This window comes from Schistocerca piceifrons, chromosome 7 (genome assembly GCF_021461385.2).
Source record: "Schistocerca piceifrons isolate TAMUIC-IGC-003096 chromosome 7, iqSchPice1.1, whole genome shotgun sequence".
Classification (NCBI taxonomy): Eukaryota; Metazoa; Arthropoda; class Insecta; order Orthoptera; family Acrididae; genus Schistocerca; species Schistocerca piceifrons.
This window is the reverse complement of record NC_060144.1, coordinates 15,226,774-15,370,952: the sequence shown is the minus strand read 5'-3', so window position 1 is coordinate 15,370,952 and position 144,179 is coordinate 15,226,774. Positions and strand designations below refer to the sequence as shown.

Here is a 144,179-nt window from a genome sequence, read left to right as displayed (position 1 = left end):
GAATTTTTGTTTTTCATGTTGATTTTAAAATGGCCTTTTTCGTGTTTCAGATGTACTAACACGTTTTTTCCTCACAGCAGGTCAACTTGTGTGTGGTTGCAACATTACGATCCCATTGAGTACATTTTTGGAGAAAGGGACATCTGTTGCACCACAGGGTTGGAGGAGAGTGCGGAGGACGCTTCAATTTCTTTCGTTGGTACGCATTTTTTAGTGTTTTATACGTTTGGAATTTTTGTTTTTCATGTTGATTTTAAAATGGCCTTTTTCGTGTTTCAGATGTACTTACTCATTTTTTCCTCACAGCAGGTCAACATGTGTGTGGTTGCAACATTACGATCACATTGAGTACATTTTTGGAGAAAGGGACATCTGTTGCACCACAGGGTGGGAGGAGGGTGCGGAGCACGATACAATTTCTTTCGTTGATACGCAGTTTTTTGTGTTTTCTACTTTTGGAATTTTTGTTTTTAATGTTGATTTTAAAATGGCCTTTTTCGTGTTTCAGATGTACTAACTCGTTTTTTCCTCACAGCAGGTCAACTTGTGTGTGGTTGCAACTTTACGATCCCATTGAATACATTTTTGGAGAAAGGGACATCTGTTGCACCACAGGGTGGGAGGAGAGTGCGGAGCACAATACAATTTCTTTTGTTGGTACGCATTTTTTTGTGTTTTGTACTTTTGGAATTTTTGTTTTTCATGTTGATTTTAAAATGGCCTTTTTCGTGTTTCAGATGTACTAACTGGTTTTTTCCTCACAGCAGGTCAACTTGTGTGTGGTTGCAACATTACGATCCCATTGAGTACATTTTTGGAGAAAGGGACATCTGTTGCACCACAGGGTGGGAGGAGAATGCGGAGCACGATTCAATTTCTTTCGATGGTACGCATTGTTTAGTGTTTTATACTTTTTGAATTTTTGTTTTTCATGTTGATTTTAAAATGGCCTTTTTCGTGTTTCAGATGTACTTACTCATTTTTTCCTCACAGCGGGTCAACATGTGTGTGATTGCAACATTACGATCACATTGATTACATTTTTGGAGAAAGGGAAATCTGTCGCACCACTGGGTGGGAGGAGGGTGCGGAGCACGATACAATTTCTTTCGTTGATACGCAGTTTTTTGTGTTTTCTACTTTTGGAATTTTTGTTTTTAATGTTGATTTTAAAATGGCCTTTTTCGTGCTTCAGATGTACTAACTCGTTTTTTCCTCACCGCAGGTCAACTTGTGTGTGGTTGCAACATTACGATCCCATTGAATACATTTTTGGAGAAAGGGACATCTGTTGCACCACAGGGTGGGAGGAGAGTGCGGAGCACGATACAATTTCTATCGTTGGTACGCATTTTTTTGTGTTTTGTTCTTTTGGAATTTTCGTTTTTCATGTAGATTTTAAAATGGCCTTTTTCATGTTTCAGATGTACTTACTCACTTTTTCCTCACAGCAGGTCAACATGTGTGTGGTTTCAACATTACGATCACATTGAGTACATTTTTGGAGAAAGGGAAATCTGTTGCACCACAGTGTGGGAGGAGAGTGCGGAGCACGATACAATTTCTTTCGTTGGTACGCATTTTTTTGTGTTTTATACTTTTGGAATTTTTGTTTTTCATGTTGATTTTAAAAAGGCCTTTTTCGTGTTTCAGATGTACTAACTCGTTATTTCCTCACAGCAGGTCAACTTGTGTATGGTTGCAACATTACGATCCCATTGAGTTCATTTTTGGAGAAAGGGACATCTGTTGCACCACAGGGTGGGAGGAGAGTGCGGAGCACGATACAATTTCTTTCGTTGGTACGCATTTTTTTGTGTTTTATACTTTTGGAATTTTTGTTTTTCATGTTGATTTCAAAATGGCCTTTTTCGTGTTTGTGATGTACTAACTCGTTTTTTCCTCACAGCAGGTCAACTTGTGTGTGGTTGCGACATTACGATCCCATTGAGTACATTTTTGGAGAAAGGGACATCTGTTGCACCACAGGGTGGGAGGAGGGTGCGGAGCACGATACAATTTCTTTCGTTGGTACGCATTTTTTTGTGTTTTATACTTTTGGAATTTTTGTTTTTCATGTTGATTTTAAAATGGCCTTTTTCGTGTTTCTGATGTACTAACTCGTTTTTTCCTCACAGCAGGTCAACTTGTGTGTGGTTGCAACATTACGATCCCATTGAGTACATTTTTGGAGAAAGGGACATCTGTTGCACCACAGGGTGGGAGGAGAGTGCCGAGCACGATACAATTTCTTTCGTTGGTACGCATTTTTTTGTGTATTGTGCTTTTGGAATTTTTGTTTTTCATGTTGATTTTAAAAAGGCCTTTTTCGTGTTTGAGATGTACTTACTCATTTTTTCCTCACAGGAGGTCGACATGTGTGTGGTTGCAACATTACGATCACATTGAGTACATTTTTGGAGAAAGGGACATCTGGTGCACCACAGGGTGGGAGGAGAGTGCGGAGCACGATACAATTTCTTTCGTTGATACGCATTTTTTATGTGTTTTGTACTTTTGGAATTTTTGTTTTTCATGTTGATTTTAAAATGGCCTTTTTCGTGTTTCAGATGTACTAACACGTTTTTTCCTCACAGCAGGTCAACTTGTGTGTGGTTGCAACATTACGATCCCATTGAGTACATTTTTGGAGAAAGGGACATCTGTTGCACCACAGGGTTGGAGGAGAGTGCGGAGCACGCTTCAATATCTTTCGTTGGTACGCATTTTTTTGTGTTTTATACTTTTGGAATTTTTGTTTTTCATGTTGACTTTAAAATGGCCTTTTTCGTGTTTCAGATGTACTAACTCATTTTTTCCTCACAGCAGGTCGACATGTGTGTGGTTGCAACATTACGATCCCATTGAGTACATTTTTGGAGAAAGGGACATCTGTTGCACAACAGGGTGGGAGGAGAGTGCCAAGCACGATACAATTTCTTTTGTTGGTACGCATTTGTTTGTGTATTGTGCTTTTGGAATTATTGTTTTTCATGTTGACTTTAAAATGGCCTTTTTCGTGTTTCAGATGTACCAACTCATTTTTTCCTCACAGCAGGTCAACATGTGTCTGGTTGCAACATTACGATCCCATTGAGTACATTTTTGGAGAAAGGGACATCTGTTGCACCACAGGGTGGGAGGAGAGTGCCAAGCACGATACAATTTCTTTCGTTGGTACGCATTTGTTTGTGTATTGTGCTTTTGGAATTTTTGTTTTTCATGTTGACTTTAATATGGCCTTTTTCGTGTTTCAGATGTACTAACTCATTTTTTCCTCACAGCAGGTCAACATATGTGTGGTTGCAACATTACGATCACATTGAGTACATTTTTGGAGAAAGGGACATCTGTTGCACCACAGGGTGGGAGGAGGGTGCGGAGCACGATACAATTTCTTTCGTTGATACGCAGTTTTTTGTGTTTTCTACTTTTGGAATTTTTGTTTTTAATGTTGATTTTAAAATGGCCTTTTTCGTGTTTCAGATGTACTAACTCGTTTTTTCCTCACAGCAGGTCAACTTGTGTGTGGTTGCAACTTTACGATCCCATCGAATACATTTTTGGAGAAAGGGACATCTGTTGCAGCACAGGGTGGGAGGAGAGTGCGGAGCACAATACAATTTCTTTTGTTGGTACGCATTTTTTTGTGTTTTGTACTTTTGGAATTTTTGTTTTTCATGTTGATTTTAAAATGGCCTTTTTCGTGTTTCAGATGTACTTACTCATTTTTTCCTCACAGCGGGTCAACATGTGTGTGATTGCAACATTACGATCCCATTGAGTACATTTTTGGAGAAAGGGACATCTGTTGCACCACAGGGTGGGAGGAGAATGCGGAGCACGATTCAATTTCTTTCGATGGTACGCATTGTTTAGTGTTTTATACTTTTTGAATTTTTGTTTTTCATGTTGATTTAAAAGTGGCCTTTTTCGTGTTTGAGATGTACTTACTCATTTTTTCCTCGCAGCAGGTCGACATGTGTGTGGTTGCAACATTACGATCACATTGATTACATTTTTGGAGAAAGGGAAATCTGTCGCACCACTGGGTGGGAGGAGGGTGCGGAGCACGATACAATTTCTTTCGTTGATACGCAGTTTTTTGTGTTTTATACTTTTGGAATTTTTGTTTTTAATGTTGATTTTAAAATGGCCTTTTTCGTGTTTCAGGTGTACTTACTCATTTTTTCCTCACAGCAGGTCAACATGTGTGTGGTTGCAACATTACGATCACATTGAGTACATTTTTGGAGAAAGGGACATCTGTTGCACCACAGGGTGGGAGAAGATTGCGCAGCACGATACAATTTCTTTGTTTGATACGCAGTTTTTTGTGTTTTATACATTTGGAATTTTTGCTTTTAATGTTGATTTTAAAATGCCTTTTACGTGTTTCAGATGTACTTACTCATTTTTTCCTCACAGCATGTCAACATGTGTGTGGTTGCAACATTACGATCCCATTGAGTACATTTTTGGAGAAAGGGACATCTGTTGCACCACAGGGTGGGAGGAGAGTGCGGTGCACGATTCAATTCCTTTCGTTGGTATGCATTTTTTAGGGTTTTATACTTTTGGAATTTTTGTTTTTCATGTTGATTTTAAAATGGCCTTTTTCGTGTTTGAGATGTACTTACTCATTTTTTCCTCACAGCAGGTCGACATGTGTGTGGTTGCAACATTACGATCACATTGATTACATTTTTGGAGAAAGGGACATCTGTTGCACCACAGGGTGGGAGGAGGGTGCGGAGCACGATACAATTTCTTTCGTTGATATGCAGTTTTTTGTGTTTTATACTTTTGGAATTTTTGTTTTTAATGTTGATTTTAAAATGGCCTTTTTCGTGTTTCAGATGTACTTACTCATTTTTTCCTCACAGCAGGTCAACATGTGTGTGGTTGCAACATTACGATCACATTGAGTACATTTTTGGAGAAAGGGACATCTGTTGCACCACAGGGTGGGAGAAGGGTGCGCAGCACGATACAATTTCTTTGTTTGATACGCAGTTTTTTGTGTTTTATACTTTTGGAATTTTTGTTTTTAATGTTGATTTTAAAATGCCTTTTTCATGTTTCAGATGTACTAACTCGTTTTTTCCTCACAGCAGGTCGACTTTTGGAATTTTTGTTTTTAATGTTGATTTTAAAATGCCGTTTTCATGTTTCAGATGTACTAACTCGTTTTTTCCTCACAGCAGGTCAACTTGTGTGTGGTTGCAACATTACGATCCCATTGAGTACATTTTTGGAGAAAGGGGCATCTGTTGCACCACAGGGTGGGAGGAGAGTGCCGAGCACGATACAATTTCTTTCGTTGGTACGCATTTTTTTGTGTATTGTGCTTTTGGAATTTTTGTTTTTCATGTTGATTTTAAAATGGCCTTTTTCGTGTTTCAGATGTACTAACACGTTTTTTCCTCACAGCAGGTCAACTTGTGTGTGGTTGCAACATTACGATCCCATTGAGTACATTTTTGGAGAAAGGGACATCTGTTGCAGCACAGGGTTGGAGGAGAGTGCGGAGCACGCTTCAATTTCTTTCGTTGGTACGCATTTTTTTGTGTTTTATACTTTTGGAATTTTTGTTTTTCATGTTGATTTTAAAATGGCCTTTTTCGTGTTTCAGATGTACTTACTCATTTTTTCCTCACAGCAGGTCAACATGTGTGTGGTTGCAACATTACGATCACATTGAGTACATTTTTGGAGAAAGGGACATCTGTTGCACCACAGGGTGGGAGGAGGGTGCGGAGCACGATACAATTTCTTTCGTTGATACGCAGTTTTTTGTGTTTTCTACTTTTGGAATTTTTGTTTTTAATGTTGATTTTAAAATGGCCTTTTTCGTGTTTCAGATGTACTAACTCGTTTTTTCCTCACAGCAGGTCAACTTGTGTGTGGTTGCAACTTTACGATCCCATCGAATACATTTTTGGAGAAAGGGACATCTGTTGCACCACAGGGTGGGAGGAGAGTGCGGAGCACAATACAATTTCTTTTGTTGGTACGCATTTTTTTGTGTTTTGTACTTTTGGAATTTTTGTTTTTCATGTTGATTTTAAAATGGCCTTTTTCGTGTTTCAGATGTACTAACTGGTTTTTTCCTCACAGCAGGTCAACTTGTGTGTGGTTGCAACATTACGATCCCATTGAGTACATTTTTGGAGAAAGGGACATCTGTTGCACCACAGGGTGGGAGGAGAATGCGGAGCACGATTCAATTTCTTTCGATGGTACGCATTGTTTAGTGTTTTATACTTTTGGAATTTTTGCTTTTAATGATGATTTTAAAATGCCTTTTTCGTGTTTCAGATGTACTTACTCATTTTTTCCTCACAGCATGTCAACATGTGTGTGGTTGCAACATTACGATCCCATTGAGTACATTTTTGGAGAAAGGGACATCTGTTGCACCACAGGGTGGGAGGAGAGTGCGGTGCACGATTCAATTTCTTTCGTTGGTACGCATTTTTTAGTGTTTTATAATTTTGGAAATTTTGTTTTTCATGTTGATTTAAAAATGGCCTTTTTCGTGTTTGAGATGTACTTACTCATTTTTTCCTCACAGCAGGTCGACATGTGTGTGGTTGCAACATTACGATCACATTGATTACATTTTTGGAGAAAGGGAAATCTGTCGCACCACTGGGTGGGAGGAGGGTGCGGAGCACGATACAATTTCTTTCGTTGATACGCAGTTTTTTGTGTTTTATACTTTTGGAATTTTTGTTTTTAATGTTGATTTTAAAATGGCCTTTTTCGTGTTTCAGATGTACTTACTCACTTTTTCCTCACAGCAGGGCAACATGTGTGTGGTTGCAACATTACGATCACATTGAGTACATTTTTGGAGAAAGGGACATCTGTTGCACCACAGGGTGGGAGAAGGGTGCGCAGCACGATACAATTTCTTTGTTTGATACGCAGTTTTTTGTGTTTATTACTTTTGGAATTTTTGTTTTTAATGTTGATTTTAAAATGCCTTTTTCATGTTTCAGATGTACTAACTCGTTTTTTCCTCACAGCAGGTCGACTTTTGGAATTTTTGTTTTTAATGTTGATTTTAAAATGCCTTTTTCATGTTTCAGATGTACTAACTCGTTTTTTCCTCACAGCAGGTCAACTTGTGTGTGGTTGCAACATTACGATCCCATTGAGTACATTTTTGGAGAAAGGGACATCTGTTGCACCACAGGGTGGGAGGAGAGTGCCGAGCACGATACAATTTCTTTCGTTGGTACGCATTTTTTTGTGTATTGTGCTTTTGGAATTTTTGTTTTTCATGTTGATTTTAAAAAGGCCTTTTTCGTGTTTGAGATGTACTTACTCATTTTTTCCTCACAGGAGGTCGACATGTGTGTGGTTGCAACATTACGATCACATTGAGTACATTTTTGGAGAAAGGGACATCTGGTGCACCACAGGGTGGGAGGAGAGTGCGGAGCACGATACAATTTCTTTCGTTGATACGCATTTTTTATGTGTTTTGTACTTTTGGAATTTTTGTTTTTCATGTTGATTTTAAAATGGCCTTTTTCGTGTTTCAGATGTACTAACACGTTTTTTCCTCACAGCAGGTCAACTTGTGTGTGGTTGCAACATTACGATCCCATTGAGTACATTTTTGGAGAAAGGGACATCTGTTGCACCACAGGGTGGGAGGAGAGTGCGGAGCACGCTTCAATTTCTTTCGTTGGTACGCATTTTCTTGTGTTTTATACTTTTGGAATTTTTGTTTCTCATGTTGATTTTAAAATGGCCTTTTTCGTGTTTCAGATGTACTTACTCATTTTTTCCTCACAGCAGGTCAACATGTGTGTGGTTGCAACATTACGATCACATTGAGTACATTTTTGGAGAAAGGGACATCTGTTGCACCACAGGGTGGGAGGAGGGTGCGGAGCACGATACAATTTCTTTCGTTGATACGCAGTTTTTTGTGTTTTCTACTTTTGGAATTTTTGTTTTTAATGTTGATTTTAAAATGGCCTTTTTCGTGTTTCAGATGTACTAACTCGTTTTTTCCTCACAGCAGGTCAACTTGTGTGTGGTTGCAACTTTACGATCCCATCGAATACATTTTTGGAGAAAGGGACATCTGTTGCACCACAGGGTGGGAGGAGAGTGCGGAGCACAATACAATTTCTTTTGTTGGTACGCATTTTTTTGTGTTTTGTACTTTTGGAATTTTTGTTTTTCATGTTGATTTTAAAATGGCCTTTTTCGTGTTTCAGATGTACTAACTGGTTTTTTCCTCACAGCAGGTCAACTTGTGTGTGGTTGCAACATTACGATCCCATTGAGTACATTTTTGGAGAAAGGGACATATGTTGCACCACAGGGTGGGAGGAGAATGCGGAGCACGATTCAATTTCTTTCGATGGTACGCATTGTTTAGTGTTTTATACTTTTTGAATTTTTGTTTTTCATGTTGATTTTAAAATGGCCTTTTTCGTGTTTCAGATGAACTTACTCATTTTTTCCTCACAGTGGGTCAACATGTGTGTGATTGCAACATTACGATCCCATTGAGTACATTTTTGGAGAAAGGGACATCTGTTGCACCACAGGGTGGGAGGAGAGTGCGGAGCACGATACAATTTCTTTCGTTGGTACGCATTTTTTTGTGGATTGTGCTTTTGGAATTTTTGTTTTTCATGTTGATTTTAAAAAGGCCTTTTTCGTGTTTGAGATGTACTTACTCATTTTTTCCTCACAGGAGGTCGACATGTGTGTGGTTGCAACATTACGATCACATTGAGTACATTTTTGGAGAAAGGGACATCTGTGCACCACAGGCTGGGAGGAGGGTGCGGAGCACGATACAATTTCTTTCGTTGATACGCAGTTTTTTGTGTTTTACACTTTTGGAATTTTTGTTTTTAATGTTGATTTTAAAATGGCCTTTTTCGTGTTTCAGATGTACTAACTTGTTTTTTCCTCACAACAGGTCAACTTGTGTGTGGTTGCAACATTACGATCCCATTGAGTACATTTTTGGAGAAAGGGACATCTGGTGCACCACAGGGTGGGAGGAGAGTGCGGAGCACGATACAATTTCTTTCGTTGATACGCATTTTTTATGTGTTTTGTACTTTTGGAATTTTTGTTTTTCATGTTGATTTTAAAATGGCCTTTTTCGTGTTTCAGATGTACTTACTCATTTTTTCCTCACAGCAGGTCAACATGTGTGTGGTTGCAACATTACGATCACATTGAGTACATTTTTGGAGAAAGGGACATCTGTTGCACCACAGGGTGGGAGGAGGGTGCGGAGCACGATACAATTTCTTTCGTTGATACGCAGTTTTTTGTGTTTTCTACTTTTGGAATTTTTGTTTTTAATGTTGATTTTAAAATGGCCTTTTTCGTGTTTCAGATGTACTAACTCGTTTTTTCCTCACAGCAGGTCAACTTGTGTGTGGTTGCAACTTTACGATCCCATCGAATACATTTTTGGAGAAAGGGACATCTGTTGCACCACAGGGTGGGAGGAGAGTGCGGAGCACAATACAATTTCTTTTGTTGGTACGCATTTTTTTGTGTTTTGTACTTTTGGAATTTTTGTTTTTCATGTTGATTTTAAAATGGCCTTTTTCGTGTTTCAGATGTACTAACTGGTTTTTTCCTCACAGCAGGTCAACTTGTGTGTGGTTGCAACATTACGATCCCATTGAGTACATTTTTGGAGAAAGGGACATCTGTTGCACCACAGGGTGGGAGGAGAATGCGGAGCACGATTCAATTTCTTTCGATGGTACGCATTGTTTAGTGTTTTATACTTTTTGAATTTTTGTTTTTCATGTTGATTTTAAAATGGCCTTTTTCGTGTTTCAGATGTACTTACTCATTTTTTCCTCACAGCGGGTCAACATGTGTGTGATTGCAACATTACGATCCCATTGAGTACATTTTTGGAGAAAGGGACATCTGTTGCACCACAGGGTGGGAGGAGAGTGCGGAGCACGATTCAATTTCTTTCGTTTGTATGCATTTTTTAGTGTTTTATAATTTTGGAAATTTTGTTTTTCATGTTGATTTAAAAATGGCCTTTTTCGTGTTTGAGATGTACTTACTCATTTTTTCCTCACAGCAGGTCGACATGTGTGTGGTTGCAACATTACGATCACATTGATTACATTTTTGGAGAAAGGGAAATCTGTCGCACCACTGGGTGGGAGGAGGGTGCGGAGCACGATACAATTTCTTTCGTTGATACGCAGTTTTTTGTGTTTTATACTTTTGGAATTTTTGTTTTTAATGTTGATTTTAAAATGGCCTTTTTCGTGTTTCAGATGTACTTACTCATTTTTTCCTCACAGCAGGTCAACATGTGTGTGGTTGCAACATTACGATCACATTGAGTACATTTTTGGAGAAAGGGACATCTGTTGCACCACAGGGTGGGAGAAGATTGCGCAGCACGATACAATTTCTTTGTTTGATACGCAGGTTTTTGTGTTTTATACTTTTGGAATTTTTGCTTTTAATGTTGATTTTAAAATGCCTTTTTCGTGTTTCAGATGTACTTACTCATTTTTTCCTCACAGCATGTCAACATGTGTGTGGTTGCAACATTACGATCCCATTGAGTACATTTTTGGAGAAAGGGACATCTGTTGCACCACAGGGTGGGAGGAGAGTGCGGTGCACGATTCAATTTCTTTCGTTGGTATGCATTTTTTAGGGTTTTATACATTTGGAATTTTTGTTTTTCATGTTGATTTTAAAATGGCCTTTTTCGTGTTTGAGATGTACTTACTCATTTTTTCCTCACAGCAGGTCGACATGTGTGTGGTTGCAACATTACGATCACATTGATTACATTTTTGGAGAAAGGGACATCTGTTGCACCACAGGGTGGGAGGAGGGTGCGGAGCACGATACAATTTCTTTCGTTGATATGCAGTTTTTTGTGTTTTATACTTTTGGAATTTTTGTTTTTAATGTTGATTTTAAAATGGCCTTTTTCGTGTTTCAGATGTACTTACTCATTTTTTCCTCACAGCAGGTCAACATGTGTGTGGTTGCAACATTACGATCACATTGAGTACATTTTTGGAGAAAGGGACATCTGTTGCACCACAGGGTGGGAGAAGGGTGCGCAGCACGATACAATTTCTTTGTTTGATACGCAGTTTTTTGTGTTTTATACTTTTGGAATTTTTGTTTTTAATGTTGATTTTAAAATGCCTTTTTCATGTTTCAGATGTACTAACTCGTTTTTTCCTCACAGCAGGTCGACTTTTGGAATTTTTGTTTTTAATGTTGATTTTAAAATGGCCTTTTTCGTGTTTCAGATGTACTAACTCATTTTTTCCTCACAGCAGGACAACATGTGTGTGGTTGCAACATAACGATCCCATTGAGTACATTTTTGGAGAAAGGGACATCTGTTGCACCACAGGGTGGGAGGAGAGTGCCGAGCACGATACAATTTCTTTTGTTGGTACGCATTTTTTAGAGTTTTATACTTTTGGAATTTTTGTTTTTCATGTTGATTTTAAAATGGCCTTTTTCGTGTTTGAGATGTACTTACTCATTTTTTCCTCACAGCAGGTCGACATGTGTGTGGTTGCAACATTACGATCACATTGATTACATTTTTGGAGAAAGGGACATCTGTCACACCACTGGGTGGGAGGAGGGTGCGGAGCACGATACAATTTCTTTCGTTGATACGCAGTTTTTTGTGTTTTATACTTTTGGAATTTTTGTTTTTAATGTTGATTTTAAAATGGCCTTTTTCGTGTTTCAGATCTACTTACTCATTTTTTCCTCACAGCAGGTCAACATGTGTGTGGTTGCAACATTACGATCCCATTGAGTACATTTTTGGAGAAAGGGACATCTGTTGCACCACAGGGTGAGAGGAGAGTGCCGAGCACGATACAATTTCTTTTGTTGGTACGCATTTTTTAGAGTTTTATACTTTTGGAATTTTTGTTTTTCATGTTGATTTTAAAATGGCCTTTTTCGTGTTTCAGATGTACTAACTCGTTTTTGCCTCACAGCAGGTCGACATGTGTGTGGTTGCAACATTACGATCCCATTGAGTACATTTTTGGAGAAAGGGACATCTGTTGCACCACAGGGTGGGAGGAGAGTGCGGAGCACGATTCAATTTCTTTCGTTGGTATGCATTTTTTAGTGTTTTATACTTTTGGAAATTTTGTTTTTCATGTTGATTTTAAAATGGATTTTTCGTGTTTCAGATGTACTTACTCATTTTTTCCTCACAGCAGGTCAACATGTGTGTGGTTGCAACATTACGATCACATTGAGTACATTTTTGGAGAAAGGGACATCTGTTGCACCACAGGGTGGGAGAAGGGTGCGCAGCACGATACAATTTCTTTGTTTGATACGCAGTTTTTTGTGTTTTATACTTTTGGAATTTTTGCTTTTAATGTTGATTTTAAAATGCCTTTTTCGTGTTTCAGATGTACTTACTCATTTTTTCCTCACAGCATGTCAACATGTGTGTGGTTGCAACATTACGATCCCATTGAGTACATTTTTGGAGAAAGGGACATCTGTTGCACCACAGGGTGGGAGGAGAGTGCGGTGCACGATTCAATTTCTTTCGTTGGTATGCATTTTTTAGGGTTTTATACTTTTGGAATTTTTGTTTTTCATGTTGATTTTAAAATGGCCTTTTTCGTGTTTGAGATGTACTTACTCATTTTTTCCTCACAGCAGGTCGACGTGTGTGTGGTTGCAACATTACGATCACATTGATTACATTTTTGGAGAAAGGGACATCTGTTGCACCACAGGGTGGGAGGAGGGTGCGGAGCACGATACAATTTCTTTCGTTGATATGCAGTTTTTTGTGTTTTATACTTTTGGAATTTTTGTTTTTAATGTTGATTTTAAAATGGCCTTTTTCGTGTTTCAGATGTACTTACTCATTTTTTCCTCACAGCAGGTCAACATGTGTGTGGTTGCAACATTACGATCACGTTGAGTACATTTTTGGAGAAAGGGACATCTGTTGCACCACAGGGTGGGAGAAGGGTGCGCAGCACGATACAATTTCTTTCTTTGATACGCAGTTTTTTGTGTTTTATGCTTTTGGAATTTTTGTTTTTAATGTTGATTTTAAAATGCCTTTTTCATGTTTCAGATGTACTAACTCGTTTTTTCCTCACAGCAGGTCGACTTTTGGAATTTTTGTTTTTAATGTTGATTTTAAAATGCCTTTTTCATGTTTCAGATGTACTAACTCGTTTTTTCCTCACAGCAGGTCAACTTGTGTGTGGTTGCAACATTACGATCCCATTGAGTACATTTTTGGAGAAAGGGACATCTGTTCCACCACAGGGTTGGAGGAGAGTGCGGAACACGATACAATTTCTTTCGTTGGTACGCATTTTTTTGTGTATTGTGCTTTTGGAATTTTTGTTTATCATGTTGACTTTAAAATGGCCTTTTTCGTGTTTCAGATGTACTAACTCATTTTTTCCTCACAGCGGGTCAACATGTGTGTGGTTGCAACATTACGATCCCATTGGATACATTTTTGGAGAAAGGGACATCTGTTGCACCACAGGGTGGGAGGAGAGTGCGGAGCACAATACAATTTCTTTTGTTGGTACGCATTTTTTTGTGTTTTGTACTTTTGGAATTTTTTTTTTTCATGTTGATTTTAAAATGGCCTTTTTCGTGTTTCACATGTACTAACTGGTTTTTTTCCTCACAGCAGGTCAACTTGTGTGTGGTTGCAACATTACGATCCCATTGAGTACATTTTTGGAGAAAGGGACATCTGTTGCACCACAGGGTGGGAGGAGAATGCGGAGCACGATTCTATTTCTTTCGTTGGTACGCATTTTTTTGTGTTTTATACTTTTTGAATTTTTGTTTTTCATGTTGATTTTAAAATGGCCTTTTTCGTGTTTCAGATGTACTTACTCATTTTTTCCTTACAGCAGGTCAACATGTGTGTGATTGCAACATTACGATCACATTGAGTACATTTTTGGAGAAAGGGACATCTGTTGCACCACAGGTTGGGAGGAGGGTGCGGAGCACGATACAATTTCTTTCGTTGATAAGCAGTTTTTTGTGTTTTATACTTTTGGAATTTTTGTTTTTCATGTTGATTTTAAAAAGGCCTTTTTCGTGTCTCAGATGTACTAACTCATTTTTTCCTCACAGCAGGACAACATGTGTGTGGTTGCAACATTACGATCCCATTGAGTACATTTTTGGAGAAAGGGACATCTGTTGAACCACAGGGTGGGAGAAGGGTGCGGAGCACGATACAATTTCTTTGTTTGATACGCAGTTTTTTGTGTTTTATACTTTTGGAATTTTTGTTTTTAATGTTGATTTTAAAATGGCCTTTTTCGTGTTTCAGATGTACTAACTCGTTTTTTCCTCACAGCAGGTCAACTTGTGTGTGGTTGCAACATTACGATCCCATTGAGTACATTTTTGGAGAAAGGGACATCTGTTGCACCACAGGGTTGGAGGAGAGTGCGGAGCACGATTCAATTTCTTTCGTTGGTACGCATTTTTTAGTGTTTTATACTTTTGGAATTTTTGTTAATCATGTTGATTTTAAAATGGCCTGTTTCATGTTTCAGATGTACTTACTCATTTTTTCCTCACAGCAGGTCAACATGTGTGTGGTTGCAACATTACGATCACATTGATTACATTTGTGGAGAAAGGGACATCTGTCGCACCACAGGGTGGGAGGAGAATCCGGAGCACAATACAATTGCTTTTGTTGGTACGCATTTTTTTGTGTTTTGTACTTTTGGAATTTTTTTTTTTCATGTTGATTTTAAAATGGCCTTTTCGTGTTTCACATGTACTAACTGGTTTTTTTCCTCACAGCAGGTCAACTTGTGTGTGGTTGCAACATTACGATCCCATTGAGTACATTTTTGGAGAAAGGGACATCTGTTGCACCACAGGGTGGGAGGAGAATGCGGAGCACGATTCTATTTCTTTCGTTGGTACGCATTTTTTTGTGTTTTATACTTTTTGAATTTTTGTTTTTCATGTTGATTTTAAAATGGCCTTTTTCGTGTTTCAGATGTACTTACTCATTTTTTCCTTACAGCAGGTCAACATGTGTGTGATTGCAACATTACGATCACATTGAGTACATTTTTGGAGAAAGGGACATCTGTTGCACCACAGGTTGGGAGGAGGGTGCGGAGCACGATACAATTTCTTTCGTTGATAAGCAGTTTTTTGTGTTTTATACTTTTGGAATTTTTGTTTTTCATGTTGATTTTAAAAAGGCCTTTTTCGTGTCTCAGATGTACTAACTCATTTTTTCCTCACAGCAGGACAACATGTGTGTGGTTGCAACATTACGATCCCATTGAGTACATTTTTGGAGAAAGGGACATCTGTTGAACCACAGGGTGGGAGAAGGGTGCGGAGCACGATACAATTTCTTTGTTTGATACGCAGTTTTTTGTGTTTTATACTTTTGGAATTTTTGTTTTTAATGTTGATTTTAAAATGGCCTTTTTCGTGTTTCAGATGTACTAACTCGTTTTTTCCTCACAGCAGGTCAACTTGTGTGTGGTTGCAACATTACGATCCCATTGAGTACATTTTTGGAGAAAGGGACATCTGTTGCACCACAGGGTTGGAGGAGAGTGCGGAGCACGATTCAATTTCTTTCGTTGGTACGCATTTTTTAGTGTTTTATACTTTTGGAATTTTTGTTAATCATGTTGATTTTAAAATGGCCTGTTTCGTGTTTCAGATGTACTTACTCATTTTTTCCTCACAGCAGGTCAACATGTGTGTGGTTGCAACATTACGATCACATTGATTACATTTGTGGAGAAAGGGACATCTGTCGCACCAATGGGTGGGAGTAGGGTGCGGAGCACGATACAATTTCTTTCGTTGATACGCAGTTTTTTGTGTTTTATACTTTTGGAATTTTTGTTTTTAATGTTGATTTTAAAATGGCCTTTTTCGTGTTTCAGATGTACTTACTCATTTTTCCTCACAGCAGGTCAACATGTGTGTGGTTGCAACATTACGATCACATTGAGTACATTTTTGGAGAAAGGGACATCTGTTGCACCACAGGGTGGGAGAAGGGTGCGCAGCACGATACAATTTCTTTGTTTGATACGCAGTTTTTTGTGTTTTATACTTTTGGAATTTTTGTTTTTAATGTTGATTTTAAAATGGCCTTTTTCGTGTTTCAGATGTACTTACTCATTTTTTCCTCACAGCACGTCAACATGTGTGTGGTTGCAACATTACGATCACATTGAGTACATTTTTGGAGAAAGGGACATCTGTTGCACCACAGGGTGGGAGAAGGGTGCGCAGCACGATACAATTTCTTTGTTTGATACGCAGTTTTTTGTGTTTTATACTTTTGGAATTTTTGCTTTTAATGTTGATTTTAAAATGCCTTTTTCGTGTTTCAGATGTATTTACTCATTTTTTCCTCACAGCATGTCAACATGTGTGTGGTTGCAACATTACGATCCCATTGAGTACATTTTTGGAGAAAGGGACATCTGTTGCACCACAGGGTGGGAGGAGAGTGCGGTGCACGATTCAATTTCTTTCGTTGGTATGCATTTTTTAGGGTTTTATACTTTTGGAATTTTTGTTTTTCATGTTGATTTTAAAATGGCCTTTTTCGTGTTTGAGATGTACTTACTCATTTTTTCCTCACAGCAGGTCGACATGTGTGTGGTTGCAACATTACGATCACATTGATTACATTTTTGGAGAAAGGGACATCTGTTGCACCACAGGGTGGGAGGAGGGTGCGGAGCACAATACAATTTCTTTAGTTGATACGCAGTTTTTTGTGTTTTATACTTTTGGAATTTTTGTTTTTGATGTTGATTTTAAAATGGCCTTTTTCGTGTTTTAGATGTACTTACTCATTTTTTCCTCACAGCAGGTCAACATGTGTGTGGTTGCAACATTACGATCACATTGAGTACATTTTTGGAGAAAGGGACATCTGTTGCACCACAGGGTGGGAGAAGGGTGCGCAGCACGATACAATTTCTTTGTTTGATACGCAGTTTTTTGTGTTTTATACTTTTGGGATTTTTGTTTTTAATGTTGATTTTAAAATGCCTTTTTCATGTTTCAGATGTACTAACTCGTTTTTTCCTCACAGCAGGTCAACTTGTGTGTGGTTGCAACATTACGATCCCATTGAGTACATTTTTGGAGAAAGGGACATCTGTTGCACCACAGGGTTGGAGGAGAGTGCGGAGCACGATACAATTTCTTTCGTTGGTACGCATTTTTTTGTGTATTGTGCTTTTGGAATTTTTGTTTATCATGTTGACTTTAAAATGGCCTTTTTCGTGTTTCAGATGTACTAACTCATTTTTTCCTCACAGCGGGTCAACATGTGTGTGGTTGCAACATTACGATCCCATTGAATACATTTTTATAGAAAGGGACATCTGTTGCACCACAGGGTGGGAGGAGAGTGCGGAGCACAATACAATTTCTTTTGTTGGTACGCATTTTTTTGTGTTTTGTACTTTTGGAATTTTTGTTTTTCATGTTGATTTTAAAATGGCCTTTTTCGTGTTTCAGATGTACTTACTCATTTTTTCCTCACAGCAGGTCAACATGTGTGTGATTGCAACATTACGATTACATTGAGTACATTTTTGGAGAAAGGGACATCTGTTGCACCACAGGGTGGGAGGAGGGTGCGGAGCACGATACAATTTCTTTCGTTGATAAGCAGTTTTTTGTGTTTTATACTTTTGGAATTTTTGTTTTTCATGTTGGTTTTAAAAAGGCCTTTTTCGTGTTTCAGATGTACTAACTCATTTTTTCCTCACAGCAGGACAACATGTGTGTGGTTGCAACATTACGATCCCATTGAGTACATTTTTGGAGAAAGGGACATCTGTTGCGCCACAGGGTGGGAGGAGAGTGCCGAGCACGATACAATTTCTTTTGTTGGTACGCATTTTTAGAGTTTTATACTTTTGGAATTTTTGTTTTTCATGTTGATTTTAAAATGGCCTTTTTCGTGTTTGAGATGTACTTACTCATTTTTTCCTCACAGCAGGTCGACATGTGTGTGGTTGCAACATTACGATCACATTGATTACATTTTTGGAGAAAGGGACATCTGTTGCACCACAGGGTGGGAGGAGGGTGCGGAGCACAATACAATTTCTTTAGTTGATACGCAGTTTTTTGTGTTTTATACTTTTGGAATTTTTGTTTTTGATGTTGATTTTAAAATGGCCTTTTTCGTGTTTTAGATGTACTTACTCATTTTTTCCTCACAGCAGGTCAACATGTGTGTGGTTGCAACATTACGATCACATTGAGTACATTTTTGGAGAAAGGGACATCTGTTGCACCACAGGGTGGGAGAAGGGTGCGCAGCACGATACAATTTCTTTGTTTGATACGCAGTTTTTTGTGTTTTATACTTTTGGGATTTTTGTTTTTAATGTTGATTTTAAAATGCCTTTTTCATGTTTCAGATGTACTAACTCGTTTTTTCCTCACAGCAGGTCAACTTGTGTGTGGTTGCAACATTACGATCCCATTGAGTACATTTTTGGAGAAAGGGACATCTGTTGCACCACAGGGTTGGAGGAGAGTGCGGAGCACGATACAATTTCTTTCGTTGGTACGCATTTTTTTGTGTATTGTGCTTTTGGAATTTTTGTTTATCATGTTGACTTTAAAATGGCCTTTTTCGTGTTTCAGATGTACTAACTCATTTTTTCCTCACAGCGGGTCAACATGTGTGTGGTTGCAACATTACGATCCCATTGAATACATTTTTATAGAAAGGGACATCTGTTGCACCACAGGGTGGGAGGAGAGTGCGGAGCACAATACAATTTCTTTTGTTGGTACGCATTTTTTTGTGTTTTGTACTTTTGGAATTTTTGTTTTTCATGTTGATTTTAAAATGGCCTTTTTCGTGTTTCAGATGTACTTACTCATTTTTTCCTCACAGCAGGTCAACATGTGTGTGATTGCAACATTACGATTACATTGAGTACATTTTTGGAGAAAGGGACATCTGTTGCACCACAGGGTGGGAGGAGGGTGCGGAGCACGATACAATTTCTTTCGTTGATAAGCAGTTTTTTGTGTTTTATACTTTTGGAATTTTTGTTTTTCATGTTGGTTTTAAAAAGGCCTTTTTCGTGTTTCAGATGTACTAACTCATTTTTTCCTCACAGCAGGACAACATGTGTGTGGTTGCAACATTACGATCCCATTGAGTACATTTTTGGAGAAAGGGACATCTGTTGCGCCACAGGGTGGGAGGAGAGTGCCGAGCACGATACAATTTCTTTTGTTGGTACGCATTTTTAGAGTTTTATACTTTTGGAATTTTTGTTTTTCATGTTGATTTTAAAATGGCCTTTTTCGTGTTTCAGATGTACTAACTCGTTTTTTCCTCACAGCAGGTCGACATGTGTGTGGTTGCAACATTACGATCCCATTGAGTACATTTTTGGAGAAAGGGACATCTGTTGCACCACAGGGTGGGAGGAGAGTGAGGAGCACGATTCAATTTCTTTCGTTGGTATGCATTTTTTAGTGTTTTATACTTTTGGAATTTTTGTTTTTCATGTTGATTTTAAAATGGCCTTTTTCGTGTTTGAGATGTACTTACTCATTTTTTCCTCACAGCAGGTCGACATGTGTGTGGTTGCAACATTACGATCACATTGATTACATTTTTGGAGAAAGGGACATCTGTCGCACCACTGGGTGGGAGGAGGGTGCGGAGCACGATACAATTTCTTTCGTTGATACGCAGTTTTTTGTGTTTTATACTTTTGGAATTTTTGTTTTTAATGTTGATTTTAAAATGGCCTTTTTCGTGTTTCAGATGTACTTACTCATTTTTTCCTCACAGCAGGTCAACATGTGTGTGGTTGCAACATTACGATCACATTGAGTACATTTTTGGAGAAAGGGACATCTGTTGCACCACAGGGTGGGAGAAGGGTGCGCAGCACGATACAATTTCTTTGTTTGATACGCAGTTTTTTGTGTTTTATACTTTTGGAATTTTTGCTTTTAATGTTGATTTTAAAATGCCTTTTTCGTGTTTCAGATGTACTTACTCATTTTTTCCTCACAGCAGGTCAACATGTGTGTGGTTGCAACATTACGATCCCATTGAGTACATTTTTGGAGAAAGGGACATCTGTTGCACCACAGGGTGGGAGGAGAGTGCGGTGCACGATTCAATTTCTTTCGTTGGTATGCATTTTTTAGGGTTTTATACTTTTGGAATTTTTGTTTTTCATGTTGATTTTAAAATGGCCTTTTTCGTGTTTGAGATGTACTTACTCATTTTTTCCTCACAGCAGGTCGACATGTGTGTGGTTGCAACATTACGATCACATTGATTACATTTTTGGAGAAAGGGACATCTGTTGCACCACAGGGTGGGAGGAGGGTGCGGAGCACGATACAATGTCTTTCGTTGATACGCAGTTTTTAGTGTTTTATACTTTTGGAATTTTTGTTTGTAATGTTGATTTTAAAATGGCCTTTTTCGTGTTTCAGACGTACTTACTCATTTTTTCCTCACAGCAGGTCAATATGTGTGTGGTTGCAACATTACGATCACATTGAGTACATTTTTGGAGAGAGGGACATCTGTTGCACCACAGGGTGGGAGAAGGGTGCGCAGCACGATACAATTTCTTTGTTTGATACGCAGTTTTTTGTGTTTTATACTTTTGGAATTTTTGTTTTTCATGTTGATTTTAAAATGGCCTTTTTCGTGTTTCAGATGTACTTACTCATTTTTTCCTTACAGCAGGTCAACATGTGTGTGATTGCAACATTACGATCACATTGAGTACATTTTTGGAGAAAGGGACATCTGTTGCACCACAGGTTGGGAGGAGGGTGCGGAGCACGATACAATTTCTTTCGTTGATAAGCAGTTTTTTGTGTTTTATACTTTTGGAATTTTTGTTTTTCATGTTGATTTTAAAAAGGCCTTTTTCGTGTCTCAGATGTACTAACTCATTTTTTCCTCACAGCAGGACAACATGTGTGTGGTTGCAACATTACGATCCCATTGAGTACATTTTTGGAGATAGGGACATCTGTTGAACCACAGGGTGGGAGAAGGGTGCGGAGCACGATACAATTTCTTTGTTTGATACGCAGTTTTTTGTGTTTTATACTTTTGGAATTTTTGTTTTTAATGTTGATTTTAAAATGGCCTTTTTCGTGTTTCAGATGTACTAACTCGTTTTTTCCTCACAGCAGGTCAACTTGTGTGTGGTTGCAACATTACGATCCCATTGAGTACATTTTTGGAGAAAGGGACATCTGTTGCACCACAGGGTTGGAGGAGAGTGCGGAGCACGATTCAATTTCTTTCGTTGGTACGCATTTTTTAGTGTTTTATACTTTTGGAATTTTTGTTAATCATGTTGATTTTAAAATGGCCTGTTTCATGTTTCAGATGTACTTACTCATTTTTTCCTCACAGCAGGTCAACATGTGTGTGGTTGCAACATTACGATCACATTGATTACATTTGTGGAGAAAGGGACATCTGTCGCACCACAGGGTGGGAGGAGAATGCGGAGCACAATACAATTGCTTTTGTTGGTACGCATTTTTTTGTGTTTTGTACTTTTGGAATTTTTTTTTTTCATGTTGATTTTAAAATGGCCTTTTCGTGTTTCACATGTACTAACTGGTTTTTTTCCTCACAGCAGGTCAACTTGTGTGTGGTTGCAACATTACGATCCCATTGAGTACATTTTTGGAGAAAGGGACATCTGTTGCACCACAGGGTGGGAGGAGAATGCGGAGCACGATTCTATTTCTTTCGTTGGTACGCATTTTTTTGTGTTTTATACTTTTTGAATTTTTGTTTTTCATGTTGATTTTAAAATGGCCTTTTTCGTGTTTCAGATGTACTTACTCATTTTTTCCTTACAGCAGGTCAACATGTGTGTGATTGCAACATTACGATCACATTGAGTACATTTTTGGAGAAAGGGACATCTGTTGCACCACAGGTTGGGAGGAGGGTGCGGAGCACGATACAATTTCTTTCGTTGATAAGCAGTTTTTTGTGTTTTATACTTTTGGAATTTTTGTTTTTCATGTTGATTTTAAAAAGGCCTTTTTCGTGTCTCAGATGTACTAACTCATTTTTTCCTCACAGCAGGACAACATGTGTGTGGTTGCAACATTACGATCCCATTGAGTACATTTTTGGAGAAAGGGACATCTGTTGAACCACAGGGTGGGAGAAGGGTGCGGAGCACGATACAATTTCTTTGTTTGATACGCAGTTTTTTGTGTTTTATACTTTTGGAATTTTTGTTTTTAATGTTGATTTTAAAATGGCCTTTTTCGTGTTTCAGATGTACTAACTCGTTTTTTCCTCACAGCAGGTCAACTTGTGTGTGGTTGCAACATTACGATCCCATTGAGTACATTTTTGGAGAAAGGGACATCTGTTGCACCACAGGGTTGGAGGAGAGTGCGGAGCACGATTCAATTTCTTTCGTTGGTACGCATTTTTTAGTGTTTTATACTTTTGGAATTTTTGTTAATCATGTTGATTTTAAAATGGCCTGTTTCGTGTTTCAGATGTACTTACTCATTTTTTCCTCACAGCAGGTCAACATGTGTGTGGTTGCAACATTACGATCACATTGATTACATTTGTGGAGAAAGGGACATCTGTCGCACCAATGGGTGGGAGGAGGGTGCGGAGCACGATACAATTTCTTTCGTTGATACGCAGTTTTTTGTGTTTTATACTTTTGGAATTTTTGTTTTTAATGTTGATTTTAAAATGGCCTTTTTCGTGTTTCAGATGTACTTACTCATTTTTCCTCCCAGCAGGTCAACATGTGTGTGGTTGCAACATTACGATCACATTGAGTACATTTTTGGAGAAAGGGACATCTGTTGCACCACAGGGTGGGAGAAGGGTGCGCAGCACGATACAATTTCTTTGTTTGATACGCAGTTTTTTGTGTTTTATACTTTTGGAATTTTTGTTTTTAATGTTGATTTTAAAATGGCCTTTTTCGTGTTTCAGATGTACTTACTCATTTTTTCCTCACAGCACGTCAACATGTGTGTGGTTGCAACATTACGATCACATTGAGTACATTTTTGGAGAAAGGGACATCTGTTGCACCACAGGGTGGGAGAAGGGTGCGCAGCACGATACAATTTCTTTGTTTGATACGCAGTTTTTTGTGTTTTATACTTTTGGAATTTTTGCTTTTAATGTTGATTTTAAAATGCCTGTTTCGTGTTTCAGATGTATTTACTCATTTTTTCCTCACAGCATGTCAACATGTGTGTGGTTGCAACATTACGATCCCATTGAGTACATTTTTGGAGAAAGGGACATCTGTTGCACCACAGGGTGGGAGGAGAGTGCGGTGCACGATTCAATTTCTTTCGTTGGTATGCATTTTTTAGGGTTTTATACTTTTGGAATTTTTGTTTTTCATGTTGATTTTAAAATGGCCTTTTTCGTGTTTGAGATGTACTTACTCATTTTTTCCTCACAGCAGGTCGACATGTGTGTGGTTGCAACATTACGATCACATTGATTACATTTTTGGAGAAAGGGACATCTGTTGCACCACAGGGTGGGAGGAGGGTGCGGAGCACAATACAATTTCTTTAGTTGATACGCAGTTTTTTGTGTTTTATACTTTTGGAATTTTTGTTTTTGATGTTGATTTTAAAATGGCCTTTTTCGTGTTTTAGATGTACTTACTCATTTTTTCCTCACAGCAGGTCAACATGTGTGTGGTTGCAACATTACGATCACATTGAGTACATTTTTGGAGAAAGGGACATCTGTTGCACCACAGGGTGGGAGAAGGGTGCGCAGCACGATACAATTTCTTTGTTTGATACGCAGTTTTTTGTGTTTTATATTTTTGGGATTTTTGTTTTTAATGTTGATTTTAAAATGCCTTTTTCATGTTTCAGATGTACTAACTCGTTTTTTCCTCACAGCAGGTCAACTTGTGTGTGGTTGCAACATTACGATCCCATTGAGTACATTTTTGGAGAAAGGGACATCTGTTGCACCACAGGGTTGGAGGAGAGTGCGGAGCACGATACAATTTCTTTCGTTGGTACGCATTTTTTTGTGTATTGTGCTTTTGGAATTTTTGTTTATCATGTTGACTTTAAAATGGCCTTTTTCGTGTTTCAGATGTACTAACTCATTTTTTCCTCACAGCGGGTCAACATGTGTGTGGTTGCAACATTACGATCCCATTGAATACATTTTTATAGAAAGGGACATCTGTTGCACCACAGGGTGGGAGGAGAGTGCGGAGCACAATACAATTTCTTTTGTTGGTACGCATTTTTTTGTGTTTTGTACTTTTGGAATTTTTGTTTTTCATGTTGATTTTAAAATGGCCTTTTTCGTGTTTCAGATGTACTTACTCATTTTTTCCTCACAGCAGGTCAACATGTGTGTGATTGCAACATTACGATTACATTGAGTACATTTTTGGAGAAAGGGACATCTGTTGCACCACAGGGTGGGAGGAGGGTGCGGAGCACGATACAATTTCTTTCGTTGATAAGCAGTTTTTTGTGTTTTATACTTTTGGAATTTTTGTTTTTCATGTTGGTTTTAAAAAGGCCTTTTTCGTGTTTCAGATGTACTAACTCATTTTTTCCTCACAGCAGGACAACATGTGTGTGGTTGCAACATTACGATCCCATTGAGTACATTTTTGGAGAAAGGGACATCTGTTGCGCCACAGGGTGGGAGGAGAGTGCCGAGCACGATACAATTTCTTTTGTTGGTACGCATTTTTAGAGTTTTATACTTTTGGAATTTTTGTTTTTCATGTTGATTTTAAAATGGCCTTTTTCGTGTTTCAGATGTACTAACTCGTTTTTTCCTCACAGCAGGTCGACATGTGTGTGGTTGCAACATTACGATCCCATTGAGTACATTTTTGGAGAAAGGGACATCTGTTGCACCACAGGGTGGGAGGAGAGTGAGGAGCACGATTCAATTTCTTTCGTTGGTATGCATTTTTTAGTGTTTTATACTTTTGGAATTTTTGTTTTTCATGTTGATTTTAAAATGGCCTTTTTCGTGTTTGAGATGTACTTACTCATTTTTTCCTCACAGCAGGTCGACATGTGTGTGGTTGCAACATTACGATCACATTGATTACATTTTTGGAGAAAGGGACATCTGTCGCACCACTGGGTGGGAGGAGGGTGCGGAGCACGATACAATTTCTTTCGTTGATACGCAGTTTTTTGTGTTTTATACTTTTGGAATTTTTGTTTTTAATGTTGATTTTAAAATGGCCTTTTTCGTGTTTCAGATGTACTTACTCATTTTTTCCTCACAGCAGGTCAACATGTGTGTGGTTGCAACATTACGATCACATTGAGTACATTTTTGGAGAAAGGGACATCTGTTGCACCACAGGGTGGGAGAAGGGTGCGCAGCACGATACAATTTCTTTGTTTGATACGCAGTTTTTTGTGTTTTATACTTTTGGAATTTTTGCTTTTAATGTTGATTTTAAAATGCCTTTTTCGTGTTTCAGATGTACTTACTCATTTTTTCCTCACAGCAGGTCAACATGTGTGTGGTTGCAACATTACGATCCCATTGAGTACATTTTTGGAGAAAGGGACATCTGTTGCACCACAGGGTGGGAGGAGAGTGCGGTGCACGATTCAATTTCTTTCGTTGGTATGCATTTTTTAGGGTTTTATACTTTTGGAATTTTTGTTTTTCATGTTGATTTTAAAATGGCCTTTTTCGTGTTTGAGATGTACTTACTCATTTTTTCCTCACAGCAGGTCGACATGTGTGTGGTTGCAACATTACGATCACATTGATTACATTTTTGGAGAAAGGGACATCTGTTGCACCACAGGGTGGGAGGAGGGTGCGGAGCACGATACAATGTCTTTCGTTGATACGCAGTTTTTAGTGTTTTATACTTTTGGAATTTTTGTTTGTAATGTTGATTTTAAAATGGCCTTTTTCGTGTTTCAGACGTACTTACTCATTTTTTCCTCACAGCAGGTCAATATGTGTGTGGTTGCAACATTACGATCACATTGAGTACATTTTTGGAGAGAGGGACATCTGTTGCACCACAGGGTGGGAGAAGGGTGCGCAGCACGATACAATTTCTTTGTTTGATACGCAGTTTTTTGTGTTTTATACTTTTGGAATTTTTGTTTTTAATGTTGATTTTAAAATGCCTTTTTCGTGTTTCAGATGTACTAACTCGTTTTTTCCTCACAGCAAGTCAACTTGTGTGTGGTTGCAACATTACGATCCCATTGAGTACATTTTTGGAGAAAGGGACATCTGTTGCACCACAGGGTTGGAGGAGAGTGCGGAGCACGATACAATTTCTTTCGTTGGTACGCATTTTTTTGTGTATTGTGCTTTTGGAATTTTTGTTTATCATGTTGACTTTAAAATGGCCTTTTTCGTGTTTCAGATGTACTAACTCATTTTTTCCTCACAGTGGGTCAACATGTGTGTGGTTGCAACATTACCATCCCATTGAGTACATTTTTGGAGAAAGGGACATCTGTTGCACCACAGGGTGGGAGGAGAGTGCCGAGCACGATACAATTTCTTTCGTTGGTACGCATCTTTTTGTGTATTATGCTTTTAGAACTTTGGTTTTTCATGTTGATTTTAAAATGGCCTTTTTCGTGTTTCAAATGTACTTACTCATTTTTTCCTCACAGCAGGTCAACATGTGTGTGGTTGCAACATTACGATCTCATTGAGTACATTTTTGGAGAAAGGGACATCTGTTGCACCACAGGGTGGGAGGAGGGTGCGCAGCACGATACAATTTCTTTCGTTGATACGCAGTTTTTTGTGTTTTATACTTTTGGAATTTTTGTTTTTAATGTTGATTTTAAAATGGCATTTTTCGTGTTTCGGATGTACTAACTTGTTTTTTCCTCACAGCAGGTCAACTTGTGTGAGGTTGCAACATTACGATCCCATTGAGTACATTTTTGGAGAAGGGGACATCTGTTGCACCACAGGGTGGGAGGAGAGTGCGGAGCACGATACAATTTCTTTCGTTGGTACGCATTTTTTTGTGTTTTGTACTTTTGGAATTTTTGTTTTTCATGTTGATTTTAAAATGGCCTTTTTCATGTTTCAGAGGTACTTACTCATTTTTTCTTCACAGCAGGTCAACATGTGTGTGGTTGCAACATTACGATCCCATTGAGTACATTTTTGGAGAAAGGGACATCTGTTGCACCACAGGGTGGGAGAAGGGTGCGCAGCACGATACAATTTCTTTGTTTGATACGCAGTTTTTTGTGTTTTATACCTTTGGAATTTTTGTTTTTAATGTTGATTTTAAAATGCCTTTTTCGTGTTTCAGATGTACTAACTCGTTTTTTCCTCACAGCAGGTCAACTTGTGTGTGGTTGCAACATTACAATCCCATTGAGTACATTTTTGGAGAAAGGGACATTTGTTGCACCACAGGGTTGGAGGAGAGTGCGGAGCACGATTCAATTTCTTTCGTTGGTACGCATTTTTTAGTGTTTTATACTTTTGGAATTTTTGTTTTTCATGTTGATTTTAAAATGGCCTTTTTCGTGTTTCAGATGTACTAACTCGTTTTTTCCTCACAGCATGTCAACTTGTGTGTGGTTGCAACATTACGATCCCATTGAGTACATTTTTGGAGAAAGGGACATCTGTTGCACCACAGGGTGGGAGGAGAGTGCGGAGCACGATTCAATTTCTTTCGTTGGTACGCATTTTTAGTGTTTTATACTTTTGGAATTTTTGTTTTTCATGTTGATTTTAAAATGGCCTTTTTCGTGTTTCAGATGTACTTACTCATTTTTTCCTCACAGCAGGTCAACATGTGTGTGGTTGCAACATTACGATCACATTGAGTACATTTTTGGAGAAAGAGACATCTGTTGTACCACAGGGTGGGAGGAGAGTGCTGAGCACGATTCAATTTCTTTCGTTGGTACGCATTTTTTAGTGTTTTATACTTCTGGAATTTTTTTTTTCATGTTGATTTTAAAAAAGCCTTTTTCATGTTTCAGATGTACTAACTCGTTTTTTCCTCACAGCAGGTCATCATGTGTGTGGTTGCAACATTACGATCCCATTGAGTACATTTTTGGAGAAAGGGACATCTGTTGCACCACAGGGTGGGAGGAGGGTGCGGAGCACGATATAATTTCTTTCGCTGGTACGCATTTTTTTGTGTTTTATACTTTTGGAATTTTTGTTTTTCATGTTGATTTTAAAATGGACTTTTTCGTGATTCAGATATACTAACTGGTTTTTTCCTCACAGCAGGTCAACTTGTGTGTGGTTGCAACATTACGATCCCATTGAGTACATTTTTAAAGAAAGCTACATCTGTTGCACCACAGGGTGGGAGGAGGGTGCGGAGCACGATACAATTTCTTTCGTTGGTACGCATTTTCTTGTGTTTTGTACTTTTGGAATTTTTGTTTTTCATGTTGATTTTAAAATGGCTTTTTTCGTGTTTCAGACGGACTAACTCGTTTTTTCCTCACAGCAGGTTAACTTGTGTGTGGTTGCAACATTACGATCCCATTGAGTACATTTTTAAAGAAAGCTACATCAGTTGCACCACAGGGAGGGAGGAGGGTGCGGAGCACGATAAAATTTCATTCGTTGGTACGCATTTCCTTGTGTTTTGTACTTTTGGAATTTTTGTTTTTCATGTTGATTTTAAAATGGCCTTTTTCGTGTTTCAGATGTACTAACTTGTTTTTTCCTCACAGCAGGTCAACTTGTGTGTGGTTGCAACATTACGATCCCATTGAGAACATTTTTGGAGAAAGAGACATCTGTTGCACCACAGGGTGGGAGGAGAGTGCGGAGCACGATACAATTTCTTTCGTTGATACGCATTATTTATGTGTTTTCTACTTTTGGAATTTTTGTTTTTCATGTTGATTTTAAAATGGCCTTTTTCATGTTTCAGTTGTACTTACTCACTTTTTCCTCACAGCAGGTCAACATGTGTGTGGTTGCAACATTACGATCACATTGAGTACATTTTTGGAGAAAGGGACATCTGTTGCACCACAGGGTGGGAGGAGGGTGCGGAGCACGATACAATTTCTTTCGTTGATACGCAGTTTTTTGTGTTTTCTACTTTTGGAATTTTTGTTTTTCATGTTGATTTTAAAATGGCCTTTTTCGTGTTTCAGATGTACTAACTCGTTTTTTCCTCACAGCAGGTCAACTTGTGTGTGGTTGCAACATTACGATCCCATTGAGTACATTTTTGGAGAAAGGGACATCTGTTGCACCACAGGGTGGGAGGAGAGTGCGGAGCACAATTCAATTTCTTTCGTTGGTACGCATTTTTTTGTGTTTTGTACCTTTGGAATTTTTGTTTTTCATGTTGATTTTAAAATGGCCTTTTTCGTGTTTCAGATATACTTACTCATTTTTTCCTCACAGCAGGTCAACATGTGTGTGGTTGCAACATTACGATCACATTGAGTACATTTTTGGAGAAAGGGACATCTGTTGCACCTCAGGGTGGGAGAAGGGTGCGCAGCACGATACAATTTCTTTGTTTGATACGCAGTTTTTTGTGTTTTATACCTTTGGAATTTTTGTTTTTAATGTTGATTTTAAAATGCCTTTTTCGTGTTTCAGATGTACTAACTCGTTTTTTCCTCACAGCAGGTCAACTTGTGTGTGGTTGCAACATTACGATCCCATTGAGTACATTTTTGGAGAAAGGGACATCTGTTGCACCACAGGGTGGGAGAAGGGTGCGCAGCACGATACAATTTCTTTGTTTGATACGCAGTTTTTTGTGTTTTATACCTTTGGAATTTTTGTTTTTAATGTTGATTTTAAAATGCCTTTTTCGTCTTTCAGATGTACTAACTCGTTTTTTCCTCACAGCAGGTCAACTTGTGTGTGGTTGCAACATTACGATCCCATTGAGTACATTTTTGGAGAAAGGGACATCTGTTGCACCACAGGGTGGGAGGAGGGTGCGGAGAACGATACAATTTCTTTAGTTGATAAGCAGTTTTTTGTGTTTTATACTTTTGGAATTTTTGTTTTTCATGTTGATTTTAAAAAGGCCTTTTTCGTGTTTCAGATGTACTAACTCATCTTTTCCTCACAGCAGGACAACATGTGTGTGGTTGCAACATTACGATCCCATTGAGTACATTTTTGGAGAAAGGGACATCTGTTGCACCACAGGGTGGGAGGAGGGTGCGGAGAACGATACAATTCCTTTCGTTGATACGCAGTTTTTTGTGTTTTATACTTTTGGAATTTTTGTTTTTAATGTTGATGTTAAAATGGCCTTTTTCGTGTTTCAGATGTACTTACTCATTTTTTCCTCACAGCAGGTCAACATGTATGTGGTTGCAACATTACGATCACGTTGAGTACATTTTTGGAGAAAGGGACATCTGTTGCACCACAGTGTGGGGGAAGGGTGCGCAGCACGATACAATTTCTTTGTTTGATACGCAGTTTGTTGTGTTTTATACCTTTGGAATTTTTGTTTTTAATGTTGATTTTAGAATGCCTTTTTCGTGTTTCAGATGTACTAACTCGTTTTTTCCTCACAGCAGGTCAACTTGTGTGTGGTTGCAACATTACGATCCCATTGAGTACATTTTTGGAGAAAGGGACATCTGTTGCACCACAGGGTGGGAGGAGAGTGCCAAGCACGATACAATATCTTTCGTTGGTACGCATTTTTTTGTGTAATGTGCTTTTGGAAATTTTGTTTTTCATGTTGACTTTAAAATGGCCTTTTTCGTGTTTCAGATGTACTAACTCATTTTTTCCTCACAGCGGGTCAACATGTGTGTGGTTGCAACATTACGATCCCATTGAGTACATTTTTGGAGAAAGGGACATCTGTTGCACCACAGGGTGGGAGGAGAGTGCCGAGCACGATACAATTCCTTTCGTTGGTACACATTTTTTTGTGTTTTGTACTTTTGGAAATTTTGTTTTAAATGTTGATTTTAAAATGGCCTTTTTCGTGTTTCAGATGTACTAACTTGTTTTTTCCTCACAGCAGGTCAACTTGTGTGTGGTTGCAACATTACAATCCCATTGAGTACATTTTTGGAGAAAGGGACATCTGTTGCACCACAGGGTGGGAGAAGGGTGCGCAGCACGATACAATTTCTTTGTTTGATACGCAGTTTTTTGTGTTTTATACCTTTGGAATTTTTGTTTTTAATGTTGATTTTAAAATGCCTTTTTCGTGTTTCAGATGTACTAACTCGTTTTTTCCTCACAGCAGATCAAGTTGTGTGTGGTTGCAACATTACGATCCCATTGAGTACATTTTTGGAGAATGGGACATCTGTTGCACCACAGGGTTGGAGGAGAGTGCGGAGCACGATTCAATTTCTTTCGTTGGTACGCATTTTTTAGTGTTTTATACTTTTGGAATTTTTGTTTTTCATGTTGATTTTAAAATGGCCTTTTTCGTGTTTCAGATGTATTTACTCATTTTTTCCTCACAGCAGGCCCACATGTGTGTGGTTGCAACATTACGATCCCATTGAGTACATTTTTGGAGAAAGGGACATCTGTTGCACCACAGGGTGGGAGGAGAGTGCCAAGCACGATACAATTTCTTTCGTTGGTACGCATTTTTTTGTGTAATGTGCTTTTGGAATTTTTGTTTTTCATGTTGACTTTAAAATGGCCTTTTTCGTGTTTCAGATGTACTAACTCATTTTTTCCTCACAGCGGGTCAACATGTGTGTGGTTGCAACATTACGATCCCATTGAGTACATTTTTGGAGAAAGGGACATCTGTTGCACCACAGTGTGGGAGGAGAGTGCCGAGCACGATACAATTTCTTTCGTTGGTACACATTTTTTTGTGTTTTGTACTTTTGGAATTTTTGTTTTAAATGTTGATTTTAAAATGGCCTTCTTCGTGTTTCAGATGTACTAACTTATTTTTTCCTCACAGCAGGTCAACTTGTGTGTGGTTGCAACATTACGATCCCATTGAGTACATTTTTGGGGAAAGGGACATCTGTTGCACCACAGGGTGGGAGGAGAGTGCGGAGCACGATACAATTTCTTTCGTTGGTACGCATTTTTTTGTGTTTTGTACTTTTGGAATTTTTGTTTTTCATGTTGATTTTAAAATGGCCTTTTTCATGTTTCAGATGTACTTACTCATTTTTTCCTCACAGCAGGCCAACATGTGTGTGGTTGCGACATTACGATCCCATTGAGTACATTTTTGGAGAAAGGGACATCTGTTGCACCACAGGGTGGGAGGAGGGTGCGGAGAACGATACAATTTCTTTCGTTGATAAGCAGTTTTTTGTGTTTTATACTTTTGGAATTTTTGTTTTTCATGTTGATTTTAAAAAGGCCTTTTTCGTGTTTCAGATGTACTAACTCATCTTTTCCTCACAGCAGGACAACATGTGTGTGGTTGCAACATTACGATCCCATTGAGTACATTTTTGGAGAAAGGGACATCTGTTGCACCACAGGGTGGGAGAAGGGTGCGCAGCACGATACAATTTCTTTGTTTGATACGCAGTTTTTTGTGTTTTATACCTTTGGAATTTTTGTTTTTAATGTTGATTTTAAAATGCCTTTTTCGTGTTTCAGATGTACTAACTCGTTTTTTCCTCACAGCAGGTCAACTTGTGTGTGGTTGCAACATTACGATCCCATTGAGTACATTTTTGGAGAAAGGGACATCTGTTGCACCACAGGGTTGGAGGAGAGTGCGGAGCACGATTCAATTTCTTTCGTTGGTACGCATTTTTTAGTGTTTTATACTTTTGGAAATTTTGTTTTTCATGTTGATTTTAAAATGGCCTTTTTCGTGTTTCAGATGTATTTACTCATTTTTTCCTCACAGCAGGCCAACATGTGTGTGGTTGCAACATTACGATCCCATTGAGTACGTTTTTGGAGAAAGGGACATCTGTTGCACCACAGGGTGGGAGGAGAGTGCCAAGCACGATACAATTTCTTTCGTTGGTACGCATTTTTTTGTGTAATGTGCTTTTGGAATTTTTGTTTTTCATGTTGACTTTAAAATGGCCTTTTTCGTGTTTCAGATGTACTAACTCATTTTTTCCTCACAGCGGGTCAACATGTGTGTGGTTGCAACATTACGATCCCATTGAGTACATTTTTGGAGAAAGGGACATCTGTTGCACCACAGGGTGGGAGGAGAGTGCCGAGCACGATACAATTTCTTTCGTTGGTACACATTTTTTTGTGTTTTGTACTTTTGGAATTTTTGTTTTAAATGTTGATTTTAAAATGGCCTTCTTCGTGTTTCAGATGTACTAACTTGTTTTTTCCTCACAGCAGGTCAACTTGTGTGTGGTTGCAACATTACAATCCCATTGAGTACATTTTTGGAGAAAGGGACATCTGTTGCACCACAGGGTGGGAAGAGAGTGCGGAGCACGATACAATTTCTTTCGTTGGTACGCATTTTTTTGTGTTTTGTACTTTTGGAATTTTTGTTTTTCATGTTGATTTTAAAATGGCCTTTTTCATGTTTCAGATGTACTTACTCATTTATTCCTCACAGCAGGTCAACATGTGTGTGGTTGCAACATCACGATCACATTGAGTACATTTTTGGAGAAAGGGATATCTGTTGCACCACAGGGTGGGAGAAGGGTGCGGAGCACGATACAATTTCTTTCGTTGATACGCAGTTTTTTGTGTTTTATACTTTTGGAATTTTTGTTTTTAATGTTGATTTTAAAATGGCCTTTTTCGTGTTTCAGATGTACTAACTTGTTTTTTCCTCACTGCAGGTCACCTTGTGTGTGGTTGCAACATTACGATCACATTGAGTACATTTTTGGAGAAAGGGTCATCTGTTGCACCACAGGGTTGGAGGAGAGTGCGGAGCACGATACAATTTCTTTCGTTGGTACGCATTTTTTTGTGTTTTGTACTTTTGGAATTTTTGTTTTCATGTTGATTTTAAAATGGCCTTTTTCATGTTTCAGATGTACTTACTCATTTTTTCCTCACAGCAGGTCAACATGTGTGTGGTTGCAACATTACGATCACATTGAGTACATTTTTGGAGAAAGGGACATCTGTTGCACCACAGGGTGGGAGAAGGGTGCGGAGCACGATACAATTTCTTTGATTGATACGTAGTTTTTTGTGTTTTATAATTTTGGAATTTTTGTTTTTAATGTTGATTTTAAAATGGCCTTTTTCGTGTTTCAGATGTACTAACTTGTTTTTTCCTCACAGCAGGTCAACATGTGTGTGGTTGCAACATTACGATTCCATTGAGTAAATTTTTGGAGAAAGGGACATCTGTTGCACCACAGAGTGGGAGGAGAGTGCGGAGCACGATACAATTTCTTTCGTTGGTACGCATTTTTTTGTGTTTTGTACTTTTTTAATTTTTGTTTTTCATGTTGATTTTAAAATGGCCTTTTTCATGTTTCAGATGTACTTACTCATTTTTTCCTCACAGCAGGTCTACATGTGTGTGGTTGCAACATTACGATCACATTGAGTACATTTTTGGAGAAAGGGACATCTGTTGCACCACAGGGTGGGAGAAGGGTGCGGAGCACGATACAATTTCTTTGTTTGATACGTAGTTTTTTGTGTTTTATAATTTTGGAATTTTTGTTTTTAATGTTGATTTTAAAATGGCCTTTTTCGTGTTTCAGATGTACTAACTCGTTTTTTCCTCACTGCAGGTCAACTTGTGTGTGGTTGCAACATTACGATCCCATTGAGTACATTTTTGGAGAAAGGGACATCTGTTGCACCACAGGGTTGGAGGAGAGTGCGGAGCACGATTCAATTTCTTTCGTTGGTACGCATTTTTTAGTGTTTTATACTTTTGGAATTTTTGTTTTTCATGTTGATTTTAAAATGGCCTTTTTCGTGTTTCAGATGTACTTACTCATTTCTTCCTCACAGCAGGTCAACATGTGTGTGGTTGCAACATTACGATCACATTGAGTACATTTTTGGAGAAAGGGACATCTGTTGCACCACAGGGTGGGTGGAGGGTGCGGAGCACGATACAATTTCTTTCGTTGATACGCAGTTTTTTGTGTTTTCTACTTTTGGAATTTTTGTTTTTAATGTTGATTTTAAAATGGCCTTTTTCGTGTTTCAGATGTACTAACTCGTTTTTTCCTCACAGCAGGTCAACTTGTGTGTGGTTGCAACAATACGATCCCATTGAGTACATTTTTGGAGAAAGGGACATCTGTTGCACCACAGGGTGGGAGGAGAGTGCGGAGCACAATACAATTTCTTTTGTTGGTACGCATTTTTTGTGTTTTGTACTATTGGAATTTTTGTTTTTCATGTTGATTTTAAAATGGCCTTTTTCGTGTTTCAGATGTACTAACTCGTTTTTTCCTCACAGCAGGTCAACTTGTGTATGTTTGCAACATTACGATCCCATTGAGTACATTTTTGGAGAAAGTGACATCTGTTGCACCACAGGGTGAGAGTAGAGTGCGGAGCACGATTCAATTTCTTTCGTTGGTACGCATTTTATAGTGTTTTATACTTTTGGAATTTTTGTTTTTCATGTTGATTTTAAAATGGCCTTTTTCGTGTTTCAGATGTACTTACTCATTTCTTCCTCACAGCAGGTCAACATGTGTGTGGTTGCAACATTACGATCCCATTGAGTACATTTTTGGAGAAAGGGACATCTGTTGCACCACAGGGTGGGAGGAGAGTGCCAAGCACGATACAATTTTTTTCCTTGGTACGCATTTTTTTAATGTTTTATACTTCTGGAATTTTTTTTTTCATGTTGATTTCAAAAAGGCCTTTTTCATGTTTCAGATGTACTAACTCGTTTTTTCCTCACAGCAGGTCATCATGTGCGTGGTTGCAACATTACGATCCCATTGAGTACATTTTTGGAGAAAGGGACATCTGTTGCACCACAGGGTGGAGGAGGGTGCGGAGCATGATACAATTTCTTTCGTTGGTACGCATTTTTTTGTGTTTTATACTTTTGGAATTTTTGTTTTTCATGTTGATTTTAAAGTGGCCTTTTTCGTGTTTGTGGTGTACTAACTCGTTTTTTCCTCACAGCAGGTCAACTTGTGTGTGGTTGCAACATTACGATCCCATTGAGTACATTTTTGGAGAAAGGGACATCTGTTGCACCACAGGGTGGGAGGAGGGTGCGGAGCACGATACAATTTCTTTCGTTGGTATGCATTTTTTTGTGTTTTTTACTTTTGGAATTTTTGTTTTTCATGTTGATTTTAAAATGGCCTTTTTCGTGTTTCAGATGTACTAACTGGTTTTTTCCTCACACCAGGTCAACTTGTAAGTGGTTGCAACATTACGATCCCATTGAGTACATTTTTGGAGAAAGGGACATCTGTTGCACCACAGGGTGGGAGGAGGGTGCAGAGCACGATACAATTTCTTTCTTTGGTACGCATTTTTTTGTGTTTTATACTTATGGAATTTTTGTTTTTCATGTTGATTTTAAAATGGCCTTTTTCGAGTTTGTGGTGTACTAACTTGTTTTTTCCTCACAGCAGGTCATCATGTGTGTGGTTGCAACATTACGATCCCATTGAGTACATTTTTGGAGAAAGGGACATCTGTTGCACCACAGGCTGGGAGAAGGGTGCGGAGCACGATACAATTTCTTTGTTTGATACGCAGTTTTTTGTGTTTTATACTTTTGGAATTTTTGTTTTTAATCTTGATTTTAAAATGGCCTTCTTCGTGTTTCAGATGTACTAACTCGTTTTTTCCTCACAGCAGGTCAACTTGTGTGTGGTTGCAACATTACGATCCCACTGAGTACATTTTTGGAGAAAGGGACATCTGTTGCACCACAGGGTTGGAGGAGAGTGCGGAGCACGATTCAATTTCTTTCGTTGGTACGCATTTTTTAGTGTTTTATACTTTTGGAATTTTTGTTTTTCATGTTGATTTTAAAATGGCCTTTTTCGTGTTTCAGATGTACTAACTCGTTTTTTCCTCACAGCATGTCAACTTGTGTGTGGTTGCAACATTACGATCCCATTGAGTACATTTTTGGAGAAAGGGACATCTGTTGCACCACAGGGTGGGAGGAGAGTGCGGAGCACGATTCAATTTCTTTCGTTGGTACGCAATTTTAGTGTTTTATACTTTTGGAATTTTTATTTTTCATGTTGATTTTAAAATGGCCTTTTTCGTGTTTCAGATGTACTTACTCATTTTTTCCTCACAGCAGGTCAACATGTGTGTGGTTGCAACATTACGATCACATTGAGTACATTTTTGGAGAAAGAGACATCTGTTGCACCACAGGGTGGGAGGAGAGTGCGGAACACGATTCAATTTCTTTCGTTGGTACGCATTTTTTAGTGTTTTATACTTCTGGAACTTTTTTTTTCATGTTGATTTTAAAAAAGCCTTTTTCATGTTTCAGATGTACTAACTCGTTTTTTCCTCACAGCAGGTCATCATGTGTGTGGTTGCAACATTACGATCCCATTGAGTACATTTTTGGAGAAAGGGACATCTGTTGCACCACAGGGTGGGAGGAGGGTGCGGAGCACGATATAATTTCTTTCGCTGGTACGCATTTTTTTGTGTTTTATACTTTTGGAATTTTTGTTTTTCATGTTGATTTTAGAATGGCCTTTTTCGTGTTTCAGATATACTATCTGGTTTTTTCCTCACAGCAAGTCAACTTGTGTGTGGTTGCAACATTACGATCCCATTGAGTACATTTTTAAAGAAAGCTACATCTGTTGCACCACAGGGTGGGAGGAGGGTGCGGAGCACGATACAATTTCTTTCGTTGGTACGCATTTTCTTTTGTTTTGTACTTTTGGAATTTTTGTTTTTCATGTTGATTTTAAAATGGCTTTTTTCGTGTTTCAGACGGACTAACTCGTTTTTTCCTCACAGCAGGTTAACTTGTGTGTGGTTGCAACATTACGATCCCATTGAGTACATTTTTAAAGAAAGCTACATCAGTTGCACCACAGGGAGGGAGGAGGGTGCGGAGCACGATAAAATTTCATTCGTTGGTACGCATTTCCTTGTGTTTTGTACTTTTGGAATTTTTGTTTTTCATGTTGATTTTAAAATGGCCTTTTTCGTGTTTCAGATGTATTAACTTGTTTTTTCCTCACAGCATGTCAACTTGTGTGTGGTTGCAACATTACGTTCCCATTGAGAACATTTTTGGAGAAAGAGACATCTGTTGCACCACAGGGTGGGAGGAGAGTGCGGAGCACGATACAATTTCTTTCGTTGATAGGCATTATTTATGTGTTTTATACCTTTGGAATTTTTGTTTTTAATGTTGATTTTAAAATGCCTTTTTCGTGTTTCAGATGTACTAACTCGTTTTTTCCTCACAGCAGGTCAACTTGTGTGTGGTTGCAACATTACGATCCCATTGAGTACATTTTTGGAGAAAGGGACATCTGTTGCACCACAGGGTGGGAGAAGGGTGCGCAGCATGATACAATTTCTTTGTTTGATACGCAGTTTTTTTGTTTTATACCTTTGGAATTTTTGTTTTTAATGTTGATTTTAAAAAGCCTTTTTCGTCTTTCAGATGTACTAACTCGTTTTTTCCTCACAGCAGGTCAACTTGTGTGTGGTTGCAACATTACGATCCCATTGAGTACATTTTTGGAGAAAGGGACATCTGTTGCACCACAGGGTGGGAGGAGGGTGCGGAGAACGATACAATTCCTTTCGTTGATACGCAGTTTTTTGTGTTTTATACTTTTGGAATTTTTGTTTTTAATGTTGATGTTAAAATGGCCTTTTTCGTGTTTCAGATGTACTTACTCATTTTTTCCTCACAGCAGGTCAACATGTATGTGGTTTCAACATTACGATCACATTGAGTACATTTTTGGAGAAAGGGACATCTGTTGCACCACAGTGTGGGAGAAGGGTGCGCAGCACGATACAATTTCTTTGTTTGATACGCAGTTTGTTGTGTTTTATACCTTTGGAATTTTTGTTTTTAATGTTGATTTTAGAATGCCTTTTTCGTGTTTCAGATGTACTAACTCGTTTTTTCCTCACAGCAGGTCAACTTGTGTGTGGTTGCAACATTACGATCCCATTGAGTACATTTTTGGAGAAAGGGACATCTGTTGCACCACAGGGTGGGAGGAGAGTGCCAAGCACGATACAATTTCTTTCGTTGGTACGCATTTTTTTGTGTAATGTGCTTTTGGAAATTTTGTTTTTCATGTTGACTTTAAAATGGCCTTTTTCGTGTTTCAGATGTACTAACTCATTTTTTCCTCACAGCGGGTCAACATGTGTGTGGTTGCAACATTACGATCCCATTGAGTACATTTTTGGAGAAAGGGACATCTGTTGCACCACAGGGTGGGAGGAGAGTGCCGAGCACGATACAATTTCTTTCGTTGGTACACATTTCTTTGTGTTTTGTACTTTTGGAAATTTTGTTTTAAATGTTGATTTTAAAATGGCCTTTTTCGTGTTTCAGATGTACTAACTTGTTTTTTCCTCACAGCAGGTCAACTTGTGTGTGGTTGCAACATTACAATCCCATTGAGTACATTTTTGGAGAAAGGGACATCTGTTGCACCACAGGGTGGGAGAAGGGTGCGCAGCACGATACAATTTCTTTGTTTGATACGCAGTTTTTTGTGTTTTATACCTTTGGAATTTTTGTTTTTAATGTTGATTTTAAAATGCCTTTTTCGTGTTTCAGATGTACTAACTCGTTTTTTCCTCACAGCAGGTCAAGTTGTGTGTGGTTGCAACATTACGATCCCATTGAGTACATTTTTGGAGAAAGGGACATCTGTTGCACCACAGGGTTGGAGGAGAGTGCGGAGCACGATTCAATTTCTTTCGTTGGTACGCATTTTTTAGTGTTTTATACTTTTGGAATTTTTGTTTTTCATGTTGATTTTAAAATGGCCTTTTTCGTGTTTCAGATGTATTTACTCATTTTTTCCTCACAGCAGGCCAACATGTGTGTGGTTGCAACATTACGATCCCATTGAGTACATTTTTGGAGAAAGGGACATCTGTTGCACCACAGGGTGGGAGGAGAGTGCCAAGCACGATACAATTTCTTTCGTTGGTACGCATTTTTTTGTGTAATGTGCTTTTGGAATTTTTGTTTTTCATGTTGACTTTAAAATGGCCTTTTTCGTGTTTCAGATGTACTAACTCATTTTTTCCTCACAGCGGGTCAACATGTGTGTGGTTGCAACATTACGATCCCATTGAGTACATTTTTGGAGAAAGGGACATCTGTTGCACCACAGTGTGGGAGGAGAGTGCCGAGCACGATACAATTTCTTTCGTTGGTACACATTTTTTTGTGTTTTGTACTTTTGGAATTTTTGTTTTAAATGTTGATTTTAAAATGGCCTTCTTCGTGTTTCAGATGTACTAACTTATTTTTTCCTCACAGCAGGTCAACTTGTGTGTGGTTGCAACATTACGATCCCATTGAGTACATTTTTGGGGAAAGGGACATCTGTTGCACCACAGGGTGGGAGGAGAGTGCGGAGCACGATACAATTTCTTTCGTTGGTACGCATTTTTTTGTGTTTTGTACTTTTGGAATTTTTGTTTTTCATGTAGATTTTAAAATGGCCTTTTTCATGTTTCAGATGTACTTACTCATTTTTTCCTCACAGCAGGCCAACATGTGTGTGGTTGCGACATTACGATCCCATTGAGTACATTTTTGGAGAAAGGGACATCTGTTGCACCACAGGGTGGGAGGAGGGTGCGGAGAACGATACAATTTCTTTCGTTGATAAGCAGTTTTTTGTGTTTTATACTTTTGGAATTTTTGTTCTTCATGTTGATTTTAAAAAGGCCTTTTTCGTGTTTCAGATGTACTAACTCATCTTTTCCTCACAGCAGGACAACATGTGTGTGGTTGCAACATTACGATCCCATTGAGTACATTTTTGGAGAAAGGGACATCTGTTGCACCACAGGGTGGGAGAAGGGTGCGCAGCACGATACAATTTCTTTGTTTGATACGCAGTTTTTTGTGTTTTATACCTTTGGAATTTTTGTTTTTAATGTTGATTTTAAAATGCCTTTTTCGTGTTTCAGATGTACTAACTCGTTTTTTCCTCACAGCAGGTCAACTTGTGTGTGGTTGCAACATTACGATCCCATTGAGTACATTTTTGGAGAAAGGGACATCTGTTGCACCACAGGGTTGGAGGAGAGTGCGGAGCACGATTCAATTTCTTTCGTTGGTACGCATTTTTTAGTGTTTTATACTTTTGGAATTTTTGTTTTTCATGTTGATTTTAAAATGGCCTTTTTCGTGTTTCAGATGTATTTACTCATTTTTTCCTCACAGCAGGCCAACATGTGTGTGGTTGCAACATTACGATCCCATTGAGTACGTTTTTGGAGAAAGGGACATCTGTTGCACCACAGGGTGGGAGGAGAGTGCCAAGCACGATACAATTTCTTTCGTTGGTACGCATTTTTTTGTGTAATGTGCTTTTGGAATTTTTGTTTTTCATGTAGACTTTAAAATGGCTTTTTTCGTGTTTCAGATGTACTAACTCATTTTTTCCTCACAGCGGGTCAACATGTGTGTGGTTGCAACATTACGATCCCATTGAGTACATTTTTGGAGAAAAGGACATCTGTTGCACCACAGGGTGGGAGGAGAGTGCCGAGCACGATACAATTTCTTTCGTTGGTACACATTTTTTTGTGTTTTGTACTTTTGGAATTTTTGTTTTAAATGTTGATTTTAAAATGGCCTTCTTCGTGTTTCAGATGTACTAACTTGTTTTTTCCTCACAGCAGGTCAACTTGTGTGTGGTTGCAACATTACAATCCCATTGAGTACATTTTTGGAGAAAGGGACATATGTTGCACCACAGGGTGGGAGGAGAGTGCGGAGCAGGATACAATTTCTTTCGTTGGTACGCATTTTTTTGTGTTTTGTACTTTTGGAATTTTTGTTTTTCATGTTGATTTTAAAATGGCCTTTTTCATGTTTCAGATGTACTTACTCATTTATTCCTCACAGCAGGTCAACATGTGTGTGGTTGCAACATTACGATCACATTGAGTACATTTTTGGAGAAAGGGACATCTGTTGCACCACAGGGTGGGAGAAGGGTGCGGAGCACGATACAATTTCTTTCGTTGATACGCAGTTTTTTGTGTTTTATACTTTTGGAATTTTTGTTTTTAATGTTGATTTTAAAATGGCCTTTTTCGTGTTTCCGATGTACTAAGTTGTTTTTTCCTCACTGCAGGTCACCTTGTGTGTGGTTGCAACATTACGATCACATTGAGTACATTTTTGGAGAAAGGGACATCTGTTGCACCACAGGGTGGGAGAAGGGTGCGGAGCACGATACAATTTCTTTGATTGATACGTAGTTTTTTGTGTTTTATAATTTCGGAATTTTTGTTTTTAATGTTGATTTTAAAATGGCCTTTTTCGTGTTTCAGATGTACTAACTTGTTTTTTCCTCACAGCAGGTCAACATGTGTGTGGTTGCAACATTACGATTCCATTGAGTAAATTTTTGGAGAAAGGGACATCTGTTGCACCACAGAGTGGGAGGAGAGTGCGGAGCACGATACAATTTCTTTCGTTGGTACGCATTTTTTTGTGTTTTGTACTTTTTTAATTTTTGTTTTTCATGTTGATTTTAAAATGGCCTTTTTCATGTTTCAGATGTACTTACTCATTTTTTCCTCACAGCAGGTCAACATGTGTGTGGTTGCAACATTACGATCACATTGAGTACATTTTTGGAGAAAGGGACATCTGTTGCACCACAGGGTGGGAGAAGGGTGCGGAGCACGATACAATTTCTTTGTTTGATACGTAGTTTTTTGTGTTTTATAATTTTGGAATTTTTGTTTTTAATGTTGATTTTAAAATGGCCTTTTTCGTGTTTCAGATGTACTAACTCGTTTTTTCCTCACTGCAGGTCAACTTGTGTGTGGTTGCAACATTACGATCCCATTGAGTACATTTTTGGAGAAAGGGACATCTGTTGCACCACAGGGTTGGAGGAGAGTGCGGAGCACGATTCAATTTCTTTCGTTGGTACGCATTTTTTAGTGTTTTATACTTTTGGAATTTTTGTTTTTCATGTTGATTTTAAAATGGCCTTTTTCGTGTTTCAGATGTACTTACTCATTTCTTCCTCACAGCAGGTCAACATGTGTGTGGTTGCAACATTACGATCACATTGAGTACATTTTTGGAGAAAGGGACATCTGTTGCACCACAGGGTGGGTGGAGGGTGCGGAGCACGATACAATTTCTTTCGTTGATACGCAGTTTTTTGTGTTTTCTACTTTTGGAATTTTTGTTTTTAATGTTGATTTTAAAATGGCCTTTTTCGTGTTTCAGATGTACTAACTCGTTTTTTCCTCACAGCAGGTCAACTTGTGTGTGGTTGCAACAATACGATCCCATTGAGTACATTTTTGGAGAAAGGGACATCTGTTGCACCACAGGGTGGGAGGAGAGTGCGGAGCACAATACAATTTCTTTTGTTGGTACGCATTTTTTGTGTTTTGTACTATTGGAATTTTTGTTTTTCATGTTGATTTTAAAATGGCCTTTTTCGTGTTTCAGATGTACCAACTCGTTTTTTCCTCACAGCAGGTCAACTTGTGTATGTTTGCAACATTACGATCCCATTGAGTACATTTTTGGAGAAAGGGACATCTGTTGCACCACAGGGTGAGAGGAGAGTGCGGAGCACGATTCAATTTCTTTCGTTGGTACGCATTTTATAGTGTTTTATACTTTTGGAATTTTTGTTTTTCATGTTGATTTTAAAATGGCCTTTTTCGTGTTTCAGATGTACTTACTCATTTCTTCCTCACAGCAGGTCAACATGTGTGTGGTTGCAACATTACGATCCCATTGAGTACATTTTTGGAGAAAGGGACATCTGTTGCACCACAGGGTGGGAGCAGAGTGCCAAGCACGATACAATTTTTTTCCTTGGTACGCATTTTTTTAATGTTTTATACTTCTGGAATTTTTTTTTCATGTTGATTTCAAAAAGGCCTTTTTCATGTTTCAGATGTACTAACTCGTTTTTGTCTCACAGCAGGTCATCATGTGCGTGGTTGCAACATTACGATCCCATTGAGTACATTTTTGGAGAAAGGGACATCTGTTGCACCACAGGGTGGGAGGAGGGTGCGGAGCACGATACAATTTCTTTCGTTGGTACGAATTTTTTTGTGTTTTATACTTTTGGAATTTTTGTTTTTCATGTTGATTTTAAAGTGGCCTTTTTCGTGTTTGTGGTGTACTAACTCGTTTTTTCCTCACAGCAGGTCAACTTGTGTGTGGTTGCAACATTACGATCCCATTGAGTACATTTTTGGAGAAAGGGACATCTGTTGCACCACAGGGTGGGAGGAGGGTGCGGAGCACGATACAATTTCTTTCGTTGGTATGCATTTTTTTGTGTTTTTTACTTTTGGAATTTTTGTTTTTCATGTTGATTTTAAAATGGCCTTTTTCATGTTTCAGATGTACTAACTGGTTTTTTCCTCACACCAGGTCAACTTGTAAGTGGTTGCAACATTATTATCCCATTGAGTACATTTTTGGAGAAAGGGACATCTGTTGCACCACAGGGTGGGAGGAGGGTGCGGAGCACGATACAATTTCTTTCGTTGGTACGCATTTTTTTGTGTTTTATACTTATGGAATTTTTGTTTTTCATGTTGATTTTAAAATGGCCTTTTTCGAGTTTGTGGTGTACTAACTTTTTTTTTACTCACAGCAGGTCATCATGTGTGTGGTTGCAACATTACGATCCCATTGAGTACATTTTTGGAGAAAGGGACATCTGTTGCACCACAGGGTGGGAGGAGGGTGCGGAGCACGATACAATTTCTTTCGTTGGTACGCATTTTTTTGTGTTTTATACTTTTGGAATTTTTGTTTTTCATGTTGATTTTAAAATGGCCTTTTTCGTGTTTGTGGTGTACTAACTCGTTTTTTCCTCACAGCAGGTCAACTTGTGTGTGGTTGCAACATTACGATCCCATTGAGTACATTTTTGGAGAAAGGGACATCTGTTGCACCACAGAGTGGGAGGAGAGTGCCGAGCACGATACAATTTTTTTCCTTGGTGCGCATTTTTTTAGTGTTTTATACTTCTGGAATTTTTTTTTTCAAGTTGATTTTAGAAAAGGCCTTTTTCATGTTTCAGATGTACTAACTCGTATTTTCCTCACAGCAGGTCAACTTGTGTGTGGTTGCAACATTACGATCCCATTGAGTACATTTTTGGAGAAAGGGACATCTGTTGCACCACAGGGTGGGAGGAGGGTGCGGAGCACGATACAATTTCTTTCGTTGGTACGCATTTTTTTGTGTTTTATACTTTTGGAATTTTTGTTTTTCATGTTGATTTTAAAATGGCCTTTTTCGTGTTTGTGGTGTACTAACTCGTTTTTTCCTCACAGCAGGTCAACTTGTGTGTGGTTGCAACATTACGATCCCATTGAGTACATTTTTGGAGAAAGGGACATCTGTTGCACCACAGGGTGGGAGGAGGGTGCGGAGCACGATACAATTTCTTTCATTGGTACGCATTTTTTTGTGTTTTATACTTTTGGAATTTTTGTTTTTCATGTTGATTTTAAAATGGCCTTTTTCGTGTTTGTGGTGTACTAACTCGTTTTTTCCTCACAGCAGGTCATCATGTGTGTGGTTGCAACATTACGATCCCATTGAGTACATTTTTGGAGAAAGGGACATCTGTTGCACCACAGGGTGGGAGGAGGGTGCGGAGCACGATACAATTTCTTTCGTTGGTACGCATTTTTTTGTGTTTTATACTTTTGGAATTTTTGTTTTTCATGTTGATTTTAAAATGGCCTTTTTCGTGTTTGTGGTGTACTAACTCGTTTTTTTTTTCACAGCAGGTCATCATGAGTGTGGTTGCAACATTACGACCCCATTGAGTACATTTTTGGAGAAAGGGACATCTGTTGCACCACAGGGTGTGAGGAGGGTGCGGAGCACGATACAATTTCTTTCGTTGGTACGCATTTTTTTGTGTTTTATACTTTTGGAATTTTTGTTTTTCATGTTGATTTTAAAATGGCCTTTTTCGTGTTTCTGATGTACTAACTGGTTTTTTCCTCACAGCAGGTCAACTTGTGTGTGGTTGCAACATTACGATCCCATTGAGTACATTTTTAAAGAAAACTACATCAGTTGCACCACAGGGTGGGTGGAGGGTGCGGAGCACGATAAAATTTCTTTCGTTGGTACGCATTTTCTTGTGTTTTGTACTTTTGGAATTTTTGTTTTTCATGTTGATTTTAAAATGGCCTTTTTCGTGTTTCAGACGGACTAACTCGTTTTTTCCTCACAGCAGGTTAACTTGTGTGTGGTTGCAACATTACGATCCCATTGAGTAGATTTTTGGAGAAAGGGACATCTGTTGCACCACAGGGTGGGAGAAGGGTGCGGAGCACGATACAATTTCTTTCGTTGGTACGCATTTTTTTGTGTTTTATACTTTTGGAATTTTTGTTTTTCATGTTGATTTTAAGATGGCCTTTTTCGTGTTTCTGATGTACTAACTCGTTTTTTTCCTCACAGCAGGTCAACTTGTAAGTGGTTGCAACATTACGATCCCATTGAGTACATTTTTGGAGAAAGGGACATCTGTTGCACCACAGGGTGGGAGGAGAGTGCGGAGCACGATACAATTTCTTTCGTAGGTACGCATTTTTTTGTGTTTTATACTTTTGGAATTTTTGTTTTTCATGTTGACTTTAAAATGGCCTTTTTCGTGTCTCAGATGTACTAACAAGTTTTCTCCTCACAGCACGTCAACTTGTGTGTGGTTGCAACATTACGATCCCATTGAGTACATTTTTGGAGAAAGGGACATCTGTTGCACCACAGGGCTGGAGGAGAGTGCGGAGCACGATTCAATTTCTTTCGTTGGTACGCATTTTTTAGTGTTTTATACTTTTGGAATTTTTGTTTTTCATGTTGATTTTAAAATGGCCTTTTTCGTGTTTCAGATGTACTTACTCATTTTTTCCTCACAGCAGGTCAACATGTGTGTGGTTGCAACATTACGATCACATTGAGTACATTTTTGGAGATAGGGACATCTGTTGCACCACAGGGTGGGTGGAGGGTGCGGAGCACAATACAATTTCTTTTGTTGGTACGCATTTTTTTGTGTTTTGTACTATTGGAATTTTTGTTTTTCATGTTGATTTTAAAATGGCCTTTTTCGTGTTTCAGATGTACTAACTCGTTTTTTCCTCACAGCAGGTCAACTTGTGTATGGTTGCAACATTACGATCCCATTGAGTACATTTTTGGAGAAAGGGACATCTGTTGCACCACAGGGTGAGAGGAGAGTGCGGAGCACGATTCAATTTCTTTCGTTGGTACGCATTTTTTAGTGTTTTATACTTTTGGAATTTTTGTTTTTCATGTTGATTTTAAAATGGCCTTTTTCGTGTTTCAGATGTACTTACTCATTTCTTCCTCACAGCAGGTCAACATGTGTGTGGTTGCAACATTACGATCGCATTGAGTACATTTTTGGAGAAAGGGACATCTGTTGCACCACAGGGTGGGAGGAGAGTGCCAAGCACGATACAATTTTTTTCCTTGGTACGCATTTTTTTAATGTTTTATACTTCTGGAATTTTTTTTTTCATGTTGATTTCAAAAAGGCCTTTTTCATGTTTCAGATGTACTAACTCGTTTTTTCCTCACAGCAGGTCATCATGTGCGTGGTTGCAACATTACGATCCCATTGAGTACATTTTTGGAGAAAGGGACATCTGTTGCACCACAGGGTGGGAGGAGGGTGCGGAGCACAATACAATTTCTTTCGTTGGTACGCATTTTTTTGTGTTTTATACTTTTGGAATTTTTGTTTTTCATGTTGATTTTAAAGTGGCCTTTTTCGTGTTTGTGGTGTACTAACTCGTTTTTTCCTCACAGCAGGTCAACTTGTGTGTGGTTGCAACATTACGATCCCATTGAGTACATTTTTGGAGAAAGGGACATCTGTTGCACCACAGAGTGGGAGGAGGGTGCGGAGCACGATACAATTTCTTTCGTTGGTATGCATTTTTTTGTGTTTTTTACTTTTGGAATTTTTGTTTTTCATGTTGATTTTAAAATGGCCTTTTTCGTGTCTCAGATGTACTAACTGGTTTTTTCCTCACACCAGGTCAACTTGTAAGTGGTTGCAACATTACGATCCCATTGAGTACATTTTTGGAGAAAGGGACATCTGTTGCACCACAGGGTGGGAGGAGGGTGCGGAGCACGATACAATTTCTTTCGTTGGTACGCATTTTTTTGTGTTTTATACTTTTGGAATTTTTGTTTTTCATGTTGATTTTAAAATGGCTTTTTTCGTGTTTGTGGTGTACTAACTCGTTTTTTCCTCACAGCAGGTCAACTTGTGTGTGGTTGCAACATTACGATCCCATTGAGTACATTTTTGGAGAAAGGGACATCTGTTGCACCACAGAGTGGGAGGAGAGTGCCGAGCACGATACAATTTTTTTCCTTGGTACGCATTTTTTTAGTGTTTTATACTTCTGGAATTTTTTTTTTCATGTTGATTTTAGAAAAGGCCTTTTTCATGTTTCAGATGTACTAACTCGTATTTTCCTCACAGCAGGTCATCATGTGTGTGGTTGCAACATTACGATCCCATTGAGTACATTTTTGGAGAAAGGGACATCTGTTGCGCCACAGGGTGGGAGGAGGGTGCGGAGCACGATACAATTTCTTTCATTGGTACGCATTTTGTTGTGTTTTATACTTTTGGAATTTTTGTTTTTCATGTTGATTTTAAAATGGCCTTTTTCGTGTTTGTGGTGTACTAACTCGTTTTTTTTTTCACAGCAGGTCATCATGTGTGTGGTTGCAACATTACGATCCCATTGAGTACATTTTTGGAGAAAGGGACATCTGTTGCACCACAGGGTGCGAGGAGGGTGCGGAGCACGATACAATTTCTTTCGTTGGTAAGCATTTTTTTGTGTTTTATGTTTTTGGAATTTTTGTTTTTCATGTTGATTTTAAAATGGCCTTTTTCGTGTTTGTGGTGTACTAACTCGTTTTTTCCTCACAGCAGGTCATCATGTGTGTGGTTGCAACATTACGATCCCATTGAGTACATTTTTGGAGAAAGGGACATCTGTTGCACCACAGGGTGGGAGGTGGGTGCGGAGCACGATACAATTTTTTTCGTTGGTACGCATTTTTTTGTGTTTTATACTTTTGGAATTTTTGTTTTTTATGTTGATTTTAAAATGGCCTTTTTCGTGTTTGTGGTGTACTAACTCGTTTTTTCCTCACAGCAGGTCAACTTGTGTGTAGTTGCAATATTACAATCCCATTGAGTACATTTTTGGAGAAAGGGACATCTGTTGCACCACAGTGTGGGAGGAGAGTGCCGAGCACGATACAATTTTTTTCCTTGGTACGCATTTTTTTAGTGTTTTATACTTCTGGAATTTTTTTTTTCATGCTGATTTTAAAAAGGCCTTTTTCATGTTTCAGATGTACAAACTCGTTTTTTCCTCACAGCAGGTCATCATGTGTGTGGTTGCAACATTACGATCCCATTGAGTACATTTTTGGAGAAAGGGACATCTGTTGCACCACAGGGTGGGAGGAGGGTGCGGAGCACGATACAATTTCTTTCGTTGGTACGCATTTTTTTGTGTTTTATACTTTTGGAATTTTTGTTTTTCATGTTGATTTTAAAATGGCCTTTTTCGTGTTTCAGATGTACTTACTCATTTCTTCCTCACAGCAGGTCAACATGTGTGTGGTTGCAACATTACGATCCCATTGAGTACATTTTTGGAGAAAGGGACATCTGTTGCACCACAGGGTGGGAGGAGAGTGCCAAGCACGATACAATTTTTTTCCTTGGTACGCATTTTTTTAATGTTTTATACTTCTGGAATTTTTTTTTTCATGTTGATTTCAAAAAGGCCTTTTTCATGTTTCAGATGTACTAACTCGTTTTTTCCTCACAGCAGGTCATCATGTGCGTGGTTGCAACATTACGATCCCATTGAGTACATTTTTGGAGAAAGGGACATCTGTTGCACCACAGGGTGGGAGGAGGGTGCGGAGCACAATACAATTTCTTTCGTTGGTACGCATTTTTTTGTGTTTTATACTTTTGGAATTTTTGTTTTTCATGTTGATTTTAAAGTGGCCTTTTTCGTGTTTGTGGTGTACTAACTCGTTTTTTCCTCACAGCAGGTCAACTTGTGTGTGGTTGCAACATTACGATCCCATTGAGTACATTTTTGGAGAAAGGGACATCTGTTGCACCACAGAGTGGGAGGAGGGTGCGGAGCACGATACAATTTCTTTCGTTGGTATGCATTTTTTTGTGTTTTTTACTTTTGGAATTTTTGTTTTTCATGTTGATTTTAAAATGGCCATTTTCGTGTTTCAGATGTACTAACTGGTTTTTTTCCTCACACCAGGTCAACTTGTAAGTGGTTGCAACATTACGATCCCATTGAGTACATTTTTGGAGAAAGGGACATCTGTTGCACCACAGGGTGGGAGGAGGGTGCGGAGCACGATACAATTTCTTTCGTTGGTACGCATTTTTTTGTGTTTTATACTTATGGAATTTTTGTTTTTCATGTTGATTTTAAAATGGCCTTTTTCGTGTTTGTGGTGTACTAACTCGTTTTTTCCTCACAGCAGGTCAACTTGTGTGTGGTTGCAACATTACGATCCCATTGAGTACATTTTTGGAGAAAGGGACATCTGTTGCACCACAGAGTGGGAGGAGAGTGCCGAGCACGATACAATTTTTTTCCTTGGTACGCATTTTTTTAGTGTTTTATACTTCTGGAATTTTTTTTTTCATGTTGATTTTAGAAAAGGCCTTTTTCATGTTTCAGATGTACTAACTCGTATTTTCCTCACAGCAGGTCATCATGTGTGTGGTTGCAACATTACGATCCCATTGAGTACATTTTTGGAGAAAGGGACATCTGTTGCGCCACAGGGTGGGAGGAGGGTGCGGAGCACGATACAATTTCTTTCATTGGTACGCATTTTGTTGTGTTTTATACTTTTGGAATTTTTGTTTTTCATGTTGATTTTAAAATGGCCTTTTTCGTGTTTGTGGTGTACTAACTCGTTTTTTTCTTCACAGCAGGTCATCATGTGTGTGGTTGCAACATTACGATCCCATTGAGTACATTTTTGGAGAAATGGACATCTGTTGCACCACAGGGTGGGAGGAGGGTGCGGAGCACGATACAATTTCTTTCGTTGGTAAGCATTTTTTTGTGTTTTATGTTTTTGGAATTTTTGTTTTTCATGTTGATTTTAAAATGACCTTTTTCGTGTTTCAGATGTACTAACTCGTTTTTTCCTCACAGCAGGTCAACTTCTGTTGCACCACAGGGTGGGAGGAGGGTGCGGAGCACGATACAATTTCTTTCATTGGTACGCATTTTTTTGTGTTTTATACTATTGGAATTTTTGTTTTTCATGTTGATTTTAAAATGGCCTTTTTCGTGTTTGTGGTGTACTAACTCGTTTTTTCCTCACAGCAGGTCAACTTGTGTGTGGTTGCAACATTACGATCCCATTGAGTACATTTTTGGAGAAAGGGACATCTGTTGCACCACAGGGTGGGAGGTGGGTGCGGAGCACGATACAATTTCTTTCGTTGGTACGCATTTTTTTGTGTTTTATACTTTTGGAATTTTTGGTTTTCATGTTGATTTTAAAATGGCCTTTTTCGTGTTTCAGATGTACTAACTCGTTTTTTCCTCACAGCATGTCAACTTCTGTGTGGTTGCAACATTACGATCCCATTGAGTACATTTTTATAGAAAGCTACATCTGTTGCACAACAGGGTGGGAAGAGGGTACGGAGCACGATACAATTTCTTTCGTTGGTACGTATTTTTTGTGTTTTATACTTTTGGAATTTTTGTTTTTCATGTTGATTTTAAAATGGCCTTTTTCGTTTTTCAGATGTACTAACTGGTTTTTTCCTCACAGCAGGTCAACTTGTGTGTTTTTGCAACATTACGATCCCATTGAGTACATTTTTAAAGAAAGCTACATCTGTTGCACCACAGGGTGGGAGGAGGGTCCGGAGCACGATACAATTTCTTTCATTGGTACGCATTTTCTTGTGTTTTGTACTTTTGGAATTTTTATTTTTCATGTTGATTTTAAATTGGCCTTTTTCGTGTTTCAGATGTACTAACTCGTTTTTTCCTCACAGCAGGTCAACTTGTGTGTGGTTGCAACATTACGATCCCATTGAGTACATTTTTGGAGAAAGGGACATCTGTTGCACCACAGGGTGGGAGGAGGGTGCGGAGCACGATACAATTTCTTTCGTTGGTACGCATTTTTTTGTGTTTTATACTTTTGGAATTTTTGTTTTTCATGTTGATTTTAAAATGGCCTTTTTCGTGTTTCAGATGTACTAACTGGTTTTTTCCTCACAGCAGGTCAACTTGTGTGTGGTTTCAACATTACGATCCCCTTGAGTACATTTTTAAAGAAAGCTACATCTGTTGCACCACAGGGTGGGAAGAGGGTGCGGAGCACGATACAATTTCTTTCGTTGGTACGCATTTTCTTGTGTTTTGTACTTTTGGATTTTTTGTTTTTCATGTTGATTTTAAAATGGCCTTTTTCGTGTTTCAGATGGACTATCTCGTTTTTTCCTCACAGCAGGTTAACTTGTGTGTGGTTGCAACATTACGTTCCCATTGAATACATTTTTGGAGAAAGGGACATCTGTTGCACCACAGGGTGGGAGGAGAGTGCGGAGCACGATACAATTTCTTTCGTTGGTACGCATTTTTTTGTGTTTTATACTTCTGTAATTTTTGTTTTTCATGTTGATTTTAAAATGGCCTTTTTCGTGTTTCAGATGTACTAACTCGTTTTTTCCTCACAGCAGGTCAACATGTGTGTGGTTGCAACATTACGATCCCATTGAGTACAATTTTGGAGAAAGGGACATCTGTTGCACCACAGGGTGGGAGGAGGGTGCGGAGCACGATACAATTTCTTTCGTTGGTACGCATTTTTTTGTGGTTTATACTTTTGGAATTTTTGTTTTTCATATTGATTTTAAAATGGCCTTTTTCGTGTTTGTGATGTACTAACTCGTTTTTTCCTCACAGCAGGTCAACTTGTGTGTGGTTGCAACATTACGATCCCACTGAGTACATTTTTGGAGAAAGGGACATCTGTTGCACCACAGGGTGGGAGGAGGGTGCGGAGCACGATACAATTTCTTTCGTTGGTACGCATTTTTTTGTGTTTTATACTTTTGGAATTTTTGTTATCATGTTGATTTTAAAATGGCCTTTTTCCTGTTTGTGATGTACTAACTCGTTTTTTCCTCACAGCAGGTCAATTTGTGTGTGTTGTTGCAACATTACGATCCCATTGAGTACATTTTTGGCGAAAGGGACATCTGATGCACCACAGGGTGGGAGGAGAGTGCCGAGCACGATACAATTCCTTTCGTTGGTACCCATTTTTTTGTGTATTGTGCTTTTGGAATTTTTGTTTTTCATGTTGATTTTAAAAAGGCCTTTTTCGTGTTTCATATGTACTAACTCAATTTATCCTCACAGCAGGTCAACATGTATGTGGTTGCAACATTACGATCCCATTGAGTACATTTTTGGAGAAAGGGACATCTGTTGCACCACAGGGCGGGAGGAGGGTGCGGAGCACGATACAATTTCTTTCGTTGGTTTGCATTTTTTTGTGTTTTATACTTTTGGAATTTTTGTTTTTCATGTTGATTTTAAAATGGCCTTTTTCGTGTTTGTGATGTACTAACTCGTTTTTTCTTCACAGCAGGTCAACTTGTGTGTGGTTGCAACATTACGATCCCATTGAGTACATTTTTGGAGAAAGGGACATCTGATGCACCACAGGGTGGGAGGAGAGTGCCGAGCACGATACAATTCCTTTCGTTGGTACCCATTTTTTTGTGTATTGTGCTTTTGGAATTTTTGTTTTTCATGTTGATTTTAAAAAGGCCTTTTTCGTGTTTCAGATGTACTAACGCATTTTATCCTCACAGCAGGTCAACATGTGTGTGGTTGCAACATTACGATCCCATTGAGTACATTTTTGGAGAAAGGGACATCTGATGCACCACAGGGTGGGAGGAGAGTGCCGAGCACGATACAATTTCTTTGTTTGATACGCAGTTTTTTGGGTTTTATACTTTTGGAATTTTTGTTTTTAATGTTGATTTTAAAATGGCCTTTTTCTTGTTTCAGATGTACTAACTCGTTTTTTCCTCACAGCAGGTCAACTTGTGTGTGGTTGCAACATTACGATCGCATTGAGTACATTTTTGGAGAAAGGGACATCTGTTGCACCACAGGGTGGGAGGAGAGTGCGGAGCACGATTCAATTTCTTTCGTTGGCACGCATTTTTTAGTGTTTTATACTTTTGGAATTTTTGTTTTTCATGTTGATTTTAAAATGGCCTTTTTCGTGTTGCAGATGTACTTACCCATTTTTTGCTCACAGCAGGTCAACATGTGTGTGGTTGCAACATTACGATCACATTGAGTACATTTTTGGAGAAAGGGACATCTGTTGCACCACAGGGTGGGAGGAGGGTGCGCAGCACGATGCGATTTCTTTCGTTGATACGCAGTTTTTTGTGTTTTCTAGTTTTGGAATTTTTGTTTTTAATGTTGATTTTAAAATGGCCTTTTTCGTGTTTCAGATTTACTAACTCGTTTTTTCCTCACAGCAGGTCAACTTGTGTGTTGTTGCAACATTACGATCCCATTGAGTACATTTTTGGAGAAAGGGACTTCTGTTGCACCACAGGGTGGGAGGAGAGTGCGGAGCAAATTTTTGTTTTTCATGTTGATTTTAAAATGGCCTTTTTCGTGTTTCAGATGTACTAACTGGTTTTTTCCTCACAGCAGGTCAACTTGTGTGTGGTTGCAACATTACGATCATATTGAGTACATTTTTGGAGAAAGGGACATCTGTTGCACCACAGGGAGGGAGGAGGGTGCGGAGCACGATTCAATTTCTTTCGTTGGTACGCATTTTTTAGTGCTCTATACTTTTGGAATTTTTGTTTTTCATGTTGATTTTAAAATGGCCTTTTTCGTGTTTCTGATGTACTTACTCATTTTTTCCTCACAGCAGGTCAACATGTGTGTGGTTGTAACATTACCATCACATTGAGTACATTTTTGGAGAAAGGGACATCTGTTGCACAACAGGGTGGGAGGAGAGTGCGGAGCACGATACAGTTTCTTTCGTTGGTACGCATTCTTTTGTGTATTGTGCTTTTGGAATTTTTGTTCTTCATGTTGATTTTAAAATGGCCTTTTTCGTGTTTCAGATGTACTAACTCGTTTTTTCCTCACAGCAGGTCAACTTGTGTGTGGTCGCAACATTACGATCCCATTGAGTACATTTTCGTAGAAAGGGACATCTGTTGCACCACAGGGTGGGAGGAGGGTGCGGAGCACGATACAATTTCTTTCGCTGGTACGCATTTACTTGTGTTTTGTACTTTTGGAATTTTTTTTTTCATCTTGATTTTAAAATGGCCTTTTTCGTGTTTCAGATGTACTAACTCGTTTTTTCCTCACAGCAGGTCATCTTGTATGTGGTTGCAACATTACAATCCCATTGAACATTTTTGGAGAAAGGGACATCTGTTGCACCACAGAGTGGGAACAGGGTGCGGAGCACGATACAATTTCTTTCGTTGATAAGCAGTTTTTTGTGTTTTATACTTTTGGGATTTTTGTTTTTCATGTTGATTTTAAAATGGCCTTTTTCGTGTTTCAGATGTACTAACTCGTTTTCTCCTCACAGCAGGTCAACTTGTGAGTGGTTGCAACATTACGATCCCATTGAGTACATTTTTGGAGAAAGGGACATCTGTTGCACCACAGGGTGGGAGGAGGGTGCGGAGCACGATACAATTTCTTTCGTTGGTACGCATTTTCTTGTGTTTTGTACTTTTGGAATTTTTTTTTTTTCATGTTGATTTTAAAAAGGCCTTTTTCAAGTTTCAGATGTACTAACTCGTTTTTTCCTCACAGCAGGTCATCATGTGTGTGGTTGCAACATTACGATCCCATTGAGTACATTTTTGGAGAAAGGGACATCTGTTGCACCACAGGGTGGGAGAAGAGTGCGGAGCACGATACAATTTCTTTCGTTGGTACGCATTTTTTTGTGTATTGTGCTTTTGGAATTTTTGTTTTTCATGTTGATTTTAAAAAGGCCTTTTTCGTGTTTCAGATGTACTAACTCGTTTTTTCCTCACAGCAGGTCAACTTGTGTGTGGTTGCAACATTACGATCCCATTGAGTACATTTTTGGAGAAAGGGACATCTGTTGCACCACAGGGTGGGAGGAGGGTGCGGAGCACGATACAATTTCTTTCGTTGGTACGCATTTTTTAGTGTTTTATACTTTTGGAATTTTTGTTTTTAATGTTGATTTTAAAATGGCCTTTTTCGTGTTTCAGATGTACTAACTCGATTTTTCCTCACAGCAGGTCAACTTGTGTGTGGTAGCAACATTACGATCCCATTGAGTATATTTTTGGAGAAAGGGGCATCTGTTGCACCACAGGGTGGGAGGAGAGTGCGGAGCACGATATAATTTCTTTCGTTGGTACGCATTTTTTAGTGTTTTATACTTTTGGAATTTTTGTTTTTAATGTTGATTTTAAAATGGCCTTTTTCGTGTTTCAGATGTACTAACTCGATTTTTCCTCACAGCAGGTCAACATGTGTGTGGTTGCAACATTACGATCACATTGAGTACATTTTTGGAGAAAGGGACATCTGTTGCACCACAGGGTGGGAGGAGGGTGCGGAGCACGATACAATTTCTTTCGTTGATACACAGTTTTTTGTGTTTTATACTTTTGGAATTTTTGTTTTTCATGTTGATTTTAAAATGGCCTTTTTCGTGTTTCAGATGTACTAACTCGTTTTTTCCTCACAGCAGGTCAACTTGTGTGTGGTTGAAACATTACGATCCCATTGAGTACATTTTTGGAGAAAGGGACATCTGTTGCACCACAGGGTGGGAGGAGAGTGCGGAGCACAATACAATGTCTTTCGTTGGTACGCATTTTTTTGTGTTTTGTACTTTTGGAATTTTTGTTTGTCATGGTGATTTTAAAATGGCCTGTTTCGTGTTTCAGATGTACTAACTCGTTTTTTCCTCACAGCAGGTCAACGTGTGTGTGGTTGCAACATTACGATCACATTGAGTACATTTTTGGAGAAAGGGACATCTGTTGCACCACAGGGTGGGAGGAGAGTGCGCAGCACGATACAATTTCTTTCGTTGGTACGCATTTTTTGGGTTTTATACTTTTGGAATTTTTGTTTTTCATGTTGATTTCAAAATGGCCTTTTTCGTGTTTCAGATGTGCTAACTCGTTTTTTCCTCACAGCAGGTCAACTGTGTGTGGTTGCAATGTTACGATCCCATTGAGTACATTTTTGGAGAAAGGGACATCTGTTGCACCACAGGGCGGGAGGAGGGTGCGGAGCACGATACAATTTCTTTCGTTGGTACGCATTTTTTGGGTTTTATACTTTTGGAATTTTTGTTTTTCATGTTGATTTTAAAATGGCCTTTTTCGTGTTTAAGATGTGCTACTCGTTTTTTCCTCACAGCAGGTCAACTGTGTGTGGTTGCAATGTTACGATCACATTGAGTACATTTTTGGAGAAAGGGACATCTGTTGCACCACAGGGCGGGAGGAGGGTGCGGAGCACGATACAATTTCTTTCGTTGGTATGCATTTTCTTGTGTTTTGTACTTTTGGAATTTTATTTTTTCATGTTGATTTTAAAATGGCCTTTTCGTGTTTCATATGTACTAACTCGTTTTTTCCTCACAGCAGGTCAACTTGTGTGTGGTCGCAACATTACGATCCCATTGAGTACATTTTTGGAGAAAGGGACATCTGTTGCACCACAGGGTGGGAGGAGGGTGCGGGACACGATATAATTTCTTTCGTTGGTACGCATTTTCTTGTGTTTTGTACTTTTGGAATTTTTTTTTTCATCTTGATTTTAAAATGGCCTTTTTCGTGTTTCAGATGTACTAACTCGTATTTTCCTCACAGCAGGTCAACATGTGTGTGGTTGCAACATTACGATCACATTGAGTACATTTTTGGAGAAAGGGACATCTGTTGCACCACAGGGTGGGAGGAGGGTGCGGAGCACGATACAATTTCTTTCATTGATACGCAGTTTTTTGTGTTTTATACTTTTGGTATTTTTGTTTTTCATGTTGATTTTAAAATGGCCTTTTTCGTGTTTCAGATGTACTAACTCGTTTTTTCCTCACAGCAGGTCAACTTGTGTGTGGTCGCAACATTACGATCCCATTGAGTACATTTTCGGAGAAAGGGACATCTGTTGCACCACAGGGTGGGAGGAGGGTGCGGAGCACGATACAATTTCTTTCGTTGGTACGCATTTACTTGTGTTTTGTACTTTGGAATTTTTTTTTTCATCTTGATTTTAAAATGGCCTTTTTCGTGTTTCAGATGTACTAACTCGTTTTTTCCTCACAGCAGGACAACTTGTGTGTGGTTGCAACATTACAATCCCATTGAACATTTTTGGAGAAACGGACATCTGTTGCACCACAGGGTGGGAACAGGGTGCGGAGCACGATACAATGTCTTTCGTTGATAAGCAGTTTTTTGTGTTTTATACTTTTGGAATTTTTGTTTTTCATGTTGATTTTAAAATGGCCTTTTTCATGTTTCAGATATACTAACTCGTTTTTTCCTCACAGCAGGTCAACTTGTGTGTGGTTGCAACATTACTATCCCATCGAGTACATTTTTGGAGAAAGGGACATCTGTTGCACCACAGGGTGGGAGGAGAGTGCGGAGGACAATACAATGTCTTTCGTTGGTACGCATTTTTTTGTGTTTTGTACTTTTGGAATTTTTGTTTGTCATGGTGATTTTAAAATGGCCTGTTTCGTGTTTCAGATGTACTAACTCGTTTTTTCCTCACAGCAGGTCAACTTGTGTGTGGTTGCAACATTACGATCACATTGAGTACATTTTTGCAGAAAGGGACATCTGTTGCACCACAGGGTGGGAGGAGGGTGCGGAGCGCGATTCAATTTCTTTCGTTGGTACGCATTTTTTGGGTTTTATACTTTTGGAATTTTTGTTTTTCATGTTGATTTTAAAATGGCCTTTTTCGTGTTTCAGATGTACTAACTCGTTTTTTCCTCACAGCAGGTCAACTTGTGTGTGGTTTCAACATTACGATCACATTGAGTACATTTTTGGAGAAAGGGACATCTGTTGCACCACAGGGTGGGAGGAGAGTGCGCAGCACGATACAATTTCTTTCGTTGGTACGCATTTTTTGGGTTTTATACTTTTGGAATTTTTGTTTTTCATGTTGATTTTAAAATGGCCTTTTTCGTGTTTCAGATGTGCTAACTCGTTTTTTCCTCACAGCAGGTCAACTGTGTGTGGTTGCAATGTTACGATCCCATTGAGTACATTTTTGGAGAAAGGGACATCTGTTGCACCACAGGGCGGGAGGAGGGTGCGGAGCACGATACAATTTCTTTCGTTGGTACGCATTTTTTGGGTTTTATACTTTTGGAATTTTTGTTTTTCATGTTGATTTTAAAATGGCCTTTTTCGTGTTTCAGATGTGCTACTCGTTTTTTCCTCACAGCAGGTCAACTGTGTGTGGTTGCAATGTTACGATCACATTGAGTACATTTTTGGAGAAAGGGACATCTGTTGCACCACAGGGCGGGAGGAGGGTGCGGAGCACGATACAATTTCTTTCGTTGGTATGCATTTTCTTGTGTTTTGTACTTTTGGAATTTTATTTTTTCATGTTGATTTTAAAATGGCCTTTTTCGTGTTTCATATGTACTAACTCGTTTTTTCCTCACAGCAGGTCAACTTGTGTGTGGTCGCAACATTACGATCCCATTGAGTACATTTTCGGAGAAAGGGACATCTGTTGCACCACAGGGTGGGAGGAGGGTGCGGAGCACGATACAATTTCTTTCGTTGGTACGCATTTACTTGTGTTTTGTACTTTTGGAATTTTTTTTTTCATCTTGATTTTAAAATGGTCTTTTTCGTGTTTCAGATGTACTAACTCGTTTTTTCCTCACAGCAGGTCAACTTGTGTGTGGTTGCAACATTACAATCCCATTGAACATTTTTGGAGAAAGGGACATCTGTTGCACCACAGGGTGGGAGGAGGGTGCAGAGCACGATACAATTTCTTTCGTTGGTACGCAGTTTTTTGTGTTTTATACTTTTGGAATTTTTGTTTTTCATGTTGATTTTAAAATGGCCTTTTTCGTGTTTCAGATGTACTAACTCGTTTTATCCTCACAGCAGGTCAACTTGTGTGTGGTTGCAACATTACGATCCCATTGAGTACATTTTTGGAGAAAGGGACATCTGTTGCACCACAGGGTGGGAGGAGGGTGCGGAGCACAATACAATTTCTTTCGTTGGTACGCATTTTCTTGTGTTTTGTACTTTTGGAATTTTTGTTTTTCATGTTGATTTTAAAATGGCTTTCCTCATTTTTAAATGTACTGACTCGTTTTTTCCTCTCAGCAGGTCAACTTGTGTGTGGTTGCAACATTACGATCCCATTGAGAGCATTTTTGGAGAAAGGGACATCTGTTGCACCACAGGGCGGGAGGGGTGTGAGGAGCACGATACATTTTCTTTCTTTGGTAAGCATTTTCTTGTGTTGTATACTTATGGAATTTTCGTTTTTCATGTTGATTTTAAAATGGCCTTTTTCATGTATGAAATGTACTAACTCGTTATTTCCTCACAGCAGGTCAACTTATGTGTGGTTGCAACATTACGATTACATTGAGTACATATTTGGAGAAAGCGACATCAGATGCACCACAAAGCGGGAGGAGGGTGCGAAGCACGATACAATTTCTTTCATTGGTAAACATTTTTTTGTGGTGTAGACTTTTGAAATTTTGGTTTTTCATGTTGATTTTGAAATGGCTTTTTCATGTTTGAAATGATCTAACTCGTTTTTTCCTCATAGCAGGTCAACTTGTGCGTGGTTGCAACATTACGATCACATTGAGTATATTTTTGGAGTAGGAGACATCTGTTGCACCACAGGTAGGCGGGAGGGTGCGGAGCATGATACATTTTCTTTCTTTGGTAACCATTTTTTTGTTTTTGCATACTTTTGGAAATCTGGTTTTTCATGTTGATTTTAAATTGAATTTTTTCTTGATTGAAATTTAGTAACTCGTTTTTTCCTCACACCAGGTCAACTTGTGTGTGGTTGCAACGGTACGATCCCATTGAGTACATTTTTGGAGAAAGGGACGTCTATTGCACCACAGGGCGGGAGGAGGGTACGGAGCACGATACATTTTCTTTCTTTGGTAAGCATTTTTTTGTGTGTTATACTTTTGGATTTTTTGTTTTTCATGTTGATTTTAAAATGGCCTTTTTCATGTTTCAAATGTACTAACTCGTTTTTTCCTCACAGCAGGTCAACTTGTGTGTGGTTGCAGCATTACGATCCCATTGAGTACATTTTTGGAGAAAGGGACATCAGTTGAACCACAGGGTGGGAGAAGGGTGCAGAGCACGATTCAGTTTCTTTCTTTGGTACGCATTTTTTTGTGTTGTATACTCTTGGAATTTTTGTTATTCATGTTGATTTTAAAATGGCGTTTTTCATGTTTGAAAAGTACTAACTCGTTATTTCCTCACAGAAGGTCAACTTGACTGGAATACTCTCTTTCAAATTCTAAAGGTGGCAGGGGTAAAATACAGGGAGCGAAAAGCTATTTACAATTTGTACAGAAACCAGATGGCAGTTATAAGAGTCGAGGGACATGAAAGGGAAGCAGTGGTTGGGAAGGGAGTAAGACAGGGTTGTAGCCTCTCCCCGATGTTGTTCAATCTGTATATTGAGCAAGCAGTAAAGGAAACAAAAGAAAAATTCGGAGTAGGTATTAAAATTCATGGAGAAGAAATAAAAACTTTGAGGTTCGCCGATGACATTGTAATTCTGTCAGAGACAGCAAAGGACTTGGAAGAGCAGTTGAATGGAATGGACAGTGTCTTGAAAGGAGGATATAAGATGAACATCAACAAAAGCAAAACAAGGATAATGGAATGTAGTCTAATTAAGTCGGGTGATGCTGAGGGAATTAGATTAGGAAATGAGGCACTTAAAGTAGTAAAGGAGTTTTGCTATTTGGGGAGCAAAATAACTGATGATGGTCAAAGTAGAGAGGATATAAAATGTAGGCTGGCAATGGCAAGGAAAGCGTTTCTGAAGAAGAGAAATTTGTTAACATCCAGTATTGATTTAAGTGTCAGGAAGTCATTTCTGAAAGTATTCGTATGGAGTGTAGCCATGTATGGAAGTGAAACATGGACGAAAAATAGTTTGGACAAGAAGAGAATAGAAGCTTTCGAAATGTGGTGCTACAGAAGAATGCTGAAGATTAGATGGGTAGATCACATAACTAATGAGGAAGTATTGAATAGGATTGGGGAGAAGAGAAGTTTGTGGCACAACTTGACCAGAAGAAGGGATCGGTTGGTAGGACATGTTCTGAGGTATCAAGGAATCACCAATTTAGTATTGGAGGGCAGCGTGGAGGGTAAAAATCGTAGAGGGAGACCAAGAGATGAATACACTAAGCAGATTCAGAAGGATGTAGGTTGCAGTAGGTACTGGGAGATGAAAAAGCTTGCACAGGATAGAGTAGCATGGAGAGCTGCATCAAACCAGTCTCAGGACTGAAGACCACAACAACAACAAGGTCAACATGTGTGTGGTTGCAACATTACGATCCCATTGAGTACAATTTTGGAGAAAGGGACATCTGTTGCACCACAGGGTGGGAGGAGGGTGCGGAGCACGATTCAAATTCTTTCTTTGGTAAACATTTTTTTGTGTTTTATACTTTCGGAATTTTTGTTTCTCATGTTGATTTTAAGATGGCCTTTTTCATGTTCCAAATGTACTAACTCGTTTTTTCCTCACTGCAGGCCAACTTGTGTGTGGTTGCAACATTACGATCCCATTGAGTACATTTTTGGAGAAAGGGACATCTGTTGCACCACAGGGTGGAAGAAGGGTGCGGAGCACGATTCAGTTTCTTTCTTTGGTACGCATTTTTTTGTGTTGTATGCTCTTCTAATGTTAGTTATTCATGTTGATTTTAAAATGGCTCTTTTCATGTTTGAAAAGTACTAACTCGTTATTTCCTCACTGAAGGTCAACTTGTGTGTGGTTGCAACATTACGATCCCATTGAGTACATTTTTGGATAAAGGGCCATCAGTTGCTGCACAGGGCGGGAGGAGGGTGCGAGCACACTACATTTTCTTTCTTTGGTAAGCATTTCTTTGTGTTTTACACTTATGGAATTTTGGCATTTCATGTTGATTTTAAAATGACGTTTTTCATGCTTGAAATGTAATAACTCGTTTTTACCTCATAGCAGATCACCTTGTGTGTGGTTGCAACATTACTATCGCTTTGAGTACATTTTTTTAGAAAGGGACATCTGTTGTACCACAGGGTGGGAGGAGAGTGCAGAGCACGATACATTTTTTTTCTTTGGTAAGCATTTCTTTGTGTTTTACACTTATGGAATTCTGGTACTTCATGTTGATTTTAAAATAACGTTTTTCATGTTTGAAATGTACTAACTCGTTTTTTCCTCTCAGCAGGTCAACTTGGGTGTTTTTGCAACATTATGCTCCCATACAGTACATTTTTGGAGAAAGGGACATCTGTTGCACCACAGGGTGGGAGGAGAGTGCGGAGCACGATACAATTTCATTCGTTGGTACGCATTTTTTTGTGTTTTGTACTCTTGGGATTTTTGTTTTTCATGTTGATTTTAAAATGGCCTTTTTCGTGTTTCAGATGTACTAACTCGATTTTTCCTCACAGCAGGTCAACATGTGTGTGGTTGCAACATTACGATCCCATTGAGTACATTTTAGGAGAAAGGGACATCTGTTGCACCACAGGGTGGGAGGAGAGTGCGGAGCACGATACAATTTCATTCGTTGGTACGCATTTTTTTGTGTTTCGTACTCTTGGAATTTTTGATTTTCATGTTGATTTTAAAATGGCCTTTTTCGTGTTTCAGATGTACTAACTCGATTTTTCCTGTCAGCAGGTCAACATGTGTGTGGTTGCAACATTACGATCCCATTGGGTACATTTTTGGAGAAAGGGGCATCTGTTGCACCACAGGGTGGGAGGAGAGTGCAGAGCACGATACAATTTCTTTCGTTGGTACGCATTTTTTTGTGTTTTGTACTCTTGGAATTTTTGTTTTTCATGTTGATTTTAAAATGGCCTTTTTCGTGTTTCAGAAGTACTAACTCGATATTTCCTGACAGCAGGTCAACATGTGTGTGGTTGCAACATTACGATCCCATTGAGTACATTTTTGGAGAAAGGGACATCTGTTGCACCACAGGGTGGGGGAGAGTGCAGAGCACCATACAATTTCATTCGTTGGTACGGATTTTTTTGTGTTTTGTACTCTTGGAATTTTTGTTTTTCATGTTGATTTTAAAATGGCCTTTTTCGTGTTTCAGATGTACTAACTCGATTTTTCCTCACAGCAGGTCAACTTGTGTGTGGTTGCAACATTACGATCCCATTGAGTACATTTTTGGAGAAAGGGGCATCTGTTGCACCACAGGGTGGGAGGAGAGTGCAGAGCACGATACAATTTCATTCGTTGGTACGCATTTTTTTGTGTTTTGTACTCTTGGAATTTTTGTTTTTCATGTTGATTTTAAAATGGCCTTTTTCGTGTTTCAGATGTACTAACTCGATTTTTCCTCACAGCAGGTCAACATGTGTGTGGTTGCAACATTACGATCCCATTGAGTACATTTTTGGAGAAAGGGACATCTGTTGCACCACAGAGTGGGAGGAGAGTGCAGAGCACGATACAATTTCATTCGTTGGTACGCATTTTTTTGTGTTTTGTACTCTTGGAATTTTTGATTTTCATGTTGATTTTAAAATGGCCTTTTTCGTGTTTCAGATGTACTAACTCGATTTTTCCTCACAGCAGGTCAACATGTGTGTGGTTGCAACATTACGATCCCATTGAGTACATTTTTTAAGAAAGGGGCATCTGTTGCACCACAGGGTGGGAGGAGAGTGCAGAGCTCGATACAATTTCATTCGTTGGTACGCATTTTTTTGTGTTTTGTACTCTTGGAATTTTTGTTTTTCATGTTGATTTTAAAATGGCCTTTTTCGTGTTTCAGAAGTACTAACTCGTTTTTTCCTCGCAGCAGGTCAACTTGTGTGTGGTTGCAACATTACGATCCCATTGAGTACATTTTTGGAGGAAGGGACATCTGTTGCACCTCAGGGTGGGAGGAGAGTGCGGAGCACGATACAATTTCATTCATTGGTACGCATTTTTTTGTGTTTTGTACTCTTGGAATTTTTGTTTTTCATGTTGATTTTAAAATGGCCTTTTTCGTGTTTCAGATGTAATAACTCGATTTTTCCTGACAGTAGGTCAACATGTGTGTGGTTGCAACATTACGATCCCATTGAGTACATTTTCGGAGAAAGGGGCATCTGTTGCACCACAGGGTGGGAGGAGAGTGCAGAGCACGATACAATTTCTTTCGTTGGTATGCATTTTTTTGTGTTTTGTACTCTTGGAAATTTTGTTTTTCATGTTGATTTTAAAATGGCCTTTTTCGTGTTTCAGAAGTACTAACTCGTTTTTTCCTCACAGCAGGTCAACTTGTGTGTGGTTGCAACATTACGATCCCATTGAGTACATTTTTGGAGGAAGGGACATCTGTTGCACCTCAGGGTGGGAGGAGAGTGCGGAGCACGATACAATTTCATTCGTTGGTACGCATTTTTTTGTGTTTTGTACTCTTGGAATTTTTGTTTTTCACGTTGATTTTAAAATGGCCTTTTTCGTGTTTCAGATGTAATAACTCGATTTCTCCTCACAGCAGGTCAACTTGTGTGTGGTTGCAACATTACGATCCCATTGAGTACATTTTTGGAGAAAGGGACATCTGTTGCACCACAGGGTGGGAGGAGAGTGCGGAGCACGATACAATTTCATTCGTTGGTATGCATTTTTTTGTGTTTTGTACTCTTGGAATTTTTGTTTTTCATGTTGATTTTAAAATGGCCTTTTTCATGTTTCAGATGTACTAACTCGATTTTTCCTCACAGCAGGTCAACATGTGTGTGGTTGCAACATTACGATCCCATTGAGTACATTTTTGGAGAAAGCGACATCTGCTGCACCACAGGGTGGGAGGAGAGTGCAGAGCACGATACAATTTCATTCGTTGGTACGCATTTTTTTGTGTTTTATACTCTTGGAATTTTTGTTTTTCATGTTGATTTTAAAATGGCCTTTTTCGTGTTTCAGATGTACTAACTCGATTTTTCCTGACAGCAGGTCAACATGTGTGTGGTTGCAACATTACGATCCAATTGAGTACATTTTTGGAGAAAGGGACATCTGTTGCACCACAGGGTGGGAGGAGAGTGCGGAGCACGATACAATTTCATTCGTTGGTACGCATTTTTTTGTGTTTCGTACTCTTGGAATTTTTGATTTTCATGTTGATTTTAAAATGGCCTTTTTCGTGTTTCAGATGTACTAATTCGATTTTTCCTCACAGCAGGTCAACATGTGTGTGGTTGCAACATTACGATCCCATTGAGTACATTTTTGGAGAAAGGGACATCTGTTGCACCACAGGGTGGGAGGAGAGTGCAGAGCACGATACAATTTCTTTCGTTGTTACGCATTTTTTTGGGTTTTATACTTTTGGAATTTTAGTTTTTCATGTTGATTTTAAAATGGCCTTTTTCGTGTTTCAGATGTACCAACTCGTTTTTTCCTCACAGCAGTTCAACATGTGTGTGGTTGCAACATTACGATCCCATTGAATACATTTTTGGACAAAGGGGCATCTGTTGCACCACAGGGTGGGAGGAGAGTGCGGAGCACGATTCAATTTCTTTCGTTGGTACGCATTTTTTTGTGTTTTATACTTTTGGAATTTTTGTTTTTCATGTTGATTTTAAAATGGCCTTTTTCGTGTTTCAGAAGTACTAACTCGTTTTTTCCTCACAGCAGGTCAACTTGTGTGTGGTTGCAACATTACGATCCCATTGAGTACATTTTTGGAGAAAGGGACATCTGTTGCACCACAGGGTGGGAGGAGTGTGCGGAGCACGATTCAATTTCTTTCTTTGGAAAGCATTTTTATGTGTTTTATACTTTTGGTATTTTTGTTTCTCATGTTGATTTTAAAATGGCCTTCCTCATTTTTAAATGTACTAACTTGCTTTTTCCTCTCAGCAAGTCAACTTTTGTGTGGTTGCAACACAACGATCCCATTGAGTGCATTTTTGGAGAAAGGGACATCTGTTGCACCACAGGGCGGGAGGGGTGTGTGGAGCACGATACATTTTCCTTCTTTGGTAAGCATTTTTTTGTGTTATATACTTATGGAACTTTGGTTCTTCATGTTGATTTTAAAATGGCCTTTTTCATGTTTGAAATATACTAACTCGTTTTTCCTCTCAGCAGGTCAGCTTGTGTCTGGTGGCAACATTACGATCCCATTGAGTGCATTTTTGAGAAAGGGACATCTGTTGCACCACAGGGAAGGAGGTGGGTGCGGAGCACGATTCAATTTCTTTCTTTGTTATGCATTTTTTTGTGTTTTATATTTTTGAAATTTTTGTTTCTCATGTTGATTTTAGGATGGCCTTTTTCATGTTTCAAATGTACTAACTCGTTATTTCCTCACAGAAGATCAACTTGTGTGCGGTTGCAACATTACGATCCCATTGAGTACATTTTTGGAGAAAGGGACATCTGTTGCACCACAGGGTGGGAGGAGGGTGTGGAGCACGATTCAATTTCTTTCTTTGGTACGCATTTTTTTTGTGTTGTATACTCTTGGAAATTTTGTTATTGATGTTGATTTTAAAATGGCTTTTTTCATGTTTGAAAAGTACAAACTCGTTATTTCCTCACAGAAGGTCAACTTGTGTGTGGTTGCAACGTTACAATCCCATTGCTTACATTTTTGGAGAAAGGGACACCTGTTGCTCCACAGGGCGGCAGAAGAGTGCGGAGCACGATACATTTTCTTTCTTTGGTATGCATTTTTTTGTGTTGTATACTTTTGGAATTTTGGATTTTCATGTTGTTTTTAAAATGGCCTTTTTCATGTTTGAAATGTACTATCTTGTTTTTCCTCTCAGCAGGTCAACTTGTGTCTGGTGGCAACATTACGATCCCATTGAGTAAATTTTTGGAAGAAAGGGACATCTGTTGCACCACAGGGCGGGAGGTGGGTGCAGAGCATGATACATTTTCTTTCTTTGGTAAGCATTTTTTGTGTTTAATACTTTCGAAATATTGGTTTTTCATGTTGATTTTAAAATGAAATTTTTCTTGTTTGAAATGTTCTATCTCGATTTTTCCTCACAGCAGGTCAACTTGTGTGTGGTTGGAACATTACGATCCCATTGAGTACATTTTCAGAGAAAGGAGCATCTGTTGCACCACAGGGTGGGAGATGGGTGCGGAGCACGATTCTATTTCTTTCTTTGGTATGCATTTTTTTGTGTTGTATACTCTTGGAATGTTTGTTATTCATGTTGATTTTAAAATAGCTTTTTTCATGTTTGAAAAGTACTAACTCGTTATTTCCCCACAGAAGGTCAACTTGTGTGTGGTTGCAACATTACGATCCCATTGAGTACATTTTTGGAGAAAATGACATCTGTTGCACCACAGGGCGGGAGGAGGGTGCGGAGCACGATTCAATTTCTTTCTTTGGTACGCATCTTCTTGTGTTTTGTACTTTTGGAATTTTTGTTTTTCATGTTGATTTTAAAATGGCCTTTTTCATGTTTCAAATGTACTAACTCGTTTTCTCCTCACAGCAGGTCAACTTGTGTGTGGTTGCAACATTACGATCCCATTGAGTACATTTTAGGAGAAAGGGACATCAGTTGCACCACAGGGTGGGAGAAGGGTGCGGAGCACGATTCAGTTTCTTTCTTTGGTATGCATTTTTTTGTGTTGTATACTCTTGGAATTTTTGTTATTCTAGTTGATTTTAAAATGGCTTTTTTCGTGTTTGAAAAGTACTAACTCGTTATTTCCTCACAGCAGGTCAACTTGTGTGTGGTTGCAACATTACGATCCCATTGAGTACATTTTTGGAGAAAGGGACATCTGTTGCACCACAGGGTGGGAGTTAGGTGCGGAATACGATTCAATTTCTTTCTTTGGTATGCTTTTTTTGTGTTTTATACTTTTAGAATTTTTGTTTTCCATGTTGATTTTAAAATGGCCCTCTTCATGTTTCAAATGTACTAACTCGTTTTTTCCTCACAGCAGGACAACATGTGTGTGGTTGCAACAGTACGATCCCATTGAGTACATTTTTGGAGAAAGGGACGTCTGTTGCACCACAGGGCAGGAGGAGGGACCGGAGCACGATACATTTTCTTTCTTATTAAGCATTTTTTTGTGTGCTATACTTTTGGATTTTTTGTTTTTCAGGTTGACTTTAAAATGGCCTTTTTCATGTTTTAAATGTACTAACTCGCTTTTTCCTCACAGCAGGTCAACTTGTGTGTGGTTGTAACAATACGATACCATTGAGTACATTTTTGGAGAAAGGGACATCTGTTGCACCACAGGGAAGGAGGAGGGTGCGGAGCACGATTCAATTTCTTTCTTTGGTATGCATTTTTTTTTGTGTTGTATACTTTTGGAATTTTTTTTTTTCAAGTTGATTTTAACATGGCCTTTTTCATGTTTCAAATGTATTACCTCGTTTTTTCCTCACAGCAGGTCAACTTGTGTGTGGTTGGTACATTACGATCCCATTGAGTACATTTTGGGAGAAAGGGACATCTGTTGCACCACAGGGTGGGAGAAGGGTGTGCAGCACGATTCAATTTCTTTCTTTGGTACGCATTTTTTTGTGTTTTTTACTTTTGGAATTTTTGTTTTCCATGTTGATTTTAAAATGGCCTTTTTCATGTTTCAAATGTACTAACTCGTTTTTTCCTCACAGCAGGTCAACTTGTGTGTGGTTGCAACATTACGATCCCATTGAGTACATTTTAGGAGAAAGGGACATCAGTTGCACCACAGGGTGGGAGAAGGGTGCGGAGCACGATTCAGTTTCTTTCTTTGGTACGCATTTTTTTGTGTTGTATACTCTTGGAATTTTTGTTATTCTTGTTGATTTTAAAATGGCTTTTTTCATGTTTGAAAAGTACTAACTCGTTATTTCCTCACAGAAGGTCAACTTGTGTGTGGTTGCAACATAACGATCCCATTGAGTACATTTTTGGAGAAAGGGACATCTGTTGCACCACAGGGTGGGAGGAGTGTGCGGAGCACGATTCAATTTCTTTCTTTGGAAAGCATTTTTATGTGTTTTATACTTTTGGTATTTTTGTTTCTCATGTTGATTTTAAAATGGCCTTCCTCATTTTTAAATGTACTAACTTGCTTTTTCCTCTCAGCAAGTCAACTTTTGTGTGGTTGCAACACAACGATCCCATTGAGTGCATTTTTGGAGAAAGGGACATCTGTTGCACCACAGGGCGGGAGGGGTGTGTGGAGCACGATACATTTTCCTTCTTTGGTAAGCATTTTTTTGTGTTATATACTTATGGAACTTTGGTTCTTCATGTTGATTTTAAAATGGCCTTTTTCATGTTTGAAATATACTAACTCGTTTTTCCTCTCAGCAGGTCAGCTTGTGTCTGGTGGCAACATTACGATCCCATTGAGTGCATTTTTGAGAAAGGGACATCTGTTGCACCACAGGGAAGGAGGAGGGTGCGGAGCACGATTCAATTTCTTTCTTTGTTATGCATTTTTTTGTGTTTTATATTTTTGAAATTTTTGTTTCTCATGTTGATTTTAGGATGGCCTTTTTCATGTTTCAAATGTACTAACTCGTTATTTCCTCACAGAAGATCAACTTGTGTGCGGTTGCAACATTACGATCCCATTGAGTACATTTTTGGAGAAAGGGACATCTGTTGCACCACAGGGTGGGAGGAGGGTGTGGAGCACGATTCAATTTCTTTCTTTGGTACGCATTTTTTTTGTGTTGTATACTCTTGGAAATTTTGTTATTGATGTTGATTTTAAAATGGCTTTTTTCATGTTTGAAAAGTACAAACTCGTTATTTCCTCACAGAAGGTCAACTTGTGTGTGGTTGCAACGTTACAATCCCATTGCTTACATTTTTGGAGAAAGGGACACCTGTTGCTCCACAGGGCGGCAGAAGAGTGCAGAGCACGATACATTTTCTTTCTTTGGTATGCATTTTTTTGTGTTGTATACTTTTGGAATTTTGGATTTTCATGTTGTTTTTAAAATGGCCTTTTTCATGTTTGAAATGTACTATCTTGTTTTTCCTCTCAGCAGGTCAACTTGTGTCTGGTGGCAACATTACGATCCCATTGAGTAAATTTTTGGAAGAAAGGGACATCTGTTGCACCACAGGGCGGGAGGTGGGTGCAGAGCATGATACATTTTCTTTCTTTGGTAAGCATTTTTTGTGTTTAATACTTTCGAAATATTGGTTTTTCATGTTGATTTTAAAATGAAATTTTTCTTGTTTGAAATGTTCTATCTCGATTTTTCCTCACAGCAGGTCAACTTGTGTGTGGTTGGAACATTACGATCCCATTGAGTACATTTTCAGAGAAAGGAGCATCTGTTGCACCACAGGGTGGGAGATGGGTGCGGAGCACGATTCAATTTCTTTCTTTGGTATGCATTTTTTTGTGTTGTATACTCTTGGAATGTTTGTTATTCATGTTGATTTTAAAATAGCTTTTTTCATGTTTGAAAAGTACTAACTCGTTATTTCCCCACAGAAGGTCAACTTGTGTGTGGTTGCAACATTACGATCCCATTGAGTACATTTTTGGAGAAAATGACATCTGTTGCACCACAGGGCGGGAGGAGGGTGCGGAGCACGATTCAATTTCTTTCTTTGGTACGCATCTTCTTGTGTTTTGTACTTTTGGAATTTTTGTTTTTCATGTTGATTTTAAAATGGCCTTTTTCATGTTTCAAATGTACTAACTCGTTTTCTCCTCACAGCAGGTCAACTTGTGTGTGGTTGCAACATTACGATCCCATTGAGTACATTTTAGGAGAAAGGGACATCAGTTGCACCACAGGGTGGGAGAAGGGTGCGGAGCACGATTCAGTTTCTTTCTTTTGTATGCATTTTTTTGTGTTGTATACTCTTGGAATTTTTGTTATTCTAGTTGATTTTAAAATGGCTTTTTTCATGTTTGAAAAGTACTAACTCGTTATTTCCTCACAGCAGGTCAACTTGTGTGTGGTTGCAACATTACGATCCCATTGAGTACATTTTTGGAGAAAGGGACATCTGTTGCACCACAGGGTGGGAGTTAGGTGCGGAATACGATTCAATTTCTTTCTTTGGTATGCTTTTTTTGTGTTTTATACTTTTAGAATTTTTGTTTTCCATGTTGATTTTAAAATGGCCCTCTTCATGTTTCAAATGTACTAACTCGTTTTTTCCTCACAGCAGGACAACATGTGTGTGGTTGCAACAGTACGATCCCATTGAGTACATTTTTGGAGAAAGAGACGTCTGTTGCACCACAGGGCAGGAGGAGGGACCGGAGCACGATACATTTTCTTTCTTATTAAGCATTTTTTTGTGTGCTATACTTTTGGATTTTTTGTTTTTCAGGTTGACTTTAAAATGGCCTTTTTCATGTTTTAAATGTACTAACTCGCTTTTTCCTCACAGCAGGTCAACTTGTGTGTGGTTGTAACAATACGATCCCATTGAGTACATTTTTGGAGAAAGGGACATCTGTTGCACCACAGGGAAGGAGGAGGGTGCGGAGCACGATTCAATTTCTTTCTTTGGTATGCATTTTTTTTTGTGTTGTATACTTTTGGAATTTTTTTTTTTCAAGTTGATTTTAACATGGCCTTTTTCATGTTTCAAATGTATTACCTCGTTTTTTCCTCACAGCAGGTCAACTTGTGTGTGGTTGGTACATTACGATCCCATTGAGTACATTTTGGGAGAAAGGGACATCTGTTGCACCACAGGGTGGGAGAAGGGTGTGCAGCACGATTCAATTTCTTTCTTTGGTACGCATTTTTTTGTGTTTTTTACTTTTGGAATTTTTGTTTTCCATGTTGATTTTAAAATGGCCTTTTTCATGTTTCAAATGTACTAACTCGTTTTTTCCTCACAGCAGGTCAACTTGTGTGTGGTTGCAACATTACGATCCCATTGAGTACATTTTAGGAGAAAGGGACATCAGTTGCACCACAGGGTGGGAGAAGGGTGCGGAGCACGATTCAGTTTCTTTCTTTGGTACGCATTTTTTTGTGTTGTATACTCTTGGAATTTTTGTTATTCTTGTTGATTTTAAAATGGCTTTTTTCATGTTTGAAAAGTACTAACTCGTTATTTCCTCACAGAAGGTCAACTTGTGTGTGGTTGCAACATAACGATCCCATTGAGTACATTTTTGGAGAAAGGGACATCTGTTGCACCACAGGGTGGGAGGAGGGTGCGGAGCACGATTCAGTTTCTTTCTTTGGTAAACATTTTTTTGTGTTTTATACTCTTGGAATTTTTGTTTCTCATGTTGATGTTAAAATGGCCTTTTTCATGTTTCAAATGTACTAACTCGTTTTTTCCTCACAGCAGGTCAACTTGTGTGTGGTTGCAACATTACGATCCAATTGAGTATATTTTTGGAGAAAGGGGCATTTGTTGCTCCACAGGGTGGGAGAAGGGTGCGGAGCACGTTTCAATTTCTTTCTTTGGTATGCATTTTTTTGTGTTGTATGCTTTTGGAATTTTGCTTTTTTCATGTTCATTTTAAAATGGCCTTTTTCATGTTTGAAATGTACTAATTCGTTTTTTCCGCACAGCAGGTGAACTTGTGTGTGGTTGCAACATTTTGGTCCCATTGAGCAAATTTTTAAAAAAGGGACATCAGTTGCACCACAGGGCGGGAGGTGGGTGCGGAGCATGATACATTTTCTTTCATTGGTAAACATTTTTTTGGGTTTTATACTTTTGGAATTTTGGTTTTTCTTGTTGATTTTGAAATGGCTTTTTCATGTTTGAAATGTACTATCTCGTTTTGTCCTCACAGCAGGTCAACTTGTGTGTGGTCTCAAAATTACGATCACATTGAGTACATTTTTGGAGAAAGGCACATCTGTTGCACCACAGGGCGGGAGGAAGGTGCGGAGTACGATACATTTTCTTTTGTTCGTAAGCATTTTTTGTGGTGTATACTTTTGGGATTTTGGTTTTTCATGTTGATTTTGAAATGGCCTTTTTCATGTTTGAAATGTACTGTCTCGTTTTGTCCTCACAGCAGGTCTACTAGTGTGTGGTTGCAACATTACGAACACATTGAGTACATTTTTGGAGAAAGGGACATCTGTTGCACCACAGGGTGGGAAGAGGGTACGGAGCACGATACATTTTCTTTCTTTGGTAAGCATTTTTTTGTGAGTTATACTTTTGGAATTTTGGTTTTTCATGTTGATTTTAAAATGGCCTTTTTCATGTTTGAAATGTACTATCTCGTTTTGTCCTCACAGCAGGTCAACTTGTGTGTGGTTGCAACATTACGATCACATTGAGTACATTTTTGGGGAAAGGCACATCTGTTGCACCACAGGGCGGGAGGAAGGTGCGGAGTACGATACATTTTCTTTTGTTCGTAAGCATTTTTTGTGTTGTATACTTTTGGAATTTTGGTTTTTCATGTTGATCTTAAAATGGCCTTTTTCATGTTCGAAATGTACTAACTCATCTTTTCCTCACAGCAGGTCAACTTGTGTGTGGTTGCAACATTACGAACACATTGAGTACATTTTTGGTGAAAGGGACATCTGTTGCACCACAGAGCGGGAGGAAGGTGCGGAGTACGATACATTTTCTTTTGTTCGTAAGCATTTTTTGTGTTGTATACTTTTGGGATTTTGGTTTTTCATGTTGATCTTAAAATGGCCTTTTCCATGTTCGAAATGTACTAACTCGTCTTTTCCTCACAGCAGGTCAACTTGTGTGTGGTTGCAACATTACGAACACATTGAGTACATTTTTGGTGAAAGGGACATCTGTTGCACCACAGAGCGGGAGGAAGGTGCGGAGTACGATACATTTTCTTTTGTTCGTAAGCATTTTTTGTGGTGTATACTTTTGGGATTTTGGTTTTTCATGTTGATTTTGAAATGGCCTTTTTCATGTTTGAAATGTACTATCTCGTTTTGTCCTCACAGCAGGTCTACTAGTGTGTGGTTGCATCATTACGAACACATTGAGTACATTTTTGGAGAAAGGGACATCTGTTGCACCACAGGGTGGGAAGAGGGTACGGAGCACGATACATTTTCTTTCTTTGGTAAGCATTTTTTTGTGAGTTATACTTTTGGAATTTTGGTTTTTCATGTTGATTTTAAAATGGCCTTTTTCATGTTTGAAATGTACTATCTCGTTTTGTCCTCACAGCAGGTCAACTTGTGTGTGGTTGCAAAATTACGATCACATTGAGTACATTTTTGGAGAAAGGCACATCTGTTGCACCACAGGGCGGGAGGAAGGTGCGGAGTACGATACATTTTCTTTTGTTCGTAAGCATTTTTTGTGTTGTATACTTTTGGGATTTTGGTTTTTCATGTTGATCTTAAAATGGCCTTTTTCATGTTCGAAATGTACTAACTCGTCTTTTCCTCACAGCAGGTCAACTTGTGTGTGGTTGCAACATTACGAACACATTGAGTACATTTTTGGTGAAAGGGACATCTGTTGCACCACAGAGCGGGAGGAAGGTGCGGAGTACGATACATTTTCTTTTGTTCGTAAGCATTTTTTGTGGTGTATACTTTTGGGATTTTGGTTTTTCATGTTGATTTTAAAATGGCCTTTTTCATGTTTGAAATGTACTAACTCGTTTTTTCCTCACAGCACGTCAACTTGTGTGGGGTTGCAACAGTGCAATCCCATTGAGTACATTTTTGGAGAAAGGAACATCTGTTGCACCACAGGGCGGGAGGAGGGTGCGGAGCACGATACATTTTCTTTCATTGGTAAACATTTTTTTGTGTTGTATACTCTTGGAATTTTGGTCTTTCATGTTGATTTTGAAATGGCTTTTTCATGTTTGAAATGTACTAACTCGTTTTTTCCTCACAGCAGGACAACTTGTGTGTGGTTGCAACATTACGATCGCATTGAGTATATTTTTCGAGAAAGGGACATCTGTTCCACCACAGGGCGGGAGGAGTATGTGGAGCACGATTCATTTTCTTTCTTTGGTAAGCATTTTTTTGTTTTTTCATACTTTTGGAATTTTGGTTTTTCATGTTGATTTTAAAATCAATTTTTTCTTGATTGAAATTTAGTAACTCGTTTTTTCCTCACAGCAGGTCAACTTGTGTGTGGTTGCAACACTACGATCCCATTGACTACATTTTTGGAGAAAGGGACATCTGTTGCACCACAGGGTGGGAAGAGGGTACGGAGCACGATACATTTTCTTTCTTTGGTAAGCATTTTTTTGTGAGTTATACTTTTGGAATTTTGGTTTTTCATGTTGATTTTAAAATGGCCTTTTTCATGTTTGAAATGTACTATCTCGTTTTGTCCTCACAGCAGGTCAACTTGTGTGTGGTTGCAAAATTACGATCACATTGAGTACATTTTTGGAGAAAGGGACATCTGTTGCACCACAGGGCAGGAGGAAGGTGCGGAGTACGATACATTTTCTTTTGTTCGTAAGCATTTTTTGTGTTGTATACTTTTGGGATTTTGGTTTTTCATGTTGATCTTAAAATGGCCTTTTTCATGTTCGAAATGTACTAACTCGTTTTTTCCTCACAGCAGGTCAACTTGTGTGTGGTTGCAACATTACGAACACATTGAGTACATTTTTAGTGAAAGGGACATCTGTTGCACCACAGAGCGGGAGGAAGGTGCGGAGTACGATACATTTTCTTTTGTTCGTAAGCATTTTTTGTGGTGTATACTTTTGGGATTTTGGTTTTTCATGTTGATTTTAAAATGGCCTTTTTCATGTTTGAAATGTACTAACTCGTTTTTTCCTCACAGCAGGTCAACTTGTGTGGGGTTGCAACAGTGCGATCCCATTGAGTACATTTTTGGAGAAAGGAACATCTGTTGCACCACAGGGCGGGAGGAGGGTGCGGAGCACGATACATTTTCTTTCATTGGTAAACATTTTTTTCTGTTGTATACTCTTGGAATTTTGGTCTTTCATGTTGATTTTGAAATGGCTTTTTCATGTTTGAAATGTACTAACTCGTTTTTTCCTCACAGCAGGACAACTTGTGTGTGGTTGCAACATTACGATCGCATTGAGTATATTTTTGGAGAAAGGGACATGTGTTGCACCACAGGGCGGGAGGAGTATGTGGAGCACGATTCATTTTCTTTCTTTGGTAAGCATTTTTTTGTTTTTTCATACTTTTGGAATTTTGGTTTTTCATGTTGATTTTAAAATCAATTTTTTCTTGATTGAAATTTAGTAACTCGTTTTTTCCTCACAGCAGGTCAACTTGTGTGTGGTTGCAACACTACGATCCCATTGACTACATTTTTGGAGAAAGGGACATCTGTTGCACCACAGGGTGGGAAGAGGGTACGGAGCACGATACATTTTCTTTCTTTGGTAAGCATTTTTTTGTGAGTTATACTTTTGGAATTTTGGTTTTTCATGTTGATTTTAAAATGGCCTTTTTCATGTTTGAAATGTACTATCTCGTTTTGTCCTCACAGCAGGTCAACTTGTGTGTGGTTGCAAAATTACGATCACATTGAGTACATTTTTGGAGAAAGGCACATCTGTTGCACCACAGGGCGGGAGGAAGGTGCGGAGTACGATACATTTTCTTTTGTTCTTAAGCATTTTTTGTGTTGTATACTTTTGGGATTTTGGTTTTTCGTGTTGATCTTAAAATGGCCTTTTTCATGTTCGAAATGTACTAACTCGTCTTTTCCTCACAGCAGGTCAACTTGTGTGTGGTTGCAACATTACGAACACATTGAGTACATTTTTGGTGAAAGGTACATCTGTTGCACCACAGAGCGGGAGGAAGGTGCGGAGTACGATACATTTTCTTTTGTTCGTAAGCATTTTTTGTGGTGTATACTTTTGGGATTTTGGTTTTTCATGTTGATTTTAAAATGGCCTTTTTCATGTTTGAAATGTACTAATCGTTTTTTCCTCACAGCAGGTCAACTTGTGTGGGGTTGCAACAGTGCGATCCCATTGAGTACATTTTTGGAGAAAGGAACATCTGTTGCACCACAGGGCGGGAGGAGGGTGCGGAGCACGATACATTTTCTTTCATTGGTAAACATTTTTTTCTGTTGTATACTCTTGGAATTTTGGTCTTTCATGTTGATTTTGAAATGGCTTTTTCATGTTTGAAATGTACTAACTCGTTTTTTCCTCACAGCAGGACAACTTGTGTGTGGTTGCAACATTACGATCGCATTGAGTATATTTTTGGAGAAAGGGACATCTGTTGCACCACAGGGCGGGAGGAGTATGTGGAGCACGATTCATTTTCTTTCTTTGGTAAGCATTGTTTTGTTTTTTCATACTTTTGGAATTTTGGTTTTTCATGTTGATTTTAAAATCAATTTTTTCTTGATTGAAATTTAGTAACTCGTTTTTTCCTCACAGCAGTTCAACTTGTATGTGGTTGCAACAGTACGATCCCATTGAGTACGTTTTTGGAGAAAGGGACATCTGTTGCACCACAGGGCGGGAGGAGGGAACGTAGCACAATACATTTTGTTTCTTTGGTAAGCATTTTTTTGCGTGCTATACTATTGGAATTTTGGTTTTCATGTTGATTTTATAATGGCTTTTTCCATGTTTGAAGTGTACTAACTCGTTTTTTCTTCACAGCAGGTTAACTTGTGTGTGGTTGCAGCAATCCGATCCCATTGAGTACAATTTTTGGAGAAATGGACATCTGTTGCACCACAGGGCGGGAGGAGGGTGCGGCGCGCGATACATTTTCTGTCCTTGGTAAGTATTTCTTTGTGTTTTTTACTTATGGAATTTTGGTATTTCATGTTGATTTTAAAATGACGTTTTCCATGTTTGAAATGTACTAACTCGTTGTTTCCTCTCAGCAGGTCAACTTGTGTGTGGTTACAACATTACGATCCCATTGACTACATTTTTGGAGAAAGGGACATCTGTTGCACCACAGGGTGGGAGGAGGGTGCAGAGCACGATACATTTTCTTTCTTTGGTAAGCTTTTTTTTGTGTTGTATACTTTTAGAATTTGTGGTTTTTCATGTTGATTTTAAAATGGCCTTTTTCATGTTTGAAAAGCATTTACTCGTTTTTTCCTCACAGCAGGTCAACTTGTGTGTGGTTGCAACAATCCGATCCCATTGAGTACATTTTTGGAGAAATGGACATCTGTTGCACCACAAGGCGGGAGGAGGGTGCGGAGGACGATACATTTTCTTTCTTTGGTAAGCATTTTTTTGTGTTTTACACTTTTGGAATTTTGGTTTTTCATGTTGATTTTAAAATGGCCTTTTTCATGTTTGAAATTTACTAACTCGTTATTTCCTTATAGCAGGTCCACTTGTGTGTGGTTGCAACATTACGATCCCATTGCTTACATTTTTGGAGAAAGGGACACCTGTTGCTCCATAGGGCGGCAGGAGAGTGCGGAGCACGATACATTTTCTTTCTTTGGTAAGCATTGTTTTGTGTTTTAGACTTTTGGAATTTTGGTTTTTCATGTTGATTTTAAAATGGCCTTTTTCATGTTTGAAATTTACTAACTCGTTTTTTCCTTATAGCAGGTCCACTTGTGTGTAGTTGCAACATTACGATCCCATTGAGTACATTTTTGGAGAAAGGGACATCTGTTGCACCACAGGGCGGGAGGAGGGTGCGAAGCATGATAGATTTTCTGTCCTTGGTAAGTATTTCTTTGTATTTTTTACTTATGGAATTTTGGTATTTCATGTTGATTTTAAAATGACGTTTTTCTTGTTTCAAATGTACTAACTCGTTTTTCCCTCTCCGCAGGTCAACTTGTGTGTGGTTGCAACATTACGATCCCATGGAGTACATTTTTGGAGAAAGGGACATCTGTTGCACCACAGGGCGGGAGGTGGGTGCGGAGCACGATACATTATCTTTCATTGGTAAACATTTTTTTGTGTTGTATACTTTTGGAATTTTGGTTTTTCATATTGATATTGAAATGGCTTTTTTAAGTTTGAAATGTACTATCTTGTTTTTTCCTCACAGCAGGTGAATTTGTGTGTGGTTGCAACCTTACAATCGCATTGAGTACATTTTTGGAGAAAGGGACATCTGTTGCACCACAGGGCGGGAGGAGTATGTGGAGCACGATTCATTTTCTTTCTTTGGTAAGCATTTTTTTGTTTTTTCATACTTTTGGAATTTTGGTTTTTCATGTTGATTTTAAAATCAATTTTTTCTTGATTGAAATTTAGTAACTCGTTTTTTCCTCACAGCAGGTCAACTTGTGTGTGGTTGCAACAGTACGATCCCGTTGAGTACGTTTTTGGAGAAAGGGACATCTGTTGCACCACAGGGCGGGAGGAGGGAACGTAGCACGATACATTTTGTTTCTTTGGTAAGCATTTTTTTGCTTGTTATACTATTGGAATTTTGGTTTTCATGTTGATTTTATAATGGCTTTTTTCATGTTTGAAGTGTACTAACTCGTTTTTTCTTCACAGCAGGTTAACTTGTGTGTGGTTGCAGCAATCCGATCCCATTGAGTACAATTTTTGGAGAAATGGACATCTGTTGCACCACAGGGCGGGAGGAGGGTGCGGCGCGCGATACATTTTCTGTCCTTGGTAAGTATTTCTTTGTGTTTTTTACTTATGGAATTTTGGTATTTCGTGTTGATTTTAAAATGACGTTTTCCATGTTTGAAATGTACTAACTCGTTGTTTCCCCTCAGCAGGTCAACTTGTGTGTGGTTACAACATTACGATCCCATTGACTACATTTTTGGAGAAAGGGACATCTGTTGCAGCACAGGGCAGGGAGGAGGGTGTGCAGCACGATACATTTTCTTTGTTTGGTAAGCATTTTTTTGTGTTTTATACTTTTAGAATTTAAGTTTTTCATGTTGATTTTAAAATTACCTTTTTCATGTCTGAAATGTAATAACTCCTTTTTTCCTCACAGCCGGTCAATTTGTGTGTTGTTGCAATATTACGCTCCCATTGAGTACATTTATGGAGAAAGGGACATCTGTTGTACCACAGGGCAGGGAGGAAGGTGTGGAGCATGATACATTTTGTTTCTTTGGTAAACATTTTTTTGTGTTTTATACTTTTGGAATTTTGGTTATTGATGTTCATTTTAAAATAACCTTTTTCATGTTTGAAATGTACTAACTCGTTTTTTCCTCACAGCAGGTCAACTTGTGTGTGGTTGCAACATTTCGATCCCATTGAGTACATTTTTGGAGAAAGGGACATCTGTTGCACCACATGGCGGGAAGAGGGTGCAGAGCTCGATACATTTTCTTTCTTTGGTAAGCATTTTTTTGTGTTTTATACTTTTGGAATCTTGGTTTTTCATGGCGATTTTAAAATGACCTTTTTCATGTTTGAAATGTACTAACTCGTTTTTTCCTCACAGCAGGTCAACTTGTCTATGGTTGCAACATTTCGATTCCATTGAGTACATTTTTGGAGAAAGGGACATCTGTTGCACCACAGGGCAGGGAGGAGGGTGTGGAGCACGATACATTTTCTTTCTTTGATAAGCATTTTTTTCTTTTTTATACTTTTGGAATCTTGTTGCAATATTACGCTCCCATTGAGTACATTTTTGGAGAAAGGGACATCTGTTGCACCACAGGGTGGGAGAAGGGTGCGGAGCACGATTCAATTTCCCACTTTGGTACGCATTTTTTTGTGATGTATACTCTTGGAATTTTTGTTATTCATGTTGATTTTAAAATGGCCCTTTTCATGTTTGAAAAGTACAAACTCCTTATTTCCTCACAGAAGGTCAACTTGTGTGTGGTTGCAACATTACGATCCCATTGCTTACATTTTTCGAGAAAGGGACACCTGTTGCTCCACAGGGCGGCAGGAGAGTGCGGAGCACGATACATTTTCTTTCTTTGGTATGCATTTTTTTGTGTTGTATGCTTTTGGAATTTTGCTTTTTTCATGTTCATTTTAAAATGGCCCTTTTCATGTTTGAAATGTACTAACCCGTTTTTTCCGCACAGCAGGTCAACTTGTGTGTGGTTGCAACATTTTGGTCCCATTGAGCAAATTTTTAAAAAAGGGACATCAGTTGCACCACAGGGCGGGAGGTGGGTGCGGAGCATGATACATTTTCTTTCATTGGTAGACATTTTTTTGGGTTGTATACTTTTGGAATTTTGGTTTTTCATGTTGGTTTTTAAATGGCTTTTTCATGTTTGAAATGTACTATCTCGTTTTGTCCTCACAGCAGGTCAACTTGTGTGTGGTTGCAACTTTACAATCGCATTGAGTATATTTTTGGAGAAAGGCACATCTGTTGCACCACAAGGCGGGAGGAGGGTCGGAGCACGATACATTTTCTTTCTTTGGTAAGCATTTTTTTTCCATACTTTTGGAATTTTGGTTTTTCATGTTGATTTTAAAACGAATTTTTTCTTGATTGAAATTTAGTAACACGTTTTTTCCCCCCAGCAGGTCAACTTGTGTGTGGTTGCAACTTTACAATCACATTGAGTATATTTTTGGAGAAAGGCACATCTGTTGCACCACAGGGCGGGAGGAGGGTGCGGAGCACGATACATTTTATTTCTTTGGTAAGCATTTTTTTGTTTTTTCATACTTTTGGAATTTTGGTTTTTCATGTTGATTTTAAAATGAATTTTTTCTTGACTGAAATTTAGTAACTCGTTTTTTCCTCACAGCAGGTCAACTTGTGTGTGGTTGCAACACTACGATCCTATTGAGTACATTTTTGGAGAAAGGGACATCTGTTGCAGCACAGGGCAGGGAGGAGGGTGTGCAGCACGATACATTTTCTTTGTTTGGTAAGCATTTTTTTTGTGTTTTATACTTTTAGAATTTAAGTTTTTCATGTTGATTTTAAAATTACCTTTTTCATGTCTGAAATGTAATAACTCCTTTTTTCCTCACAGCAGGTCAATTTGTGTGTTGTTGCAATATTACGCTCCCATTGAGTACATTTTTGGAGAAAGGGACATCTGTTGTACCACAGGGCAGGGAGGAAGGTGTGGAGCATGATGCATTTTGTTTCTTTGGTTAACATGTTTTTGTGTTTTATACTTTTGGAATTTTGGTTATTGATGTTCATTTTAAAATAACCTTTTTCATGTTTGAAATGTAGTAACTCGTTTTTTCCTCACAGCAGGTCAACTTGTGTGTGGTTGCAACATTTCGATCCCATTGAGTACATTTTTGGAGAATGGGACATCTGTTGCACCACATGGCGGGAAGAGGGTGCAGAGCTCGATACATTTTCTTTCTTTGGTAAGCATTTTTTTGTGTTTTATACTTTTGGAATCTTGGTTTTTCATGGCGATTTTAAAATGACCTTTTTCATGTTTGAAATGTACTAACTCGTTTTTTCCTCACAGCAGGTCAACTTGTCTATGGTTGCAACATTTCGATTCCATTGAGTACATTTTTGGAGAAAGGGACATCTGTTGCACCACAGGGCAGGGAGGAGGGTGTGGAGCACGATACATTTTCTTTCTTTGGTAAGCATTTTTTTCTTTTTTATACTTTTGGAATCTTGTTGCAATATTACGCTCCCATTGAGTACATTTTTGGAGAAAGGGACATCTGTTGCAACACAGGGTGGGAGAAGGGTGCGGAGCACGATTCTATTTCCCTCTTTGGTACGCATTTTTTTGTGTTGTATACTCTTGGAATTTTTGTTATTTAAGTTGATTTTAAAATGGCTCTTTTCATGTTTGAAAAGTACAAACTCCTTATTTCCTCACAGAAGGTCAACTTGTGTGTGGTTGCAACATTACGATCCCATTGCTTACATTTTTCGAGAAAGGGACACCTGTTGCTCCACAGGGCGGCAGGAGAGTGCGGAGCACGATACATTTTCTTTCTTTGGTATGCATTTTTTTGTGTTGTATGCTTTTGGAATTTTGCTTTTTTCATGTTCATTTTAAAATGGCCTTTTTCATGTTTGAAATGTACTAACTCGTTTTTTCCGCACAGCAGGTCAACTTGTGTGTGGTTGCAACATTTTGGTCCCATTGAGCAAATTTTTAAAAAAGGGACATCAGTTGCACCACAGGGCGGGAGGTGGGTGCGGAGCATGATACATTTTCTTTCATTGGTAAACATTTTTTTGGGTTGTATACTTTTGGAATTTTGGTTTTTCATGTTGATTTTGAAATGGCTTTTTCATGTTTGAAATGTACTATCTCGTTTTGTCCTCACAGCAGGTCAACTTGTGTGTGTTTGCAACTTTACAATCGCATTGAGTATATTTTTGGAGAAAGGCACATCTGTTGCACCACAGGGCGGGAGGAGGGTCGGAGCACAATACATTTTCTTTCTTTGGTAAGCATTTTTTTTTCATACTTTTGGAATTTTGGTTTTTCATGTTGATTTTAAAACGAATTTTTTCTTGATTGAAATTTAGTAACACGTTTTTTCCTCACAGCAGGTCAACTTGTGTGTGGTTGCAACATTACAATCACATTGAGTACATTTTTGGAGAAAGGGACATCTGTTGCACCACAGGGCGGGCGGAGGATGTGGAGCACGATACATTTTCTTTCGTTGGTAAGCATTTTTTTGTGTCTTATACTTTTGGAATTTTGGCTTTTCATGTTGATTTTAAAATGATCTTTTTCATGTTTGAAATGTACTAACTCGTTTTTTCCTCACAGCAGGTCCACTTGTGTGTGGTTGCAAAATTACGATCACATTGAGTACATTTTTGGAGAAAGGGACATCTGTTGCACCACAGGGCAGGGGGAGGGTGTGGAGCACGATACATTTTCTTTCTTTGGTAAGCATTTTTTTGTGTCTTATACTTTTGGGATTTTGGTTTTCATGTTGATTTTAAAATGGCCTTTTTCATGTTTGACATGTACTAACTCGTTTTGTCCTCACAGCAGGTCAATTTGTGTGTGGTTGCAACATTACGATCACATTGAGTAAATTTTTGGAGAAAGGGACATCTGTTGCACCACAGGGCGGGAGGAGGGTGCGGAGCACGATACATTTTCTTTCTTTGGTAAGCATTTTTTTGTTTTTTCATACTTTTGGAATTTTGGTTTTTCATGTTGATTTTAAAATGAATTTTTTCTTGATTGAAATTTAGTAACTCGTTTTTTCCGCACAGCGGGTCAACTTGTGTGTGGTTGCAACACTACGATCCCATTGACTACATTTTTGGAGAAAGGGACATCTGTTGCACCACAGGGCAGGGAGGAGGGTGTGCAGCACGATACATTTTCTTTGTTTGGTAAGCGTTTTTTTGTGTTTTATACTTTTAGAATTTAGGTTTTTCATGTTGATTTTAAAATTACCTTTTTCATGTCTGAAATGTAATAACTCCTTTTTTCCTCACAGCAGGTCAATTTGTGTGTTGTTGCAATATTACGCTCCCATTGAGTACATTTTTGGAGAAAGGGACATCTGTTGCACCACAGGGCAGGGAGGAAGGTGTGGAGCATGATACATTTTGTTTCTTTGGTAAACATTTTTTTGTGTTTTATACTTTTGGAATTTTGGTTATTGATGTTCATTTTAAAATAACCTTTTTCATGTTTGAAATATACTAACTCGTTTTTTCCTCACAGCAGGTCAACTTGTGTGTGGTTGCAACATTTCTATCCCATTGAGTACATTTTTGGAGAAAGGGACATCTGTTGCACCACATGGCAGGAGGAGGGTGCAGAGCTCGATACATTTTCTTTCTTTGGTAAGCATTTTTTTGTGTCTTATACTTTTGGAATCTTGGTTTTTCATGGCGATTTTAAAATGACCTTTTTCATGTTTGAAATGTACTAACTCGTTTTTTCCTCACAGCAGGTCAACTTGTCTATGGTTGCAACATTTCGATTCCATTGAGTATATTTTTGGAGAAAGGGACATCTGTTGCACCACAGGGCAGGGAGGAGGGTGTGGAGCACGATACATTTTCTTTCTTTGGTAAGCATTTTTTTCTTTTTTATACTTTTGGAATCTTGGTTTTTCATGTTGATTTTAAAATGACCCTTTCCATGTTTGAAATGTACTAACTCGTTTTTTCCTCACAGCAGATCTATTGTGTGTGGTTGCAACATTATGGTCCCATTGAGTACATCCATTTCATCCATATCAGTGATATCCACCAGAGGATCATCATCTTTTGTTAATGTACCACCAAAACAATGTAAATTTCAAGATCAAAATATTAAGAAGTTATTAACTTCTGCAGGTTAACTTCAGGCAGTAATGATACTTACCAGAACTACGTTTGCGCTTCTTCGCAGTTGTTGTAGCACGTGAAGATTTAGTTTTGTGTGAAGCAGGTATGAATCCTGATGTAGAGGGTACACTTTCTTCTGTTGAAGCCGACGATGCTGTAGTCAGAGCAGGTGATATATTGTCTGACTGAATATCCGATGCAGGTTAACCTCAGATGGTAATTATACTTACCAGAACTGCATTTGCCCTTCTTCTCAGTTGTTGTACCACATGAAGATTCAATTACGTGTGAAGCAGGTATGAACCCTGATGTAGAGGATGGGGTATTTTCTTTGGGTGAAGCTAATGGGGCTGTAGTCAGAGCAGGCAATACATTGTCTGATGAAATATCCGATGCAGACATTATGGTCAGTGCTTCCACAGGAAGGACAACATATTCATCCATTTCCATTGTATCTTTGTTATCTGAGTCATTCTGGGTGACTTGACCTGTATCCTGCAATACAGAGTTACATCAGTTGAATTTAGGAAATCTTTTCTAGGCTTGCTGATCTTTACATGAGTGAAGGTAGTAACTGTACAGTTATGAAGTAAGACTCAGAGACAATGACATACACATATCTTGCATGAGAAAAAACAGTACACTGATACCTGATGCGCTATGTTTAGGGAGTCTGGTACTTCTTCATGTCCATAAACAGTGCATGGACCCAAGAAGTTAAGAAGCCGCTCCTCAGCAGGGGTCAGGGGCTTAGCTTTTGTACTTAGTTCTCCTCCTGTTTTCTGCAGTTCCTTCTTTACTAGAGAAGCTTTGGCCTTTACATCACTTCTCTAGTCTTGCCAGGACTGATACAAAAAGAGACAAAAATAGATAAATAAATGGGCTGCAACATAGGTTAGTGAAAACAGTCTGTAATCAGTAATGCATAACAGTATTCATATGATACCTTCATCCATTTATCTGCTATTTTTGATGTTTCATTTGGCAGGCTGTTGTGCTCTGTTGCTAGTTGGTCCAAAAGTTTCTGCTTGTGTCTGACTCCATCTGGTTCTGTGTATCTCCCAGTCGCTAGTGCTGCATGTTTCATCATGAAATCTAGCATCACTGTCCGCTGCTCCGTGGAGATTCACATATTATGATGTTTTTTGGACCTTACCTACAAAACCACACATACACATATAAACTTTATTCATGTTGTCTTAACAGTTCTGTTCTTTGTGTGTGGTACATTTGAAACAACACCAGCAACTATGCAGTAAGTCATTTTATTATTGTCAGGATTGGAACAGTATATCTGGCTTACATTTGCATCTAATAGCATGCTTTATCAGGAACGAGTTTAACTGATGTCATAGCTTCAGGCTAATCAAACTAAAATAAAAGACTGAATGAAGGAAGAAACCAAATCACTTTCTGATCATTTCTCTACTATTCCATTCTCGAATTATAGCTCTCAGCTGTGACCTAATGGCTACAATTTTTAGCAAAGGCTACAAATACTGGTTGAAACTGATCAAGAATAAAGTGACTTACCACATCCAGAGTTGCTGGTTTTTTCCTTCAAATAAAGCAGCCATAAACAACAAACACAATATCAATCCTCAACGTCATTTCAGTGTCATTGGGATGTGAACCTTCCAACATTTCCACTGGTATTTGAGCAATAGTATGTATTCTAAAACACATTTTTTGGTACTCTGAAGAATAGTGTGCCTGTGTTGGTTGCTAGGTGCTTTGGGTTCGTGGCACTCTGTACACTGCATTGCATATGCACGAATCTGCAGCCGCTCGCTTTCGATTGGCTGGCACGAGGAGAACCAACCACAGCACCTCAGTTCTCTAGAGCCGTGTGGCATTGTTTCCAAAATGCTTACAGAATAACGTGAGGCCTCTCCTTCAATAATCAGGCAAGTCACTGCTCTCGCCTACCAAACTGAATGGCAGAGTGGTTGAAACATATGGAACAAGACACTTGGTATGAATCCCAAACACTCGAGCAATACTTAAATATACGATGCACTAGTGTCCTATATTTGGACTTCTTCACAAATGAACCACACTTTCCTAAAGCTCTTCCAATAAACCAAAGTTGACTGTTTGACTTGCCTACTACAATACTTACATGCTAACTCTATTTATTTCATATCGCTTTGCAACGTTATGCCCAGATATTTAAACAGGGTGACTGTCAATCAGGACACTACTAATGCTGCACCCAAACATTATGGGTTGTTTTAACTACTCATCAGCATTAACTTACATTTTTCTCATTTAGGCTACCTGCCATTCATCACACCAATTAGAAGTGTTGTGCCCTCCAACAGTCACTCAACTTTGATATGCACCCACACAGTACAACATCATTAGCAAATAACAAACGATTGCTGCCCACCCTGTCCACCAGATCATTTATGCATACAGAAAATAATAGCTGTCCTGTCACACTGTCCAGGGCGCGCTCTTGCCGATATCCTTGTCTCTGATGAACACTCACCATCAAGGGCAACCTACTGGGTTCTTTTACTTAAGAAGTTTTTGAGTCACTCACATATCTGTGAGTGGATGGAAGCCTTAGACTCTCTTATCAATTTTACATAGGACCAGAATTTTCTCAGATTCTTGGCAAGGTCTTTTGCTCTGGTATGATGTTGGAAGTTGTTGTACGCTTCATGCACTGCCCTTCTTATGGACGCACGCATTTCTACTAACTTTCACCTGTAAGAAATTTGTGTGCTCTTCTTTGAACTGATAGTGCAACAATCTCTGTTACCTCAGTATTTTTCGAATTCGATTATTAAACCAGAGAAGCTTATTTCCATCCTTAATGCACTTACTGGGCGCATAGATCTTCAGTAAGTAATTTACAATCCGTTCAAGCTCTGCCCATAATCCTTTTACAAGTCATCCTGCACCTAAATGCTGTCCATTTATTGTCTAAGTGGGATGCTAACAACTGCCTATCTGCTTTTTCTAGCATAAACGCTCTCCTGCCCTTCTTGATGGATATGTTAACTTTAGTAACCATTGTCACTATAGTGACACCAAGATCACCAATACAATTCTCTATACTGTTACTATGAAGTCTGAGCTGTCTGTGCCTACAAAGTCTCAAATATTTCCAATGTGTGTGGGTTGTCTAACTAGTTTTTCAAAGCAGTTTTTGGAAAACTGTTCAGAAGTACATCACAAAACTGTCTGTCCATACCACCTGCAGTGAATCCATAGACATCCCAGTCTAAACTCGGTAGGTTATAGTCGCCCCCAACCAGCGCTGCTAGATCAGGGCATTTATACTCTACTGACTGTTGACTTTCTTGAAATGGCTCTAGAACTGTCACAGAGGAATCGAGTGGCTGGTAAAAATAGCCAGAAATTAATTTCGTTTCACTTTGACTTGTTACATACAATCAAATAACTTCAACTATAACACTCAACTTCACCTCAACAGAGACAATATTTTTGTCAACTGCAATAAACATTCATGACTTGTTAAATATCTTGGATCTTTCTACTTTGGATTTCAGCCAGCTCCCAGTCTCGAGAACAACTGGAGCCGAAGAGCTTTCCTTGAGGGCAGTACATTAGGGAAATTTGTTACAAATACTTTGCCAATTTACTGATGTAATTCTGACAGTCCAAGTTTCAAAAAAATGGTTCAAATGGCTCTGAGTACTATGGGACTTAACATCTGTGGTCATCAGTCCCCTAGAACTTAGAACTGCTTAAACCTAACTAACCTAAGGACATCACACACATCCATGCCCAAAGCAGGATTCAAACCTACGACCATAGCGGTCGCGCAGTTCCAGACTGAGCGCCTAGAACCGCTAGACCACCATGGCCGGCAGTCCAAGTTTCGTTACTTTGAACACAGTCTGACTTCCCTTTCTGCATAACATCTGGTGAGTGTATGTCAGAGTACATCAAACTACCATCTTGCCTAAGAAACCACAATGTGCCCTCCCCAAGTACTCTGCTACCTGAGTAGCTGCTTTCTTTGTGTAGTGCACTCTTGACCTATCAACGAGAGTCCTACAAATTGCTGCCAATGCTGCAGGTGTAGAAATATGCATCCCAGACAATCACAGAGTCAGCAAAGCATTTGGTTGAGAGCTTCACTTGGCTACAAACAAAAGGACCCCGATCAATTCTGGGAACAATACTGCAAATTTCGAGCTCTGCTTGCACCTCACGTACAACGCCAGCATTCTTCACCATCTTAGCCAGTTGCCTGTACGAATTGAGGACAGTCTCAGAATGCATGTGACAGGCATCATTTGTGGTGAAGTGAGCCACAACTTCCACACAACTGCAGCAAGCAAGACCATCTCCCCATCTCAGAAGAGGCCCCTCAGCAACCATACCAAGCACCTACTGGCTTTGTTTCCAGCCCTGAATGCTGCTATCTTCTTATGGGACTCCATATTGCACCTAACATTGGAGCTCTCGATAACTAGAAAGTCCCCTTCCCCCCACCATGTGTGCCTACTTGGACCTTGTTGAACGAACGACCACCTGTTCACTCACAGGTCAAATAGTGATGCCAGACAGGCAGCCTCCACATCCTATTTACACCCCAGATTCTCTGCCACCGCTACACTCCAAGGCAGTAGCCTGAATGTTACACTCCAAGGCAGTAGCCTGAATGTTGCTGAACTTAGCACGAAGGGCATTCAGCCATTCTCAAACTACAGCCAGCTTCTCCTGTGTCTCCACACAGCATGCATGCATCCTACCCATGCAAGTAAGACTGACTGAAGAAGTAAACTATAAAAGCAGACAAAAACCTAGGTACACCACATGCTACCCTCCTGATGCATCACCAATGGACACTGATGCCTTAATGAGCTTTGTAGCTGGCTGTTCAGAGTAAACGAAAACTGTGCGACGGACTGCCTGAATTTGAACTTACAAAACATGAGACTGACCTCTTGAAAAGAAAAACATGCACAAAATTTAGGAAATATGCTTCTAGTAAAATGCAGGAAAAGTTAAACATGTAACGTGTCACTAAGGAGAGGTGTATCAGCTGACGGCTGGGGCCTGCCTTGGACACAGTCCAATTGAAGCCTAAATGTCTCTTTTGATATTTGACAACACATTTGAATCTGGCCCCACAGACATCAAAAACTTTATGAGTTCCTGAAACATTTCAATATCATTAGCAATAACATCCAGTTCATCACGGAACTTGAAAAAGACAATGCCTTGCTTGAAACTTCCTGGCAGATTAAAGCTGTGTGCCCGACTGAGACTCGAACTCGGGACCTTTGCCTTTCGTGGGCAAATGCTCTACCATCTGAGCTACCGAAGCATGACTCACGTCCGGTCACACAGCTTTACTTCAGCCAGTATCTCGTCTCCTACCTTCCAAACTTTACAGAAGCTCTCCTGCCACACATGACTCTCCTGTGCCAACCTTTTCATCTCAGAGTACCACTTACAACCTACGTCCTCAATTGTATGCTCTATGTATTCCAATATCTGCCTTCCCCTACAGGTTTTACCCCCTGAAGCTCCCTCTGGTACCGTGAAAGTTATTCCCTGATGCCTTAACAGATGTCCTATTAGCCTGTCCCTTCTTCTTGTCAGTGTTTTCCTTATATTCCTTTCCTCACTGATTCTGCAAAGAACCTCCTCATGCCTTATCTTATCAGTCCACCTAATTTTCAACATTCTTCTGTAGCACCACATCTCAAATCTACACTCCTGATAATGGAAAAAAGAACACATTGACACCGGTGTGTCAGACCCACCATACTTGCTCCGGGCACTGCGAGAGGGCTGTACAAGCAATGATCACACGCACGGCACAGTGGACACACCAGGAACCGCGGTGTTGGCCGTCGAATGGCGCTAGCTGCGCAGCATTTGTGCACCGCCGCCGTCAGTGTCAGCCAGTTTGCCGTGGCATACGGAGCTCCATCGCAGTCTTTAACACTGGTAGCATGCCGCGACAGCGTGGACGTGAACCGTATGTGCAGTTGACGGACTTCGAGCGAGGGCGTATAGTGGGCATGCGGGAGGCCGGGTGGACGTACCGCCGAATTGCTCAACACGTGGGGCGTGAGGTCTCCACAGTACATCGATGTTGTCGCCAGTGGTCGGCGGAAGGTGCACGTGCCCGTCGACCTGGGACCGGACCGCAGCGACGCACGGATGCGCGCCAAGACCGTAGGATCCTACGCAGTGCCGTAGGGGACCGCACCGCCACTTTCCAGCAAATTAGGGACACTGTTGCTCCTGGGGTATCGGCGAGGACCATTCGCAACCGTCTCCATGAAGCTGGGCTACGGTCCCGCACACCGTTAGGCCGTCTTCCGCTCAAGCCCCAACATCGTGCAGCCTGCCTCCAGTGGTGTCGCGACAGGCGTGAATGGAGGGACGAATGGAGATGTGTCGTCTTCAGCGATGAGAGTCGCTTCTGCCTTGGTGCCAATGATGGTCGTATGCGTGTTTGGCGCCGTGCAGGTGAGCGCCACAATCAGAACTGCGTACGACCGAGGCACACAGGGCCAACACCCGGCATCATGGTGTGGGGAGCGATCTCCTACACTGGCCGTACACCACTGGTGATCATCGAGGGGACACTGAATAGTGCACAGTACATCCAAACCGTCATCGAACCCATCGTTCTACCATTCCTAGACCGGCAAGGGAACTTGCTGTTCCAACAGGACAATGCACGTCCGCATGTATCCCGTGCCACCCATCGTGCTCTAGAAGGTGTAAGTCAACTACCCTGGCCAGCAAGATCTCCGGATCAGTCCCCCATTGAGCATGTTTGGGACTGGATGAAGCGTTGTCTCACGCGGTCTGCACGTCCAGCACGAACGCTGGTCCAACTGAGGTGCCAGGTGGAAATGGCATGGCAAGCCGTTCCACAGGACTACATCCAGCATCTCTACGATCGTCTCCATGGGAGAATAGCAGCCTGCATTGCTGCAAAAGGTGGATATACACTGTACTAGTGCCGACATTGTGCATGCTCTGTTGCCTGTGTCTATGTGCCTGTGGTTCTGTCAGTGTGATCATGTGATGTATCTGACCCCAGGAATGTGTCAATAAAGTTTCCCCTTTCTGGGACAAAGAATTCACGGTGTTCTTATTTCAATTTCCAGGAGTGTATATCTGCATCTATACTATGCGAAGCACTGTAACATGCATAGCAGAGTGTGTGTCCCATTGTACCATTTCATTCATCTATGGAGCACGGGAAGAATGAGTGTTTGAATGCATCTGTGTGTGCTGTAATTCTTGTAATCTTCTTTCCCAGGATAGTTTACGATTGTCTTCAAGAGTGTGCCATTTCAGCTCTTTCAGTATCTCTGTGACATTCTTCTGTGGATTAAACAGACCTTTGTCCATTGTGCTGCTCTTCTCTGTATACATTCAGTATCCATTGTTAGTCATATCTGCTGTGGGTCCCACCCACTTGAGCAATATGGGTTGCACGAGTGATTTGTTAGCATCTCTTTTGTAGACTGATTGCACTTCCCCAGTATTCTACCAATAAACCAAAGTTTACCACCTGCTTTACCCGCGATTGAATCTATGTCATCATTTCATTTCATATCCCTACAGGGTGTTACTCCCAGGTATTTGTATGAAATGGCAAATTCTGACAGTGACTCATTGATATAATAGTCGTAGGATACTACTTATTTTTTGTTTTCGTTTTGTGAAGTGCAAAATTTTACATTCTGAACATTTAGAGCAAGTTGCCATTCTCTGCACCATGTTGAAATCTTATCAAGATCTGACTGAATATTTGTGCAGCTTCTCTCAGATATTACTTCATTATAGGTAACTGCATCATCTGCAGAAAGCCTGATTTTACTATTAATATTGTCATCAAGGTCATGAATATACAATTTGAACAGTAAGGGTCCCAACACACTTCCCTGGGCCACACCTGAAGTTACTTCTACATCCAACAATGACTCTCCATCCAAGATAACATGCTCTGTCCTCCCTACCAAACAATCCTCAATCCAGTTACAAATTTCACTTGATACCCCATATGATTGTACTTTTGACAATAAGCATAGGTCTGAGTCCTCCCTCGGGCATGGGTGTGTGTGTTGTCCATAGCGTAAGTTAGTTTAAGTTAGATTAAGTGGTGTGTAGGCTTAGGGACCGATGACCTCAGTAGTTTGGTCCTATAAGACCTTAATAGAATTTTTAAAAAAATTTAAATGAAAGATATTGGACTGTAGTTTTGTGGATCACTTCTACTACCCTTCTTGTAGATGGGTGTGACCTGTGCCTTTGCCCAATAACTAGACACAATTTTTTGTTTGAGGGATATATGATAGATTATAGAGGTAACTGAGGCTAACTCAGCCACAAATTCTGTATTGGGCCCTGGAGATTTGTTCAATTTTAACAATTTTATCTGTTTCTCAACACCAATGACACTAATACTTACTTCATTCATTTTTTTCAGTGATATAAGGATTAAATTGGCGCAGTTCCCCTGGGTTTTCCTTTGTAAAGGAACATGTGAAAATGGAGTTAAGAATTTCAGCTTTTGCTTTGCTACCCTCAGTTACAGTTCCTGCCTCATTTGCTAGGGACTGGACACTAACTTTGGTGCCACTAACAGCCTTTACATATGACCAGAATTTCTTTGGGTTCTGTGAAAGATCACTTGACAATATTCTGCTACGGTACTCATTGAAGGGATCACGCATCGCTCTCTTGACAGCCAAATGTGTTTCATTCGGCATTTCTCTATATCTACATCTACATCTACATCTACATTTATACTCTGCAAGCCACCCAACAGTGTGTGGCGGAGGGCACTTTACGTGCCACTGTCATTACCTCCCTTTCCTGTTCCAGTCGCATATGGTTCACGGGAAGAACGACTGTCTGAAAGCCTCCGTGCGCGCTCTAATCTCTCTAATTTTACATTCGTGATCTCCTCGGGAGGTATAAGTAGGGGGAAGCAATATATTCGATACCTCATCCAGAAACGCACCCTCTCAAAACCTGGCGAGCAGCTACATCGCGATGCAGATCGCCTCTCTTGCAGAGTCTGCCACTTGAGTTTGTTAAACATCTCCGTAACGCTATCACACTTACCAAAGAACCCTGTGACGAAACGCGCCGCTCTTCTTTGGATCTTCTCTATCTCCTCAGTCAACCCAATCTGGTACGGATCCCACACTGATGAGCAATACTCAAGTATAGGTCGAACGAGTGTTTTGTAAGCCACCTCCTTTGTTGATGGACTACATTTTCTAAGGACTCTCCCAATGAATCTCAACCTTGTACCTGCCTTACCAACAATTAATTTTATATGATTGTTCCACTTCAAATCATTCCGCACGCATACTCCCAGATATTTTACAGAAGTAACTGCTACCAGTGTTTGTTCCGCTATCATATAATCATACAATAAAGGATCCTTCTTTCTATGTATTCGCAATACATTACATATGCCTATGTTGAGGGTCAGTTGCCACTCCCTGCACCAAGTGCCTATCCGCTGCAGATCTTCCTGCATTTTGCTACAATTTTCTAATGCTGCAACTTCTCTGTATACTACAGCATCATCCACGAAAAGCCGCATGGGACTTCCGACACTATCTACTAGGTCATTTATATTTATTGTGAAAAGCAATGGTCCCATAACACTCCCCTGTGGCACGCCAGACTTTACTTTAACGTCTGTAGACGTCTCTCCATTGATAACAACATGCCGTGTTCTGTTTGCTAAAAACTCTTCAATCCAGCCACACAGCTGGTCTGATATTCCGTAGGCTCTTACTTTGTTTATCAGGCGACAGTGCAGAACTGTATCGAATGCCTTCCAGAAGTCAAGAAAAATAGCATCTATCTGGGAGCCTGTATCTAATATTTTCTGGGTCTCATGAAGAAATAAAGTCAGTTGGGTCTCACACGATCGCTGTTTCCGGAATCCATATATATAGTACTATGATTTGTTTTACATCTATTATGCAGTAATCTCTGCTTCTCTAGAAGTTTCTTTACAGTGACACCATGGAGGTTCCCTCCCATTATGAACTGTTCTACTGGTGACACGTCTATCCACTGCATGGTCGATCATTGTTTTGAACATGAGCCATAACATGAGCCATAGTTCCTGTATCTGCTCCTGCCGTGTGCTGAAAGTTTCAAGTTCCTTACTGAGATATGACATTACTCATTTTTTATCAAGTTTACTGAACATATATATCTTTCTGCTTCTCTTAGTTGCCCTTTGTACTTTGGTAATCATTGTTGCCACAACAACATGTTCACTGATACCAGTTTAGATGTGGACATCCTCAAAGAGGTCAGGTCTGTTTGTTGTCATTAGATCCAATTTATTCCAATCATGAGTAGGGTTCTTAACTATCTGTTCCAGGTAGTTTTCAGAGAAGGCATTTAGTAGAGTTTCACATGATGTGTTATCAGCCCACCATTAGCAAAACTGTAATTTTCCCAGTTAATTGTTGGATGACTAAAGTCTTCACCAATTATTACAGTATGATTAGGGAACTTATGCACATGTGAACTGAGGTTTTATCTGAAGTTTTCAGTTATACTGGGAGATGAGTCTGGTGCACAATAGAAGGATCCACTTTACACTTTATGCACACCCCTGATACCGAGTCTTGCCCAAACATCTCACATGCGGCTTCAATTTCTGTCTCAGTGCGTTTGAGCTTTTTGTCTATTGCAACAAATACATCTCCTCCATTTCCCATTTGCCTATCCTTTTGATATACACTTAAATTTTCCTCAAAAATCTCACTGCTATCAATTTCAGGTTTCAACCAGTTTTCTGTGCCTAATATTAAGTGAACCTCACTGCTTTCCACGAGTGCTTCAAATTCTGGCACTTTATTGCAAAGTCTTTGGCAGTTTACCAGTAGGATTTTAATGCTCTCACCTATGGGAGGCATTTCTTTTGACCTTACACTGGTACTTCCAGGTTTCCTACAGCTATTGTTATCTGGATTGGATGGGGAGTTGCCTAATCTAAAAACTCTTGTGTGCACCCCAGAGTCAGTCAGCTACTGGAGTAGCAGCCTCTGAGGTGTAGAGCACATGTGACCTATGTAGGGGGACCCTACAGCTCTCACAAGTCCAGGAAGTCACAGCCTAGCTTGTCACAGAACTTTCAGAGTCTCTGGTTCAGTCCTTCCATCAACTCAGAACCAAAGGGCCACAATCATTTCTGGGGACAATGCAGCAAATTTGTTGAAATTTCACACACAAGGCTGGTCTTCTCAACCTTCTCTGCCAGTTGCTGGAATTACCCAAGAATGATTTCCAAGCCCAGATGACAGGCATCGTTCGTTCCAACATGCGCCACAATCTGCAGTTAGCTACACCCTGTTACCTCAGTGGTTGCTGGAATAGCCTCTTCAACATGTCAAATGAGGCCCCCAGGCATACTCAGTGAGTGCACCTGGTGTCCTTTGTTGTCCCTTGCTGCCATTTCCCTAAGGCATACCATCATTCACCTTATGTTTGAACTGTCGAAGATTAATATACCCCTTCCCTTTTGCATTTGCCTCCTGACACTAGACAAAACAGGTTTTCCCACAAAAGGTGAAGTGAGTCCCACTGGGTCACTTTCAGTGAAACACAGCATGTCAAACTTGTTGGTTAGGTGGATTGGTGACACATTCCCTGGTCCCCATCCACCATGTACAGGACATCTAGATCTACCATTCACACGCCACTCACAGTCAAGTGGATGAGTAATGAAAGATCCTGTACTTTCTGCAGAGGAGACAGGATCCACAGGAGAGCATAGTACTTGAGGTACCTCTGGTACACATATCACAGGTACATTACTCTAGGCAGCTCTACCAACACACCAGTTTGCAGCAGTGGTCAGCTGTTTGACAGTAGTCAGGGCATTTTCCAGCTGCTTGCAAACATCAACCAACTGATCCTGTTTTTGAGAACAGCATTCTCAGTGGGTCTGCATTTTGGCTGGTGCAATGTATTACAAGTCAGTGAACAAAGGACTTTAAATTAAACCTGCTGCTTATCTTTTAATCTGTAGAGCTAAAAAGTTGCTAATTCTCTATAAGAATTGAAGCAGATACACAGAACAAGATTTCTGTTAAGGCAACACAAAAACCTGTGGTAAAAATTACTAGTTTCCTATGTTGATTATAGTTGTTAGCATACTCGAAAGCCAAGGTAATTTGTGATAAATGCAGATAATATATAAGTCTACTCCTCTTAAGGGAAAACTAGATGTAACACAAAAGTTAGTTAGAAAAACTTGCTACAGTAGCTAAATAACAAACACTGATTTGTTACAAATTGCTTGTAGATTGTACAAAGGACAATGGTAGCTTCCGAAAATTCTCAAAAATGCAGTTTTATTTTCGTTGATATACAATGAAATGCAGTGATGATGTGTACTTTGGCTTCTCTTCTCTTCTGTTCAGATTTTCCTACAGTCCATGTCTCATTGTCATACAATACTGTGCTGCAAACATGCATTCTCAGAAATTTCTTCCTCAAATTAAAACCATATTTGGTATCAGTAGACTTCTCTTGGCTAGGAATGCCCTTTTTGTCAGTGCTAGTCTGCTTTTCATGTCCTGCTTGCTCCATCTGTCATGGATGCTATTGCTACCTAGGTAGCACAATTCCTAAACTTCATCTACTTCATGATCACCAACTGTGATATTAAGTTTCTCGCTGTTCTCATTTCTGCTACTTCTCATTACTTTCACAAATCTTCAGTTTACTCTCAAACCATATGTTGTACTCTTTAGATTGGTCATTCTATTCAACAGGTCCTTTTATTCTTCTTCACTTTCACTGAGGATAGCAATGTCATCAATGAATCTTAACACTGATCTCATTTCAACATGAATTTTAATCCCACTCTTAAATCTTTCTTTTATTTCTGCCCTTGTTTCTTTGACATATAGATTGAACAGCAGGGATGAAAGACTACATCCCAGCCTTATATCCTTTTTAAACTATGCACTTTGTTCTTGGTCTTCCATTCTTATTGTTTCCTCTTGGTTCTTGTACATATTGCATATTACCCATCTTTCCCTATAGCTTACCCCTGTTTTTCTCAGTATGTCATTCATCTTGTACCATTTTGCATAATTAAGCCCTTTTCCAAAGTCAACAAATCCTATGAACATGTCTCGATTTTTCTCCAATCTTGCTTCCATTATCGATCGTAATGTCAGGACTGCCTCTCTGGTACTTTTACCTTTCCTATAGTCAAACTGATTGTCATCTAACAAAACCTTGATTTTCTTTTCTATTCTTCTGTATATTTTTCTTGTCAGCAACTTCGGTGTATGAATTGTTTAGCTGATTGTGTAATAATTCTTGCACATCTCAGCTCTCGCTATCTTGGGAATTGCTTGGTTGATGTTTTTCGAAAAGTCTGATGTATATCACCAGACTCATACATTCTGCACACCATTATAAATAATCGTTTTTTGCCATATCTCCCAATCATTTTGAAAATTCTTATGAAATTTTCTCTGTCCCATCTGCCTTACTTGTTTTTAAGTCTTCCAAAGCTCTTCTAAAGTCTAATGCAAGATCTCCTCCTTCTACCCTATTAACTCCTGTTTGTTCTTCTGTCATGTCATGAGATAAGTCCTCCCCCTCATAGAGGCCCTCAATGTACTCTTTCCACATGTCCTCTCTCTCCTCTGCATTTGACAGTGGAATTCCCACTGCATTCATAATGTCCTTCTGACAATCATTTCTTTTTCAGTTTCTTCATTTTTTTATGTAGCAATTTCACCTTAGCTTCGTTGCACTTTCTATTTATTTAATTCCTAAATGACTTGTGTTTCTGTATTCCTGAACTTCTCTGAACAGTTCCCTCCTTATACATCTATGATATTATCATCTTTCTACATAGCAATTTAGAGTTATTCGAGAAAAATTGTTTCAATCACGCTTATAACACAAGAAACAAAGACAATTTTATGCTTCCCACTCATCGCTTATACCTATATGCGCAGTCTCCTCAGTATATGGCTATGAAAATTCATAACAAGCTAAAAGGAAAGAATGTTTTGAGTATGAACCTAGAGACACTGAAAACAAAGTTATATGATACACTTTTCAAACGCTGCCACTACAGTGTTGAGGAGTTCATGAAGGATGAACTGAACATTTGAGCAGGATAAATTTACATATAGTCTTGTGTGTAAATGTAGCTGTCCTTCACAAAAGGGAGGAAAGAAAAATAAAAGTTTATATTAATGTTAAAATTCATTGTACCAATTGGGCCTAAGTTGTGTTATCCATTTTTTGATGTGGCTCCTGTACACTAATCATATGATTAGAAATTCACTATTCACTATTCACATTTTGGTGCTTCCTTCTTTCATCAATCAGTTGAAGTATTTCTTCTGTCAGACATGGTTTCTTTGCAGTCACCTTCCTTGTACCTATTTTTTTCTCTCCAACTTCTATAATTGCTCTTTTTAGAGATGACCATTTCTCTTCAACTGAACTGCCTGCTGAGCTATTCTTTATATCAGTATCTATAACCTTAGAGAACTTCAAGCACATTTTTTCATTCCTTAGTACTTCCGTATCCCACTTCTTTGTGCATTTATTCTTACTGACTAGTCTCTTAAACTTTAACCTACTCTTCAGTATTGCCAAACTGTGGTTTTAGTCAATATCTGCCCCTGTGTATGCCTTACAATCCAATATTTGATTTCAGAATCTCTGCCTGGTTATAACATATCTAACTGAAATCTTCCTGCATCTCTGGCCTTTCCCGAGTGTATCTCCTTCTCTTGTGATTCGTGAACAAAGTATTCACTCTCACCATCTGAAATAGTCTTTCTCCTCTCTCATTACTAATGCCAATTCAATACTCTCACATAATCAATACTCTCCGATAACTCTTTCTTCTACTTCTTCCCCTATAACCACATTCAAATCCCCTATGACTTAGATTTTCATCTCCCTTTGTGTAATGAGTTTCACGTTCAATATCCTCACATACTTCCTCTATCTCTTGATTTTCTGCTTGTGACATCAGCTTGTATACCTGAACTATTATTGTCAATGTTGGCTTGCTGTCAGTTCTGATGAGAATAACCCTTCCTCTGAACTGTTCACAGTAACTTACTCTCTGTCCTACTTACCTATTCATAATGAATCCTGCTCTCATTATAACATTTTCTGCTGCTGTGGATAGTATCCTGTACCCATCTGACCAGAAATACTTGTCTTCTTTCCATTACACTTCACTGACATCCGCTAAATGTAGAATGAAACTTAGCATTTCCCTATTCAAATGTTGTAACTCCCCTGCCACTTTCAAACTTCCGACATTCCACACCCTGACTCATAGAACATTATCCTTTCTTCACTTATTTAATCTTTTTCTCATGGTCACCTCCTCCTTAGCAGTTCCCTCCCAGAGATCTGAATGGGCTACTAATTCGGAGTCTTTTGCCAATGGAGAGATCATGACACTTTTTCAATTATTGGCCACATGTCCTGTGGATACTTGTTGTATGTTTTTAGTGCAGTGGCTTACATTGCCTTCTTCATCTTCAGGCAATTGATCATTACTGATTCTTCTGCCTTTTAGGGGCATTTTCCCACCCCAAGGGCAAGAAAGTGCTCTGAACATCTGTCTGCTCTTCTGCCCTCTTTGACAAGGCTGTTGGCAGAATGAGGGTGACTTCTTATGATTGCTGATGTATTTATTCAAAATTTAAGCAGTGGCAGTGTTTGAACCTGGGACTAAGGATGTTTTCATTACTAATCAAAGATGCTACCCCTAAACGATGGGTACATTAAGGATACTACTTCCAAAATGTCTAAGAAGTGCAAATGTGGCTTACAATTGACAATACAGTATGAATTTTGTACAGCATTCACACATATTCAGAAATAAACAATATATTGTCATGCACCACACACAATCAGTGAAAAATTGCAGAAAAGGACACAAACAGTAAAATATTAGCATATAGTATTTAGAGTGGGACCTATCTTTACATGAAGTCTCACACAAAGGAAAGGCTGGAAGTCAGCTTATATATGTACACAGATTTCAAAATGCATGGCTGTTTGTTTTATTTAGCTAGATTTGTGACGTATTCTATAATAGTTTTCCAAGGATTAACACAAGCATCAGTTCATCCCATTCAAAATAACAAAGTCCTAGAGCCACAATGAAGAATGTCATCTGTCTGAAGTGGCTCATTTATTGGTGTTCGTCTTATAACCATTCTGTTAAACTGCTCCTTCAAGTCCCTTGTCATCTCATAAAATTGCAATGTAATCATCAATCCTCAAAAATTTTTATTTCTTCTCTTCAAACTTCAATTTCGTTTCCAGATTTCTCCTTAGTTTGTTTCACAGCTTCCTCTGTGTACAAATTGAATGACATTGGTGACAGGTTATAACCCTTTCCCACCCTCTTGTCAATCACTAATTCCCTGTCATGTCCTTCTACTCTAATAAATGCAATTTGCTTTCTGTAGAAGTTGTGATTAACCTTTTCCTCCTGGTGTTTTATTCCAGCTATCTTCTGAATTTCAAGGTCAGCAGTTTCAGAAGATTCTTGTAATATAAGTCAAAGTATCAGTATGCCCCACTTGTTGTTACATTTTGACAGAATCCAAACTGATTATCTATGAGATCAACCTCTACCAGTGTTTTCATTCTTTTGTAAATAATTTGTGTCAGTATTTTGTGAGCATGACCTATTAAACTTATAATTCCGTAATATTCACACCTGACAGCATCTGGGTTCTTTGGAATTAGAATTATTACATTCTTCATGATGTTGGAGAGCGTTTCACCTGTCTCACAGAATGCACATGAGGTGGAAGAGTTTTGTCATAGCTGGTTCCCCCATGGATCTCAATAAATCTGAGGGTATGTCATCTACTCCAGGGCCCTCATTTTGACTTAGGTCTTTCAGAGCTTTGTTGAATTCTTCTCACAGAATCACATCTTCTGTGTCACCTTTATTTACTTTCTCTTCTGTTTTTATACTATTTTCTTCAAGTTCATTTCCGTTATAAATTATAGCCCTTCTATATATTCCATCCTCCATTCAATTTTCCCTTCTTTGCTTAGTACTGACTTGCCATCTGAACTCTAGATTTTCGAAGTGCTACTTCTCTTTTCTCCAAATATCTCTCTGCTTTTCCCATAGGTGACATCTATCTTTCCCCTAATCATACATGCTTCTACAACCTTACATTTTTCATCCAGCCATACCTTCTTAGCGATTTTGCCTTTCTGTCATGCTCAATTTTTAGAGGTCAGTATTCCATTTTTCCTGCTTCATTTGCTGCCTTTTCATATTTCCTCCTCTAATAGCCAGTGAAATACTATTTCTTCTTGTGCTGGGTCCAGAGTCAAGTAATATTTTTCAATGACAACATTCTCTATTTTGACTGTCAGCTTTACTTAAAAATCATCATAAATGTTTATATATCCGTACATACCACATGTGAACCCTTATTACAGAATACGTAAAAAAATGCATCAGAATGTTTCAGATGTGGAAAAAATTGTATGACACATTGAAGGAAAATCATTGTTGCTCAGTTACTCCTACATAAGCCATGGTAGTATGCATTTGGGTGTCAGTGTGCCTGAATGTGTGTGCTTTCTGCCAGAAGAAGAGCCAGGGGTTGAAAGCTAGTCAACATTGTGTTCTACTGTCCACTTCTATATGTCACACATCAATCTGCTAAAGGTGATGTCTTTCCTTTTACTTAATGTTTTGTTCCATTCAGGAACTTCTATTATTATTTAAATCCACATACAAAATTTTATGAATTTTAATAGGCCATGCCCCACTATATTAAGCATAGCCACTGATGGCTTCACTATTTATTGCCCAAAAAATCATAAATTCAGTCCAATCTGTCACTGTTCAGAATGATTTCTGTACATTGGTTTTGCAGTATTTACTGAAATAAGAGATATTTTTATTCCACAATGTTTGCACTTTATTTAATGTTTTTGCAACTGGTATTGTGTTTAATCTCATCATGAGGAAACTATCTGTACTGCAGATTCATTCTCTCAAGAAAATGAAAATATGTATTTACTGGATATCATATGATGATTTGAGCCATTCACTATGCCAAAAGAAATAAAACACTCTAATAATAAACCAAAAACAATTTGGAATATTATTAAAGAAGAAACAAATAAAAATAGAAACCCATATGAAATTAGGCCCTCAGAAAATAGCTGTGGCATCAAATTCAGTGACGGAAAATGATGAACCTACTAGTAAATATCACCAAAAGACATTATTTTCAAAACTACAATCTCTAAGAAGATCAAAAACTTCACCATGTCATTAAGAAGTAGTAATTCTGCTTGCTATGATGGTGTTTCTAGCAGAATATTATCATCTTGAGCTGACTTAAATTACCTTTAGGCTATCTTCATAATAAGCCAATAAGTCAGGGCATATCTCCTGACAGACTTGAATGTGCTGTACTTATCCACAAGACTGGAGATACACAAACCACCTCTAATTATAGACCTATTTCACTCCAACCAGTTCTTTAAAAAGTAACTGAGACAGTAGCCTATGGTAGCACACTGGCTCATTTAACAGAGCAAGACTTGTTAACTGCCTGTCAATTTGGCTTTCATAAACAATTAGCAATTGGGAATGGTATACCAAGCTTCACAAATGAAGTGCTGGCTGATATGAAGCACAAAAATTATTGTTTTTGCGTGTTCTGTAACACTGACAAAGCCTTCAATTGTGTGAATCATAAAATTCTGCTTAGCAGTTGGCTTTCATAGAGTTACAATACCTGCTCCATTCGCTGCCCCTGCCTAACAAGATGGGCATAATTTCTTTTTCTAATATTTGTTATACCTGATGTATTTTATATGTTATTATATTATTGGAATTCCCTCTAAATCCATTCTGTGTTCTTATTTCAATATGAGGCTCTGAGGATGGCCGAAGCTGACCAAACCTGGTTACTATAAAAATAAATGTTTTTGCCGTCGAGATTGTTTGTGTCCATTTTTAAAATATAGCTTCAGAATGCAGGTAATATAAAAAAAATGGAGTTCTGCAAGGATCAGTACTCAGCCCACTTTCAGTCTTAACCTATGTTAATGGAAATGTCTTTCAAGTTGACACCACTTTGGCAACTTGCATGTCAATGGGGATGAAACAATGATGATAAGGATAACACAACACCCAGTCTCTGTGGAGAAAATCTCTGAACCAGCTGGTAATCGGACCCAGGCCATTAAGTATGACACTCCAACACGCCGAACATGTACTAATTATTTCCCAATGACTAAAACACAGTTCAGAAACTGTAATGTTTGCTGATGACATAATCATACTAAGCAATGAAGTTTTAAATAGCTGTAATCAATCTATGACGAATGGCAGCACATGTGTGATAATTGGAGGCGCCAACGATGTATACCACAATGAAACTAGACGTGCTACAACAGTTTTAAAGCAAGTAATTTGTAAAATGCCTGAAGTGAAATTTTTTGTTGTCAGTATCCCTCATAGGTATGATCTCATGGTAAACTCTTGCGTGAATACTGAGATTATTACCGCCAACAGAATTTTCGCTAAGATATGTCGAGGTTATCCTAATGCTACATACGTTGGGATAAATAGTGATTGTAGAGAGCATTTTACAGAGCATGGACTTCACAGAAACATGAAAGGGAAAGAAGCCATGAGTGCTGAAATATCAAATGCTATTAAAGACTCTAAAGTAGAATGAAACACTATTACACTGTCTGAAAACGGCCTTATTAAAGTATCAACATTAGTGGAAATAGGAAGAGCTGATGTCCCACAATCATTGGTAGCAACAGAAGATTCTTTGACGTTAGAAGAAGTAAAAAAATCTGAAGTGTCGTCCAGTACAGCAGCCACATGCAGCCAAATTGTCAGTAGTGTCGAAATCATCAAAAACAGCTGAACCATTATCATCAGCAGCAGATGTACCACCCTCCCCAGCAGGTTCAAAATCAAGTCCAGATTCTGTGACTAGTCCATCAATCAGAAGAACAGAGGCAAGAACAGTGGTACAAAATGCCACTCAGATATCATCAACAGAAGAAAAATCAACACCATCGGAGCATCATTTATCAGCTTCATACGCAGCTTCAACGTCCACAGTGACGTCAGTGCCAACTGTAGTTCAAGATTTAAACGAAAATACAGTTTCAGCAAAAGTTCCAGTATCAATTGGAACATCACTTACAAAACCAGACTCAGCATCAAAACTGGCAGCATCTCCAACATCCACTGAATCATCAGCTTCAGAAACACCTCCAGCATCCACTGAAACAGCAGCTACAACTACAGATACAACAAGTATGGTGACATGTCCAGGGGTAAGAAATACAAGGAGCAGGAAACGTGTAATTCTTAAGGATTTTTGGTACCCAGCCTCAGAAAGGAACAGCCGGTAACATTGGGAAACATGAGTACAAACTCCTCTCAATCTAATGTCAATAATTTAAAAATAATGAGCCTTAACATACAATGCATTAAAAATAAAATATTAGAACTTGAGATTGCAGCCAGTGAAGCTAGTATAGATTGTATTTGCATTCAAGAACATTGGTGCATGAGTTATGAACTAGAAAATATTTGCATTTCTCCATACAAATTAGTAAGCAATTTTTGCAGGAAGGAAACAAGACATGGTGGTGTTTGCATTTATGTAAAACCTGGAGTAAAGGTTAAAAATATGACTGTAACTGAATCCTTGAATGAAGAAAAACATTTTGAGGCTGCAGCAATACAGTTGAATATGCAAAAGAGTAAATTAATAATAATGTCAGTGTACAGATCACCATGTGGTGATCCTGAAATTTTTAGAAATAAGTTAGAGGCATTGCTCAAAATATTACATCATAAAAAATCAACAATAATTATAAGTGGAGATTTTAATGTCAACTTATTGACTGAAGGTGCATCCAAAGATCAGTTCCTGAATGTTTTACATAGCTTCAATTTGTATCCACATATAACTAACCCTACAAGAATAACAAACTCTTCAAAAAGTCTCATAGATAATATCTTCACAAATATAGATGCCACAGATATAGATGTAATAAATGTTGACCTAGGAATATCTGATCACAATGCACTTATCCTTAAATTTTCCATAGCCCCTGTGACCAAAAATAGTTCATACCAAATGTACAAAAGAACCTTCTCCACAAATAGTTGCAATCACTTCATAAATACACTGACTAACCAATCATGGGCAGAAGTACTGTTACAAACTAGCACAAACACTGCATATAATGTTTTTTCTTCCCTGTTTATGTTGAATTTTGAAATGTGTTTTCCTAAGAAACTTGTCAAAACAAACACATTTGGGCATACACATGCTAACTCCTGGATCACAACAGGTATTAGAAATTCCTCCAGGACCATGAAAATGCTTAACTATAGACTGAAAAGTTGGACTGACCCCAAGTTTAAAGAATATGTAACAAATTACAAAAAAATATATAGAAAAGTAATTACAAAAGCAAAATTACTAAGCAATGAAAAATTAATAAGAAAATCAGGCAATAAATCAAAAACTATTTGGGAAATTGTGAAAAGGGAAACAGGTAAGGGCCTCAAGGATCAGGAAATAGTACTAAAAAATAGTGAAAATATTGAATTAAAAGATGAAACTCTGGCAAATTACATTAATAATTACTTTTTAAGTGTACCAGTGTCATTAAGTAAAAACTTTACCAAACATGAGAAATTAACAGCCCCAAAAGTAGACAGTAGTATGTTGTTAACTCCCACAAATGATAATGAAATATTAAAGGTGATAAAGAGTCTAAAATCAAAAATGTCTGCAGGTGTGGATGAAGTGCCTGTGTCAATAATAAAAAAAGTTGCCAAACAAATTACAAAGCCCCTGGTACATATTGCCAATTTGTCTTTCAGTGAAGGTGTTTTTCCTGAGAGGTTGAAAATCTCTAAGGTTAGACCTCTGTTTAAAAAAGGAGATCCATACAAGGTAGAAAATTATAGACCAATATCCCTTCTCCAATCATTTTCAAAAATTCTAGAGAAATTAATGAAAACCAGACTCATAAATTACTTAGATGCTCACAAACTTCTAAACTGCAATCAACATGGCTTTCGCTCGGGCCACAGCACAGAAACAGCTATCCATGCCTACACCAAAGAGATTGTCAGGAGTCTCGACACTAAAAAATGTGTAGTAGGAATTAACTTAGATTTATCTAAAGCTTTTGATACAGTAAATCACAAAATTCTGTTAAACAAGATGGAGGCAATAGGTGTAAGGGGAGTTGTGAAGCAGTGGTTTGAATCTTACCTTCAAGATAGAACTCAGGTAGTAGAAATCATTGCAGAACATAAAAATCAGAAAATCAAGTGAGTCTCAGATGAAAAGAAATTGGAAATAGGTGTCCACAGGGCAGTGTTCGTGGTCCCTTATTATTCTTGCTTTATATAAATGACATAAAAAATCCTAATATTTCTACCAAAATAATGTTGTTCGCAGATGATACTAACATAATTATAAGTGATGATAAAAAATCATTAACTACCACAACTGATATAGTCCTGAAATATATTCAACATTGGTTTAATGGTAATGAGTTAACACTTAATCTAAATAAAACAAATTATATACAGTATGGCAAAGCAACTCAAGATATGGACCTCCAGTTAAAACTAATGGATAAGAAGATAGAGAGTGTACAATCCACAAAGTTTTTGGGAATGCACATTGATCAAAACTTAAGCTGGAAAGACCATCTCAAGTACTTATCCCAAAGGCTCAATTCGGCATGTTTTGCATTGAGGATATTATCTAGAGTATGCAGCACAGACTGTACTAGACTAGTGTATTTTGCTTACTTTCAGTCCATCGTGTCTTACGGCATAGTGTTCTGGGGTAAAACTAAATCAAGCTTAACAGATATCTTCAAATTTCAGAAAAGAGCTATACGAATCATAACACATAACTCTCCAAGAACTCATTGTAGGCCCCTTTTCAAAGAACTGCAAATACTCACAATACCATCACTGTATATTTTTAAAAGCATTCTGTGTACAAGAGCACATATGAAAAATCTACGTACAAATGAGGACTGCCATAATTATAATACTAGAACTTGTAAGAATTTGTATGTAGAAAGGGTAAGGACAACATAAACCCAAAAGCATGTAAGTTATTTTGGAATAAAAGTCTACAATGCTCTGCCAGTGTACATGAAGGCAATAATAGATGAAGTAAAATTTAAGACTGAGCTTAAAAATTACCTTTTAAGCAAAACTTTCTATGACGTAGATGAGTACTTTGATTGTGTGTAAATTTATTGCCAAAAATTTTAATTTATATGTCTAAATTTGTACTTTTAAAAAATGCCTTGAAAGTGATATTCCATTATTATGTCTGTAGTACTTGTACTAGTATGATAACTTTGTTTTGACAATTCCTACATCATGTAAATGATATACAGGAAGATAATAAAATGAAATGAAATGAAATGAAATGAAATGACTCAATGTCAGCCTTAGCAAGCAAAGCTTGGATGATAGCTGAATGTGCTTGCAGTTGATTCACAGCTAATGAAACTGCAAGTAAGTGGTTCATGGGTAGGTGTCACTACATCACTAGTGAGTAACAGGCTGGGAATTTGGGTCAGAAAGGAAGCACACTGTGTTGGCTGAGGCAGTTAAGCTGAATGCTCATGTAAAGCAGGAAATCTGATTTCAAGTCCCAGTCTGGCACAAATTTTCGCCTGTTACCATTTATACATTTCAATGGCCAAATGCGGCTAACATCAATCTTTGAATGATTCTTGGAAATCTTACATTTACAACTTAAAGGTTATTGTTGCTGATGGTAAAACTTTCAGCTGAACTACTATACGCACAATTGCAATAGAAGATACAAAAACAGTTTCCATTTAGCTTTGCCTTCTTGTCTGGGATCCAGAGCAAAGTTGTGTATTCTGGTGCAAGGATACTCAACAGGCTCTCCTCAAACATAATGCAATAAATTAGGAATCTCTACCAGTTTAAAGAAGAATTAAGGACATAACTCATTAGTCACACCTTCTACAAATTATCTAAATCTCTAGATTTATGGGGTTGGAAAGGTCTGTTAACAGCATGGCAAATATCAGTATTAATTGTAAATCTGTGTGCAAGTAGCAATGTACTCTAAATTATACTCAGTATTTACATACGCAAGTATCTATTTTCTTTTAATAATACCATTGCAATCAAGTTAATAGTTGAACTAGCAATAGTGTAGAGTAAATCTGCCCTTCGGCATATCCCAGCCATTCATGCCATACAACTTTCTTTTACTTATCTAATGAGACAGCAGCTTTCTTTTTGATTCACTTTATTAAATTTAGCCTGTATAAGCACAGATACATTAAAGAATATAGTGATAATTTAAAGCTAATATGGTATACTGATTATACATAAATCAGGAGTAGAGCTAACAAACCACTGAATTCAGGAAAATGAAAAAGTAGATGGAATTTCAGCAAACTTGTGTCTATCACATCACAAGGAATTAACTGAAATGCAACAATCCATCTTGATGGATACAAGCTAATATTATGTTACTGCAGAACTAATAAGAATAAAAGGGGTGGTTATATATGCAAAACATGGAATTAAATCCCAGGCTCTTCAGGTTAACAAATATTATAATGAATTAAGGTGTGCTTCTGGGTGTTCTGTGAAGTTGTTGTTTCCATTTTATGCACATTATTTCCACAGCCATCCCAGCTGTCTTCTTTAGGTACTGCAACTGTTGCTGTGATGTGTTTACACTGCCTGGACTCCAACCAGAGTGTGAACTATTTAGGAATATCAGCCCGAGTGAGGTGGTTCGGTGGTTAGCACACTGGACTCACATTCAGGAAGATGATGGTTCATAGCTGCATCCAGCTATCCAGATTTAGGTTTTCTGTAATTTCCCTAAATCACTCCAGGCAAATGCTGGGATGGTTCCTTTGAAAGGGCACAGCCGATTTCCTTCAGCATCCTTGACACAGTCCGAGCTCGTGCTTTGTCTCTAAAGACCTCACTGTCAACAGGACATTAAACCTAATACTCCTTCCTTCCTTCCTTCCTTCCTTCCTTCCTTCCCTCCCTCCTTTTTTCCTAAAGAGGTCGGTGTGCTGAGGAGTCTGTCGGAGCTTATCCAACCATGCAGAGCAAACCTGAGAGGTCACATTGTGTTGAAATCTTTTTGAAGGCTGCACTACAGTAGTGGATCAGGAAACACACAATCTTATTTGATTATTTTCCATGGTACAATTCCTTATATGAATTGAAGAACATGATGCAATTGCTATACAAAGATGGCAATATAATTATTGTGGGCTATACCTGTTTGGGGAGGAAAGGGGGATGTAAGGATAAGTTAGCAGCTCTATTAGCAGACAACATAAGTGGGCCACCAGCACACAGAGGCAAATCTCAGTGGTTATTGAGATCAGGTGAGACACTGACATTAGGTCAAATTCAGAATTCATACAGACAGCATTAAAAGAAATTAAACTGACAGATTTCCAGTTTGTCTTATAATAATAGAGGTAAAAGGGGAAATCAGATTGCTTCATCAGAATATTAGAAGGTCAAAAATATAGTAAACAAGTTGCAAATTTGTTTGCAAGGCACTGATCTCAGTTGTCTGTCTGAACATCTTATAACCACAGGGTTAGCAAAACTTAATGTAAGTGGTTATAAGTTAGCTCCATATTCATGTAGATCCAATATGGGTAAGATAGGAGTTGTAACATTAACAAAAAAGGGGGGATATTTATACAAAATTAAGATAAAAATAAATAAATAAAAATAAAAACAAAAATGTAGAAGTAAGTAAATTTTGTATAGATCAGGATATAGCTGCATGTGCTTGTGAGTTGCTATTGGAAAATGTAATATTTGTGATTGTTACAGCATATAGATTTCCAATGGGTAAGTGGGAAATTTTCATAAACAGTTTTGGTGAATTACTGTGCCTTTGCTCACAACAGACTATCAGAGAAATAACCACAAATACCAGCTAGATCCAAAGGGAATGATGATGTAGTGCATCACATGTCAGTTAATAACAAAATTACTGCCTGTTACAGAAAAGGGCTCACCATGAAGTCCACAATATAGGCATGCAATGGTTCCCCAAGCAGGCTTGCTTCCTCCAACAGTCAAGTAGCTGAAGCTCCAACTGATGTGATGTTACCAGTAACACTCCACAAACTAGGCTGCTGCCTTCCAACTATGTTTGAACCAACAGAGTGCTCACCCTTCCTAGGTAAAACTGGACCTCCAACTCTCCACACTGCTGCCATAGGTCCCTTTCCTTCTGCTTGCAGTGTATACCCCTATATCCCCACATCCCCACCTGCCACTGTTCACACATGCTCTTGCGAGCTGAAATCCTCCAGTTTCCCAGCAACAGGACAGAGACATACACAGGGTGGATACTATCGGCAACTGAGTGCCAAGGATTTTGCACACACATACCACAACTATGGAATATTGTTAAAAGAGAGTCAGGGAAAAAAGTCATAGAGGATGATATTATTTATGTTGAATAGAATGGGAAAATTTTAAAAATTATGTTTTAAAAATAGGTGAGAAAACTGGTGCCAATAATTCAGGAAATAAATCAAAACTGAAGAAGTAATACAGAGAACATTAAGTGAGTTAAAAATTAACCTCACACAACCCTCTCAACTAAGGAAGATCATTTCGACTCTAAAAACTAAAAGTTCATTTGTTGTGCATATTATTTTCAGTAAGCTACAAAAAATTTTTGGCCTTACAATATGTAATGCTCTTAGTCACTTAGGCAATGCATCATTAACTCAAGGCATTTTTCCAGAGAGAATGAATATGCCACTGTTAGACCTCTATAAAAGGGGTTAGTCCACAGATATCAATAACTACAACCTAGTGTCACTGCTTCTATCATTTTCTAAAGTTTTTGAGAAGTTAATGTACTCCAGGTTGTCAATCACCATTGTAGTAATGGGATACTTAGGCAATCACAGTTTGGATTTTAAAAAAGCCATTCTATTTTGTCAGCTATTTATACATTTCCTGATCACACAATTAACTCTTTAAATGATAAAATGTCATGAACTGGAATCTTCTGTCACTTACTAAAAGCAATTGACTGTGTCAATCATAATATTTTATTATGAAAGTTAAGTTTTTATAGAGTATGTAGTTCAGCAAACGGCTGGCTTAGGTCTTATTGAAGAAACATAATGCAGAAAGGTGCCCTAGGGTCTATGGTTTGATCACTGGCCCACTGCCACCTTTGTGTTAATGATCTGCCATTTTATTTTAATCAGGAGGTAGAATAAGTCCTGTTTGCAGATGATACAAGTATTGTCATGAAGTAAAGCAAAGACATATCAACATAGAAAACAGTAAATTATGTTTTTTTGTGAAAATAACTGAGTGGTTTTGCATAAATGAACTAGATTTAAACTTTGGGGAAAAATGCAGTTTGCTCAGTTTTGTGCTTTCACAAATACTCCACCTAACATTAATCTAGTATACTTACAAGAAATAATAAGCAGGGTAGAAAGTTATAAGTAATTATATTACCGTATTGTTGAAAACTTAAACTGGCTAAGCCATATAAATGACTTGCTAAAATGTTTTGGTTCGGCTACTTTCGCCTTAAGAATAAGTGCCAACTTTGGAGATACAGAAGTCAGTCAGTTATCATATGTCCATTGATTGGTGCCTCACAGGATAATATTCTAAAGTAACACCTTGCTTAGGCAAAAGTATTCATTGCACAAAATAAAGAAATTAGAATTATTTGTGTTCACATGTACATCTTGCACGTATCTCTTTAAGCAGCTGGAAATATTAACTACAGCCTCACAGTACATTTATCCGCTTACAAAATTTGCCATCAATAATCCGTCCAAGTTTTAGAGTAGCAGAGATATTCACATTTACAACACTAGAATGAAAAATGATCTTCAGTACCATTTAATAAGTGTACCTCTGGCACAGAAAGGAGTGAAATATACAACTACAAATGTCTTTGAGAATGTACCCATGGAATTAGAGTATGTGACAAATGTGGTTTAAAGATGTTTCTCCCTAACAACTTCTTCTAGACCACAGAGGAACTCTTGAGTAAAGATAGCCAGCAGAAAAAAGCTGCTACCAGAGCACAAAAAATGAATCATGTTCCTGTTTATTTAAAAGACTGACCGAAAAGTGGGCCAACAAGCTTGCTACAGTGTTAACAATGGTTCCTGTAAGATCACAAAAGTTAAGTACTGTTGGGCTTGGATCGCACTTTGATGGGTCACCGTCCAAGCCTGCTGAGTGCTGCTGGCAAGTGGGGTGCAAATTTTTTGAAATCTGGAAATTTGTGGTGAGTTCCTATGGGACCAATTTGATGAGGTTATCAGTCCCTAGGCTTACACACTACTTAATCTAACTTAAACCAACTTACACTAAGGACAACAGACACACACCCATGTCCGAGGGAGGACTCGAACCTCCAACAGGGCGAGCCGCGTGAATCATGGCTAGGCGTCTTAGACCACGCGGCTATCCCGCGTGGCAGCAGGGTGCACTCAGCTTGAGGAGCTACTTGATTGAGAAGTAGCAACACCGGTCACGAAAACTGACAACAGCTGGGAGAGCAGTGTGCTGACCACATGCCCCCCTGTATCCACATCCAGTGACACCAAAGGGCTGAGGATGACACAGCAGCCAGTCAGTACTGTGGGTGTTCAATGCCTGTTTGGATGGTGTTTATTCCTTTGTTACTGAAAAGTGACGAATCAGCTGCCTCATTCTGCCTTCCTGAGAACCTTTAAAAATTTCCAAAAAGTTTAGCATGGGAACGTATTTGAGCTTTTTTTAACATGCAACTCACCTCGGACTCCCACAAGCTCTTCTAACTGTAAGTCACTCACACCCACTTGTGCATTGTTGTAAGTCACTCATAGCCATCATCTCCCAGTTGCCCTTTCTCACTCACTCATTTAGCACAACTGATTGCCATTGTCTTGTATGTTGGCAGCCAAAATCTCCTTCATTCTGTACTATGACTACTGTCTCCTCCCTCTCTCTCCCTCTCCCTCTCCCTCTCTCTCTCTCTCTCTCTCTCTCTCTCTCTCTCTCTCTCTCTCTCTTATTGCTAATATCTTATTCCTTTCTTCCTACTGCTGCTGTCTCTTCTCACTGTCACTATCTCTCTATCTTCCTCATTGTCATCATTGTGACTGTCACATATTCTGTCTCTCATTATCAGTGGCTCTCACCCACGTCCACTTTCACTTTATTCTCATCTTTATTTCCCCCTCTCCCCCTTGGCACTGTCTCCTTCACTCTTCTCCTAGCACTGTTCTGTCTCTGTCAACTATGCTCCACTGTCACTGTGCCCTTCTCTTTCTCTCACACTGCCATTGTCTCCTTCCCTGTTTCTAGAATACAGCCACTGTCTACTGTCTTTCCAGCATTTATTACTTTTCTGTGTCTTTGCCACTGCCACTGTGTTCTCTCTCAGCATAAAAAAGTGTGAATATGTTCACCTACCAAAATTTTTAATGGTGCTAAGGAATGTAGATGAGGCAGCTGGTACCCCACTTTTCAGTCAGAGTCTTTTAAATAAACTGGAACACATTCACATTTTTTGTGCTTCGATAGGAGTATTTTCCTGCTGCAACAGGGCATGTAACTTACATGAAAAGAAAAGTATTATTCAGTAAAATTTAGGTTGTTTGCATATATGAAATTGAAATAACACAAGATTAATGTTACTCCTGATACCAGATTTTACATATGAAAAATTTTGTATGTTCTTCAGTACTACAACATGGTGTTCCCAGATGATAATGGAGACACTTTACAACAAATTTCTCATGCTGTCACTTTATAAACTATGTTTTTGCCTCACACCAGATTTTATGTGCATAATATACATATACAAGTAGAGTAATTTTGGATCTTTGTATCTTGGAAATGAATAAAGATATGAAGGAAATTCTCAAGATTCAAGATCAAGACCTTAAGAATATAGGGCAAAAATTACAGCCATTTGCTGTGCATAGCGTTTCAGAATCCAAAGCTGAGATTTGGTGCCCAAAAATACAGAAATGTCTCTTCTAACTAAGAGACTAAGGAAAATACCTTTAAAATCTGAGCAATTTGCTGCAGCTATTTATTGTTTGCATTTTACCTCATACCAAATATTAGGTGTAAAAGAATGGTAACTTTGAATCTCCATCTTGGAAACAGATAAAGACATCAAGAAAATTTTCAAGATTGTTCCAGATCAGGATCTTAGGAACATGATGTAAAAATTTCAGCCACTTGCTGTTTATAGCCATCTTGTAATCCTCAGCTTTGTTTTGGTCTGCCAGTGACAGTGAAAATATAGTAAAAAAAAATCCTTTTTGTGGGATTTTCTGAGAAACTGCCCATGAACTAATTGTGCCTCCATAAGTCCCATCAAGCTCATGATACACCACATCAGATGCAAAAAGAACCAACCAATTTACTCCTGCTAAGCAGAAGGAATTGTGTATTAGGGGAAGGGTGTAATATTCATAATTTGGCCCCCTGACCCTAGGATAGTGACACTAAGACAATCCTTCTTTTAGGTATACTAATGACCCCTAGGGCAAGCGCTATTCGAGACACTTGACCCTACCTTTTTATCACCAACAGAACCCAAGTTATGAGCACCAGAAAACCTGGTTTTTATGCACAGTGTTTTGGAACGTATCAGGTGTGCCCACTGTCTCATGCTTACTAATTAGTTACTTTTAAAGAAAAAAGAACCTTTTAATGCTCAGCATATAGCCACATAAATATTACTTTTTTTAGTTTTATACAAGTGTTCTGTTTCTTCTCTTGACATGTTCCACATCATAAAGTTTATTGTGAATTTGATCTATGAGACTAGTAACTCATTAACTAAATAAATAATAAATAGCAACATAACCACAGTTTTTTGAGGGATATTACAGGAAGAACACTGGGGAGAGATTTATAGACCAGATGGCATTGACAGAAAATTTATCTCTTTCTTAAACATATTCCACAGCACTTTGAGTTTTGTTTTGCTGTAAAACAAATACTGACAAAATAGTCCAGAAGCAACGATAAGGGGTACATAGCTCCTAGGAATAAAGTACCTTCTGCAAGGGAGCAGTAGTCAAAATTTGTAACTCCACTGCCACCAGTACTGTCAAATCCTCCATTCTGCCATTAAGAAAGCAAAATAGTCCAGGAAAAATGAGGAAAACTGTTTGAAATATTATTCAACATGAAACAAACATAACTAGATATACAAGTGATATAGAGTTCCCAGAAAATAGTTCCAGCAGAAACAGTGATGCTTTCAGATCATTGACCACCACATAAAATTTATTTATTTTTTTTCAGACACTGCCATAGATTTAGTTAACATATACAATGCTTTAGTATTTATAAATGCATACATTGATATAATGAGTGAAGATCAGGATGTTGCAGAAAAGAACTTACAGCTATATACACTGTTTTACAAAGAGATATTATAATTTGAAATATATAGGCATATATTGATGTAAAGAGTGAAGATCAAAAATTTTCAGTTTTTTGTTTCAAAAACAAGCTTATGACTGCTTCACCATTTTAGTGACATTACCAATTGAAATCTTCTATTGAAAGCACCTTTTCTCTATTAATAAATGTTTCAGTTTATACTTTAAGGTGTTTAGATTACTACCTTGAGCTATAGCATATCCTGAAAATGTCGGTGAGGCATGTCACCAGTGGTAGCTACTGGTGATGTTGCTTACTCAACATGGTTCTATCTGTAGTGGTTCTGCTTGCAGAACTTCTCATAAACAGGGTCGAAAAATGGGTTTTGAATTTCACCTTTGCCATCAAATCATTTTTTATGGGCAAGATGGAGAGTGTGTACGGACAAAGTTGTGCTTGTGTATCCATAATGGAGGTCTTTATTGATTTCAGTGTGCAAAACAATCCTTCTACTGATGACAACACAGCCCAGAGGTAGTCAACCTTTTTTATCTGCTGCTCATCTTTGTATCTCTGTTTGTAACAAAATTTTCTAGCTGCTCACTGGTTCCATAGTAATGATGATTTATAAAGTAGGGAATTAACTTTACTGTATAAAATTTATAAAGCTGTGTTACAAGTTAAAGTATACAATAATAATTAATTACCAAATACTTTATGTCAAAATTTTTTGCAAACCTTATGATTTTTTTTAAAGTCACTACCACGAGCCACTAATCATGAAAGCTGGAACAGCCACTAGTGGGTGATAGGGCTCAGGCTGACTACCACTGATGTAGTCAACATGGTTAATATCAGTTCTCGGAGTTTATAGAGTTCTGGAAGTCCAGTGTGGAGTTCATTTTTATGACACAGTTTCTACTGTTTCAGTCACTTTTTACTAATATTTAATAAGCAAGTGCTACTTAAACATCACTAAAAATTAACTGAAGCAGTAGAAATTTTTTCATAAATGTACAACACAGTCACAGTCCTTAGAACGTTCTGTATAACATGGGTAAATTAAAGTTCATTTTGATACAGGATACTTTGTATTTCCTTCACAGAGTTGGCTTCAAGATGATATGACATAACCATAGCACACATTTTTTTCATATTTTAAGCTAATAATATCAAAAAACTTCCAATATACTATCCTTAATTTTTCAAACACTTCTTCTGGAAAAACGTGCAAGGGTTGAGAACTTCTCTGATCTAACCATTTCAATACTCTTTAAATGAGGCATCAAATCAAATTTGATTTTTAAGTGCATAATTACAGTACATAATGTCTCAAGGTACATCCATTCTCCTATAGTCATCCTTTGTATTGTATTGTATGTAACTGGGGACCTAGAAATGACAGAGAGGCTTCATCCCCGTCATAACCCTCAGTGGTACACAACCCCACAACAGGCTACAGCAGTCCACTCTCCCAACCACTGCCCCACACTGAACCTAGGGTTATTGTGTTAGAGTGCACAGCTAATCGGGCAGGCAGTCATCCTTTACAGATGTTCCTTTGTAGTTTTCCTTTCTTTTCTCTCTTGCAGTGTTCTCAGTGCCATTGTATCTCTCAGTATGCACCTTTTCTTTCATGTCTTCCACTTCTCCACTGCAAAATGCAATGTCTAAGCCCTAAGGGTTTTGGCTGCACCATGTTAAATATAGTGCTCTCAGTGAAAACAGCTTCAGACAGGCAGAAGAGGAAGTCAAACTGAAAATCTTGTAACATCATAAGAAATCCATGTGCTTTATTAATAGCAGTTGTGTTCCCATTTTGTGGATTTACCAAAATGTACTCATACAAATCTTCAAATTTAACCCAATGAGCCACCACAGTTTGTAACAAGTGACCTGAATAAGTCCATCTTGTTGGTGGAAGTTTTGTAAATCTCTCACTCACTATTGTAGCTAACAAACAAAAAATTCTACGTGCACTAATACATGATGCTACCTCTGATAAAACCAAATTCAACTTGTGGGCATAACAGTGCACAAATATGACATGTGGAATAACTGTTTGCACACCATTTGAATGTACCTTTATGACAGCCACCCCATCATATGTCAGTGTGACCAACTTATTTTTGCATGCAAGTTCTTCAAGATGATCCAGTGCAACCTCTGCCAACCTATCAATGTTAACACCTCTGAAACCTCTACTGATTTATCACTGTTAACTCTACTAAACCCTACAAATCTTTCTTAAATCTGTCTCACTTACGTATGTCTGAATACAGTTGATAATTGTGAAATATTTGTGACATCTAATGTTTCATTTAGTAAAATAGCAACAAATATCACTTCTTTCATCTAAGTTTTTAATGTGGACAGCATAACACCATGTATACTTTGAATTAAATCATTTTTAATGAGAGGAGATGATCTGATGAACACAGAAGCTATAAATAAGTGGGTTCACAACTTCTTATTAAACTCAGCCGAGATATGAAATAACTCCATATAATTGTGACAATTTTGGAGTTGCAGCTTTCCTTGTGTCCTCGAAATGATAATTCTGGTTCCTGAAAATGCAGGTGGCTGCTGTCAATCTCTTAAGTATTTCCCAGTTGTTCCACTGCTTCACTGTGCTTGAAAGTGCTTGCATGTTTCTGTTCATTTAATTGCAATCAATGTGTCCAGGTTATGAGATTCTAATTTTTCATGTCTTGAAATTACAGTGTGCAGTTTATTCAGATCTGAATAACCATGATCTTTATTGTTCCAAAGAAATTTGACCTTTCCAAGTAACAAACATGGCCAATAGAAGAGTTTACACAATGTTTCACTGTTGGATAACCAAAATGTTTTCTTGTAAATATCAGAATTAAATGTTCATATGAAATTGTTGGATTTGTTCTCTCTTTTTACATTACTGAGACATGGGGTAGGTCAACCATTTTTAACAAATTCTAACTTTTTGCTGAATGGCTGTGAGTGGAAAGTTTGATTAAAAACACTATAAAATCACTATTACAATAACTCAGTTTGTGAAACTGCAGGCTAAACTATTATTCGGACACATTAATCATGATGTATTCATCTGTCACTAAACTCACTAATGCATGTTGAATTCAGGGTAGCAGAAGACAAAACGTGCCGAATGTCATCTTCCTATTGCATGCATCCACACATATTTCGGGCAAACTTGGTCTGATGTCACAAACAGCCAAGTGGGATTTTAGACTACCACTGCGTATCCATTTCAAGAAGTACTACAAGGAAATGCCCATTCAGGCATACCATCTGCTGTACAGCACAGAAACTATCCATCAGTTCAAAGGAAAGAAAATACAGATTCTGAAATAGATACTGTATTATGTTACGATTTAACTATTATGAATGGGCTTGTAATGAATACTTGTGGCTTACTGGCTCATGTACTAAATGGAGCAAGCAATGCATGAATTGCATTCATGGAGGATATGCCCCTGATCTTGAGATCAGATGGTGGTCTGTTGTAAAAAAAATTTCCTTTTGTGTTATGTTATGTTCTGGATTTAGTTTTACAAACATGATTGCCTGCAGGATGTACCTGGAGTAGATGGTAAGTATTTCATCTTTTATGAAAATTTCTCTACAAGGCTCTTTTGTTTATGTTATCTACCACTCTTACTACCTTCTGTTGTAGTTTAAAAAGCCTGTCTGCATAGACTGCTGGTGGCCAAACCCATATCTCAGTACCATTCTGAAGATGCAGATGGATCAGTCCAAAATATGTTTATCTTAAACTATCATGCCCCAGTAGGGCTGAGGCCAATTTCAGTAGGTATAAATTTGTACCGATTTTCTCACAAATGTGACTTACGTGCTCTTTCCGTGACTGGTGTTCATCAACAATAATTCCCACAAATTTGTGTTTATTTGTACAGCTAAGTGCTAATTTATTTATCTATTTATTTATTTACGTCCTGAATCTTTGTGGTACATATACCATACCTTAGATGTTGGACAAAATGATATTACATTAATATACTGTTACATTGGTGTATACATTACATTTATAAATTGTTACATTTTTATATTGCTATATTGTTACATTACATTTTTATATTGATACAACCAACTTATTTTTCAAGATACTGTGTTACTGAGTAAAAACAATTTTCCAAGAGATATGATGTTACAGATTTTTTAAAGCTATGGATTTTGTTTATGGCCTTTAGATTACTTGGCAGCTTATTAAACAAATGTGAACCTGAGTGATATACACCTTTCTTGCACAGTGTGGTATAACAATGATGTCTGTGTATGTCACTATTTGCCCTTGTATGGTGTTCATGTACAGATTTATTTTGAATAAATACATTTCCATTTTTTAGCATGCTTTTTTTTAGGAACATTACAACTTCTAGTATATAGATACATGGTAGGGGTAGAATCCCCAGTTCTTTAAAGAATGGTTTGCATGATTTTCGGCTGTTGGCATTTTTCATTACCCTCACAATCTTTTTTTGTTTCCGGAATGTGGTTATGCAATGAGGAGAATTTCCCCAGAATATGATGCCATATTTTAATAGGGAGTGTATGCAAGCGTAATACACGGCTCTAACTGTTTCAGGACTTGTGTTGTTCCATATAATCCTCATCGCGTAAGTCATTTTGGATGGTTTAGAATTTAATGAAGTGATGTGGGAATTCCATTTAAGATTGTCTTGTAAGTAGATGCCAAGAAATTTTGCTTCACTGACACTGTTAATTCTTTGGTTTTCCATTGACATGTTTGGTTTTAATGGGTTTTTATTTTGTTGTGTATGGAAGTGTAAGATGACTGTTTTTTGAGGGTTTATCAGTAATTTATTCCTCATAAACCACTCTGAGACATTTTCACTAGTGACTTTAGCATTTAAACTTAGAGCCATTTCATTTTCACCTTCAATTAATATGCTTGTGTCATCTGCAAATAGCACTGGTTCGGAGTGCTGAACGTGTAGGGGGAAGTCGTTTATGAAAATTAGGAAGAGAAAGGGACCTAAAATGGAGCCTTGCGGTACACCGTGGGTTAATGTGGAAGGTTTCGATTGATAAGCTTGGAGTTCGTTTTTTCCCATGTGTTTTACCTCTGTTATCTGAGAGCGATTTTCTAGGTAGGATTTCAGCCACTCGTGTGACAGGCCTCTTACACCATACCACTCTAACTTTCTTAGGAGAATTTCATGGTCTATTAGATCAAATGCTTTTTTTAAATCCAGGAAAATCCCAGAAACATTTTTGTGACTATCCACTGAATTTAAAATACGATTTATGAGGCTAAAAGTGGCTGTTTCAGTACTGCACTGAGGCCTGAAGCCATGCTGACATCCTGAAATCATATTTTTTTTGTTAAAGAAATCAGTTAGTTGTAGCAGAACTAGTTTTTCAATGATTTTTGAAAAACCTGATAGGAGTGACACAGGCCTATAGTTGACCATCTGCTGCCGATCGCCCTTTTTGTAAAGGGGTACAACTTTTGCAGTTTTTAACTGTTGTGGGAAAATACCACTTGATAGTGAAGAATTGCATATATCTAGCAGTGGTGCGAGTATCTGTTCAGCTGATACTTTTATGATATAGTCTGGCACATCGTCAACTCCGGCTGAATATTTATTTTTTAATGACTTTATACTGTTTAACAGTTCTTCCCTACTTATTGGACGGAGGAACATGGATGTATTTGTTACACTATTTCCAGAAATTTCCTGTAATATTTTGTTTGATGTTTTTCCCATTTGTTCCTTCGCTAACTCACGAGCAGGATTACTGTCTCCAAGTGGATGCAAACAATGTGCCCAGTAATAAATGGTAGATTTACTTGTGCAGACACTGCATGCACCACCAATAGACCTGTAATAATATATTGACTCATAAAACTGTGCAGAACTTGTTAACTGCCACTCACTTTGACTATCACAAAGTGTTCTCCACAGAAAAAGAGTACAGAACCTCATAAATGAAGTGCTAGCAGAGTACAAGCAGTGAGTACACATAGCCGCAAAACTCGCAGCACCTGAAGAAGATAGCTTGGTTGAGCATTGAAATATTGTGCATAAAATGGAAATAACAAAAAATAGAAATAGCAACTCAGCAGAACACCCAGAAGCACACTATTAATCAGTGGTACCAAGAAAACCTGAGAGATCAAAAATAATCCTGAGGCTCTACTTGTATCTTGTGACCTTCTCTTGATTGTGCTGGTAACAAAATTCTGCTGAGCAAACTAAAATGTTTTGTGCCATCTAATGACAAAAAATTTAGTTGTGAACAAACAGAATGTATCTTGTACCATGTATCTAGTGCCATGTAGTGGTTTATTTTATTTTATTTATTTATTGCAATACGTATTCTGTAGATACAGTTCTGCACATTAACGCATGGATGTGGAATGAGTCAAAAACATTTAGTTCATTATTACATTAGTTTCCATAAGGACAATAAACAAAGATTAATAATACAAGTTGGAAACACAATCGGCAAGATAAAATTACACTCACAAGCAGAGTTCCAGATACAACATTCTGATTTTGTCCAAATAATTTTTTACAGATCACCAAATAATCTGATTAACACAGCAAGATATATTGAGGCAGGAATATATAATAGTATTTGGGAAATAAAATTAGCTATCTCTGCTATAGAATTCTTATAGAGAATAGAAACTTTTTTTTAAGCAAGAACTCCTTTAGCTTATTTTTAAACAGTTCTTGTTTATCTCGTAGACACTTTATATTACTTGGAAGTGCATTGAAGATTTTTGTGCTTGTGTGTTTCACACCTTTCTGCACCAGGGACAGATTTTTTAGGTCACAGTTTATGTCACATTTCCTCCTTGTGTTACGGTGATGGTACATTTCATTTGTTTCATATTGAGAAAGATTGTGAAGCATGAATGTCATGGTTGAAACGATATATTTTGAAGTAGTGGTTAGGATCCCTATTTGCTTAAAAAGATTCTGACGTGAGATTCTTGGAGACACTCCACACAAAATTCGAACAACCCTTTTCTGACTTGTAAAAACCTTTTTCGATAGTGGTGAATTGCCCCAGAAGATTATTCCATAACACATTAGTGAACGAAAATAGCCAAAGTAAGCATATTTTGAGACACTGATGTCTCCAATTTTGGTGATTATCTGAATGGCAAATGTTGCTAAGCTGAGTCTTTTCAGGGTTTGGTGGATGTGCTGTTTTTAGTTAAGCCTGCTATCTATATATATGCCCAAGAATTTCAAACAATCCGCTCTCTCTATCTGCTGGCTCTCATGCATTATGTTTATTTCCTGTGAACTTTTGTGACCAGAATGGAAATGAATATAATTAGTTTTCTGAGGTTTATTGATAAAGAATTTACTGTGAACCAGTTCAGAACATCCTCAAGTAAATGGTTGGTATTTAATTCTAGATCAGAGGGTATCTTACTGTCTATCACAATACTTGTGTCATCTGCAAACGTTGTAAAATTGCTTGTTTTGTTTGACAACAATGGTAGGGCATTGATATATATGAGGAATAGCAGGGGACTAAGGACAGAATCTTGTGGAACTCCATATTTTACTGTTCTCCAGTCGGACTTTACCCCTCTTATGTGACTATTGTTACCATCTAGCTCTGTTTTCTGTTGTCTGCCCTGTAGGTAGGATTTGAGCCAGTTGCTCATTTGTCCTCGGAGTCCATAGTGGCTATTTTATGATTGACACAGTCAAAGGCTTTAGACAGATTGCAAAATATGCCCACAGGCAATGTCTTTTTGTTGAGGCATTCCAAAACATTATTCATAAACAAAAATATTGCTTTGGTTGTGAAGATATCTTCTCTGGATCCAAACTGGTTTTTACTAATTATCGCATGTTTTTCTAGGTGACTGACTATTCTGTCATGTATTAACTTTCTGAGAACTTTAGAAAATGTAGTCAAAAGAGAGATAGACTGATAGTTTGTAATATCTGAGGCATTGCCTCTTTTGTAGAGGGGCTTTACAATAGCATATATCATCCTTTCAGGGAAGATACTTTGTTTTAGAGAGGCATTGAATATATGAGCTAGGACTCCACTGAACTGATTGCAGCAGGCTTTTAGCAATTTTCTAGAGATGTCATCAACACCAGTTGAATTTTTTGCATTTAAAGACATAATGGTTTTTCTTACTTCCTGTACTGTTTTAGGGGCTGTACCTATCTGCTCTATGGAGTTTTAATGCTTCTTCTAAGGAGTCATTATGTCCTGCTTTCTCAGCAACACTTAGAAAATGCTCATTGAAAATTTTTGCCACAGTATTTTGACTTTGTACTTGCCTGTCTTCATTACTGAGAACAATGTCTTGGGACCTACTGGGGCAATTTGCACCAGTCTCATTCTTTATTACTCCCCATACAGTTTTGATTTTGTTACTAGATTTATTACTTTTGGAGCACAGATACAAACTTTTTGACTTCTGAATAATTTTGCTTAGTACTTTGCAGTATTTTTATAGTGATTTAGCTGGGTGTAGTTGTCTGAATTTTTTGAGGCAATGTACAGTCCTCATTTCCTTTTGCATGAAATCTTAACACCAGTGGTTATCCAGGGCTTTTTGGTATGTTTTGTAGTTTGGATCTTGTATATCCTTTTTGGGAAGGTGCTTTCAAATCTCAGTGCCACTTCATTACTGAAAAAATTGTACTTCGAATAGGTCCCCAGTCTGTGGCTTGGAGATAAAGTCCACATAGTTTTAATTTTGTTCATTGACAGCAGTTTGCAATCAACTCCTAGTTAAGAATTTGGTGAGATACAATGAGTCCATTTGGCAGTTTTTTTAAGATTCACTTTATGACATAGCTTTCGGTAACCTAGAAAAAATCATATTTTACACTATGTCATTATTCACTAGTGAAAATGTAACATATTTTGTATCTTTCCTACAGGTTTTGTATTGTATTTTATGGCCTTTGAAAATGATGGAATGTCAAAATGCATAAGACGACTTTGGAAATAATAAAAAGTATTGTCAAGAGATTTGAAAGTTATTTAAGTCTTAAGGCGTTAACAGCACCCCTTTTGCACAGCTGGAATCTTACCTCTGTAACAGAAAATGGATGGTCTCATTAACAGACCGTATCCCAGGTGTGAGTGTAATGTCAGACTGTGGGAACGTAACATGTGGAGTGTCACAGGGAACAGTACTGGACTAGCTCTTGTTTCTAACTTATATAAATGACTTTATGAGGAGGTTCAAAATCTAATGTTTGCCAGTGACACATGTAACTAATTGAGGGTCCAAACTCAACCCTAACAAACACAGTTCAGATATTAACTGAACTGGCGTATAAGTGGTTCACAGCTAATGTAAAATTTTTGGTGTTGAGTGAGACAACAAGTTAAAATGGAATCAACACAGGAATAAACTAATCAAGATGCTCAATTCTGTGTGTTATGTCCTCAGAAGCATCTCTCATTGTATTGACTTAAAAACATGACTGTTGGCTTGTTTTGGATATTTCCACTCCTGGTTGTCTCACAGAATTATATTCTGGAACAGTGCACCTACTATAAATGAAGTGTTGGTTCAATAGAAGCAAGAATTAAGAATATTGTGTAGTACTGGCAGTCCAGTCAGAGCAACTGGAAATAGCATTCATGAGTGTGTGAGGTTTGCCTGCTCGTATGAATGTTGTTGTATTTTCCCCTTTCTTTTTTGAAGAAGGCTTTGGCCGAAACCTCATTGTGTAAGTCTTTTTGTTGTGCCTGTCTGCAACTGAACATGTCATCTTTATGGTGAGTACTAATCTATCCTTTTCATAGTAGGTAATATTGTGTAAAGTAGATAAATATACATCTGGCAAAAGCCTTTTTAAAGATCTTGGAATTCTTACATCCACTTCCCAATTAATTATTTATTTTATTAATGGCTTATGATGTTGATAACAAAAATCAGTTCCAAATGAAATACAATATACAGAGTCACAATACAAGACACAAAAATAATTTTCATGTAGACTCTCCATTCTGGACCACAGGCCACAATGGAGTTGTGTATTCTGGTGGTAAGATATTCAATAGGCTCCCATCTAGCACAGAGTAAATATTTTACATTCCTTAGCAATTAAAGAGAAAAATTAGAAACATATTTTGTTAACCAGTCTCTCTCAATTATCTGAATATCTAGATTCATGGACTGATATGTTCTGTTTCTTTGTGGAGAGCCATTTATGAAAGCCAAACTTAGAAGTGGTTAACAAGTTCTGCTCATTTAAATGAGTCAGTACTTCATCATAGGTCACTTTCTCAGACGCTTTTGTTAAGACTGGTTTGAGTCAAATTTGATTGTAAGTAGTGGTGGTTTGGTTATGTCCAGTTTTATAGATAGCATATTCAAGCCTGTTGCTTTATCAAGTCAGTTTAACATTTTAATATTCTGCTAGAAAAAGCATCATAGACAGTAGAATTGCTACTTTCTATTGAAATTGTGATTTTTTAAAAAAAAAAATCTCTTTAGGGGTCATAGTTTTGAAGCCTACTCCAGTATCCAGTGTCTGCATAAGTAAACATAACTTAGGGGTAAAGGTATCTCCTTGGGAGGTATAAGTAGGGGGAAGCAATATATTCGATACTTCATCCAGAAACGCACCCTCTCGGAATCTGGACAGCAGGCTACTCTACTCTACTTGAGTTTGCTAAACATCTCCGTAATGCTATCACGCTTACCAAATAACCCTGTGACTAAATGCACCACTCTTCTTTGGATCTTCTCTATCTCCTCTGTCAACCTGACCTGGTACGGATCCCACACTGATGAGCAATACTCAAGTATAGGTCAAACGAGTGTTTTGTTAGCCACCTCCTTTGTTGATGGACTACATTTTCTAACGACTCTTCCAATGAATCTCAACCTGGCATCCACCTTACCAACAATTAATTTTATATGATCATTCCACTTCAAATCATTCCGTACACATACTCCCAGATATTTTACAGAAGTAACTGCTACCAGTGTTTGTTCCGCTCTCATATAATCATACAATAAAGGATCCTTCTTTCTATGTATTCGCAGTACATTACATTTGTCTATGTTAAGGGTCAGTTGCCACACCTGACACCAAGTGCCTATCCACTGCAGATCTTCCTGCATTTCACAGCAATTTTCTAATGCTGCAACTTCTCTGTATACTACAGCATCATCCACAAAAAGCCACATGGAATTTCTGACACTAGTGATGTTTATAGCCACTGTGATGAAGTAATCACTGATTTGCCAGATCTTTTTTCTAGGCTCTCCGTTTAACTTTGATGACTGCTGTTATTTGTTTCTTGTTTAACAATATTTCAAATAGTTTTTACCTTATTCATGAAGTGTTTTATTTTTTCAGTAGAATACATGAGTTTTGCTTTTTATTGACAGATTAGAAGAGTTTATAATACTGGTAATAATGTAGTTTCAACTCTTGACTACAGCTTGCCCTCTTAATTAGATAGGGCGCTCTCGTCCAAGAAAAAGATACTTTAATCCCATGAATTATCCATTCCTTATCCTTGCTCCTTTTTGATGATGCCCTCACTTGTTTTATGGGAAGGTAAGACTCAATGTAGTGTAGGAATATCATAAATATTTAAATTTTCCATAACACTGTCTGCTTTAAAAATTTATCCCCATTGTTGTTCTCGTAATCACTCTCAAAACATTGTAGCTGCATCACCCTTGATGATTTTGCAGTGCAATACTTTTTTCTGTGATTTGTATCTAACTGGTCAGAAAATTGTATCATTGACATTTTACCATTGTTGTCAGACAAAATCCTTATAGCTAAATCACTGCAGGTTGTTGAGTCTAAAATCAAATTGTCAATAGCTGTCACACTATGTTCTTCAGCCCTCATAAGCAATTCTACTGTAAAAAGTAATGCAAAGCTGGATATCAACTCTAGGTGCCTTTAATCAGCCCTATCTGGCAGAAAAACAATGTTAATGGCTCCACAAACAATGATGCTCTAGTAAATTTTGCGTAATGTAATTAATAATGTTTGTATATGCTTTATGAAGCTAAAGATTTTTCCTGCTGGTTGCCTGTAAAGTGTCAGTACTACAAGCTCGTGTGTTTCATGAGCAAGTAAAATTATGGCACGGTACTCAAAAACATGTTCAACGCAATATTTGTTAACCTCAGGATCCTGAGACTTAACTCCACTTTATTTTTATTTGTGTCCACAAAGATGAATTTGTACAATTTCAGACATTTTCATGAGACGTTCTGATGTGCACAAAAAGTCTGCAGTTCTTATTTATGAGTTTGCTGATGTTTTGATGAATAACACTAAAAGCTTGTTTCTTAACATCCTTGACTTTATCCAAGATGCTGTATTCTGTTTTGCTAGTTGCTGTTTCAGTTGTACCTTATTTAATCTGCCTCTCTGCCTTTTGAGTGAATCTACCCTTATAAAGGCCTTAGGAGCACATTGTGGATCTGGAATAGGGTGGCTATTGCTTTAGCCAGACTTCCCAACATACTTGTCTTTTCACATCCATGAAAGAACTAACTGTAAGCTATGATAGTTTCTTGTACTTTTACATGTGTCTATCAGCAGTACTGAAAAATCTGCCACCTGAAGGTAAGTACTCACCAGCCATTCAGTACAATATAAAGAATATATGTCAAGCTGCAGACAAGCACAGTTAAAAGACGCTCACATACAGGTTTTTAAAAGACACACACACACACACACACACACACACACACACACACACACACAAAAGCAAGCAAGCACTCCTCACGCACACGCGACCGCCAACTCCAGCATCTTGGGCCAGAACACAACATCATGTGGTATGCAAGCAGCAATTTGGAAGGGGTGGGGAAGGGCAAGGGGAAGGGACAGTATTGTATGGGTGGAGAGAGAGATTAACACTGTCTGGTGGAGTGTGGAGGGACTAGACAGCCAACAGGTGTTGCGTCAGGAGGCACGGACGGGGAGATGGAGAAAAAAGGAGCAAAAAAGGAGAGGAACAGGGAAAGATGGGCGGATGCATTGTCAGAGGGCTGCAAATAAACAGGATGGGAGATGAAAATGGGGAGGAGATGAGAGGACAGAGTTGGTAGAAACTGTTGAGTGGAGGGTGTGAGGACACAGTAGATTGAGGCTGGGAGTGGAGAATGTGTTGTGAGGACAGTTCCCATATGCATAGTTCAGGGAAGCTGGCCATGGAGAGAAGAATCCAGAAGGCATGGATAGTAAAGCACCCTTCAAAATCAACTGTGTTATGTTCAGCTGCCTGCTGTGTCACAGGATAGTCTACTTTGGTCTTGGCCGCAGTTTGGAGGTGGCCGTTCATCAAACTGTATAATCTCCAGTCTTTAGAGAAACTGGGTGTCCTAGCAGACTGCCTTAGAATGATGTATCCTACTATTTTGACATGAATCATAATACACATAAGGGTTACTTTCCAGTGAGATTGCATTCATGAATATGTTGTGCCTTATGGAAGTTTTCCCAAACAAGCACTCAAACACACGTTTGCTGCCTTTTACAAGCAACCTCTTTAGCCTTGTGCTACCTGAGGACTCTCTAAACCTGACTCCCACTTTCACTGCCACTGATATTTCCACCTACAATTTCCAGGGATGTGTGGGAATAGCACCACTGGGAAAAGGAGTTACTTGAGGATCAAGGCTTACCCTGCCACAAGCATTACATATCAACTGTTACTTAGCACTTCTTCATTACAGTCAACACTGCTACCTTAGCATGAACATTTTGGTTTGAAGAAGGTTTAACTGAAATCAGTAACAAAGTATGAATAAAAAAGAGAGTGAGACGGTTTGAATATCAGTTTTTGACAATCAGTTGCTGTCATTTCATAGATGTAATGTCTAAAACTATTAAAATATTAAGCCTCCACTCCTGTAAGCAACAGTAATTGCTAAATCTCTCTACTCCTCCTGCTTCTGCAAAAGCAGAGTAGTGTAGGACGTAATAAAACATGATACTGGAAAAGGTAGACACAAGTATAACAATGACAAATAAAATACAGGCAAAGTATCAACAATATAAGGAAAATACAGATTGCTACATACCATAAAGGTGACACATTTAATTTCAAACCTTTAAAGGACTTTTTCTCACTGACCCCCCACACAGAATAATGAAAGGGAAAAAGTTTATCACTTACTATATATCTGGTATTCATAAAGCAAACATGCTGCATCAGACATGAAGTTTTAATTTATTACTTGTTTACTACTTACTCTATTTGCAACACAGTTTGCAGACAGTATCCACATGTCTCACTGAATTTAGCTGCAAAATTATATCATTTTATGACACATGATTCAGGAGATACCAGACCATAGACATATAGATGTGCGAAAAACTAGCTGCTGCTTCATACGGCATGCAGTAAAACTTCAGACATCAGGAATGACACTTCAATTTATTACTTTTTTACTACTAACTCTATTTCCAACACTCTTTGCAGACAGTATCTACAGGATATGCAAAATAATGCAAACAGTGGTAGTAATGTTTGATGGCCAATAATGCAGGTAAGGCACGTGTTGTGCTGGACTGTGCGTGTTCAGTACAGACTAGGCATCAGTGCAGGTTGTTTGCGAGTATTTGCATGCACAGGCCGAGATCAATGTGCAATGGAAGACCTGCCAGAGTTCCAAAGAGGGCAGATTGTAGGAGCCCAATTAGTCGGAGCATCAGTAACCATGACAGCCAACTTATTGAATTTTTCAAGAGCAACTGTTTCTACAGTCATGACAGCCTACACAGAACAGGGAAAGACATCATCGTGGAAATGTAATAGTGGGCAACATCAAAACTAAATGACAGAGATCGTCATACACTAATGCGAATTGTGTCAAAACAACACAAAACTATGGCAGCAAAGTGACCGCAGAGCTCAATAGCCATCTTCGAGACTCCATATCTATTGACACTGTCTGCCGAGAACTCCATAAAGTGAATATTCATGGATGAGCTGCTATACCAAAACCATAAGTGATGGCAACCAACATGAAGAAGCATAAAACATAGTGTCAATAGCATAAATCCTGGTCAGTTGATCAGTGTAAACACGTTATATTGTCTGACAAGTCAACATTTTCATTATTTCTAAATTGGGCTGGGTTTATGTCTTGAAAACAGCAAAAGAAGCTTACAGTCCTACTTGCTTGATTCCAACAGTTAAGCATGGAGGTGGAAGTGTAATGGTATGAATAGCCATATCATGGTATTCTGCTGGCCTCATTGTTACTCCCAAAGGCCATGTTGCAGGTGATCAGGAGCACCCCATGATTCAAATGTTGTTCCCCGACAATGACGATATATTTCAGAATGACAATGCACACATTCATGCAGCCAGGACAGTACAATCATGGTATGAGGAGCATGCAACTGAACTGCAGTGGCTTCCTGGCCAGCACAGACCCTGGACTTGAACATTACTGAACTCTTGTGGGCGGTACTGGAGCGTAGACTCTGGAGCAGATTTCCACCTCCCTGGATTTCCACATTACACTGGAAACTATACAATCATTATATGCCAGTATTCCAAGAAGAATCACAGCTGTATTATGGACAAATGGTGGTCCAAGCCCTTATTAATAAACCATTTCCAAGTAAGTACAGGTATTCACATTATTTTGCCTATCCCCTGTACATATATCACTGAATGTACCTGCAAAATTAAACCATTTTATATCACATATTTTAGAAGATATGACATCATAAACATTGAGATGCATGAAAAACTTACTTTTGTTTAAAATGGAGCCCAAATTATCCTCACTATATTCAGTGTTCAGTGCAGACCCAATTTCCTGGAGTAGTTGTTGTAAGTTATTTGGATTATCAAAAATCTGAATAACCGAATGTATGAAAAAGAGCAATTTTTGTATTAGTAACTCTGGAAAGATAACCTACATCACCCACATATAATTACTTTTAGGTAATTGTAATAAAGCTATCTTTCTACATTTAATACATCATATTAGGTGATTGTTTTTGTACAAACCAACAATACAAAGAGTCTTGCAAAAGCTCATTTCTCATTTTTTGTCACTTTTACATGTTTATTCCCTTCTTCACTATCAAGTTTGCAGGCATACTTCAAAACTGAATCTGTATTTTTCTTAATGCCTCTTATCACAGAGATAGCTACACCATACTTACTGGCTAACATGCATGCATGTGTGTGTTGTCTCTCTATTTCCAATGAAGCTCTTGTTGGTTCAAAGCTCACTTTCTCACCATCTTTTTGTTGTGCCTCTCTGCAACTCAGCATCTCTGCTGAGAAATCCACACAGCAGATTTTAGCATTTGTTGATTCTCCTACTTTATACATTGTGTACATTCCAACCTCAGTAGCGCCACAGTTAGGTAATTTTCTGTTTTGCAGGGATCTGTTTGTATTTTCTCAGTTACTCCTCACTGGTTTGTTTGCATTTTTTAGTTCTTATTCACTGTTTTATGCTGTATAATATAGATTGGGGCAGAGGTCACTGTGAACAGACACATAAAGAATTGGCTGCTATCTGTAAACAGCTGGAGACTGCATTGGCCATGGTCGACAGGCTTCTGGCTATACCACAAAGCTGCGACAACATCAGGGTGCTGGTAAAGAGACATGTGTCACCCTCGGTGCCATTGGAATCTCATGGTGATCTTGTTGTCACTGCATCTTCCAATTTGCAGCATCTGACCATTTTGTCTTCACTCAAGAGTGAGTGGCAGACAGTGGTGGGTTCACATGTGACTGGGCAGAAGGTGAACAAGAGAACAGGTCGCATGGCTGCCTCCTTACACCTTCGCAACAAGTAAGAGGTGCTACCCAGTGTCGATAATACTTATGAGCCAGCACAGGATGCCTCTCCTGTTGGTCCAGTGGACAATTTTCCTGCCCAATCTGGACAAGTGCAGAGAGTGGATATGCTAGTCATTGGAAATTCCAACAATATTAGGCAGGTAATGGAGCTCCTCAGGGAAATAGCAAGCAAGGCAGGAAGAAATGCCAGTATGTGCTCAGTATGTTTGCTGGGGGAGGGAGGGATCTCATCTGTCACATGGAGGATGCTCTGTCAGCAGCTATCCAACACACTGAATGCAACCGGTTGCCAATACTGACATATTTCGGCACAAATGACACCTGACACCTGGGTTCTGAGACCATACTCCAGGATGGTTGCTGAGGTATTGACAACTAGCATCACACATAGACTGCAGCCTAAGTTTACTATTTGTAGCACCGTACCCAGGGTTGATCACAATCCTCTGGTTTGGAGCAGGGTGGAAGGTCTAAACTAGAGGTTCAGATGACTGGCGATAGTGTCAGATGTGAATTTCTCAACCTCTACTATTGGGTGGAAAACTTTAGGGCTCCCCTCAATAGGTTTGGTATGAACAACACACATGACATGACTACTAGGTTAGTGGAGTATATTTGGCATGCACATGGCAGTTTTTTTAGGTTTGAGGAACCCCCCTCAGAATCATAGATGAATTGTCTGCCATAATCAAAGTTATATCAGCTACGACATTCTCAGAGAAGGCTCATCCTGCAAGATTGGATATATATGAAAGGTTAATATGATATTAGTAAACTGCAGGAGCATCCAAGACAAGGTTCCAGAATTAGCATTGTATATTGAAGGTTATGATGCCTACATAACATTGAGAATAGAAAATTGGTTGCAGCTGGAAGTGAATAGCGACAAAATCTGAAGTTCAGATTGGAATATTTATCATAAGAAGAGACTGGTCGCTGGTGGTGGTGGCATATTTATTGCAGTCAACTTCTAAAGCATGGTGTGACAACCAACTATCACCACCTTTCACTATCCAAAATGGATTGAGACAAGGAGATCCATTGGTGCTGATATTTTTTAACTTGGCCTTGGTAAAAGCAAGCTGTGACACTTGCTGAACCAGAGAAATGGAGGTTGTGGGAGCAGACATAATTCTGGCATTTGCTCACAATGTTGTGATCCTTGATGATACTCTACATCAAACGTGTGCTGATACTTCCCGATTCTTCCAAAATGCAAAGAAAATTGGGCTGGAAGTGAATGACGACAAAACTAAATATCTTGGAGTATCACATCATCAAATTCTCTCTCCCTCCATTGTTGCAGATGGGCATACCTTCGAATGAGTTGAAGAGTTCAAGTATGTGGGCTCAATATCAACCAACAAAAGTAAAGTGACAAAAGAAGAACATCAACGCATAGCAAGGGCTAATCATGTGTTCTTTAGTCTGAACAATCTTTTTAAATTTCATCTCATATCTCAGAAGAACAAAGTCCATGTGTGCATGACACTGATGAGGCCAGTACTTTTATGTGACTGTGAAACTTGGGCAACATCAGCAACAACAGAAGATTCAGTACGTACATTTGAAAGAAAGATACTTCAGAAGATCTATGGAGCCATCTACAATAACATGAAAGGTAAATGGGAAAGAAGAGAGAAAGAAGACCTGTACCAGAGGTTTGGAAAGCCACACATTGGTCGAATATTGGGACAGAGGTGACTACAATGGTTTGCCACATCTTACAAGTGGACAGATCCCTTCCTAAGAGAGTCCTCCACTCTCAACCCATGGGAAAACATCCAAGAGGACACCCAAGAATGCGATGGAAGGATTGATTGATGATGATTCTTCAAGAAGTGGAACCAGTGACCGTGGAGGATGATGCTAGAGACCAAAAAAGATGAAGTGCCACCTGCTGCAAATACCTCCTCTCTTGTGATTGACAGACGTTCCTTTTATTGGGGTTTTTGTGTTTGTAATGTTTTTTTTTTTTTTTCCTAGTGTTCTGCTGTAGGCTTCAAACGCCTGTTAACGCAGTAAATGATGATGATGAATGAATACAATAATATCTAGTGATGTTATCACAGATTTTGAATGTGAATTAATCTAGGTGAAGTTAAGAATCAGAGATCAGTCAAAAATCATAATCAGATGCTTTCATAGACCGCCTGGGTCAGGATCTGTATTGGTAGAGTGTTTTGTTAATAATTTTCCTGATCTTGCCACTATAATAGGGGTGACTTCAACTTGCCATGTACAGATTGGAAGAGTCATGCTATCAAAACTGGTGCCAGAGACAGGGATTTGTGTGACATTAATATGATTGTAGTGTCTGAAAATTACTGTGAGCAGACAATTATTACAGTATTGACCCATGAAGGTAACATCTTAGACATCCTAGTAATGAACAGACCTAAACTTATTGACTCAGTTACCACAGAGGGAGGTATCAATAATCATAACTGCATGTTTTACAAGGGTTGTTAAGAAAGGTAGAAAAATATTTTCCTTAGAAGGAGTGACAGGATACAAATTGCAGAGTATCTGAGAAGTGAGCATCAAATATTCAGTGCAGAGAACAAAGATGTGGAGCACAAATGGAAAAAATTCAAAAGCATTAGTCAATATGCCTTAGACAAGTATACAAGTATATTCCAAGCAAGGTCTTCAGGTATGAGGAAGAGCTAGCGTGGTTTAATAGCTGTATTAGAAAACTGCTACATAAACCAAGAGAGCTTCATCATAGATTCAAGAGAACTCAAATCATAGGTAACAAACAAAAGATTACACCAACAACCTGAAAACAGCTTTCGCATCCAGCAACTACCCTCCGGGCCTGGTACAGAAGCAAATAACCAGAGCCACTTCCTCATCCCTCAAACCCAGAACCTCTCACAGAAGAACCCCAAAAGTGCCCCACTTGTGACAGGATACTTCCCGGGACTGGATCAGACTCTGAATGTGGCTCTCCAGCAGGGATACGACTTCCTCAAATCCTGCCCCGAAATGAGATCCATTCTTCATGAAATCCTCCCCACTCCACCAAGAGTGTCTTTCCGCCATCCACCTAACCTCCGTAACCTCTTGGTTCATCCCTATGAAATCCCCAAACCACCTTCCCTACCCTCTGGCTCCTACCCTTGTAACTGCCCCCGGTGTAAAACCTGTCCCATGCACCCTCCCACCACCACTTACTCCAGTCCTGTAACCCGGAAGGTGTACACGATCAAAGGCAGAGTCACGTGTGAAAGCACCCACATGATTTACCAACTGACCTGCCTACACTGTGACGCTTTCTGTGTGGGAATGACCAGCAACAAACTGTCCATTCGCATGAATGGACATAGGCAGACAGTGTTTGTTGGTAATGAGGATCACCCTGTGGCTAAACATACCTTGGTGCATGGCCAGCACATCTTGGCACAGTGTTACACCGTCCGGGTTATCTGGATACTTCCGACTAACACCAACCTATCCAAACTCCGGAGATGGGAACTTGCCCTTCAATATATCCTCTCTTCCCGTTATCCACCAGGCCTCAATCTCTGCTAATTTCAAGTTCCCACCACTCATACCTCACCTGTCATTCAACAACATCTTTGCCTCTTTACTTCCGACTCGACTGACATCTCTGCCCAAACTCTTTGCCTTTAAATATGTCTGCTTGTGTCTGTATATGTGTGGATGGATATGTGTGTGTGTGTGTGTGGGAGTGTATACCTGTCCTTTTTCCCCCTAAGGTAAGTCTTTCCGCTCCCGGGAATGGAATGACTCCTTGTCCTCTCCCTTAAAAGCCACATCCTTTCATCTTTCCCTCTCCTCCCCTCTTTCCTGACGAAGCAACTGTGGGTTGCGAAAGCTTGAAATTTTGTGTGTGTGTTTGTGTGTTTTTTTTTATTGTGCCTATCTACCAGTGCTTTCCCATCTTATATTGTTATGTAGACAAACAGACAGTCAATATGGTGTGAGTGCAAATTTCGATTTGTGAGTTAACTATGATATAAAAATGAGATTTATTTTTATAGAGAACAAATATGACTTACATTATTATGTTGTTTGGTGACAACTACTATACTGATATTCTATTGTGTGAGCTATAGCATTATTTTACATGTAGTGAGTAAATGCAGTGAAGTGTTAACTACTATCATAATCACACATATAACAACTGGAAGTAGAGTTCCCCTGAAGTAGTGACTTCATACTGAATGACACAGAGCATTCTATTCAATCAGGTGGCATGCAACACAGTGGATCCCAACACAACCACTGCTGTGCAGACAGAGTGTCAGGACCCACCATCTGGCACACTATGCCGTAGACAACTGCTCCGAGTATCAGCTCAGGCTCTAGCAACAGCATCAAGAACTACAACATAAAAATTCTGCTTACCTGGCCTAACCAGGGTACAACTTTGGCTGACACAGGTGGGGACCATTTTGCAATTACATGTATTTGTACCTGACATGGAACAGTTTACACAGATTATATCACAGTTGGAGTTAAATGCGATTGAACAACTGGGTGATGTTTTAAACCAACAATCTTATGTTGTGTTTAAAGACTCTGTACTCCATCATTTTGGGCTACATTCAGAATCAAGGTTACAAAAACACTGTTGAGAGTGAAGCATGTTTCAGTGATGATTCATTCCAAGTGCTTAACCCATTACATGCAATGTTGCGTAATAAACTGCCATCAGAACAGTCTTCACAATTTTTCTGGCTTCAAAGTCTTCCACAAAACATGAGGGCCATTCTTTGTGCTTTTACATGTCTCCCCCTTAACAAATTGCCATACAAATTTGCATGTAGGGGAGAGTGGATCACTCTGAACCAAGGGGCAAAATGAATCAGGTAGCATAATTTCAGTATAAGGTGGTAAATTATTTTTTCCTCTGTGCATATGTTGTCAGTACTGCTCTACCAACTGCCATTTGTTTTCTGCAGGATATAGTTCCCGCCATTAGTGCTCTACTGGTGATATGTTAGTTTTGCGACAGTGAAGTAATTTTTGGAGACGTAGATAGATTGAATTTTGTTCAGTCCTTTGTCACCAAATTTTAGAGAAAGTAAGTCTTTGTAACAATATCAATACTGTATTTTAATGATATAGATCTTAAAATATTAACAATGTTCATACATAACCTCACATGAGCTTTGTTTGAAATACGTACTGTTGGGGCACATTGAACTAAGCTCTCCCAGGGCACAATGAGCCAAGGTTCATTGTGCCCCAGGGTGGTCCATTGTGCCCCAGGAATCTTTTAATTATCCAATACAAGTACTCTGTACTTTGTTTCCTTAGCATGGGTAAAAACATATGTGTAGGTATTTAAGGCTTTTAAATTACAGATGTTCAGCAGTCTTGTTTTATATTATCAGGTTTGAAGATGGTTCGTTCATACCGCAGGAAGACAGACGGAGGTAAAACTGACCACGATGTTATGCAAGAAGCTGTACAGGATGTTCTTAATAAGGGCATAGCAGTTCGCCAAGCAGCTAAATCTCATTCAATACCTTACCCTACTCTTTGACGATATGTTCAAAACATTAAATGTGGTTCCAGTGAAAGATTGATGCCAAACTATGACAATTGTAAGGTATTTTCTGTGGAGCAGGAGAAAGAATTAGTGGAGCGTTTGTTGCATTCTTGTCAGATATGCTTTGGTGTTAGCACTAAAACATGCAAATGCTCAGCAAGTGAGCTGGCTTTGAAAAATGGTCTGAAATGTCCTGAGAACTGGAAGGAGGGAATGGCTGGTGTAGATTGATTCTATGGGTTCATGAAACAAAATCCCAGTTTAAGTGTCCGAACCCCAGAGGGCTGCAGCTTATCCAGAGCAACATCCTTTAATCGGTATACTGTTTGGAATTTCATCAAAAACTTGAAAGACCTTTACCAGAGATATCCTACTTTCGCTGATGGTACAAGGGTTTTCAATCTAGATGAAACCAGTACCTCAACTGTACCAGATAGACTTCCAAAGGTAGTGGCACAAAAGGGAAGTAAACAGATTTCTCAAGCTACTAGTGGAGAACATGGTGTCTTAGTGACCACCTGTTGCATAATCAGTGCAGGTGGTACTTTCCTGCCCCCAGCAATGACATTTCGTCGAGTACATTTTAAACAACATATGATAAGTAATGCACCAACAGGCACCCTGGGGTTAGCAACAAAGACTGGCTGGATGAATAGCAAACTTTTTGTGGATGTCATGAAACATTTCATCAACAAATCCAGTAGTAGCAAAGACAATCCTGCACTTCTAATTTTAGACAATCATGAAAGCCATCTGTCAATTGAGGTAATAGATGCAGCAAAGGGCAATAGAGTGGTTATGCTAACTGTACCCCTACATACCTCAAACAAACTGCAGCCTCTAGATGTAGGAGTGTTTTCTTCATTCAATAGAACTTATTACTCAGCATTAAATTCAAAACTCCTACACAGGAAAGGCACACCTCTCACTATTTATGATGTAGCTGCATGTGTCAAAATTGCTCATGACAGATCAATGACACCCACTAACAAACGTTCGGCTTTCAAGAAATGTGGAATATTTCCATTTGATGAAGACATCTTCACTGCCGAAGACTTTATGGTCAGCAAAGTAACAGACAGGGTCGTGGAGATAAACAGAACAACTTCAGATGTTAATTCTCTCCATCATATCAAGGATGCACAATCTGCAGAACAAGCCTCAGTCGGTGTCAGCCAGTCACAAGATCTGCAGCAAGCAGGACCATCAGCAGTGCTTAACACCCAAACAGCTTTTCCTAATGCAGTTTCTCCTGAAATAATTCGAGGATATCCAAAAGCAGAGAACAGAAAGAAGAACAATAAACGTAAGATAGGATGAAGTTTAATTGCAACTGATACACCAGAGAAAGATTTGTTGCAAACCACAGAACATCCCAATAAAAAGGTCAACCGGAAGCTTTATGACCAGGAATCAGATGATGACATTAGTGAGGCGCATTATGAAGAGAGCGATGCCAACGTGGATGTGTCTGGTGAATCTGGGTTCAACTTTGAAGACTTGGACAAATTACCGGAAACAGATGATTTCGTTTTGACCAAATTTGAACTGAAAAACAAAACACCGGTTTACTATGTGGGGAAGATTTTGAAACCAAAGGATGAAGCATGAGACTATCAGGTATCATTTTTGAGAAAAAGTGAAAAAAATGGGAGGGAAGTTTTATTTTCATCAGGTAAAGGATGAAGCTTTTGTTCCAGCTAGCAACATACTTTACGTGCTCCCATGACCTGCTACTGGTGGTGTGACAAAGAGGCAAAAATCATATTTCAAATTTGGAATCAGCTTTGAGTGCATTGATGTTTGGTAGTTCCAAAATAAGTTACATGATTTTGTGCCTACAGATTTAATTATATGATTCACACATTGAATACATGTAAACATTATGTTTAAAGTACATGTACACTTATTTTGTATGATAAATAGGTTCTTTCAGTGAACCTGTTTAAAGTGGTTCATTGTACCCCACATGTGTTACCTTCAGCAGAGCTGTAATTCAATGACATGATCAATGATGGAGCTGTATCAAGATCACATAGCACATGGGTGGCTCCATTGCAAATGGTAAACAAGACATGATGTCAGTTGACCACCTAAAGCCAGCATACTCAAAACCTGTTCTGGCTGACCAGAGTATGTTCTTCAATGACAACTACTGTGTTGATATTCTATTATGTAAGCTGTGTTATTGTTTTGTGTGTAGTGAGTAAATTCAGTAATAACTACCATCATTATTGCATGTATAACGATTGAAGGTAGAGTTCCCATAAAGGGAAATAACACTCCCGCAGCTAGAAATCTCATGGCTGCAGATGCAGTGCTTCACAAAATAGTGTCTCCTACATTTTATTGGCATTTTAAGGAGCTAGAGTAGCTTAATATAAAAGAAGAATGTGTTATGAATACAATAATGCCAAACAAGACAAGTGGTCCCTTTTTATATGAGAGCTATAAATGCCTATGGATGTTACCAATTTGCAGTTGGCAACCCTAAAATGCCACCTGACACCTGACGTTACTGTAGCAACAAAATCCTACACCTACAACCCATGTTAAGTCTGCCGTTGCTGCTATAAATGAAAAAGGCGAAGCTGCTGTTAAGTGTTTGTGACTGCCTAATTGTCTTGAAGAATAGTAATGCTAACAAAGTACCTCACATAACCAAATACATCTACTTTGAGTTCATCATTAGCTACAGAGGTAGAGGACATAGCAAAATCGACAATGATGGAAATGAAGTTGCACACAGCATATTTCCCAAAAAATGGACTCATTGGTTTCTTGGTGAAGTAATACCAGCATGGATGACAAGGCAATGAAAAGATCATCTTTTTAAAAACATCTGGATCCATTGCAAAGAGGAATAGAAAGAAATTCTGTGTTTTGAAGTAGAACCAGAACCACAAGTTAGTGACAATGAGGATCCTGAGGAGGAACCTAACCTGCCAGCTACACCAGAACCAAAGAAGAAGATGAGAAAATTCATTTTGTGAATCATGTTGAACCCCTCCAGGCACAAACATTTTAGAAGTAGAGAATCAAATTCTTTGGCCACCATCAAATATGGACTCTCAGTAATCTATTTTTGGAGGTTTTATGAATTCACAATTTTAGGTGGTTTTGGGCCCATTAATGGCTTCAAAATCAGAATTTGGTCTAGAAGACATCACAACACAGAGTAAAAAACCAATATTTTGCCAAAAAAAAAAGAGTTGTGCATTTTATACCAATTTCCTCAATTTGGCATAAATTTATTTGGTTCTAAATTTTTGTACACTATAATGTCCTATAGATCTGAATGGGTTAACTACTTAATGCATCTTGTCACCATCTAATAATACATTGTTTTGCTCTAGACTGTCTCATAAAGATTATATCTATTTCCATTGAACTTTTCTCCCACTTTACTTTGCACCTTTCTCAGCAGAATACTGATCAAGTAGATCTTAATGATTGGTTCCTCCATATATTTAAAAAAATATATATATATGATATGAATTAGACTTCATATGCTGTAGTCAATGCCTTTTCTGGGCTTATTCTGTACGACATTTACTTTTAAACAATTTCTCAAAATCTTTTACATTCTAAAATAATTTAAAGCTGAGACATGTGGCAC

At 38.6% G+C, this 144,179-nt stretch overlaps 1 protein-coding gene across 1 annotated transcript; it reads left to right on the top strand.

The window, feature by feature from the left end:
• The first annotated feature begins 140,803 nt into the window (after positions 1-140,803).
• Positions 140,804-141,880, top strand: LOC124805035 (MFS-type transporter clz9-like). Its single transcript, XM_047265455.1, has one exon. The coding sequence runs from the start codon at positions 140,804-140,806 to the stop codon at positions 141,878-141,880; it is 1,077 nt and encodes a 358-aa protein (XP_047121411.1).
• The last annotated feature ends 2,299 nt before the right edge of the window (positions 141,881-144,179 follow it).

What these genes read in the sequence shown, in the direction of transcription:
- LOC124805035 (XM_047265455.1), top strand. Translation starts at nt 140,804, where the DNA reads ATGAAACAAAATCCCAGTTTAAGTGTCCGAACCCCAGAGGGCTGCAGC.